Here is a 133,417-nt window from a genome sequence, read left to right on the forward strand (position 1 = left end):
CAGCTCTAGGTAGAGTCTTGGAGGGTCCAAACTTCTTCCATTTAGGAACGATAGAGCCCACTGTGTTCTTGGGGACCTTCAAATGCTGCATACATTCTTTGGTACCCTTCTCCAGACCTGTGCCACCACAATCCTGTCTCAGAGCTCTACGGACAATTCCTTTGACCTCATGACTTGGTTTTTGCTCTGACATGTACTGTCAACTGTGGAAGCTTATACAGACCTGTGTGCCTTTCCAAATCATGTCCAATCATTTGAATTTACCACAGGTAGACTGCAATCAAGTTGTAGAAACATCAAGGATTATCAATGGAAACAGGATGCACCTAAGCTCAATTTCAAGTCTCATAGCAAAGGGTCTGAATTCTTATGTATTTTTTTTACATTTGCTAAAATTTCCCAAAACAGGTTTTTGCTTTGTCATTGTGGTATTGTGTGTAGATTTTAGGTTTTGTATTTATTTAACCCATTTTAGAATAAGGCTATAATGTAACAATGTGGATAAAGTCAAGGGTTTGAAAACTTTCCAAAGGCACTGTATAGTGTATGTGGCAGTTGATCCAGTTCCTTTTGTCTGCTACATTGCTAGTCTACAACTGTAACTTACCCCAGTCGATACGCTTTCTGTTCTGTACATCAAACCATTGCTGAAGCATCAACACGTAGTTCAGAGGAGACCAATCCATTGAATTCAATTGAGACAAACATTATTGCTCAGATAAATAAACTTAGTCAACTGATATAAGTCAGTATGATGGAAGTACTAAGTATTGGGTTTCCCAGAAAATATAGTTCTCTCCATCACATGATTTATTACGGGGAAGGAGGGGGACCTTAACCATCTGTCTCAGGTTTTGCATGCAAGGAAGTTCAATATACCCTTGGATCTTTAGAGTGCCTTATTGTTTGACTCCTTTGCACCACCCATTATATGGATACCCATGCAGCACACTGACTCCACATCATGTCACAACCACAAACAGTTCAAAGGAGGAAAGAAAAATATGTAAAAAATACAAAAAAAGGAACAAACAGTATAGTTCTGGACAACAACCCAATAAAGAGGAGATAGCACCGTTGTCACAAAGGGGATGAGGACAAGGGAGGGCTAGGTCTGTGACATCCTGACTTGTGTGGCCAGGTTGCTAACGGAGTAGGCCGAGAACCGTCAGACTTTCCTTCCAAAACTCCATCCATTCTCTCCTCAAATCCTCAGCGGCCATCGCTTATTGTACAGCTGACACACACATAGTCCTCTTTCTCAGCCAACTCGGCTGTCACACCCACACAGACCTGGTGGAACCACTGGTTACAGCTGCCGTCACACTGGACCCAGTCCACCTGAAATAAGTCAAAAACACCAAATAAAGAGAACTCAAGTGACATAAGAGAGACAAGGAACTGAACATTCAGTACATTTGACAATTTCTACTACTAACAAACTGCTAGGCATTCTGTCCCTCTCTCCTTTATTTGAACTCCAACACTAGCAGCCAGTCAATCAGGTTTTTCGCAATTAATAAAATATTGCTCATCATCATTTCATATTTTCTTGTCAGTGAGTGATTTATTTGACCTCATCTCCTTCTGGCTGCTGGCATCCCTCTGCTGGACACATGGCCATCTCCTCTTCAGAGTCGTCTGACTGGGAGAAGTCGGAACGAGGAGATGAGGAGGTCGAGGCTGCCCTGCGTTCCAGGTTCTTCTCCTTGTTCATTTTCTGTCTCTTGTTTTGGAGCTTCTTGGCCTTGTCCCTGCGCTCTGTCTCCAGAGCCTCCCTCTCCAGGCGTCGCTTGGCCTTCTTCTCTGCTCCATTAACTACATCCTTTTTCAGGCCATCCTGAAGAGATAAAAAACATAACATCTTAAAGTAAGTAAACTGTATTTCTTATTTTCATCAGTGATGATACGGTAACAGTAATAAACTAAATGCTTTTATAGGCCAATAATAATACATACAATTTAATGTATTTGTATGAAAGGCTGTGGAGAAATGGTAGTCATCAAAGTCGAATAGATAGAAGTTAGTCAAATCAGAGCTGTTGCTCCGCCCACCAGTGAAATGGAGAAAAACATGCTGGGCAATTCCAGCTCAGAGAAGTCAAGTGAGAGAAAGTTCCAGCCATCCTGTAGTTTTCCACAAGTTAGCTTCATTGTGTTAGCCAAGGCCAGTGTGCATCCTTGTTGATATGCAAGTACATATTTAATATCCTTCAGGTTTTGTCTAAAGACACAATTGGGGACAATATTGTAATTTTATGGATACGCTAATTATGCTTATTATGTTTCTACTGCGAGCCATCGAGAGCTAGCAACTGTAACAAAGCTTGCGAGCTCCATCTCGCCGATCATATTATTACTGACATTTATCCTAGAATTCTTATTGTGTAATGTTCCCTCAGTGCCTTTTTTACATACCCTGTATAGATGTCCAGAAGATGGCACCGACAGACATGGAAGCTCTGCTTCTAGCTCCTAAGCAACTTTTCAGTATTTCGTTTTTTTTGTCATTTCTTACATTTATTAGCCCAGAACGTTTGTGTTGTTACACACAGCCGGAAATAACTTTTGGATATCAGAGCGGCGGTAACATTACGATCAGAAATACAACTTTCTCGAATTTGAATCCTTTGATCATATCCCGCAAGGCAATTTCATTTATTCCTGATGCTGCTCCAAGATGCCACCGGCGGAGGAGAGGTACTCTGAGTGGACTTCTTTTCCGACTCAGGAGGCGTAAACGCCATCCACCACTTCCGAGTATATTACTCGATAATGTTCCGTCGCTGGACAAAAAAGTAGACGAGCTCTGGGGAAGGATCTCCTTTCAGAAAGATATCAGGGACAGAATCATGGCTCTCTCTGGATATACTGTCCCCGTCCATTCAGCCACCTGGGTTCTCAGTACACAGTGCAGATATGAATAACGAACTCTCCGGGAAGAAGGCAGAGGGCAATTTGAACTTATTCCAGAGACTGCTCCAAGACGCCGCCGGCATAGAAGAGGTATTCAGAGTGGACTTCGTGTCCATCCACCACTTCAGAGTATTTTACTAATGTTCGGTCCTTGAACAATAAAGTAGACGAGCTTAAGGCGAGGATCCCCTTCCAGAGAGACATCAGGAACTGTAACATACTGTTTCACAAAATCATGGCTCTCTCCAGGTATACTATCCCCATCCATACAGCCAGCTGGGTTCTCAGTACATTGCACAGACAGGAATAAATAACTCTGGGAAGAAGAAAGGCGGGGGTGTATGTTTCATGATTAACTACACATGGTGTGATTGTGATAACATACAGGAACTCAAGTCCTTTTGTTCACCCAACCTAGAATATCTTAATCAAATGTCGACAGTATTAACTAACAAGATAATTCTTTGGTTATAGTAAGAGCTGTGAAAATTCCTCTCAAGCCAATACCAGGACAGCCGACAAGGAACTACACTGGACTTTCTGCAAACTGGAAATCACATATCCTGAGGCTGCACTTATTGTAGGTGGGGATTTAAAACAAAACGGAATTTGAGAACACACTACCGAAATTCCATCAACACATTGCCTGTAGTACTCGTGCTACAAAATCTCGACCATTGTTACTCCCCCTTCCGGGATGGCTTCAAGGCCCTCCCCCACTCTCCCTTTGGCAAATCAGATGGACTCTATTTTGCACCTACCTTCCTATATGCAGAAAGTCAAAATAGGAAGTACGTGTGCTAAGGTCTATTCAACGCTGGTCTGACCAATCGGAATCCATGGTTCAAGATTGTTTAGATCACGGAGACTGGGATATGTTCCCGGGTTGCCTCTGAGAATAACATTGACATATACACGGACACGGTGACTGAGTTCTTCAGGAAGTGTATAGGGGATGTTGTTCCCACTGACTATTAACACCTACCCAAACCAAAAACCGCAGATAGATTGTAGCATTCGAGGAAAACAGAAAGCAACCACCACTTAACCACGGCAAGGTAACCGGGAATATGCACGAATATAAACAGTGTAATTATTCCCTCCGTAAGGCAATCAAACAGGCAAAACGTGGAGTCGCAATTCAACAGCTCAGACCCGAGACGTATGTGGCAGGGTCTACATACAACCACAGATTACAAAGAGAAAACCAGCCACGTCGCAGAGACGGAAGTCTTGCTCCTGGATTAGCTAAACACCGTCGCCCGCTTTAAGGATAACACAGTGGCACTGACGTGGCCTGACCCCAAGGACTGTGGGCTCTCATTCTCTGTGGCCGATGTGAGTAAGACATTTAAGAGTGTTAACCCTCGCAAGGCTGCCGGCCCAGACGGCATCCCTAGCCGCGTCCTCTGAGCATGCGCAGACCAGCTGTCTGGAGTGTTTACGGACATATTCAATCTCTCCTTATCCCAGTCTGCTGTCCTCACTTGCTTCAAGATGTCCACTATGGTTCCTGTACCCAAGAAATGGTAACTGAAGTAAATTACTATCGCACCGTAGCACTCACTTCCGTCATCATGAAGTGCTTTGAGAGGCTAGTTAAGGATCATGTCACCTCCATCTTACCTGATAGTCTAGACCCACTTCAGTTTGCATACCGCCCCAATAGATCCACAGATGACGCAATCGCCATTGCACTGCACACTGTCCTATCCCATCTGGACAAGAGGAATACTTATGTAAGAACATTGTGCATTGACCATAGCTCAGCCTTCAACACCATAGTACCCTCCAAGCTCATCATTAAGCTTGGGGCCCTGGGTCTGAACCTTAGTGGGGTCATGTTGCATGGCTCCGTCTTGCCTTGTATAGCATTAAGCCATTATAACCACGTTATTATTACATGCATATTGTTCATAGTATCGTGAACTAGAGATGGTATTATGTATACACTCTACATCTGGCATTCAATATTGCATCTTTATTTCCCTCTTTACTTGCAGACCACGTACACACTTCTTGCAAGGTGCCATACCACCAAGTGCCTTGGCCCATCCATGCTACATACACGGTGCTGTTCCGTGTCCGTACTGTGAATCTTCAGCGTCATTAAACCACCTAGACCGCACTCCTCAGTCTTGTCATCTGTGCCCTTATCAGCACACGAGAGCGAACATAAAGTAGAATATACAGTCCACCAAGTACTCAGTTACAGTACTTGATAGCTAGCATGCTGACACACACACCTCTTTTTGTGGAGAGCTTCTTCCCTGAGAGTTGCACTGCTTGCGTTTGTCACAGTCCGAGGGGTCGTCCTCTTGCTGTGACGTGCGTCCGTGGGTGTGATGCGCTCCCAGCCCGTTCAGTAACACATGGTAGAGCTGTGTGATCTCTGGCAGAGACACCTGCAGCAGGAGCCCTTCCACCATCAGCTCCTCCAGCTCCACACTCAGACCTGCAGCAGCACAGCACACATCAGGTTATTGTAAAAGACAAATGTTCTCAATCAACTACCGTGCGTGCTGGTTAAATAATCAGTAGTCATCAGTAGAGCGCTAATCAATATAATGATGTTGTCAAGAAGTCCAGCTGGTGATAAGAATGACAAATGATTCTACAACATTGCTTTATAACACAAAACTGACCCTGCAGAGGAATGCATCGTTGCTCGGTGTAGAAGACCATCTGATCATGACTTGTCCTGTTCCACTCTGGAGTCAAACATGGTGGCTGTTTATATATATAAAAAATATATATATATCAAATTCATTACTAATCTGGTCATTAACATAACTCTTAATTCTGAATTATATCACTTTAAAATGGATAGATAACTACATTTCAGAGAAGGGGTGTGACTGACCTTTCCAACCGGAGATGGTGAAGTTCTAAAGCTCTCCTCCAGGTCTGGAAGGCCACAGGAGGCAGAGACCTGTCGCGCTCGCTGTTGCCAGCTGACTGTTCTCTCAACCAAATAGTGAAGCGCATCGCCTTCCGGTAGACGCACCTGGATACGCTGCAGCGACGCCAGCAAGGGCAGGACCTTGTCCAGGGAGGGCTTCTCCGAGCGTCGGCAGTCTGGACACAGCCAGGCCTGGGTTGAACGGGAGTCTGAGGGAGCCCTCACACACACGCTGTGGAAGGCGTCCCGGCAGAGCTCACACTGTAACATGGCTCCCATGGGGGGATTCTGACACACGCACACCTTCAGGTCCATGCAGTCTGCCGTGGGGAGGAGCTTGGACTCGTTAGCTGCCCGGAGGGAGGAGAGGGCCCACATCTCCCGTAACCGCACTTCCCCGAGAGTTGCCAGCTGGTAAATAGACGTAAAATCATTTCAATTTATACAATTTGAATGCAAGTTCATGTCCAACGTGCATTGAGGTACAATACATATCCAGTACTAGAAAGAAGTAGAGAAAGCCAAGGTCCGCACTTTGAACTGAGTTGGAAATTAAAGATGTATTCAGTTTGAGACATGGCCATTGTAGGTGTACTTACAGCTGAGGTAGTGTCCTTGGTCTCTAGAAGGGCTTTTTCCACATCACTGAGACAGTCTAGCTTCACCATCTTCTTCTTACTGCAGTCTTTAGCTTTTTTCGACTTCCTTTTCGGGGACCCTGCTCCAACCTCAAATCTTGGACACAGAACCTGTGGACAAGAACAAAATTGTGAATTCTGGTGAATGCATTTCTGGGGAAATAAACTGCTTTATATTGTACATCACTCATAGAACATTCATAGGTGGTGCATTACAGCCGATTACCTCAAGCAGAGTGAAGTGAGAGTTTTTCATGAGGAAGGTTTTAGCTGCAGACTCTTTCCAGGCCTGCAGCTCTGTTACCAGAAACTCCAGATGCTTTAGAGGGTCCAGCTGGACTGGGATGGCTTGTCCTCGTAGAACCATATCAGAAAGCTTGTCAAACAATGGAATGGACTCTCCATCCTATAAAAGTACACAGAATACACATTTTCTATACATAAATGGTTCCACCTTTACATGTCAACCTGGGAGCATTGTTTCTATAAAAATCATGTATAACATTGTGAAAACGTGGTGTTTTATTCTTCCGTACCTGAAATGCCTCTGCTTCCTGAAGCCATTCCCTGGCCCTACTGATGGAGTCCTTCAGCATCAGACAATTGGGGAGGTAAGCAGGTATACCCACCACCTTCTCAGCTGCTTCAGAGAGGACTTCTATCGATGGGGGGGGCCTGGTGGAGAAGAAAACAGTTAGGTCAAAAGACTGGTCAGTCACCAGCACAATGGGGCCCAGTTATCCGGCTGACAGGAAGCATACATATCATATTTATCCATCTGTATGGACTATGGAGAAATGTCCTCAGGTGTGTGTCAATCATAAAAATATGAATGTACTATCATGAAAAAAAAACCTTTGACAATTCCTAAGATATTTCACTTCCCTTGTTGTTCAATATTTGTTGCTATTCACTCCATCTTTCATAAAAGGTCAATTCAAGATCTTTCTGATGTAAGCAGACATCACTGTTGTGAGGGTTGTGAACCATGCAACGTTTTTCCTCTGACGGCTGATGGATTGTTTAGTGTTAGTAGCTTTACATAAGCATCTATACTGACCCCTTGCAACCACGACACACTTTTACACTTTCAAACCATTGGTGGCATATACAGTTACCGTGGTCTGGGCTGTGCACAATTCTATAATAAAGAAAATGTTCAACATACTGATAAAGTCATAAAGAAACAAACTATCCATCTGTCCTTGAGGAGATAAAAAAGAAAGAGAGTCTTCTCACTATACTAAGCACTAAAATTACAGCACATTTGAATGAGAACTCTAGCTCTAGAAAGATGCAGACAATTAAAACTGGACTGAAAAAGACTGCTAAAACCGTGGATATGTGGCGCGCACAGAAGATGCACATTCCTTGGGAGAGCCATGCCATTAAAAAAAAGCTGTTTGAAAAAAACACCGGTGACAGTGATTATTAAAATGCACTGGGTACCAAATGGGATGAAAGCAGAACTAGATATGCATGCTCACTTTTTGTAGATCTTGTTGAATATTCTAGCAGCAGCATTTTGCACTAGCTGGAATTAAAATGAAGCAAAATCAGGGACACTGACATACTGTATTTCTGCTAATGTACAAATCAGTAATCCCGTATGTTTGTACATTCGTTAAAGAGAAACCTCACTAGCTTTAATATAAGTGCCATAACCACATGGCTCATTTTGGCTAAGAGTAGAGAAAGTTCAAATTCAAGACCCAGAGTTGAATCTCTGAGGACACAATTATTGTAAATTCAGGTCTAAATGATCCAGAATAACAAAGCCCAGAAGATGACCTTAAACCTATTGTTAAAATCCACTCATCTAAAATTTTGGCCCGTCTTCTTTGACATCGGATTCCTAAAAATAAAAAAAAACCTGAAATACCTGGTTTACAGATTAAGACTACAGATGTAAACGAGAAATCCTCGGTGTGTGCGGCCTTCACCTGGCCTTGAGGAGGATGCTGGTCTTTTCCTCCCAATGTTCAGACACAGTGAGTAGCTCCTGCAGATGAGCCATGCCCTTCTCCACGGAGGGGTGAGGGGTCAGGCCCACGCCCTGGTCTATCAGCCTCCGCATGGTCTCCAGGGTGAGGGTGGAGGGCTGGGCGCTGGTCTGCTGCACACCCTCCAGCCAACGGGCTTGCTCCAGCCTCTCCCGTAGTATTGGAAGTTCAGGCAGCTCCACATCAAAGTCAAAGCTAACGTCTAGAAGACTCTGGATTACTGCTGTGCTGGTGGCCTCATCCATCAGAACTTTCTCACTGTGCTGCTGGAAGTCTTCGATGCGATTCAAGAGATCCTAAGAAAATAAACGTCATTCATATCATTAGGAATACGATTCTACAATGATTGAGGATTCAGATGGGTTTTATTTGGGTTTATGCTTTAACCTTGAGGAGTACTTTCTGATTAGGGATGTTAAAGGTTAACATTTGATCGGTCATGCACATCGGTCAAAAGGTTAATTTGAATAATGTAATGAAATTAAAATTGGAGCATATGTTTTTGTTAGTCGTCATGCATTTTATTTATCACACTCGCACAGCATACAGACCCTAGTTTGAGTGGAATATCACCTGTCGAACAGCGCGAGAGCTGCAGCTGCTCCTCAAACAGCTAGTTTCTGCTGGAGTGAAAAGCCCAGTCATTGCGCAACAATTCTAAACGCAATCACGTGTTAAAAAACAAAGTTTTGATGGCCACGATTAAAAATAGGGGCCCCAGCTTTTCATTGATACTATTTTTCTTCCTCAACTCGTAATTGAAGCGCACTTCCCATTCAAGTGCATAGGATTAGGCAACGGTAGGCAGGCTATTAAGCGCATCACCCACCACTTTGCAATCGGAGCTGGAGGCTCTATGCAATTTGGTAAAATATACTTCATTTATTGAAACCTGAATATTTTACTTCCTATTATGAGGCATGTCTTACCTTGCTTCAAAGTAGCCTAGCCAAAATCCTACCATAGAAACATGGAATTTATTTTCCATGTCAACTTTCTTTCGTTGTCCAGAAGCCAAAGGCACCATCCCACTCATATTAGCAACCCATCAAAGTTGTTGCTATTGGATTCCGTCTCTTTCCATGTTTCTAACAGAGATGTCGATCTCTGTCATATGGAACACTCACATCAGGGTGTGCTGTTAAGAACTGTGTTTTACTGTGACTTACATTCTGGTGAAAGTTTGAAAATTGTGTTTTATCAGCTGCTTCACTACAATAGTTGCATGTTAAATAATATAGCATTTTGGCTGTGAGCCAAATGTCTGTTCCTTGTATGCATGCATAACATTTTCTGTGTCATGTCATTTTACTGTTGGGATTTATTTTTGCAGTTGGTTAATGAGGGTCGGTTAAAATTGGCAGGAAAATTGACGGAATTTGCATTCCATCTCTGACCAATCGAGTTAAACATAGTTCCACAGTCATCTTAGTTAGGTCTAATCAATTCCAATGACATTTTCTAATGGCTGCAATATCATGGCATTTAGATATTGAACTTCCTCATTGCATGGCATGTAGTATCTATTGGACCTTTAATTTGGGGGCTTGAGGAAGGCTGCAAGGGATGTTGTAAAGCTGCCTGACAAATGACCTCAGCTCCTGCACGGTCAGCTGGCTCTGGGTCTTCCCCCCACCACACCGATACCTGAGAGAGAATTATCACAACAATTGAATCAAACTACATCATGCAAACCCTTGAATCAATCTGGTAATTAAATTTAAATAAACAGTTGGTTGGTTGAGGAATTGAATATTCAAGATATAGTTGATCATGTGTGGGCAGGGGAGGGAAATGATCCAGTGCTGATACTCCTGTTACATCTGACTGTGTTATTGGTACCTAGTCTGCCTTTTGCCGTTGAGTAGCTGCTGGGCCACTGAGAAGCACTTCTCTGCATCCTGTGTGACTAAACGGAGCTGACGCAAGAGGTCATTGTCAGGGAACATCTTGGACTCTGATTCGTTAATGAGGGAGCGGAAGACTGACAAGCCTGAGGAGAGAAGGTCAACATTTCAACCAATAGGTTATGTGAGGCCTGATTCACAACTATACGGAACAAAAATATAAACATCACATGTAAAGTGTTGGTCCAATGTTTCATGAGCTGAAATATAAGATCCCAGAAATGTTCCATCCACACAAAAGCTCCTCTCAAATGTTGTGCACAAATTTGTTTACATCCCTGTTAGTGAGCATTTCTCCTCTGCCAAGATAATCCATCCACCTGACAGGTGTGGCATGTCAATAAGATGATTAAACAGCATGATCATTAATAGATGCACCTTGTGCAATAAAAAGTCACTCTAAAATGTGCAGTTTTGTCACACAACACAACAGATGACCCTCGTTGAGGGATCGTGCTATTAGCACGCTGGCTGCAAGAATGTCCACCAGAGATGTTGCCAGAGAATTTAATGTTAATTTCTCTACTATAAGGTGGCTCTAACTTAATTTGAGAGAATTTGGCATTGGGTTTGCAAAACCTAATAATTTCTGCACAAACTCATCTGCGTGCTCGTCGTCCTCACCAGGGTCTTGACCTGACTGCAGTTCGGCATTGTAAACGACGCCAGTGGGCAAATACTAACTTTCGATGGCCACTGGTACACTGGAGAAGTGTGCTCGTCACGGATGAATCCCGGTTTCAACTGTACCGGGCAGATAGCAGAGGTGTGGGACAAACAGGGTTGCTGATGTCAACGTTGTGAACAGAGTGCCCCCTGGTGGCGGTGGGGTTAGGGTATGGGCAGACATAAGCTACGGACAACGAATACATTTGCATTTTATCGTTGGCAATTTGGATGCACACAGATAACGTGATGAGATCCTGAGGCACATTGCCGTGCCATTCGTCCACCGCCATCACCTCTGTATCACATCAAGCTGTCATTGGGAGTCCCATAGGGCGGCGCACAATTGGCCCAGCGTTGTCCGGGTTTGGGCGGGGGAGGCAGTCATTGTAAATAAGAATTTGTTCAATTTAAATAAAGGTTAAATAAAAAATAAAAATGGTTCAGCATGATAATGCATGGTTCCATGTTGCAAGGATCTGTACACAATTCCTGGAAGCTGAAAATATCCCAGTTCTTCCATGGCCTGCATACTCACCAGACATGTCACCCATTGAGGATGTTTGACAGCGCGTTCCAGTTTCCACCCATATCCAGCAGCTTCGCACAGCCATTGAAGAGTGGGACAACATTCCACAGGCCACAATCAACAGCCTGATCAACTCTTTTCAAAGGAGGTGAGTCGCACTGCATGTGGCAAATGGTGGTCACACCAGATACTGACTGGTTCTCTGCTACACGCCCCTACCTTGTTTTGTAAATTATCTGCGACCAACCGATGCATATCCGTATTCCCAAATCATGTGAAATGCATAGATTAGGGCATAACAAATTCATGTCAACTGATCGATTTCCTTATATGAACTGTAACTCAGCAAAATCTTAGAAATTGTTGCACGTTACGTTTATTTTTTTGTTCAGAGTGAATACAGTTCAACTCTTAGGGGCGGTTTTCCAAACCCAGATTAAGGTGCATTTCTGGATTTCAAAGTACTTTTAACGGAGAGAAGAATATAGACAAGCGGAATTTGTCTCTCACTTTTTTTCTTGTCCAACTTAGCCTCCAGAGTCTCCGTCACGCGGGATGCCCACTCGTCGTAGGTCTCAGCTCGCTGCTTTACCACGTTCATCATGGGGTACAGATCATCCAGTGTAAATCTATAACTGAAAGTGGAAAAGGGGAATAATGTCAGTAGGGGTCAAAGCCAGAGCAGATGAGCCATCTGAGGACACCGGGGATTACAGAAATGTAATTAAAAAGGAGCTGATGTGCCTCCTTATTCTACATGTCAGAGGCATGTTTGTTCTACACAACTTACACTACATGAACAAACGTATGTGGACACCTGTTCGTCGAACATCTCATTTGCATTAATATGGAGTTGGTCCCCCCTTTGCTGCTATAAACAGCCTCCACTGTTCTGGGAAGGCTTTCTATTAGATGTTGGAACATTGCTGCGGGGACTTGCTTTCATTCAGCCACAAGAGCATTAGTGAGGTAAGGCGATCAGGCTCGTAGTCAGCATATGATGCCGTTGAGGTCAGGACTCTGTGCAGGCCAGTCAAGTTTTTCCACACCGATCTGGACAAACCATTTCTGTACGGACCTCGCTTTGTGCACGGGGGCATTGGCATGCTAAAACAGGAAAGGGCCTTTCCCAAACTGTTGCCACAAAGTTGGAAGCACAACATCTTCTAGAATGTCATTGTATGGTGTAGTGTTAAGATTTCCCTTCACTGGAACTAAGTGGCCTAGCCTGAACCATGAAAAACAGCCCCAGACCATTATCCCTCCACCAAACATTACAGTTGGCACTATGCATTCGGGACAGGTAGTGTTGTCCTGGCATCCGCCAAACCCAGATTCGTCCGTCGGACTGCCAGGTGTTGAAGTGTGATTCACACTGGACACACTGGACTGCCCATTAATCACGGTACTCCACTCTGCTTGTTTGTTTTATCTGTCGGCCCAGTTGCCTAGTCAACGCCATTTTACCTGCTGTTTGTTGTGCTAGCTGATTAGCCTCGCCCACTGTTTTTAGCTAGCTTTCTCAATTCAACACCTGTGACTACTGTATGCCTCGCTGTATGTCTCTCCCAAATGTCAATATGCCTTGTATACTGTTGTTCAGGTTAGTTATCATTGTTTTAGTTCACAATGGAGCCCCTAGATCCACTCTGCATACCCCTGTTACCTCCCTTGTCCCACCCCCCACACATGCGGTGACCTCACCCATTACAACCAGCATTTCCAGAGATACAACCTCTCTCATCATCACCCAGTGCCTGGGCTTACCTCCGCTGTACCCGCACCCCACCATACCCCTGTCTGCGCATTATGCCCTGAATATATTCTACCATGCCCAGAAACCTGCTCCTCTTATCCTCTGCCCCCAACGCTCTAGGCGACCAGTTTTGATAGCCTTTAGCCGTACCCTCATACTACTCCTTCTCTGTTCCGCGGGTGATGTGGAGGTAAACCCAGGCCCCGCATGTCCCCAGGTACCCTCATTTGTTGACTTCTGTGATCGAAAAAGTCTTGGTTTTATGCATGTCAACATCAGAAGCCTCCTCCCTAAGTTTGTTTTACTCACTGCTTTAGCACACTCTGCTAACCCTGATGTCCTTGCCGTGTCTGAATCCTGGCTCAGGAAGGCCACCAAAAATTCAGAGATTTCCATACCCAACTATAACATCTTCCGTCAAGATAGAACTGCTAAAGGGGGAGGAGTTGCAGTCTACTGCAGAGATAGCCTGCAAAGTAATGTCATACTTTCCAGGTCCATACCCAAACAGTTTGAACTACTAATTTTGAAAATTACTCTCTCCAGAAACAAGTCTCTCACTGTTGCCGCCTGCTACCGACCCCCCTCAGCTCCCAGCTGTGCCCTGGACACCATTTGTGAATTGATCGCCCCCCCATCTAGCTTCAGAGTTCGTTCCTAAACTGGGATATGCTTAACACCCCGGCAGTCCTACAATCTAAGCTAGATGCCCTCAATCTCACTCAAATCATCAAGGAACCCACCAGGTACAACCCTAACTCTGTAAACAAGGGCACCCTCATAGACGTCATCCTGACCAACTGGCCCTCCAAATATACCTCTGCTGTCTTCAACCAGGATCTCAGCGATCACTGCCTCATCGCCTGTATCCGCCACGGAGCCGCAGTCAAACGACCACCCCTCATCACTGTCAAACGCTCCCTAAAACACTTCTGTGAGCAGGCCTTTCTAATCGACATGGCCCGGGTATCCTGGAAGGACATTGACCTCATCCCGTCAGTTGAGGATGCATGGTCATTCTTTAAAAGTAACTTCCTCACCATTTTAGATAAGCATGCTCCGTTCAAAAAATGCAGAACCAAGAACAGATACAGCCCTTGGTTCACTCCAGACCTGACTGCCCTCGACCAGCACAAAAACATCCTGTGGCGGACTGCAATAGCATCGAATAGCCCCGTGATATGCAACTGTTCAGGGAAGTCAGGAACCAATACACGCAGTCAGTCAGGAAAGCTAAGGCCAGCTTCTTCAGGCAGAAGTTTGCATCCTGTAGCTCCAACTCCAAAAAGTTCTGGGACACTGAAGTCCATGGAGAACAAGAGCACCTCCTCCCAGCTGCCCACTGCTCTGAGGCTAGGAAACACTGTCTCCACCGATAAATCCATGATTATCGAAAACTTCAATAAACACTTCTCAACGGCTGGCCATGCCTTCCGCCTGGCTACTCCAACCTCGGCCAACAGCTCCGCCCCCCCGTAGCTCCTCACCCAAGCCTCTCCAGGTTCTCCTTTACCCAAATCCAGTTAGCAGATGTTCTGAAAGAGCTGCAAAACCTGGACCCGTACAAATCAGCTGGGCTTGACAATCTGGACCCGCTATTTCTGAAACTATCTGCCGCCATTGTCGCAACCCCTATTACCAGCCTGTTCAACCTCTCTTTCATATCGTCTGAGATCCCCAAGGATTGGAAAGCTGCCGCTGTCATCCCCCTCTTCAAAGGGGAGACACCCTGGACCCAAACTGTTACAGACCTATATCCATCCTGCCCTGCCTATCTAAGGTATTCGAAAGCCAAGTCAACAAACAGGTCACTGACCATCTCGAATCCCACCGTACCTTCTCCGCTGTGCAATCTGGTTTCCGAGCCGGTCACGGGTGCACCTCAGCCACACTCAAGGTACTAAACGATATCATAACCGCCATCGATAAAAGACAGTACTGTGCAGCCGTCTTCATCGACCTCGCCAAGGCTTTCGACTCTGTCAATCACCATATTCTTATCGGCAGACTCTACAGCCTCGGTTTTTCGGATGACTGCCTTGCCTGGTTCACCAATTACTTTGCAGACAGAGTTCAGTGTGTCAAATCGGAGGGCATGCTGTCCGGTCCTCTGGCAGTCTCTATGGGGGTGCCACAGGGTTCAATTCTCGGGCCGACTCTTTTCTCTGTGTATATCAATGATGTTGCTCTTGCTGCGGGCGATTCCCTGATCCACCTCTACGCAGACGACACCATTCTATATACTTTCGGCCCGTCATTGGACACTGTGCTATCTAACCTCCAAACGAGCTTCAATGCCATACAGCACTCCTTCCGTGGCCTCCAACTGCTCTTAAATGCGAGTAAAACCAAATGCATGCTTTTCAACCGATCGCTGCCTGCACCCGCATGCCCGACTAGCATCACCACCCTGGATGGTTCCGACCTTGAATATGTGGACATCTATAAGTACCTAGGTGTCTGGCTAGACTGCAAACTCTCCTTGTATGCTCTAGTCGGCTGGCCCTCACTACATATTCGTCGCCAGACCCACTGGCTCCAGGTCATCTACAAGTCCATGCTAGGTAAAGCTCCGCCTTATCTCAGTTCACTGGTCACGATGGCAACACCCATCCGTAGCACGCGCTCCAGCAGGTGTATCTCACTGATCATCCCTAAAGCCAACACATCATTTGGCCGCCTTTCGTTCCAGTACTCTGCTGCCTGTGACTGGAACGAATTGCAAAAATCGCTGAAGTTGGAGACTTTTATCTCCCTCACCATCTTCAAACATCAGCTATCCGAGCAGCTAACCGATCGCTGCAGCTGTACATAGTCTATAGGAAAATAGCCCACCCATTTTCACCTACCTCATTCCCATACTGTTTTTTATACTGTTTTTATTTATTTATTTTTCTGCTCTTTTGCACACCAATATCTCTACCTGTACATGACCTGATCATTTATCACACCAGTGTTAATCTGCAAAACTGTATTATTCGCCTACCTCCTCATGCCTTTTGCACACATTGTATATAGACTGCCCATTTTTTTTCTACTGTGTTATTGACTTGTTAATTGTTTATTCCATGTGTAACTCTGTGTTGTCTGTTCACACTGCTATGCTTTTATCTTGGCCAGGTCGCGGTTGCAAATGAGAACTTGTTCTCAACTAGCCTACCTGGTTAAATAAAGGTGAAAAAAAAAAAAAAAAAAAAAAAAAAATCACTTCAGAGAACGTGTTTCCACTCCTCCAGAGTCCAATGGCGGCGGCGCTTTACACCACTCCAGCCAACGCTTGGAATTGAGCATGGTGATCTTAGGCTTGTGTGCGACAGCTCTGCCATGGAAACCCATTTCATGGAGCTCTCGATGAGCAGTTATTGTGCTGACTTTGCTTCCAGAGGCAGTTTGGAACTCTGTAGTGAGTGTTGCAACAGAGGACAGATGATTTCTACATTCTTCAGCACTCTGCAGACGAACTGACTTGTTGGAAAGGTGGCATCCTATGAGGCCATTCTACTGCCAATGTGTGTCTATGGAGATTGCATGGCTGTGTGCTCGATTTTATATACCTGTTAGCAACGGGTGTGGCTGAAATAGCTGAATCCACTAATTTGAACACATATTTTTTTTATATAGACTATTTCTATTTGAACGTTCGACAACATTGTGCCCTGTTGAATGCACCCCGGGACTCACTTCAGTGTGGACAAGGGAAAATAATCTGTGGAGATTAAAGCCAAACTGGTGTGCTGTTGATAGACTAGATGCGTCGGAAGACAGGACATGAGAAATGACTCACTTCAGTGTGTAGTTGGTGAGGGGGCAGGAGCAGAGGTCCTGGATGTGGTGGAGACAGACCAGCTGGCCGGGGCTGCAGGGGCAGGTGATGGCAGACAGGAAACAGGTGGTCCTACATTTGGCACACTGCCGCTCATCATCCTGCAGGAGATCGTACTCCGCCTGCTCACAACGCAACACCCCCTTGGGGAGAAAGACACAGACCCAATCATGTTAGAAACGAAGACCCGAGAGACAGTGGAACCAGACAGCTGTTCTCCTTAATTGGAGTGAACAATATATCATTAGTGTTTGATAAGCCTCTAAAAATGAATACATCAAAATAATCTGTTTAGGTCTCGTTGCTCTGCATATCAAAATAATAAATTGTGATCTATTATGACCTGAAAAATACAGAAATATAAAGCAATGATAAAATATTATTGCTTATTACTCGCTTATTTTTTAGAAGAAAAAAAATACTTTGATTAATTGATTTGAAAAGTGAAAAATAAATGTCTGTTGTAGGTGCACTTTACCATCTTGCGGACTTTATCTCGTAGGTCCTGTTCCTCTCTGACCATATCCTTCATATCCTTCTGGACAGCCGACGCCAGGACCACGTCCAGACTGTTGGCCTTGGAGGCCATCTGGCAGATCATCTCGTCGTGGGAGAAAACACAGTACCGATGCAGCAGTCTGTAGTGGTCGACGCATTGGCGGCCTAATGCCATCTGAGATTAACCAAAGAGAGACTATATTAGTAAACAGTCCACTTCACATAAACTAACCCTTGCAATATAATATCAATGAGGAAGCCAATGAGTATCTTACCCAGTCCACAGTACAGAAGTTGACAGCCTCAGCGAAGTTAAAACCTTGGTTAAAACCACTGTGATAGGCTCTGGGGAAAGTGATGACAAACTCACCAGCACACTGATTGGTTCTGTAAATCTGGGGACACAGAAAATATCACTTTCAAGATGATGTCTCTGTTACTGAAATGATATAGTATTCTATGGAAATACATGGGTGTAAGTCTAGTTACATTGAGGGAGACACTTACCGGAACCCCGTAGGACATGAGGGTGTTAGGGTTCATGATGGTGACCAGCTGGTGGAGGAGATCTGGCTGAATCTGAAACAGCTCTGGAGCTAGTTTCTTCATCACAGCCTCCAGCTGTTCCGCAGCAAAGCCAGGTGCTCCATACCATGTCTTTGGCTCCCCCCTTTCAAAAACAAAAAACTTGATTCTTGAACATCATGCAAATAAGGTATCCAAGGTGATATTAATAGCTTGAAAATATTGTCCTGACTCCATACAGAAAATGTGGAAAACTAAAAATCCCTGATCATAAGCAAAATGGCACTGTGTTATGATTGTACCATGTTACTAATTACTTAGTTTCAACATCCCTAAATAAAGAGTGGTTGGTAAACATCAGTACCAGTGCAGGTAGTTGATTGAGTAGCTCCAGTGGTCCTCGATGTGCCAGCAGAAGGAGGAGAAGCACATGCCTACATAGAGCCAAGGTAGAGTCATCCCACAGATGTCTGCTGTGACATGAGTCAACACTGACGGGTCCATCATCGCCATATTGTTCAGGTTCCAGCCACACTTCAGGTACTTCTGTAAGAGATGAGAAAGAGTTTAGCCATTTTTTAAATCTATTTTTATTCTGATTCAAAATGGTACATTGGCAAGACATTAAAATTGAAAGACACGTTTTTTCCATTATATCGTGAGTCTGTGTGATATACTGAATTGGTTTGGTTACCCATAAATTTGAATACAGCTGCCTACCTCATCCTTTTCTGAAACCTTAAATCTTCCATTCTTGATGGGGAATCCGCTCCCAAACTCCTTGGAGGCTATATCTGCTCCGTACTCCACTGTGACGTCCTCTTCGATGGTGCTCACCAAGCGCCAGAACTCTTTTTCCACCAACTCTGTGGGAACCATCTGAAACAAACAAACAAGCAAACAGTTGTGAATCCATAACAACAGGTTAAAATTGTAAGACCTTCCTTAATGGATTAGACACATTCGACTTACATGAACGGGCATGTTGAAGTAATCAGATTTGAAGGAGTCTGCCATTTCTCCAAAAGCCCGCAAAGAGTAGTCCCTGTATGCCTGCTCAAAGCCAAATGCCTCCTGAGGTTTGCTGCACTCCTGTTCAAAAGAAGAAGAAGAAGAAAAAGGGTAGAAATCACACCTTGATAACAGTTTTCTTTTCACAGACAAACGCATTCGGAATTCCGCATAGAGCTTTTAAATGGCTTTTTGAGGAGGAGTGGAAGTGAAACACTGGAATGCAAAAAGAACTTGCATTTGTAAACAACAGCTGTTACGTTGTGGCTGCATGGACAGCAAGGTTAGCAGCAGGAGGTGACGCTAGGATGATGTCTAGCACACGGTTAAGTTGTTTATCATGGCGGTCTATCCTACATAGGATAGACAGCCATCAAATATATATATTTTTTTAAATGACACAAAAGTTAGCTTGACCTGCTAAAAACAACATTAGCTACCCAAATAGTAGCTAAGCTAGCTAGCTAGCTAATGAACATATTTCCAGTCCCAAAGAGAGAACTATGATAATTCAAAAACACAATTGCAACGAAACATATCAAATTTTATATCACTTGAGAATAACAAAGAAAGCCGTTGTCTAAATTTCCATGTTTCCTAACCTCAGATACAGAGATCAGTGAAAGCTACTAAACCCAGTCTGCAGATGAAAGTCCCATCTATCTCCAATGAGTCTATCTCCAATGGGTTACATATGCTACTGGTTTACCGTTAGAATTGGTTGTAGGACTACAAATATACTATTTAAAGTAACAATGCATAGACCTAGAACATGTACGGCCAACCTTGCGCCTAGAGATCTAGCTACTGGGTGTGCAGGGTTCTGTTCCAGCCCTGCCCTGACATTCTGCTTATTATTTGTATTCAACACTTTTCAAATTACTATTCTGTTGTTTTGGGAGTAAGATGAATGTCTAAACCCACTAACCATTTACATAGGCATTCTTTGTACGATATGAAATAAAGTGTTGATTCTTTGAATGAAGTATAGTGTATTTTTGGGTCATTAAACATTCCGTTTGTCGGTTTTATTTCATTGTCACTTACTCTCTCACTTTGTCTGATGATATTGCACCGATTTGCAGCGGATGTCCTTGATCACTGGCGTGTGTGTAACAATCCCTGTATGGCTGACATAGGACACAACCCCTGTACATAACAGCACTTCATACCCACAAAGCAACATCCATTATCCTACCAAAACCATGATCTTGGTTGGGCTAGAACAGTGGTTCCCAACCTTTTTTGGTTACTGTACCACCAAGTATATTTTGCTCTGCCCGGAGTACCCTCGAAGCACTCCCTCATGTAAATTTTACCAGTAAGCCTACGGTCTCAGGAGTCTTCTCATGTACCCCCTGTGGATAGGCCAAGCACCCCCCCAGGAGTCCTATTAACCCTGGTTGGGAAACACTGGGATAGAATAACAGTACTTTAGGTCTCAGAGCAGGTGACATCACCACACTATGCCTACTAGGGCTTTGTCTCACTTTGTTTTTCCTTGATTACTCACATCCTATCCCCTCACCTGTATTTTAAACAATTGTATTGGAGGTGAAGGTACCTTCTACTCCAATGGGTTTTGAGCAGGAGGCGATGAGAGGAATCGAGGAAGGATGAACTGAGAAAGAGCCTAGCACTCACTGACCACCTCCTCCTTCGCATCAACCTCAGCAGCCAGCAGAGCAGACTTTGTGAACTGAGTCAACCCACAGAATACATTTTGGGGGTATTTCATTCTGCTACATTGGCCCAGATCACCCAGTTGGAGGCTGCGTTATACTGTCGGTGGTGTAGGAGGTGAAAAGGGCGTGACTGTAGCAGAGGTGAGTGAGCTCGAGTGGCAACTGTGATGTGATCCCCTTGAGACTCGAAGAGGTGTCTCCTCCTGTCTATCATAAATGTATCTATATTTTAATACCGTAAGCATCTCAGCTGCGGGAGGATCTCCTCCTGCAATTTTGGGCCAATTTGCTCCATTCTGCTACACTCACTGTCCTCCTCCTCCTGTGGTTGGCATACTAGCTTCAAGTATAATTTAATTAGGGTTTACGCCCCGGCACCGGGCAGCCATATGAGGATGAAACTCATACATTACATGGCTACTTTGCAGCTCATATAAAAAAGTGGCCCTTCAGGGTAATTCTCTCTTGCCTCCACTATCCATGCTCTACCCTTTTGGTTACAGCAGATGTGAGATTATGTATTGCATGCACGCCCAATGCAGACATATGATGGGATTAGTATTGGCCTCGTGGGTATGTCTAATGTACTTGTACATGTGACTTGTCATTTCTATACTGAAACAGGATCAGCAAACCCTCACACATTATTTACATTTTGTCGAGAAACTTTCTCCATTTTAAACGATACTATTAGAAAAGCACTCACATCTGTGAATTTGTATGTGGGAATAATTTGCTGGCAATATCAGTGTGTGGGTTTCTCTTTTTCATTAGACAATTAATGAGTAACCATGCTGAGGGTTACCAGATTTGATTTATACTGCTACTGTATATGCCGTCATGAAATGGATTAGTGCGAGCCCTACCCTTGTAATGAAGGTAGGCCATAAGGATAACATACACAGGAGAGCGACATTATTCACAAATATCACTATCATGTGGGTGTGCAGAAAGTTATATTTCAAGGTTCATTTGGTTGAATTAAAATACATCTTGCTTGAAATAAAGTTGCAATTTGTGTGCTTCATGGGGTGGCAGTTAGCCTAGTGGTTAGAGCGTTGGACTAGTAACCGAAAGGTTGCTAGATCGAATCCCCGAGCTGACTGTCTGTCGTCCTGGCCCTGAACAAGACAGGCCGTCATCGAAAATAAGAATTTGTTCTTAACTGACTTGCCTAGTTAAATAAAGGCAACGTAAAAAACAAAAACCGTAATAAATCATCCTGGTGTAATTAATATGCAGTTCAACATTATCACCACAAGATGTCAGCGCTAGCATTTGTAATATAGTTTAGCTTTACTACACGTAAACAAGGTCGCGTGAAGTGAATACATGCCTATCACAAACTAGCGGTTCAATAAAATTACAGTACGTTTCTTAATTGAAACTAAGTGGGCAAAATATAGTTGCGTTTTGGAGAAGAAGCAAACGAAGAGCTGGGAGAGACAGTGCATTATTGAGGGGGGAAAGAGGCCGATAGTGGGGTAATTGCTGCTGCTAGCCAACTTCTGATGGAAACAATGTGGCTGTCAATCATTGGACTCGTATGCTAGCTAGTTTAGTTGGCTGTTGTGAGAGAAATGCATATCTAGCTGGTTAACAAGGTAAGCTGACCTTTCTATACCTTTACATCACACTAGTTCTGTGGTTATTTGCTGCGCTAGCCAAATGTAGCCAACACCACCAGAGCAAATGGATCATAAACAGGAAATACATGTCTGATGATTTTGTTTAGTGGATCTGGTAGCAACAAGTCAATGTGTTTGTTCCGTTTTTTGGTAGGATCAAGAACAACGATCTTGTCATTTTGTACAATTATGGCATGCTGAGGCGCCGTTTATTTATTGGGGAACCCCTTGGTTGCGTGTGCATATAGAATGTGTTATTGACAGTTGAAAAGGTCTATAGCTAACACATATAGGTACCACTAACAACTTTGGTACTCTGTATAAGTAACAGCGCTGAACACATTCATATTATACACTCACAGGAGCCAGTACAGAAGCCAGTACAGACTGAACTGTGAATGTGATTATTTATTCTCTTCTATACATTTTGTATGGGGTAGATCAGCTTTATTATTGCAGATAGATTGTGGCTTCCATAAATGTAATTGTCTGCATAATTTCCAATCCCCCATACATTTTTTTGTAAATATAGACAATATATACAGTGCATTCCGAAAGTTTGCCCCCCCCCCCCAATCTACACACGATATCCCATCATGACAAACACCTGTTTTTGCGTTGAAATGTGCACATTTATTTTTAAAATTAAATATTACATTTACGTAAGTATTCAGACCCTTTACTCAGTACTTTGTTCAAGCACCTTTGGCAGCAATTACAGCCTTGAGTCTTCTTGGGTATGATGCTACAAGCTTGACACACCTGTATTTGGGGAGTTCCTCCCATTCTTCTCGGCAGATCCTCTCAAGCTCTGTCAGGTTGGATGGGAGTGTCGCGTCACAGCTATTTTCAGGTCTCTCCAGAGATGTTTGATCGGGGTCAAGTCCGGGCTCTGGCTGGGACATTCAGAGACTTGTCGTGAAGCCACTCCTGGGTTGTCTTGACTGTGTGCTTAGGGTCATTGTACTGTTGTAAGGTGAACCTTCGCCCCAGTCTGAAGTCCTGAGCGCTCTGGAGCAGGTTTTCATTGAGGATCTCTCTGTACTTTGCTCTGTTAATCTTTCCCTTGATCCGGACTAGTCTCCCAGTCCCTGCCACTGAAAAACATCCCCACAGCATGATGCTGCCACCACCATGCTTCACCGTAGAGATGGTGCCAGGTTTCCTCCAGACGTGACGCTTAGCATTCAGGCCAAAGAGTTCCATCTTGGTTAAATCAGTCCAGAGAATATTGTTTCTCATGGTCAGAGTCCTTTGGGTGTATTTTGGCAAACTCCAAGCGGTCTGTCAAATGCCTTTTACTTAGGCATGACTTCCGTCTGGCCACTCTACCATAAAGGCCTGAATGATGGATTGCTGCAGAGATGGGAGAACCTTCCAGAAGGACAACCATCTTAACAGAGGAACTCTGGAGCGCTGTCAGAGTGACCATTGGGTTCTTGGTCACCTCCCTGACAAAGGCCCTTCTCCCCCAATTGCTCAGTTTGGCTGGGCGGCCAGCTCTAGGAAGAGGCTTGGTGGTTCCAAACTTCTTCCATTTAAGAATGATGGAGGCCACCGTGTTCTTGGGGACCTTCAATGCTGCATAATTTTTTGGGTACCCTTTCCCAGATCTGTGCCTCGATCTAATCCGGTCCCAGACCTCTACAAACAATTCCTTTGACATCATGGCTTGGTTTTTGCTCTGACGTGCACTGTCAACTGTGGGTCCTTATATAGACAGATGTGTGCCTTTCCAAATCATGTCCAATCAATTGAATTTACCACAGATGGACTCGAATCAAGTTGTAGAGACATCAAGGATGCAAGGATGAAAACAGGATGCACCTGAGCTCAATTGTGTCTCATAGCAAAGGGTCTGAACACTTACGGAAATAAGGTATTTCTGTTTTTTTATAAATTTGCTACAATTTCTTAAAACCTTTTTTCACTTTGTCATTATGGGGTATTTTGTGTAGATTGATGACGATAAATATATATATTTCTTTACAGACATATTTTTTACATTAGTTATTTTTAGTCCCATCCTTCAGCTCCACTCATCCCCTCCCATCCATCTCTGAACATCATCCAGTTTGGATTTCTACTTGCCATATATTTTTCAATTGTGCCGTTTCACAAAAGTTCTGAACCTTTCTATTCTCATTTTCACCAGATTGTATTATTTTTTGTTGTTGCTAGGAATATTATACTGAACCAAAATATAAAACGCAAACAAGCAACAATTTCATTGACTTTACTGAGTAACAGTTCATATGAGGAAATCAGTCATTTTAAATAAATTCATTAGTCCCTAATCTATGGATTTCACGACTGGGAATACAGATATGCATCTGTTGGTCACAGATGGGCCTCACAATGGCCCTCGGGATCTCTTCATGGAATTTTAGAGCATTCAAATTGCCATCGATAAAATGCAATTGTGTCCGTTGTCCGTAGCTTATGCCTGCCCATATCATAACCCAACCATGGGGCACTCTGTTCACAACGCTGACATCAGCAAACCACTCGCCCACACAACGTCATACACGTGCTCTGCTGTTGTGAGGCCGGTTGGATGTACTGGATGCCAAATTCTCTAAAACAACGGAGGAGGCTTATGGTAGAGAAATTAACTTTAAATTCTCTGGCAAAAGCTCTGGTGGACATTCCTGCAATCAGCATGCCAATTGCACACTCCCTCAAAACATAAGACATGTGTGGCATTGTGTTGTGTGACAAAACTGCACATGTTAGAGTGGCCTTTTATTGTCCACAGCACAAGGTGCACCTTTGTTGAGATCATGCCGTTTAATCAGCTTCTAGATATACCACACCCGTCAGGTAGGTGGATGGATTATCTTGACAAAGGATCAAATGCTCACTAACAGGGATGGAAACTAATTTGTGCTAAGAAAACACTTTACATATTGCGTTTATATTTTTGTTCGGTATATATTATTGATCGGTTGACTGACTTTTCAAATCACCCATCAGTGCTAATTTGCAGAGTTAGCTCCAGGTAAATGTTGCAATTCTTAAGCCATTCCTGAACCTGCGACCAAAATCCCGCTTCATACGGACAGTACCAAAACAAATGATTAAATGATTGTCTCTTCGCAGCAAAATCTGCAGCGCTGGGATGGTTGTATCCCCTATATACTGTATATAACATTCTATTGGTTGCAAGAATTTTGTATAATAATTTATATTGAAAAACAAAGTTGATGCAATTGGCACTATTTTTTGGTTCTTAAATTAAACTGGTTTTCTTTTTTATTTATCACAATTTTCTTTAACCAATTTTGTTCTTTAATGCAAGGCCAACAGACAAGTTCCTTACTTTCTCCCCCTTCCACTTGCCTCTTCCATTTGAATGTGGTTATTGGTGTGATGAGGTGACTAGACATCACTACTCACTTGAGCCAGGCACTTGGGGCACCTCCAGTCTCCTTTGGGGATGTCGTGCAGAGGGGGTATGAGACAGAAGGTGTGGTAACTGGCGTCACAGCCATCACACAACAGAAGACGATCCTCGTCACTCCCGCTGCCACACACCAGACACATATACAGGTCCACCTACAAAACAGAGGGAAGAAAGTTGTTTAATATAAAACTAATGAATAACCAAAGGGAACTACAATTCAACTTTTGTTCACATAATCACATTTCTTCAACTTCCTATACACTACCGGTCAAAAGTTTTAGAACACCTACTCATCCAAGGTTTTTCTTAATTTTTGTATTATTTTCTACATTGTAGAATAATAGAAGACAAACTATGAAATAACACATATGGAATAATGTAGTGACCCCCCAAAAAATTGTTAAACAAATCCAAATATTTTATATATTTGAGATTCTTCAAAAGAATCACCCTTTGCAATAGCTTTGCACACTCTTGGCATTCTCTCAACCAGCTTCACCTGGAATGCTTTTCCAACAGTATTGAAGGAGTTCCCACATATGCTAAGGACTTGTTGGCTGCTTTTCCTTCACTCTGCAGTCCTACTTATCCCAAATCATCTCAATTTGGTTGAGGTCAGGTGATTGTGGAGGACAGGTCATCTGATGCAGCACTCCATCACTCTCCTTCTTGGTCAAATAGCCCTTACACAGCCTGGAGGTGTATTGGGTCATTGTCCTGTTGTAAAACAAATTATAGTCCCACTAAGGACAAACCATATGGGATGGTATGTCGCTGCAGAATGCTGTGGTAGCCATGCTGGTTAAGTGTGCCTTGAATTCTAAATGAATCAGTGTCACCAGCAAAGTACTCCTACACCATAACACCTCCTCCTCCATGCTTTACGGTGGAAAATACACATGCAGAGATCATCCATTCACCCATACTGCCTCTCACAAAGACACAGTGGTTGGAACCAAAAATCTCCAACTTGGACTCCAGACCAAAGGACAAAATTCCACCGGTCTAATGTCCAATGCTTGTGTTTCTTGGACCAAGCAAGTCTCTTCTTATTGGTGTCCTTTAGTAGTGGTTTCTTTGCAGCAATTCGACCATGAAGGCCTGATTCACACAGTCTCCTCTGAACAGTTGATGTTGATATGTCTGTCATTTGAACTCTGAAGCATTTATTTGGCCTGCAATTTCTGAGGCTGGTAACTCTAATTTGTCCTCTGTAGCAGAGGTAACTCTGGGTCTTCCATTCCTGTGGCGGTCCTCATGAGGGTCAGTTTTATCATAGCGCATGATGGTTTTTGCGACTGCACTTGAAGAAATGTTCAAAGTTATTGAAATGTTCCGTATTGACTGACCTTCATGTCTTAAAGTAATGATGTACTGTCATTTCTCTTTGCTTATTTGAGCTGTTCTTGCCATAATATGGACTTGGTCTTTTACCAAATAGGGCCATCTTCTGTATACCCCCCTACCTTGTCACAATACAACTGATTGGCTCAAACGCATTAAGGAAAGAAATTCCACAAATTAACTTTTAATAAGGCACACCTGTTAATTGAAATGCATTCCAGGTGACTACCTCATGAAGCTGGTTGAGAGAATGTAAAGAGTGTGCAAAGCTGTCATCAAGGCAAAGGCTGGCTACTTTGAAGAATCTAACTTGTAAAATATATTTTGATTTGATGAACACTTTTTTTGGTAACTACATGATTCCATGTCTTATTTCATAGTTTTGATGTCTTCACTACTATTCTACAATGTAGAAAATAGTAAAAATAAAGTAAAACCCTTGAATGAGTAGGTATTCTAAAACTTTTGACCGGTAGTGTATGTTACACAAAAATGTTTTCAATGTGTTCTGGTGTAAATACATTATACTGTTGATCATCAATTTAATTGTATTCTCTCTCAAAGGAATGGATTAAATAAAGCCACACTTACTACACTCACTGCAGGAGGTGGGGCATCAAGACTGGGTTTTTTCTTATATCGAGACTTGTTTTTGTCTGCCTCGCTCACCGGCTCGATGGGTTCTTGTTTCACTAGAATGGGAATGTCTTTTTATGTAAAGAAAAATGACATATGATGAGCATAATGAGGAACATCAGAGGATTTAACTAATGAATTACCCACGGTGTATCTTACACCCTAGCCTGAACATGATTCATTAACTTCCAATATTCACTCTTAATGCATGGCCCAATACATGGATTGAGTAGTATACAAGTGTGTAGATATTGGCACTGATCACACATATTGTGTCAACTCTTCTGTGGTTAAAGTAAAGCCTCGTCAGTACTGACCTGGCTCGGGCTTGGCAACAAAAGAGCCCATCCTCCTCCTCAGATTTGGTCTGTTGTTTTCACAGGGTTCAGTTCCTGGTTCTGTCTTCACACAACCCGACTGTGGGTGGAGAAATAGAGTTCTACTTAACTACAGTAAATACCACTAATGATCTTAAAGTTTATATGCAATAGAGAGAAATGTGCCAATGCATGCATGAATAATTGAGAACACCCATAAGGCTTTAGGCAAATTACATTCAAATTGGCTTTCTTATGCAACTCCTCCATTTTGTGACTTAAGGATTTGAAGAGGATAGAGTAAAGTAGATGGTTACAGGGTAGTTGTACAATCTGAATGACTGGTTTTAAGAGGAGTTCTTCAGACAAGTGTGTGTGGCTCTGTGCGACAAGGGCATCCACCTCAGCTCTCATTCGCTTTGCTCTGTGGGCGCTGTTGCAGCAGGACTCGGTTGGCTCAACAAAGTGCTGCCTCTCGGTCAGGTCAGGGGGTTTACACTCCTTGTCACTCGTGGCAACTGGCAGGGTTGGCTCCTGGACAAACTGCAGGCATATACAATGTAATGTTATACAATACATTGTTTATTCTACATTTTGTAATGGATTAACTTACAACCAACAACAAATCAAAAGACATGGCACACATCTATGGCAGCAAGGACACCCAGACTATGGCAGCGATGCACAGACAAAGCACTATGAGACCATTTTAAACAAAGAATGGTTGTATTGCAGTCTAACATGTCTGTGTAACCAAAAATGTGCCATCTGTTAATTATTAGATAATAACCATGAGGCAGACATACCGTGTCAAGTTCAGGAGCAGACACTAAGCGCATCAGCTTGGACGCAAGCTCTGGTGCCTAAAGCAAGAGAGCTTCCAAAGTTAACAACAACGTCCCAATCTATGTTCACTCTGTATGCTTTCTCTACAGTGTTCAATAAATGTATTCAAAATTGAAAACGATCCTCACTGGACATTAGACAAACATACTTCCCGCATAACAGCAGTAAAACTGTTGTTGAACAGTGCTCAACTTGCCTACAGATGAGCCAACCAAGTGCTTAATAAAACATTAGCTGATTCATAAAGCTCTGAGTGCAATGCGAATAGACACAGACAGATTAACCATGAGTGTTAGGCAGGAGTTGGAACCGATTCAACCATTGGAAAATAATTGGTGTTGGGGCATCTGTCCAACTTACCAGGAGGTTGGCTCCGCTCTGGAAGAGGTTGTAGGGGTAGAGAAGTCTCTCATAGTGTGACCGTAAGTGAGAGCCAACAGCCTTGCCAGGAGCAAAGCCCATCTTAAGCGCAATCGCCGTCCAACGTCTATCGCGACACACAATATCAAATCCGCCCTCATCTGCAACATTCTGAAATAAAATGTGTAAAAGTTAGGTAGAGTCAGTGGATTCTGTGCAATGCTATTTAAGATGGAATAAATGTATAGTATGCTATTTAAGATGGAATAAATGTATAGTAGTTTGAAACAACACTAAACACTAGTGATGGATAAACAAAGCTTCTTGAAACATTGAGGCTTTCCAGCCAATTGTGTCAAATAGTTTCATTACTCAAGGCTTTCATCAACACAGTGTACACTAGTGGTACCTGCTGGTCAAAAGAATTTAGAGCAGCCAAATGATTACACATATAACGTCCCACATGCCATAGCGTGTGCGCAGGGTAGCCTTTATTTCTTCTACCGAAACCGTTGCCAAGCCAATTAGGCAGTTGTTTGATGAAACAAAGCTTCAGACGTTGACCATGTGATCATTGATCACATGATTCTGATAAAATGATAATCGGCACACTGCTTTGAAGAAAACTGCTTAGCGATTTTGACCCATGCCTCGGAGCTCTGGTATCAAATCTATCACTACTAAACACCCAACCTTGTTGAGTTGATACAGGTCCAATATCTTCCTTTCCACATGAGGAATCTTCAGAGAACACCCCTGCAACTCCCAGAACTTTGCAATCTGGTCCAAGAAGTTAAGCTTAACTCTGGTCTGTGCCTAGGAAAGGGAAACGAGGGTGATATATTAGTCACTGTAGGAATTCTAATTTAGAGAATCATGGCAGTGATAAGTGTCCTGGCTCAGCTATGTGATGCAATAAAGAAAACGGTGCACTGAAAATAAAATGTTTCTGCTGACCGGCTCCTGCGCAAGCAACCTTTGCCTTTCCTTTCACCAAAGTTTCTGAAGGGGGTGATTAATAAATGATTGGCAGTAGGCACAATAGAAAACCTTTAGTGCTATGTCAACGAGACAACTGCATTGACAGGGACCCTGACCAATCAGTTTAATTCCCCTTTATAGGCCAAGGTGTCAGTGGTGCACATCTTCAAGGGTATTGTTTATCAGACTAAAATCTAGGCTACACATTATGCAAAGTGACTTCCTTACCAATTTTCCCTCTAACCAGTGCGAGTGTGTGGGCCCGCAGAAGAAATATCAGCCCGCACAGAGAAGCACGAGATTGATAGTGTTAACTAAGGGGGAAAAGTTCAATGTTTCCCTTTACTCTGGGAATTGTGATCGAATCAACGCAATATTAGCCACCTTCAATGCAACCATACCGCAATAAAACAAACTGAGCAAGACTTAGTATGTAAAACTAACTATGCAAGAGATTTTGTTGTAGGCAGAACGCATCAGATTAGGATTCTATTGCATTGACATGCAAGACTCTACACAGCCAGTACTCTACACAGACCGGTGCAGCATAACCAATCAGAGCTGCAGTAGGCCTATATGCAAATAGACCATTGCCATATATGGATCTGTGCAATTCACTTTGATATGGACTGTGTTTAAAGCATGAGGGGTCGTGAGTATTTTTAATTGAACGAGTAAATTACAAATTCCTATTTATAATGATGGCCTAGGAACAGTGGGTTAACTGCCTTGTTCAGGGGCAGAACGACAGATTTTGACCTTGTCAGCTCGGGGATTCGTTTTTGCAACCTTCCGGTTACTAGTCCAACACTAACCACCTTCCTTACATTGCACTCCACGAGGAGCCTGCATGGCAGGCTGACTACCTGTTACACGAGGGCAGCAAGAAGCCAAGGTAAGTTGTTAGCTAGCATTAAACTTATATTGTAAAAAGAAAAAAACAATCTTAACATGATCACTGGTTAATTACACATGGTTGATGATATTACTAGTTTATCTAGCGTGTCCTGCTTTGCATATAATCGATGCGGTGCCTGTTAATTTCTTATCGAATCACAGCCTACATCGACAAAAGTGTTATGATTTAACAAACGCATTTGCGAAAAAAAATGTTGTTGCCTCAATGGACCTAACCATAAACATAAATTCCTTTCTTTAAAATCAATACACAAGTATATATTTTTAAACCTGAATATTTAGCTAATATTGCCTGCTAATGTGAATTTCTTATAACTAGGGAAATTGTGTCACTTCTCTTACGTTCCGTGCAAACAGTCAGGGAATATGCAGCAGTTTGAGCCGCCTGGCTCATTGCGAACTGTGTGAAGTCCATTTATTCCTAACAAAGGCCGTAATTAAATTGCAAGAATTGTACATATTTATGACATAACATTGAAGGGTGTGCAATGTAACAGCAATATTTAGACTTAGGGATGCCACCCGTTAGATAAAATACGTAATGGTTCCGTATTTCACTGAAAGAATTAACGTTTTGTTTTCGAAATTATAGTTTCCCGATTCGACCATATTAATGACCAAAGGCTCGTATTATTTCTGTGTGTTATTATGTTATAATTAAGTCTTTGATATTTGATAGAGCAGTCTGACTGAGCGATGGTAGGCAGCAGCAGGCTCGTACCATTCGAACAGTATTTAGTGCATTTGCCAGCATTGCGCTGTTATGACTTCAAGCCTATCAACTCCCGAGATTAAGCTGGTGTAACCTATGTGAAATGGCTAGCTCGTTAGCGGGGTGCGCGCTAATAGCGTTTCAAACGTCACTCGCTATGAGACTTGGAGTGGTTGTTCCACTTGCTCTGCATGGGTAACGCTGCTTTGAAACGCTGCTAACTTAAACGTTAGCTTTTTTACATGGCACATAGTAAAAGTGCAATATCTTCTCCAACACTTTGTTTTTGCATTATTTAAACCAAATTGAAGATGTTTCATTATTTATTTGAGGCTAAATGTATATTATGGATGTATTATATTAAGTTAAAATAAGTGTACATTCAGTATTGTTGTAATTGTCATTATTACAAATAAAACATTTGGTTTATTACAAATGTAAAAATTATAAATAGTCTGATTAATCGGCATCGGCTTTTTTTTGGGGTCCTCCAATAATCGGTATCAACGTTGAAAAATCATAATCGGTAGACCTCTACTAGCAACATTTCGGTTACTGGCCCAACGCTCTAACCACTAGGCTACCTGCCGCTCCAGATAGATGCGCTTGTTTTGAGATCAAAGTCAGAGCTGCATGTAGCCACCTGTGCACATTTGCTCATATCATTTGCTAGTTAGTCCTAGTTAGTTAGTGAGCCCAGTTATAGATCATTTGTAGTCAGCAATGGGGGAGTGATTGCTTCCTTCAAGAGCACAAACCTGTGCATTTCTAGACAACATTGAAAAGCGAGGCAGGTGAAGAGCTTTTTTAAATTTATTTTTTACTTTAAAGGCGCAGTGTTGTATTTTGAGACAGGCTTTTAAAAAAACCTTTATTTAACTAGGCAAATCAGTTAAGAACAGATTCTTATTTTCATTGACGGCCTAGGAACAGTGGGTTAACTGCCTGTTCAGGAGCAGAACAACTGGTTTGTACCTTGTCAGCTCTGGGATTTGAACTTGCAACCTTTCGGTTACTTGTCCAACACTAACCACTAGGCTACCCTGCTTCCCCTGCTTGAATAAGCTATAGGCAGAGGGTAGCATAATCTGTCTTATTCTCTGTAATAATGGTATGGGAATCACACCACAAAATCATTTCCAGTCACCTTGTCTGAAGGACAAGTGGATAAACAGGTTAATGTCAAGCCCTGCATGTTTTTTTTCAAAGGTCTCATGGAATGTAGGCCTACATTGAACACCACACGTTGGCTGCTACTGTAGGCTGAATGATAGATCAGCTATTTCCATGGTAAAATGTTATGGGATGCATTTTGGTAGGCCTACATTATGATCAAATAGCCACAGTAGCCTACTTGACCACTGTCTGAAACTAACTTAAAGCAGGTACAGCCTCAGTGTTCATAGTAAACGCAAGCAGGAAGTTGCACATAATTTTCACCATGCTCTGGATAAGAGCGTCTGCTAAATGACTTAAATGTAAATGTAAAATGTTCAAGTTTGTGCTCAGCAGACCTGAAATTTGCTCAGTGCTGAAAACATTGAGGGAAAATTGCTCCCTACCTCCAGTTCATTTAGCCTCTGTATCCGAGGAGTGAAGTGCAGTCTGTCAACATCACATGCAAATGGAGGCTGCCAGTCCTATGAGGACACAATAAAATATTATTATTAGAATGACTTAAATATTAATAATAATATCATAATAAGTAGGTATATCGCACAGCTGAAAAGATTATTCAAAGAACCACATAACACCCAGCAGTAGGGAGACATCGTACAATAAACCAGTCCTTGCCATGTATGGGACACCGATCAGTAACAGATGTTTAGCCTACAACTCTAAGTCTGTATATTTGTCTACCGTGGTCATGGAGTTACAGTTGAAGTCGGAAGTTTACATACACCGTAGCCAACTATATTTAAACTCAGTTTTTCACAATTGCTGATATTTAATCCTAGTAAAAATTCCCGGTCTTAGGATCACCACTTTATTTTAAGAATGTGAAATGTCAGGATAATAGTAGAGTGATTTATTTAAGCTTTTATTTATTTCATCACATTCCCAGTGAGTCAGAAGTTTACATACACTCAATTGGTATTTGATAGCATTGCCCTTAAATTGTTTAACTTGGGTCAAACGTTTCAGGTAGCCTTCAACAAGCTTCCACAATAAGTTGGGTGAATTTTGGCCCATTCCTCCTGACAGAGCTGGTGTAACTGAGTCAGGTTTGTAGGCCTCCTTGCTGGCACACACTTTTTCAGTTCTGCCCACAAATGTTCTATAGGATTGAGGTCAGGGCTTTGTGATGACCACTCCAATACCTAGACTTGTTGTTCTTAAGCCATTTTGCCACATCTTTGGGTGTATGCTTAGGGTCATAGTCCATTTGCAAGACCCATTTGCAACCAATCTTTAACTGATGTCTTGAGATGTTGCTTCAATATATCCACATAGTTTTACTTCGTCATAATGCCATCTATTTTGCGAAGTGCACCAGTCCCTCCTGCAGCAAAGCACCCACGCAACATGATGCTGCCACCCCCGTGCTTCACGGTTGGGATGGTGTTCTTCGGCTTGCAAGCCTCCACCTTTTTCCTCCAAACATAACCATGGTCATTATGCCCAAAAAGTTATATTTTTGTTTCATCAGACCAGAGGACTTTTCTCCAAAAAGTACGATCTTTGTCCCCATGTGCAGTTGCAAACTGTAGTCTGGCTTTTTTATGGCGGTTTTGGAGCAGTGGCTTCTTCCTTGCTGAGCGGCTTTTCAGGTTATGTCGATAAAGGACTTGTTTTACTGTGGATATAGATACTTTTGTACCGATTTCCTCCAGGATCTTCACAGGGTCCTTTGCTGTTGTTCTGGCACTTTTCGGACCAATGTACGTTCATCTCTAGGAGACAGAACGCCTCTCCTTCCTGATCGGTATGACGGCTGTGTGGTCCCATGGTGTTTATACTTACATACTATTGTTTGTACAGATGAACGTGGTACATTCAGGCGTTTGAAAATTGCTCCCACGGATGAACCAGACTTGTGGAGGTCTACAATTGTTTTCTGAGGTATTGGCTGATTTCTTTTGATTTTCCCATGATGTCAAGCAAAGAGGCACTGAGTTTGAAGGTAGGCCTTGAAATACATCCACAGGTACACCTCCAATTGACTCAAATGATGTCAATTAGCCTATCAGAAGCTTCTAAAGCCATGACATAATTAGTGTATGTAAACTTCCGACCCACTGGAATTGTGATAAATTATATAATCTGTCTGTAAACAATTGTTGGAAAAATTACTTGTCATGCACAAAGTAGATGTCCTAACAGACTTGCCAAAACTATAGTTTGTTAACAAGAAATGTGTGGAGTGGTTGAAAAACTAGTTATAATGATTCCAACCTAAGTTTATGTTAAACGTCCAACTTCAACTGTACATCATTACTTTTTTCTCAATACAATTTTCTAGTAATTTTATGGTTACAACATGAGCATTGTAGAGCATACAGCACGATTATTTCCTTATCTTAAACCCACTAGACTAACTAACATCACCTAAAGACCAACAAAATGGCTAGATGGAATTCAACAGCCAAGAAATGGTCAGGGCTACTGAGTTAGCATTCCATTCCACCAGGATATTTACATCCATCAATGAAATTACTTATCACTAATCTTAGACTACATCCAATATTGATGGATAGTTATAACCAATACTTGTCTCTTCTTTTTTTTAAACTGTACTGTTGGACCTCGGCGCATAAGAATTTCAGTGTACCCTAGGATTACATCTGCAATCCTGTGCATGTGACTAATAAACTCCTATCTAATAATATATGTTATTTGACTGATGCCTATTATTCATTTATGGATTCTATCTTTTTGGGTTCAGGGGGCCTTTTTTTTCTCAAAACGGTCACAGTTATAAATAAGTTTAGGCTACACCAAACTGGAGACTAATAAATACAGGTGATCCTTAGTTGTGGGAAGTTAGAGGTTTGTCTGAATTACATTAAAAACATCATTCATAGTAACTAATCAACCAACATTACCCATCTCTGTAAAGATACAGCTCTTTGGCATTACCAGTGACTAGGGTTGCAAAATTCTAGGCACTTTCAATAAATTCCCTGGTTTTCACAAACTCCTGTTGGAAAAATTCTTAATCAGTAACCAGGATTTCTGAAAAACCTGGAAATATATTGAAAGTTCACAGAAATGTTGAAACCCTACCAGTGACTATGGTCCGACAATGTCAAAAGGTTGCCTATTTTGTAATCTACCAAGCTAATCAATTAAAGACAAAAGTTTCCTGAAGATACCGACCCTAATGTTACGCTTGTTTACATCGAGCTGCACTGGGGTTAAATGAAGACACCGTGGAGGCAGCGTGAGGTTCTGGGTCAGAAAATGTACCTCAATGCAGGGATGGGATATGCCACTGTACTCCAAATTATACCTTTATCCACACCGATACATCGACTGGAAGATTGAAATACTTATAGTTCTCTCAGAAAACTGCTCTTTTCATCCTCATCGCATGCTAGCTAGCTAGCCATTCTGGAATGGCAATGTCAGCCAATCAACTCCATATGCCATTCCATAATGGCTGCTGTTATCTAGCATGAAAACAAAAAGGGCAGTTTTCTGGGGGGAGAAAACAGTATTTTAATCTTCTCAATGGGGCAGTGTGTTTATAGGTACAATTTGGAGTACAGTGGCATATCCCATCCCTGCATTGAGCTAAGTTTTCCGACCCATATTTCATGCTGGCTCCACAGTGTATTAATGTAGCCATGATTGCGTTCAGATCCCAATGTAGCTCAGTGTAAACAAGCATAACGGTAGGGTCGGTAGGTATCTTCTGCCAAAGACAAATGGTGTATGCGTGTGTATTGTTTTCTCGCCTGATGACAAAACTACGCTGATCAGTCTTGGTAGCAAGCGGCCCAGCTGTCTCCACGTAAATTAAATTGACATGGCTAGCTTTTTTGTTTATTGAATGCTGTTTGTTTTAAGTAACGTTAACTAGCTACCGTTAGCTGTTACTACTAACCTTGGCTGATTTGTCGTTTTACACTGAACTGACAGACTTCACGGTCGGTCATCGCACTAGCTAGTTTAACATCAGTCGTTAACGAAAGGATAATCTCACGATTTTTTAGTCAGCTAACGTTAGCTAGCTAGTTCAATTAGCTAGCACGACGATTTCAGTGATTGAAGAAGCAGTCAACATTGTCTTAGCAGGTTACGTTAGCAAGCTATTTTCATTAACGTTGCCTGCTGCAGTTACACAATGCCACTAACGTCAATTCAGTTGGTCAGGTAGCTAACGTTAGCTATTAAAACTAGCTGGATTATGTAGTTAGCTAGCTATATAAACATTAATGATACAAAAGAATCAGCAGAACCTTCATCCGCCATGTTGAAAAGGTCCCTTTAACCCCCCGTGTTTGTGGTTGTCAGTTTTGTTAAAACGGTTTTAAAGAATCTGTTAAACCATTCAGCAGCTCGATCACACTTACCGGAGGCGGGCGGACCTTACAAATACCCGTTTTTTCCGCAATTGGACGAATCTTATTTATATAAGCAAAAGGATCGGCAAATTCCTCCCAGCTTGGTTCGAAGACTGGGCACTCCTGAGGCGGCTTGAACTCGTCCGGCCGAGGCTGGGTCATGGTCTTGATCCAATCTTAGAGCTCAGACAACACAGGTAGCCTAGTCACAACGGTGTGTCACCTATCTTATGGTCTGTCCGGAGGTATAGCCTTCTAATTTCCAATGACAGGGTCTCTCGAAGTCAATCGGGATCAACAATACGAGGCAGCTCAGCCAAAACACACACACACACAGTGAAACGAATGTTCTAAGGCAGTGACTACGTCCGCCTAAAAAAGTAGATACCATATAATATTTCTAAAACCTCTTATGTTTGCAAACTCATTCTCTGACCTTAGACATCAATCGTACTGCATGTTAAACATCGTAAATCAAGATAAATTATAGGCTTTTATTACATGGATTGTGATTATTGTCGATTTCACCAATATATTTCTAAAATTATTCCTAAATATTTCAATTGTTAATCACATACATGAATATGTAAATATACAAATACCCGTTTGTTTTGACACACCATTGTCGTGTTGAATTTAGTGTAATTTACACAGAATTATGTTGGAAAAGATGGAGTATAAACTACGCATAAATTACTATTTTCTTTAGTCAGACAGACTCTAATAAATTAAAAAAAAACTAAATTGTAATGAAACATATATAGGCTATGTAGAGGGACTATTATTAAGCCACAAGAATGAATGCACCCGACTGATGTGCTCCGTGAAGTACTGTAGCACACAGTGCATTTGAAGCCTAAGCTACATCCAAACCAGCATCTTCATTATAGTGTCAAATATTGTTCGTCTTATTGACAAGTTGAATATACGTAATTGTGCACCATTTTGATTGGTAAAATTTGATTTCAGAGAATTCATTCTTGAAAATGCTTTTCATTGTATCCTCACTGGCTACTGTTTATTATTGCGGAGGGATATTTTCAGGTGACACCTTCACCGCTGCCGGATCTTGTTCTTTAAATAGCCTCGATGGGAGTATTTTGATTGGATGTATCTGCTTTGCAGGGGGCGAGCATTGATGAGTTTTAATATGTAACACAGTTTGAGGCTAGTCGCATATTACATCGACGCGCTCCACAATAATGATCCAGAGACCATAGCCCAGTAGCAACAGTAATCAGCTCACTGAATGCAACCAGCAATGGGTTACAACTGGTTATTACATAATTATAAAATATTTATACATCTATAGACTCATAATATACTGTTAGTAACCTAAATATAAATCCTCAATACATTATTACTGAAACAGAACATGACAACAGAACGTGGGTAAGGTTCTCCAATCTACTCCTGGTTGAGTTTGGCCCTAGCTGTAACATGCTAGGACCAAACAAAAAATATATTTTGCAATGTTGTACTCAAGACGGATTTTATTCAGAAGCTGAAAACTATTGCAATTGCAAAACATGGCACTTTGAAACATACCGATTAACAAGGTGTTAATAAACCACAAAAAAAGTGCATCTGGCTGTTTATACAACATCAGATGTTTTTGTTCAGGGCAGGCAGATACAACAATATATTGTTACAAGAAAGAATACAAAGACAGAATATGACATTTTTAAAAGACAGATTGGACATCATGGTTATTTTGTTCTTAATATTCCTCACCCGCTTCATCATCATCAGATTCTGTGCTTGTTCTGCCCAGCTCTTCATAATCCTTCTCCAGGCAAGCCATGTCTTCTCTGGCCTCAGAGAACTCTCCCTCCTCCATGCCCTCACCTACATACCAGTGCACAAAGGCACGTTTGGCATACATGAGGTCAAACTTGTGGTCCAAACGGGCCCAGGCTTCAGCAATGGCAGTGGTGTTGCTCAGCATGCACACAGCCCTCTGGACTTTAGCTAGATCACCTCCAGGTACGGTAGTCGGGGGCTGATAGTTGATCCCAACCTGGTGAGATAGAAATAAAATAAACAAATGACCCTGCAAAAGAAATATGGTGTTTATCTCAAATCGCAATATAAACCATATACAGGAGGCAATCATGTTACTTACCTTGAAACCGGTGGGGCACCAATCCACAAACTGGATGGAACGTCTGGTCTTGATATTTTGAATGGCAGCGTTCACATCTTTGGGCACCACATCGCCACGGTACAGCATACAGCAGGCTATGTACATGCCATGGCGAGGGTCACACTTGACCATCTGATTGGCTGGCTCGAAGCAGGCAGTGGTGATCTCAGAGATGGTCAGCTGCTCATGGTAGGCCTTCTCAGTGGAGATAATGGGTGCGTAGGTGACCAGAGGGAAATGAATGCGGGGGAATGGGACTAAATTGGTCTGGAACTCTGTGAGGTCAACATTCAAGGCACCATCAAAGCGTAGGGAGGCAGTGATGGAGGAAACGATCTGACCGATCAATCTGTTGAGGTTGGTGTAGGATTGGCGCTCAACATCAAGGTTGCGGCGACAGATGTCGTAGATGGCCTCATTGTCCACCATGAAGGCACAGTCAGAGTGATCCAGGGTGGTGTGGGTGGTCAGAATGGAATTATATGGCTCTACCACAGCTGTGGACACTTGGGGAGCTGGGTAGATGGCAAACTCCAGCTTGGACTTCTTACCGTAGTCAACAGACAGGCGCTCCATCAGCAGAGAGGTGAAACCAGAGCCAGTGCCTCCTCCGAAGCTGTGGAAGATGAGGAATCCTTGTAGCCCTGTGCACTGGTCAGTCTAGGGAGAAAAACAATTGACCAACACCAGTGATGCACATATATATTGGCCTTAGCCTATATTATTACTACATTATGACTCAAATCCTTCCTTTGACTGTATGACCAAGATCTGGTCTTAATGTGATACTTACCATTTTACGGACACGCTCCAGAACCCCGTCAATGATCTCCTTACCCACGGTGTAGTGTCCACGGGCGTAGTTATTGGCTGCATCCTCCTTTCCAGAGATGAGCTGCTCAGGATGGTAGAGCTGCCTGTACATTCCTGTCCTGACCTCATCTGCAGGGAAAACAATCACTCATCAACAAATATAGGACATCAACTGGAAATGTCACCTAAATTACCACAGTAGTATCAATTAATTGTTGATTTGCTCTTGGTTGTGTCATGTTTGTCATTTATTATCATGTCTTGTCCCTGTGCTCCCCATTCTATTCGTTTCCCTCTGCTGGTCTTATTAGGTTCTTTCCCTCTTTCTATCCCTCTCTCTCCCCCTCCCTCTCTCACTCTCTCGCTCTCTCTTCTCTCTATCGTTCCGTTCCTGCTCCCAGCTGTTCCTATTCCCCTAATCATCATTTAGTCTTCCCACACCTGTTCCCGATCCTTTCCCCTGATTAGAGTCCCTATTTCTTCCTTTGTGTTCCGTTCCTGTCCCGTCGGTTCCTTGTTTAGAATTCACCGTGCTGTGATTGTGTATCGCCCTGTCCTGTCGTGTTTTTGCCTTCATCAGATGCTGCGTGTGAGCAGGTGTCTCTGTCAGCTACGGCCTGCGCCTACCCGAAGCGACCTGCAGTCTGTGGCCGCTTCTCCTGTTATTCCCCTCTACAGACTAGAGGATTTCTGTTATTCCCTGTTTGGACATTTCCTGTTAAGGATTCAGGATTTGTCGTTTTCTGTTTGGACTTGAATAAACTCTGTTTCTGTTAAGTCGCTTTTGGGTCCTCTTTCACCTGCATGACAGGTTGTCAGTCCTGTGCATTGATATTATGTAGCCTATAAAGCTGTACTTACATCCACCCACAGTGTAATGTAGATTCACAATTTGAAAAATCAGATTTTTTTGTATTTATTAATGTGCAGTAGTAACACTTATAGAACTGCTACAGTAGTGTTAGTGTTTTGATTAATGCACACTACTTAACAGACATACTGCAGTTCATTAGAAGTAATCTTGCATTTTATTAATTATTACTTGGCAAGGGCTACTTGTGTGTACTTTGGAGCAGCATATGCTGTGTGTGGGCTTTCTTTATTCATTCATTGTTTTGTTGTTGGCCCAGTTGTTATTGTTGTGAAAGTTTGGGATGTGTATCACTAATAAACCCCTCATTTATTCAACATTTAATTATTTTACCATCTCTTCTTCTTTGTATCAATATTCTACACCACCACTTACCAATTACATCTGGCTAGGTCCACAAATACAGCCCTTTGTACAAGCTTTCCTGAGCCACGCTCATTGAAGAAAGTGTAAAAGGGGTCATCACCGCCACCACCAATGGTCTTGTCTCTTGGATACCATGCTCCATCCAGCACAGGTCCCCGCATGCATTCCCAATTAGCACTCCTGCCTGGCCCATGAGGATGGATATGCATTTACACTACACATGTGCAATCACACACACAAACATGAATGATGGGTGGAGAGAAACAAAATGTTACAAATGAAATTGCTTAACGACCACTGTTGGCTCCAGGTCCACAAATATGGCCCTGGGAACATGGCGGCCAGAACTTCCTGTGTTAAAAAAGGTGTTGAAGGGGTCAGTCCGTGAATTAGGCCCCTGGTCCTCTTCATTGAACACCCCGTCTGGCCCCACACCGTGTTCCAAGCAGAAGAGTTCCCAGCATGCATTGCCAGTCTGAACTCCCGCCTGGCCCACGTGGATGGAGATACACTCTCTCTGTTGGCAAAAAACGACAGAATGACTACGTCCTGTTCCTCAAACCATCTGGCTAAAGTGGAAAATACATCAACAGCAAAGCCCATCTGATACACAGATACTGTAAATCGGACTATATTAACACACAATGAATTCAACTATGCTGACATCTAGGATTTACTAATAACAACATTTGTGTATGTTATCTTTTCTGCTTTGGCTGGTTGTTTACAACTCAGTAAGCACAGTCAACTGAAAGGCCGAATTACAATTTGATAGAAAAGCAAAACCGGATATAGAAAAAAATCAAGAAATACATTACCATGTGGTTCAACTATTTAAAGATAATGCCAAAAGTAGAGAGCAATATGGTAGCTCCAAATTTAAAGTAACTATGTCAACTCTAAATAATGATCCCCAAAGATCCTGAACTTAAATCTGGTCAAATAAAAATGATGTATTCCTTTGATAGACAGTTTCCCAGACACAGATTGACCCTAGTCCTGGACTTGAAATCAGGGTGTTTTTTTTTGTCCAGAACTTTTTTGTCCAGAACTAGGCCTAATCTGACTCTGGGAAACTGTACCTAAGTGTTTAAATAATATATTTTAGGCAGACTGCCAGACACATGTTTCAGCAGGTCCAGATTCGTAGTCTTGGCACTGGATTTCAGGGGGAGGGAATTCTAGGTTCTCACAAGGTGGTAATAAACTGACATTTGAAAAGGAAATGGCATCTGGACAAATGTAAAACTAAAATGCCGTGTAATATGCATGATACAATAAGTCACAAAGACAAATATTACTCCTAAATCAGGAATACAAAGTAACTTATTGTATGATGACGTGAAAGGGGCTTGGCATGCTTGTTATGTTTTTTTTTAATGGCTGATTCTTTAAAAAGCACAAGGTATCATGCATAGGCCCATAGGCTATGTACTAGACTACATGTTTCGTTGATGTACACAACTGATATTGGAAGTTACTGTACCACAGTACATTACATTCCTAGACTCCTGCCTAAATACAGGTATAGTAAGCTAATATTTTAACAGATGTATTTATAATTTGAAAGTTGAAAACCTCATGAAAGTTTGTCAAGCAAGTGACTCAATCTGCTGCGTCTGCCCCCTACCAGAGACGGAAGACAACTCGCTGTTTTTTGTTGTTGTGGATCAATGAACTAAGTAGACCAGACTCAGCTGCTATTGCATTGGTGTCTTTAGGACACCCAGTAAAGTAGACCGGAACTGACTCTTTTTTTAAATGGTAAAAGGCCTGAGTGAACTATCTTCATTTGTCCACCATCTTTGCCCAAACGATACCACTTTCCGCTTCCTCACACAGGCTCAACAGATTCATTTGATTCCACTCTTTCAGACACAGACAGTATACATTCCCACGCATACAGTATTACCACAGTTTCTAAATCCAGAGGCGCAACAGCGCAAGACTTATCTACCGTTTCAGTGTTTAATTGCTATATTGTAATTACTTCGCCACCATGGCCTATTTATTTCCTTAACTTGCCTCATTTGCACTCAATGTATATATACTTTTTGTTTTCTTTTGTTCTACTGTATTATTGACTGTAAGTTTAGTTTATTCCATGTGTAACTCTGTGTTGTTGTATGTGTCGAATTGCTACGCTTTATCTTGGCCAGGTTGCAGTTGCAAATGAGAACTTGTTCTCAACTAACCTACCTGGTTAAATAAAGGTGAAATAAAAAAAACAAAGCAGACCAGGCCAGAGGTTGAGAAGTCAATGAGAGAGAGGTGAAAAAATATTCCCTATTTCTTTATTTTCAAAAAATCTAAAGGCACAAGCTAGATTCGAGACAATGTCTTAAGTAGTTGAACATGTTATTGGTCCAACATCGTAAAAGTTACACGTTTTAATTTTCCTAAAAATCAACTACATATCGAAGGAGTGCGGTCCGCACATGCGCAGATCGGTGCGAGACGACCGTTTGACATGACATATTTCTGCGCATGAGTTTAGCTTGCCGAAGTCGCCATGACATCGCCTTCAAGTGTGATTGGGAATTTCTATTGGAGAAGCAGTTTCTGCCTATCTTCATACTATAGGCTACTCACTGTCTTTTGTATTACATTGTTGTAAGAACGTAGTAACAAAGTATCAACTTTCATACTAATGGATACATTCAATGGATAGGGGTAGGGCCCTACGCACGGCCGGGGCTATATGCATAAGGCAATAACAACTTTTTTCAAATGAAACATCTGAAATAGTCGAGTGGTCCACATTTTCAGACTGCATGAACAATACATTTGCCTTTGAGGGTGGCAAATATTAATAATAACACTGAAAATTGGGGGAAATGCACTAACCCCATTTAGAATTTCAATGCAAAAAGATAAAAATTAAATAGTTATGTATAGTGCGGGCATACCATTTCCTCCTGTCAAGATTCGGATGATTGAAGGCGCGTAAAAAAGGGTTTGAAAATGAATACAGTAAAAGGCGCAAAAAGTTTTGCTACAGCTCCGTCGACAATGGTCACCGCCAACACAGGAATGTAGACTGGGTCTGCGCTGCACTAAAATACCTGAGCACTCCAGTCGAATTGTCATTGGATCCCAGTGGTGACCGTGTAGGTATGATGACGTTTCAAAAAGGGATTTACATGCAACCTAAAATATGTGATTTGGTTCATACTCCATCTACATGTAGATATTGTTGTGATTTTGAGAGGTAGCCAGGTTGGAACTGAACCAGGCTCTGGCCTTGGGTCAGTCTGCTCTTATCAAGGATCACAAGATGACCCCCTTATTTGATAAACACACTACCGTATTGATGTTTGAACAACATAAACAAATATTTACACATGCAGTATATGTGATTTGGTTCATACTCCATCTACATGTAGATATTGTTGTGAATTTGGGGGGTAGCCCGGGTTGGAACTGAACCAGGCTCTCACATTGGGGCAGTCTGTCATAAAGCTCTTATCAAGGATCACAAGACCACCCTCTCTTATGGGAAACACATCCCTGCCCCTCCAAACATCCATCCACACCCCTGATAGCCCCACAGTAGTGTCATCCCACTTCTGACTAATCAGTTCAGGGATTAGCCCAACCCGGACTCAAACCCAGGTCCCTGCGGGTGCGAGTGTCAGTCCGAAACCCTTGACAAAATCACTAGGCTTGTACTAAAGGTCGCCACAGTACACATCAGCATAACATTCTGAATTGCCTTCACAACTGAATACAAATATAAAAGTGCTAAATTATCACAATGTTTATTCACTTTTCAAGTAACAACAAAAGACGTCAGTTTTTTTTTGTCCAAACAAATCCACTGTGGCCAAATGCATGCACCATACACACATCAAAAAAAACGTTTTGCTCTTTTGCTTTATTAGCAGTGTTCTTCAGTCTGTCGCTGGGGACAAAGTGATTTTGAAAAGATGACAGAACAGCAAAAGAGCAAGGAATCATGTGCGATTATGAAACGCTTTCCCTAAAATGTAATTCATTTCAAAATGTCTTTGATACATTGAAAATAATGACTGTGTCAGGCAAATACCAATTATTCAAAAAGTGATTTGTTTCTAAAAGCACTTTAGATAATAACAAATTCTACAAAGGGTTTTCTAATTGATAACCTGGCAAAAGCTAAATAATCATCATACTTGATGGTATGACAACAATCATCACAGTCCAAATGAGGCATCATGGTTGTTAGGTTCAATGTGGGCCACAGGGGCATAAGGCATATAGCAGCAGCAAACTGGAGTCTCTTGTGTTTCTTCTGCTCCATGGTTCATAACAGAAGTAGAGAAATATATTGCACTTTAAAAGATGAGTCAAAAATGTACCTCACAGGTAACCACTACAACGGGAACCACTAAAAGAGTGTCATGCGATCGAGTGGGTTGGGATTGATGTCTTCTTGGATGCCACAACTGTTGATGAGGAGACTGAAATAACTCATCTCTGTTATACACCCCCTGTCCCTTATCCATTGAATGCCAAGGGTTTTCCCATAGAAGTAACCAAACTCAGATGAGAAAGTCTGATAAATAATCAATCAAGAGACTTCGGAGAGGGCATATAGCACACTGGCTGCAAGTGAGTGATCCCTGTGTCACTCCATAGTAGTGGCACAAAAATATCAAATTCAGGACTAGCTGCCTGCCCTCTTCCGCTTCATCCGACTTTTCTGAGGTAAATCTCACTTCTCTCGCAGGACACACACTCCTGCATCGCAGCGCTGTGTGGCCATGGAGGTGACCACCTCCCAGTTGTCAATCACTGGGTCGTAACACTCGATACTGCTCAGAAGGGAGTTTCCATCATACCTGGAGAGAGGACAAAAGAGCACAGGGGAGAATGAACAACATCATATGGCTGTGTTCAGTCACATCCTCGTAATCGAAGACTGGACCATAAGGGGAGGTTGCTTTTATGATTCAGATATTACAATGTTATCTAAGCAAGAATAATATAAATCAATTAAAAGAGTTGTCATACATAATTTATATGAATAATCCCAACCAAAATGCATCTATATCTCTGTCAATACTGAAGTTGGGTACAGAGTTGTGGTCAGATGGTAACACTCCTGGCTCTATGCACATGTACAACTCTCAGCCGGAGACCGGGGTTCAATCCCTGTGTCCTCCCTTGACTCTGTATCTCCTCTTCACCTGTCTCCCCCATTTGTTTCTCATCTGTCTGTCATTAAAAGCAATAAACATATGAAAGGACAGTGAATTTCCACTCCTTTAAAATATTGGATATTTTAAATATATTAAAGTCGGAGAGGGGTTGGGATGTTTAGGCTTACCCAGCTATGGCGTAGAGTCGTCCTCGGAGGACAGTAGCTCCCACGTAGCAGCGGGGAGTGGTCATACTGGCTACCGTGGTCCAATAGTCTGTCCTAATGTTGTAAAACTCCACAGAGTCAAGATGCGCCGTTCCATCGAAGCCTCCCACCACATAGATGTGGTCGTTGAGCAAGGCTACACTGGCCCCTGCAACAAAGATTATAGGCCCTTCAGACATACTAACCATAGCCATATGTAGAGAGCCATACTGTATATAGTCTATATACAGCCCTGATACTATTATATTGTCATAGTCTGGAGTACTGACCTGAGCGTTTGGTAGCCATGGGGGTAACATTAGTCCAGTGTCCTGTATGAGGGTCATACCGTTCCACTGAATTGAGGATGTTCAATCCATCGTACCCACCTGCAACAAATTACATACATCCTTACTAAGGTCAGGGGAAAACAGGTGGTATTTTACATATTTATACATCAACACCATTACAAACTTAAATAAAACATATTTAATACCCACCTAGACAGTATATGAGTCCACTAGCCACCACCAGGCCAGCCCCTTCCCTGGCTGTCTGCATGTCCCCCAGCATACTCCACTGGTCAATATTGGGGTCATATCGTTCCATGCTGGTGTGACGGCGACTACCATCAAAGCCTCCAGCAACATAGATCATATCTGTGGGCAGAAAAGTGAGAAAAGAAACGTTCCAACAACATTTTGGCAGTCTGCTTTAGATAACACTTACAGGGTTTTGTAACACCTGAGGACAGTCATTCTCTTCAGTGCTATTTGCTTTTGTAAACCCCATGACAATGAGGACTGTCAATCAGAGAAGATCCTTTACCTCCGAGTGTTGTCGCTCCGGCAAGGCCCCGCCGTACATTCATAGTGGCGACGTTGTACCAGATACCATCCTCGTCGGCCGTGTAGTCCAAGCACTCCACCGAGCTAAGCCGCGATCGACCATCGTAGCCGCCAATCACATACACGCGGTCATTGAGGGACACGGTAGCCACGTAACGCCTTTTCCGAGCAATGTTCTTTAAAAATATGCTTGGGATAAGTTAACCATGATCAGAGAATAGAGCCAAAATGTCTCATTTAAAAAAAATGCTACTTACAGGTAAAAAGCTCCACTCCTGAGTTTTAGGATCATACTTCTCAACAATATCTATAGGGGATTGTTGACTGCCGAATCCTCCAATAACGAGCAGGACCTCCTTGGCACCTTGAAGGAACAACAGTGAATCACTTCTTCACATCAATAACAAGGTGGCAACTCCCACTAAGCTTGTTTTGTATCCCTATTATTAGGACAAGAAAAGCACCTCAAAAAAGGGAGGGCAGTGCTGTACCTAATCTGGCTTGGGTGCGTGGCCCCTGCATCTCACTCCTCAGCTCAGGTCTAAGGTGAAATTTCTTGGCCTCATCCACAAGGTCTCGACAGGGAAGACTGCATCGAATGAGGGGCTGGAACACGTCAGAACATATACAGTACTTTATCCAGACATTAATAACACATAAAACACCACAAAGGTTTATTCCCCTGCTCAACACTTGCGGCCTGTTTTCCAGGCTCACACTATTAATCATTCTCAATGGAGAATCTTTATTGAAAGTGGATTTTAGGCCAGGACTAGGTTTAATTTATGTACGGGAAACTGGCTGTTGATGTATTACTGCCTCACCTCTGAGTCGATAACGTCTGTGATATAGCGTGGAGTGAGCAAAGGCATCCGCACATGCTCCAGCATCTCCGATAAATACGTCTCCCTCTCTTTCCTATTGTGTTTAACCCAATTCAACACTGCCTCGAATACAGGCTCCTCTGAGTCCACCTGCAAATAGAGAAAATATGTATTGACAACCACACCCTGACAATAAAACCAAACATGCTTGTTGTAAAAATGGTAATCCTCGAGTATAACCACCCAAGGTCAAACATGCATTCAATCACACTGATTTCTTCACAGTAAATTCTACAGTTTTAAATCAACACGGTATTACATTTAGTAGTGTTCCAGTGTCTATAAGGGTCCACACTTTTCAGTTATAATTAACACACTGCCCAGTGTAACGCCTTATTTGCATAATTCCCAGTGTTCCTTGCCTTTCTAGTGAATTGTGTTTCAAGACCGTATTTGTTAGTGACAGACACACATGGTTGTTGCATTCATTCATTTTCAGTTCTGTGGTCTTCACCCAGTGAGATTCTAAGCAAAAATGCTTTCATAATACATTTGTTTGACAATACAATAGGTATTTCATAAGGCCTTATACTGAGGGCCTGATTTTACCCTAAAACAGTGGTCTGAAATTCACAGTTTTCAGGCCATATCATGCCTTCAAGTCCACTTGTCCTGGCTTGCAAAGTGATATGTAATTTCAATTGGAATCCAGCCAGAGTGGGGATATCCAACATTTGGAATTCTTATTCACCCGCAACCTGCATTCAGAATGACTGCCAGGGTTGGGAAGACTAAGATATGAGACTTCCTAAAGCATATATACTTTAAAAACCATTTCAGTAACGTGTGTAATGAGTCCAAGTAACAGATTGGATTAGTTTAGAAACATTTATATTTAAGTGACATAAGATTAATTAAATAATGAATCAACGTACATGCAAGACATAGATATTGAAACAAACAATTCTAAAAATCTACCTGAAATAGAGCATTCTGGGAAATATGATAATGATGGGCGTGGTTTTGGTTCAACTCTTATTAATAGTGAAGGGAAACTGTGGCTTTCTGAAATTGTTAATTACTCTGCGCTTCGACTATCTGTTCACAATGCTCATTAGTGACATCAACCGGTCAGCAATAAATAGTAGCATATGATTATCAGATATACATTTTTTCTCCATCGTTTTCATTAAAACTCAGTGGTGCAGCGGTAAGTTGTTAGCTTTAGTAGCCTATAATCAGTTGGAATACCAGATTTGCACCTTTATATCAAACTTCCCTTTTTTGCCTTCAAGTTGACTTTTTTTCAAAAACTGAATCTATGGCATTATTTAGGATGCTTAAAACATAAGCTTTTACTATACTAAATAAAACAAAAATTAAATAAAACAAAAATTTGAACAACAATGCAGAAAGTGTGGTTTCACATAAAACCATTTTCAAAACAGTAGGTCTCCAACGGGATTCGACCTCATAACCTCACACCCTCACATCCCCAAATGTTCCATACTCCACTTGCTAAGCTACTGGTCAGGTGAAAGTTTTGTACAAAAAACTATAAAGTAAGTATGGTGTCCAGTAGAGGTCGGTGTTTGAAAGCCACTGAGAATCTAAGAAAGCACCGAAACCACAGCCAAATCAGTGGAATCTCGCAACACATATTTTGAAAAAGCACATGATCAAATGAAGCTTCGGACGTCAATGATGATTTGATTTGACTTCTGATAAAGTGATGTAAGCATCGACACACACATTCCTCTGAGCTCCTGTATCAAATGTAACATCACTAGTTATTAACACCAACACTGGAGTTATTTTATACCAATAACTGTTAATTTAACACAGAGTTAATTTAACTCCTGAATCAACACTATACATTTTAGACCGAAAAATCAACACTAGGTAACACTGGCCAATTTTCTGTGTCCAAATAACTGAGATCAACATCACTTCAAGAGAAAAGTCAAAGTCAGGTTTTCATTTATGATGTAGATACAGTCAACTAGGGCACAGTTACAAAAATAACAGGAAATTGTGCCTTTGATTTAACTAAGTGTACAGTGCATTCAGAAAATGTTCAGACCCACATTTTGTTACGTTACAGCCTTATTCTAAAATCGATTAAATCAAAAAATGCCGTCTTCAATCTACACACAATACCCCATGACAGTAAAAACAGGTTTTAGACATTTTTGCAAATGTATTACAAATAAAAAACAAATACCCTATTTACATAAGTATTCAGACCCTTTGCTATGAGACTCTAAATTGAGATCAGGTGCATCCTGTTTCCATTGCTCATCCTTGATGTTTCTACAACTTGATTGCAGTCTACCTGTGGTAAATTCAATTGATTGGACATTCTTTGTAAAGGCACACACAGCTGTCTACAGTATATAAGGTCCCACAATTGACCGTGCATGTCAGAGCAAAAACCAAGTCATGAGGTCGAAGGAATTGTCCGTAGAGCTCCGAGACAGTATTGTGTCGAGGCAGAGATCTGGAGAAGGGTAACAAAACATTTCTTCAGCATTGAAGGTCCCCAAGAACACAGTGGCCTCCATCATTCTTAAATGGAAGAAGTTTGGAACCATCAAGACTCTTCCTAGAGCTGGCACCCCAGCCAAACTAAGCAATTGATGGAGAAGGGCCTTGTTCAGGGATGTGACCAAGAACCCAATGATTACTGTCACAGAGCTCCAGAGTTCCTCTGTGGAGATGGGATAACCTTCTAGAAGAACAACCATCTATGCAGCACTCCACCAATCAGGCCTTAGTGGTAGAGTGGCCAGACAGAAGCCACTCCTCAGTAAAAGGCACATGACAGCCCGATTGGAGTTTGCCAAAAGGCATCAAAAGAACTCTCAGACCATGAGAGACAAGATTCTCTGGTCTGACAAAACCATGATTGAACTCTGGCCTGAATGCCAAGCATCGCGTCTTGAGGAAACCAGGCACCATCCCTACGGAGAAGCATGGTGGTGGCAGCATCATGCTGTGGGGATTTTTTTCGGCGGCGGCCAGGACTGGGAGATTAGGCAGGATTGAGGGAAAGATGAACTGAGCAAAGTACAGAGAGATCCTTTATGAAAACCTGCTCCAGAGCACTCAGGACCTCAGACTGGGGCAAAGGTTCAACTTCCAACAGGATAACAACCCTAAGTACACAGCCAAGACAACCCAGGAGTGACTTCGGGACAAGTCTCTGAATGTCCTTGAGTGGCCCAGCCAGAGCCCAGACATGCACCCGATTGAACATCTCCGGGGAGACCTGAAAATAGCTGTGCAGCAAGGCTCCCCATCCAACCTGACAGAGCTTGAGAGGATCTGCAGAGAATAATGGGAGAAACTCCCAAAATACAGCTGTGCCAAGCTTCTAGCGCCATACCCAAGAAGTCTTGAGGCTGTAATCGCCTCCAAACGTGCTTCAACAAAGTACTGAGGAAAGTGTCTGAATACTTGTGTTAATGTAATATTTCTGTTTTTTTTATACATTTGCAAACATTTATAAAAAACTGTTTTTTTCTTTGTTATTCTGGGGTATTGTGTGTAGATTGATGTGGGGTGAAATTATTTAATCCATTTTAGAATAAGGCTGTAACGTAACAAAATGTGGAAACGGTCAAGGGGCTGAATTACTTTCCAAATGCACCATATATTACAGACATTTGATCACGAAAATCATGACAAACAAAAATACTTTGAATTCATAGGTAAACTATAAATAAAGTCCCATGGTTATAATTATGTTTTTATAAAGAAAGATATGCGCTGTGCAGTTAAAGACAGGAATTTTCAGAGCACAAAAGCATACTTAAATCAAATTGTCTTCCCCATAATTTCAGAGCCAGGTAAATCTGCACAGGGGGCCCCATTAATGGAGATTATTGCAGGTCTACACTGGCACTGTTCCTTTCAAATTTGAGACTTGGGAAAAGTGACCCCACGCTTTCAAAGACGACCCTGAATGGAGATCAGAAATGCACCCGAGGCAGCATGACTGTGTGCTATCTGAATTCACAAACAAATTCAGTACACTATGCAACTTTGGTAGCACTTTACATCAAGTTTCTCTTATAGCTCAGTATCATCATAATTACACCACCATGTTGTTACTTAGTTCTTCAGTAATTGTAGTTTAATTGCATAGAAATTGAATTGTAATTACAAAAGAGGAACAGTGACTTTTCCTATTACAAAAACCATTCAACTCCATTAATATGCATTTACGAAGTGTTAAGGTTTTCTTCAGTCGAAAGAGAAGAGGACCAAAATGCAGCGTGGTTATCTCGATACATCTTTAATAAAGAATAACGAACAATACAAAATACTAGAAACGTAACGTGAAAAAACCTAAACAGCCCTATCTGGTGCAAACAAACAGAGACAAGAACAATCACCCACGAAACACTCAAAGAATATGGCTGCCTAAATATGGTTCCCAATCAGAGACAACGATAAACACCTGCCTCTGATTGAGAACCACTCTAGGCAACCATAGTCTTACCTAGACAACTCTAATATACCACAATCTCATAACCTACAAAAACCCCAAGACAAAACACACTACATAAATAACCCATGTCACACCCGGCCCTGACCAAAATAATAACGAAAACACAAAATACTAAGACCAGTGCGTGACAAACCCCCTTCCCCCAAGGTGCGGACTCCCGGCCGCACACCTAAACCCATAGGGGAGGGTCCGGGTGGGCGTCTGTCCTCGGTGGCGGCTCTGGCGAGGGACGTGGACCCCACTCCAACAAAGTCTTAGTCCACTTACATTGCGTCCCTAGATTGGCGACCCTTGCCGCTAACCTTGGCCTAGTAACCCTAACCAAGGGCCCCACTGGACTAAGGGGCAGCCCCGGACTGACGGACAGCTCAGGACTGAGGTAGCTCGGGGTTGAGGGGTAGCTCGGGACTGAGGGGTAGCTCGGGACTGAGAGGAAGCTCGGGACTGAGAGGAAGCTCGGGCAGGTTGATGGCTCTGGCAGATCCTGGCTGGCTGGTGGTTCTGGCAGATCTTGGCTGGCTGGTGGTTCCGGCAGATCCTGGCTGACTGGTGGTTCCGGCAGATCCTGGCTGACTGGCGGATCCTGGCTGAATGGCGGATCCTGGCTGACTGGCGGATCCTGGCTGAATGGCGGATCCTGGCTGAATGGCGGATCCTGGCTGAATGGCTGATCCTGGCTGAATGGCTGATCCTGGCTGAATGGCGGCTCTGGCTGCTCCATGCTGACTGGCGGCTCTGGCTGCTCTATGCTGACTGGCTGCTCCATGCTGACTGGCGGCTCTGGCTGCTCCATGCAGACTGGCGGCTCTGGCTGCTCCATGCAGACTGGCGGCTCCATGCAGACTGGCGGCTCTGGCTGCACCATGCAGACTGGCGGCTCTGGCGGCTCCATGCAGACTGGCGGCTCCTTGCAGACTGGCGGCTCCTTGCAGACTGGCAGCTCTTTGCAGACTGGCAGCTCTGGCAGCTACTTGCAGACTGGCAGCTCCTTGCAGACTGGCAGCTCCTTGCAGACTGGCAGCTCTGGCGGCTCCTTGCAGACTGGCAGCTCTGGCTGCTCCTTGCAGACTGGCGGCTCCTTGCAGACTGGCGGCGCTGGACAGGCAGGAGACTCCGGCAGCGCTGGAGAGGAGGAAGGCTCTGGCAGCGCTGGACAGGCGAAGCGCACTGTAGGCCTGGTGCGTGGTGCTGGCACTGGTGGTACTGGGCCGAGGACACGCACAGGAAGCCTGGTGCGGGGAGCTGCCACCGGAGGGCTGGTGCGTGGAGGTGGTACTGGATACACCGGACCGTGCAGGCGCACTTGAGCTCATGAGCACCGAGCCTGCCCAACCTTACCAGGTTGAATGCTCCCGGTCGCCCTGCCAGTGCGGCGAGGTGGAATAGCCCGCACTGGGCTATGCAGGCGAACCGGGAACACCGTGCGCAAGGCTGGTGCCATGTAAGCCGGCCCAAGGAGAAGTACTGGAGACCAGATGCGTAGAGCCGGCTTCATGAAACTTGGCTCGATGCTTACTCTAGCCCGGCCGATACTAGGAGCTGGTATGTACCGCACCGGGCTATGCACCCGCACTGGGGACACCGTGCGCTCCACAGCATAACACGGTGCCTGCCCGTTCTCTCTAGCCCCCCGGTAAGCACAGGAAGTTGGCGCAGGTCTCCTACCTGGCTTCGCCATACTCCCTGTGTGCCTCCCAAGAAACTTTTGGGGCTGACTCTCGGGCTTCCATCCACGCCGCCGTGTTCGTCTCTCCAACTCCATTCTCCTATAACCCTCTTCACACTGCTCCAGTGAATCCCAGGCAGGCTCCGGCACTCTCCCTGGGTCGACCGCCCACCTGTCTATTTCCTCCCAAGTCGTATAATCCAGACTTCGTTGCTCCTGCTGCCGCTGCCTGTCACCACGCCGCTTGGTCCTTCTGTTACGGTTTTCTTCCGTCGAAGGAGAGGAGGACCAAAATGCAGCGTGGTTATCTCGATACATCTTTAATAAAGATAATAACGAACAATACAAAATACTAGAAATGTAACGTGAAAAAACCTAAACAGTCCTATCTGATGTAAACAAACACAGAGACAGGAACAATCACCCACGAAACACTCAAATAATATGGCTGCCTAAATATGGTTCCCAATCAGAGACAACGATAAACACCTGCCTCTGATTGAGAACCACTCTAGGCAACCATAGACTTACCTAGACAACTCTACTATACCACAATCCCATAACCTACAAAAACCCCAAGACAAAACACACCACATAAATAACCCATGTCACACCCTGGCCTGACCAAAATAATAACGAAAACACAAAATACTAAGACCATGGCGTGACACAAAGGCTACCTAATGGCTACCTAATTTACAAAGGCTACAATGTAACAACAACAATATTACAATCCAATTAGAGCTTTAAAACACAGGTATAATACCTCATCAAATCCACCTTTGTTTACCTGGATTTCATCGCATTTAACTAGTTTATCAACCTCGTTCTGGCAGAGCAGCATAAACTCCTCATGTTGAACAACCTCAGGGAAGTGCTTCTGAGAGAAGAGCTCAGCGGCCTGCATCAGGTCAAGGCAATTGTGGGTCTCAGCAAAGTCCCGAATGCCCAGGCAGTTTGTGGGATCAAGCTGACTATCCAGAAAGTCACAACATGCTCTTTTCACTCCTGAGGAATACAAAGAAGTGCAGGACGTTAATTTGTGAAATAATGTTGAAGTATTTAAACTATATGTAACTTTTTGGGCAACCTGACAAAATTCACATAGAAATGTGTGTTATATTATCTGTCACTCTCATTAAAAGCAAGTCTAAGAAGCGGTAGATATGTTCTATGTGTGTCATTTCTTTGCTTCCCGTTGTTTTTGTGTCTTTCACTTTTGGTTTTGTACACCAGCTTCAAACAACTAAAAATACAATATTTTGGTTATAGAAAATATATTTTGCAGCGGTTTAGATGGTGCAATGATTCTCTACACTATACCTGCTTGTTTTTTTTCACAAACGGAAATTTGCAACCTGGAAATGGCAGAGCGATTTCTGCCTAGTGCATCTTTATTTTGCTAAAAACGAACAATGTTTCAACTATATTATCAAATTAGCAACACATTAGCCAATCATATTGCACAAACCTGATAAGGGGTGCTGATGGGTGTGCATTTCCTTTTACAAAGGAGCAGATTTAGATTTAACTGTTATACAGCTGTTTTGAAAGCCAAGAAGAAAAAATAAAAATAGAGTACAATACAATGATATAATTTACTTTATTGGGACTGAACGCTTAGTTTAGGCTGCCAAGCTTGCTAGGACAGAACAAATACAACAAAGGCCAAAGCCTTTGAGCCCAACAATGGCAGGAGTCTCTCACAACCTACCCCACCCAAATTTAGAGGCCTTTGAAGCCCCCTCCCACTGTTCAGTCCATCCACTGGCATTTTATACCAGAAATCTGCCTCTAGAAAAAAGCTTCTCCCAAGTGGGTGTGACACCTACAGTGGGGCAAAAAAGTATTTAGTCAGACACCAATTGTGCAAGTTCTCCCACTTAAAAAGATGAGAGAGGCCTGTAATTTTCATCATAGGTACACTTCAACTATGACAGAAAAACGGGAAAAAATCCAGTAAATCACATTGTATTGTAGGATTTTTTATGAATTTATTTGCAAATTATGGTGGAATATAAGTATTTGGTCAATAACAAAAGTTTATCTCAATACTTTGTTATATGCCCTTTGTTGGCAATGACAGAGGTCAAACATTCTCTGTAAGTCTTCACAAGGTTTTCACACACTGTTGCTGGTATTTTGGCCCATTCCTCCATGTAGATCTCCTCTAGAGCAGTGATGTTTTGGGGCTGTTGCTGGGCAACACAGACTTTCAACTCCCTCCAAAGATTTTCTATGGGGTTGAGAGCTGGAGACTGGCCAGGCCACTGCAGGACCTTGAAATGCTTCTTACGAAGCCACTCCTTCGTTGCCCGGGAGGTGTGTTTGGGATCATTGTCATGCTGAAAGACCCAGCCACGTTTCATCTTCAATGCCCTTGCTGATGGAAGAGGTTTTCACTCAAAATCTCACGATACATGGCCCCATTCATTCTTTCCTTTACACGGATCAGTCGTCCTGGTCCCTTTGCAGAAAAACAGCCCCAAAGCATGATGTTTCCACCCCCATGCTTCACAGTAGGTATGGTGTTCTTTGGATGCAACTCAGCATTCTTTGTCCTCCAAACACGACGAGTTGAGTTTTTACCAAAAAGTTATATTTTGGTTTCATCTGACCATATGACATTCTCCCAATCTTCTTCTGGATCATCCAAATGCTCTCTAGCAAACTTCAGGCGGGTCCGGACACGTCTGGCACCGCAGGATTTGAGTCCCTGGCGGCGTAGTGTGTTACTGATGGTAGGCTTTGTTACTTTGGTCCCAGCTCTCTGCAGGTCATTCACTAGGTCCCACCGTGTGGTTCTGGGATTTTTGCTCACCGTTCTTGTGATCATTTTGACCCCACGGGGTGAGATCTTGCGTGGAGACCCAGATCGAGTGAGATTATCAGTGGTCTTGTATGTCTTCCATTTCCTAATAATTGCTCCCACAGTTGATTTCTTCAAACCATGCTGCTTACCTATTGCAGATTCAGTCTTCCCAGCCTGGTGCAGGTCTACAATTTTGTTTCTGGTGTCCTTTGACAGCTCTTTGGTCTTGGCCATAGTGGAGTTTGGAGTGTGACTGTTTGAGGTCGTGGACAGGTGTCTTTTATACTGATAACAAGTTCAAACAGGTGCCATTAATACAGGTAACGAGTGGATGACAGAGGCGCCTCTTAAAGAAGATGTTACAGGTCTGTGAGAGCCAGAAATCTTGCTTGTTTGTAGGTGACCAAATACTTATTTTCCACCATAATTTGCAAATAAATTCATTAAAAATCCTACAATGTGATTTTCTGGATTTTTTTTCTCATTTTGTCTGTCATAGTTGAAGTGTACCTATGATGAAATTTACAGGCCTCTCTCAACTTTTTAAGTAGGAGAACTTGCACAATTGGTGGCTGACTAAATACTTTTTTGCCCCACTGTACTACCTGTCTCCCCCTGTCTAGTACAGGTACCCTCGCTTACACTCCCCCCTCTCTCCCGAGCTATCGCTCGCCTTCAGCACACACGCACTGTTGTGGCGAGTGACTCTGAACTTACAGTGGCTAGCCCCAAGTCATTATCCTCTACGGGATCAGTGTCCCTTCACCGGGATGATTGAGCTAACATGTGCTAATGTGATTAGCATGATGTTGTAAGTAACAAGAACATTTCCTAGGACATAGACTTGTCTTATATGGGCAGAAAACTTAAATTCTTGTTAATCTCACTGCACTGTCCAATTTATAGTAGCTATTACAGTGACAAAAATACCATGCTATTGTTTGAGGAGAGTGTACAACAACAAAAATCTTATCACGGCAACTGGTTTGATACATTCACCTCTGAAGGTAAATAATGTACTTACATTCAGTAATCTTGCTCTGATTTGTCATCCTGAGGGTACCAGAGATAAAATGTAGCATAGTTTTGTTTGCTAAAATCACATTTTATATTCAAATGTAGGAACTGGGTTCTAAAGTTTCTGAGACTGCACTTATGAAGGTGGTAAATGACCTTTTAATGGCGTCAGACCGAGGCTCTGCATCTGTCCTGGTGCTCCTAGACCTTAGTGCTGCTTTTGATACCATCGATCACCATATTCTTTTGAAGAGATTGGAAACCCAAATTGGTCTACACGGACAAGTTCTGGCCTGGTTTAGATCTTATCTGTCAGAAAGATATCAGTTTGTCTCTGTGAATGGTTTGTCCTCTGACAAATCAACTGTAAATTGAGGACCACTATTCACTATATATTTTACCTCTTGGGGATGTCATTCGAAAAACATAATGTTAACTTTCACTGCTATGTGAATGACACACAGCTGTACATTTCAATGAAACATAGTGAAGCCCCAAAATTGCCCTCGCTAAAATCCTGTGTTTCAGACATAAGGAAGTGGATGGCTGCAAACTTTCTACTTTTAAACTCGGACAAAACAGAGATGCTTGTTCTAGGTCCCAAGAAACAAAGAGATCTGTTAAATCTGACAATTAATCTTGATGGTTGTACAGTCATCTCAAATAAAACTGTGAAGGACCTCGGCTTTACTCTGGACCCTGATCTCTCTTTTGACTAACATATCAAGACTGTGTCAAGGACAGCTTTTTTCCATCTACGTAACATTGCAAAAATCAGAAACTTTCTGTACAAAAATGATGCAGCAAAATGAATCCATGCTTTTGTTACTTCTAGGTTAGACTACTGCAATGCTCTACTTTCCGGCTACCCGGATAAAACACTAAATAAACTTCAGTTAGTGCTTAATACGGCTGCTAGAATCCTGACTGGAACCAAAAAAATTGATCATATTACTCCAGTGCTAGCCTCCTACACTGGCTTCCTGTTAAGGCAAGGGCTGCTTTCAAGGTTTTACTGCTCACCTACTACAAAGCATTACATGGGCTTGCTCCTACCTATCTTTCCGATTTGGTCCTGCCGTACATACCTACACGTACGCTACAGTCACAAGACGCAGGCCTCCTAATTGTCCCTAGAATTTCTAAGCAAACAGCTGGAGGCAGGGCTTTCTCCTTTAGAGCTCCATTTTTATGGAACGGTCTGCCTACCCATGTGAGAGATGCAGACTCGGTCTCAACCTTGAAGTCTTTACTGAAGACTCATCTCTTCAGTACGTCATATGATTGAGTGTAGTCTGGCCAAGGAGTGTGAAGGTGAACGGAAAGGCTCTGGAGTAACGAACCGCCCTTGCTGTCTCTGCCTGGCCGGTTCCCCTCTCTCCACTGGGATTCTCTGCCTCTGACACTATTACAGGGGCTGAGTCACTGGTTTACTGGTCCTCTTCCATGCCACCCCTAGGAGGGGTGCGTCACTTGAGTGGGTTGAGTCACTGACGTGATCTTCCTATCTGGGTTGGCGCCTCCCCTTGGGTTGTGCCGTGGTGGAGATCTTTGTGGGCTATACTCAGCCTTGTCTCAGGATGGTAAGTTGGTGGTTGAAGATATCCCTCTAGTGGTGTGGGCGCTGTGCTTTGGCAAAGTGGGTGGGGTTATATCCTGCCTGTTTTGCCCTGTCCGGGGGTATCATTCGATGGGGCCACAGTGTCTCCTGACCCCTCCTGTCTCAGCCTCCATTATTTATGCTGCAGTAGTTCATGTGTCGGGGGGCAAGGGTCAGTCTGTTATTTCTAGAGTACTTCTCCTGTCTTATCCGGTGTCCTGTGTGAATTTAAGTATGCTCTCTCTCTCAGAGGACCTGAAACCTAGGACCATGCATGAGGACTATCTGGCATGATGACTCCTTGCTGTCCCCAATCCACCTGGCCGTGCTGCTGCTCCAGTTTCAACTGTTCTGCCTGCGGCTATGGAACCCTGACCTGTTCACCGGACGTGCTACTTGTCCCAGACCTGCTGTTTTCAACTCTCTAGAGACAGCAGGAGCGGTAGAGATACTCTTAATGATCAACTATGAAAAGCCAACTGACATTTACTCCTGAGGTGCTGACTTGTTGCACCCTCGACAACTACTCTGATTATTATTATTTGACCATGCTGGTCATTTATGAACATTTTGACTTCTTGGCCATGTTCTGTTATAATCTCCACCCGGCACAGCCAGAAGAGGACTGGCCACCCCTCATAGCCTGGTTCCTCTCTCGGTTTCTTCCTAGGTTTGGGCCTTTCTAGGGAGTTTTTCCTAGCCACCGTGCTTCTACACCTGCATTGCTTGCTGTTTGGGGTTTTAGGCTGGGTTTCTGTACAGCACTTTGAGATATCAGCTGATGTAAGAAGGGCTATATAAATACATTTGATTTGATTTAAAGTTTGAACCCCTGCTGTTTCTGAATTTGGGTACATGATTTTAGGCAAAAATTGGAAAAAAGCATCCATTCCTTAATCTTGTTCTGCACACCTCCAAAACTAAGGTCATGTGGTTTGGTAAGAAGAATGCCCTTCTCCCCACCGGTATGAATACTACCTCCTGAGGGTTTAGAGCTTGAGGTAGTCACCTCATACAAGTACTTGCGAGTATGGCTAGATGGTACACTGTCCTTCTCTCAGCACATATCAAAGCTACAGGCTAAAGTTAAATCTAGACTTGGTTTCCTCAATCGTAATCGCTCCGCTTTCACCCCAGCTGCCAAACTAACCCTTATTCAGATGACCATCCTACCCATGTTCGATTACGGAGATGTAATTTATAGATCGGCAGGTAAGGGTGCTCTCGGGTGCCTAGATGTTCTTAACCATTCTATGTAAAAATGTAAAAATGTAAATGTAAACCATTCTGCCATCAGATTTGCCACCACTGCTCCTTATAGGACACATCACTGCACTCTATACTCCTCTATAAACTGGTCAACTCTGTATACCCGTCGCAAGACCCACTGGTTGATGCTCATTTATAAAACCCTCTCAGGTCTCACTCCCCCCTATCTGAGCTATCTACTGCAGCGCTCATTCTCCACATACAACACCCATTCCACCAGTCACATTCTGTTAAAGGTGTGCTCCCTGTCCGGCCTCTAGGTCACCAGGCTGCTCATTATGGTGCACACCTGTCACCATCATTACGCGCACCTACGCATCATCAGACTCACCTGGACTCCATCACTTCCCTGATTACCTTCCCTATATATGTCACTCCCTTTGGTTCCTTCCCCAGGCATTATTGTTTCTGTTTCATGACTGTGCGTTGTTCGTGTGTCTTGTTTTGTATTTTGTTGCGTTTATTTATTAAAACACTCACTCCCTGAACTTGCATCCCGACTCATCGTCAAAAAAGGTTGCCAAAGCACACACATCCCTGGATCGCTCGTCTTTTTTTTCATTTTAATGGCAGCTAGCGACTGAAATGAGCCACAACAAACACTCAATTATGGACACTCTTACTGAGAGTTGTGGCTGATTCACGTCATGTATTGTTGTCTCTACCTTCTTGTCCTTTGTGCTGTTGTCTGTGCCCAATAATGTTTGCACAATGTTTTGTGCTGCTACCATGTTGTTGTCATGTTGTGTTGCTGCCATGGTATGTTGTTGTCTTAGGTCTCTCTTTATCTAGTAATAATAATAATATATGCCATTTAGCAGACGCTTTTATCCAAAGCGACTTACAGTCATGTGTGCATACATTCTACGTATGGGTGGTCCCGGGGATTGAACCCACTTCCCTGGCGTTACAAGCGCCATGCTCTACCAACTGAGCTACAGTGTTGTGGTGACTCTCTTATTGTGATGTGTGTTTTGTCCTATTATAGATAGATAGATATATATTTTTAAATCCCAGCTCCTGTCCCCGCAGGAGGCCTTTTGGTTGGCCGTCATTGTAAACAAGAATTTGTTCTGACTTTCCTAGTTAATGTTTTTTTTAAGTAAAACAAAATGGTACTTTATTCAGCAGAGTACATACTGTGGATGTAAAGTATAGTGCATATAGCACACCCTGTCCAAGGGTTGTCATATTATTTTATGACTTCTCAATTTACCTTTGAGCTGCAGCAGACAGGCAGCAGGAAGCAGTTCCTGGACATTCTCCACTGTGACCAGGACTGTCTCTGTGTAAACAAAGTCCAGCAGGATCTCCATGGTGGACGCAGTCAACCCCTGAATGTCTACGAAGGATTGCCCTTTCTCTGACAGCTGCAAAAGAACAACAGCAAAGACAGACACATCATCTTAAATGACTAGTTACTAGTAGTACTAGTTAGTAGTCTATCTCGCCAAACCCTGGATGCTCCGCACACTCCATCTGGCTGTGAGAAGAGACTAGACTAAAGGGGAATATATCACACAAAAAATATAAATTGTTTATTATTTGTCATACATGTGTAGGAAGCAGTGAATTATAGTCAGCTTTGTTAGTAAAAGAGCAATGCTCACCTGATTATTCATAGAGAGCTAAAAATGTTAAAGGAAAGAAACTAGGTCAACTGAGCTGCAGAGAAATAATTAGCATTGGACTATTTCTGCTATGCACTTTCATGGCTTTTTCGTGGTTGTGAATATGATCCATGCAATTTAGTTCAAGTTTTTATTAAATGAATAACCAGATGGCAGTCCGATAAAGCACCGAAAGACAAAAAATGAATAGCAGTTTGTTTCAGCCTGCACAAATCTTAGCTGGGTTCTAAGCACAAGGGATATGTAGAAACTATTTTGGTAATGTCAACCTCAGAATCAGTAAATCAATTATTCCCTGTCTCTTTCTGCATATAAAGAGAACCACCAGCAAAAGTATTTAGAAAGTTATTATTGCTGATGACACTGGTGATCAGTCTGGTTAGGATTAGATTTCCGGGCAACCTTTTTTTGTCCTGGTTTTGTGAGGAGTCACCTCTACATTATCACCAGTCTTGTGCTTACAGTTACCTCGCTGGTGAACATGGCGCAGAAGTAGTCACTGCAGGCTGCCAGGACAATGCGGTGCACAGGAAAGTCAGTATTCTCCACTCTCAATGTGATGTCACAGAGTGTGTTGCTCTTACGAAGTGCGTTCATGGCATTGAGGATGGATTTGGCATGGGAGTTGGTCATGATGTCTTTGGGAGCCATGGTACTGTACTTGACAAGAGGGCCTCAAGTTTCAAGAATCTCAACGTGCTGCAATATCTGGCAAAAACAGAAAAGCGCGATTGAACATAGTTTGCAGGCAAAGATGACAAATGATGATACATTACATGAGACCTCGACTACTGAGGTTCACAGCTGTTTAATGTGCAGGCAAAATACATGTTTTTATTTCACCTTTATTTAACCAGGTAGGCTAGTTGAGAACAAGTTCTCATTTGCAACTGCAACCTGGCCAAGATAAAGCAAAGCAGTTCGACACATACAACAACACAGAGTTACACATGGACAAACATACAAGAGAGCAAACATACAATCAATAATACAACAGAAAAAGTCTATATACAGCATGTGCAAATGAGGTAGGATAAGGGAGGTAAAGGCAATAAATAGGCCATGGTGGCAAAGTAATTACAATATAGCAATTAATAAACACTGGAATGGGAGAATGTGCAGAAGATGAATGTGCAAGTAGAGATACTGGGGTGCAAAGGAGCAAGATAAATAAATAAATACAGTATGGGGATGAGGTAGTTGGATGGTCTATTTACAGATGGGCTACGTACAAGTGCGGTGATTTGTGAGCTGCTCTGACAGCTGGTGCTTAAAGCTTGTGAGGGAGATATTAAAATTGTGTGCCAACAATGTGTAACGTAACTTATATGAAAAGTAATTACTTATATTTTGCACAATTTTCTTCAAACCTGAAAATGCTGTGAAGGCACGCCCATTTTCTGAAGAATTGCATTATGGGCCCTCAAAGCACTGCAATTGTGTCCACTGCTTATTTAGGATTTTATTTGTATTTATTTTTCAGAGAAATTGTTTTTATTTTTGTATTATTATTATTTTATTTTACATAGGGGAACACAAGTACATATAAAGAATATGCAAAGGACAATTGGGCTAGGGGGCACAATATCACATTACACAAGGACCTCAAGGGACATACATACATTTATAATTCTAAAAGCTTTTTTGTTAGTAGAGTATTTAATTGTCTTTAAAATATGTTTCAATTTATTTTTGTAAGGTAAGAAAATGTGTTTTATTTGTACATTTACATTTATAAATAATAATTTTGGCCAAAATAATAATTACGTAAATTAAAATGACATAAAATTGTTTCAACTTATTTCTATCATAGGTAAAGAATCAGTGTAAATCTTCATAAATGTGTTCAATTATAAATCTACTGTGTCTTGCCACAGATTTCTTACATGAATACAATGCCAAAAAATATTCAACACTGTTTCTGGGTGGTCACTACAATATATATATATATATATATATTTTTTTTTTTAACTAATTCATATAGTGAAGGAAAAAAAAGAAAAGAAACTTCCTTCATTTTGTTAATAAGTATGTATGTGTAGCAACATACAACCTTTTTTCCAACTGATATTATCAATAAAACCATTCCAATAAAGCATGACATAAAGTATATATGACATAAAGTATATATGTATAGATACAACAACCTGTTGGAAAAAAAGGCTTGTATAGCTCTATTGTTGTTGAATGGACCAAAAGAAAAACAATATTTCCTACCAATGAGTCAACAGGGTTAATCATAGGTATGTTTTTATTTAACCTTCATTTCACTAGGCAAGTAAGTTAATAACACATTCTTATTTACAATGACGGCCTACCAAAAGGCAAAAGCCCTACTGCGGGGGTTAAGGTCATGTTCTGAGGATCAGGTCTTGACATTTTCCTGAATAATAAAGCAACACCTGAGGGAATGGCATCTTAAATAATTGAAAAATCTTTAGGTGTGACAGGGATCTTGTAAAGTATACTTTTATGAACTGGGTGGTTTGAGCCCTGAATTCTAATTGGCTGAAAGTCATGGCGTATCAGTATGACAAAACATTTAGTTGTACTGCTCTAATTATGTTGGTAATCAGTTTACAATAGTAATAAGGCTCCTTGGGGGTTTGTGGTATATGGCCATGGTCAATATACCACAGCTACGGGCAGTGTCCAGGCACTCCGCGTTGCGTTGTGTATAGGAACAGCCCTAGCCGGCATATATTGGCCATATACCACACCTCATCGGACCTTAATGCTTAAGAATACTTGTATTTTGGCGAATGTAGTATGACCTCCGGGAACTTTTGGCAGACTAACTATATCCATACTATGACCAATAAGCATACGACATACTTAAGTACGAGTATTCGAACACAGCTGGATTCCGATAGCTAGCTAACGTTCCATTTATTTGGCTAAACTGGTGTAGCACATGAGGATGTGTGGAACTTACTCCTGAGTCTGAAGTGTCCCCACATGCGCCAACAAATTGCTATATTTTCGCGTAGCGCCGACTGGCTCGCTTTAGGGGGGGGTCACGTGTGCCAGCAAGGCAGAGGTTCCGAGTTAGTGCCAGGTATGGGCCGAATTGGAAGGAAGTTGTACTCGTTAAATAAGCTACGTTACATTGGCGTCCAATTTGAGTTGAATTAGATTTACTCAAAGCAAGGATTTTAAATAAGATGTCACCTTATGACGTTTTCCAACTCCAAATAGCTAACTAACTAGCAGGTGGTTATGCCAAGGCCAACTAGCCGCAGATAACCGTTGCTAACTACGAGTTAATGGTTTGAATGAATATGACAGACAAACTACCAAATAAGGAACACGAATGGCACACACAGTATCAAGCAATACAACTACCCACCACCTAGCTAGATAGCATTAGCAAGCTAACTAGCTAACTCCAATGCAATGATGGCAGACGTCCAAGTCACAGTTGAGGATGCCAAATGTGATCCATGGTAGCGTGTGCTTTCCTGCAATAGTGTGGGCTATTGCGAATGAGTTTTCCAAAGTAATTACTAACTAAATATGAATTTCAAGGATGTCGCAACAAATCTTGCTGGAAAGCCTTCCGCAGTCAGTGTAGCCTTTGACAATACCACGATGACTATACGTCACGACTCACATACGCACAAGCAGACCTCTAATGTGAATGTGCATGTTTTTCATTCCTACTATATATGCAGTACCAGTCAAAAGTTTGGACACACCTACTCATTCAAGAGTTTTTCTTTATTTTTACTATTTTCCACATTGAAGAATAATAGTGAAGACATCAAAACTATGAAATAACAGCTTTTATCTCAAGGCCATCAGACTGTTAAACAGCCATCACTAACATTGAGTGGCTGCTGCCAACATACTGACTCAAATCTCTAGCCACTTAAACAATAACAAATTGGATGTAATAAATGTATCACTAGTCACTTTGAACAATGGCACATTATAAAATGTTTACATACCCTACATTACTCATCTCATATGTATAATCTGTACTCTATACCATCTACTGCATCTTGCCTATGCCATTCGGCCATCGCTCATCCATATATTTATATGTACATATTCTTATTAATTCCTTAACACTTGTGTGTACAAGGTAGTTGTTGTGAAATTGTTAGACTTGTTAGATATTACTGCATGGTCGGAACAAGAAGCACAAGCAATTCGCTACACTTGCATTAACATCTGCTAACCATGTGTATGTGACCAATAAAATTGGATTTGATAACACATATGGAATCATGTAGTAACCAAAAAAGTGTTAGTAGCCACCCTTTGCCTTGATGACAGCTTTGCACACTCTTGGCATTCTCTCAACCAGCTTCATGAAATGCATTTAAATTAACAGTTGTGCCTTGTTAAAAGTTATTTTGTGGAATTTCTTTCCTTCTTAATGCATTCTAGCCAATCAGTTGTGTTGTGACAAGGTAGGGCTGGTATACAAAAGATAGCCCTATTTGGTAAAAGACCAAGTCCAAATTATTGCAATAACAGCTCAAGTAAGCAAAGAGAAATGACAGTCCATCATTACTTTAAGATATGAAGGTTCAATGAAGGTCCAATCCAGAAAATGTCAAGAAATTTGAAAAGTTTCTTTAAGTGCAGTCACAAAAACCATAAAGCTCTATGTTGAAACTGGCTCTCATGAGGACCGCCACAGGAATGGAAGACCCAGAGTTATCTATGCTGCAGAGGATACGTTATTTCGAGTTACAAGCAAGAGTTACCAGCAAAATAAATGCTTCACAGTTCAAATAACAGACACGTCTCAACAACTGTTTAGAGGAGACTGCGTGAATCAGGCCTTCATGGTCAAATTGCTGCAAAGAAACCACTATGAAAGGACACCAATAAGAGGAATAGACTTGCTTGGGTCAAGACACACTTACAATGGACATTAGACCAGTGGAAAGTTGGTCTGCTAAGTCCAAATTTTAGATTTTTGATTCCAACCGCCATGTCTTTATGAAATGCAGAGTAGATAAAAGCGTCTGCTAAATGGCATATATTATTATTATTATATTAGGTGAACAGATGGTTCCCACTGTGACGCACGGAGTAGGTGGTGTGATGGTGCTTTTCTGGTGACACTGTCTGTGATTTTATTTAGAATTCTAGGCACACTTAACCAGCATGGCTACCACAGCATTCTGCAGTGATACGCCATCCCATCTGGTTTGCACTTAGTGGGACTATAATTTGTTTTTCAACAGGACAATGACCCAACACACCTCCAGGCTGTGTAAGGGCTATTTGACCAAGAAAGAGAGTGATGGAGTGCTGCATCAGATGACCTGGCCACCACAATCACCTGACCTCAACTCAGTTGAGATGGTTTGGGATGAGTTGGACTGCAGAGTGAAGGAAAAGCAGGCAACAAGTGCTCAGCATATGTGGGAACTCCTTCAAGACTGTTTGAAAGGCATTCCAGGTGAAGCTGGTTGAGATAATGGCAAGAGTGTGCAAAGATGTCATCAAGGCAAAGGGTGGCTACTTTGAAGAATCTCAAATATAAAATATATTTTGATTTGTTTACAACTTTTTTGGTTACTACATGATTCCACATGAGTTATTTCATCATTATGATGTCTTCACTATTATTCTACAACAGTAAAATAGTAAAATTAAAGAAAAACTCTTGAATGAGTAGGAATGTCATTTTGACTGGTACTGTATGTGAATGTGATATTTCAGTGTTTTATATTTTATGAACTTGCAAACATTTCTAAAAACCTGTTTTGCTTTGTCATTATGGGGTATTGTGTGTAGCTTGATTACGGGGGACATAACAAAATGTGTAAAAAGTGAAGGGGTCTGAACATTTTCCGAATGCACTGTATTTTACAAGATTTTATTAGGATTTAGTCAGAATAAGGACCAAATACTGTTATTTTCCTTTATCACCTAAAGCTCAATAAGTTCATCTCAAAACAGTGAATGACATTTACACATGTAATGATTTCTTAAGACAGAGATTTAACTTTGACTTTAATCATTGTGTTATTTGTAACTCTATTGAAATGGCAGAACATATTTTTTTCACGTCAACTCACTAAAACCTTTTGGAATGCATTTCAATACTGAATTACATTATAATGATCTTATTATACCCACTTTAACTTATAATAATGTCAGATTTGGTTTGCTAATGTTTGGACATACATGATTAATGTATGTACAATAATTTGATTATTATGCTAAATATAGTAGTTTCTTAAAAACTACCTCTTTGTTTGTAATCTTTTTGAATGAGGTTAGGCTACATTGATCAAGATATCTTTGAAATTAGTTCAATCTAAACAAGCACTACGTCTTTAAAATAACTTTTGTACTCTGATCCCTGATTAGACCACTTTGAGTCTTAGTTTTGTTTATTTAAGTAAACTAATATTTTCTATTATGAATTATGCATTTTCTAGTTGCTGGGTCTGTTTATTAGAACACGTGTTTATTTCTTGTACGCAAAATGTTCCTATTTGTTTGTGAAAATTCCTGAAAAAATAAAACAAGTAAGATCAACCCATAGGTTTTTGGGGCCTCACCCCCGTTATTTGGACTGGACTGGTTGGCCTCGTTCCTGACACTTCCGTAAAATACGTTACTCGATTGGCCAATATCAAGAAATGAAGGCGGGGATTAGAACCACCCAAGGACAGTCTTGATAAGGAGGAGCGTAACGGCGTGTTTCCGGTAAAACCAGGCCGAGAGAGAAAATAGTAACAGTAATCTATGTAGCAACTGAAAATAAAAAACAGTATAGAAAGAGTTGTCCACTTTGTTGGACAACGTCTGTCCAATTTGCCTAACCTTTACAAATAGATATCGATTGGTCGTCGGGAAAAGAGTCGGCTGTAGCAAGGCAATGGAAGCCGAGTTTCGGAAAATCGATGAACCTGGGAGTTGGAACGCCATTTACCAGGTAACGTTAGGTTCGTCTTGGCAAATCAAGGTGGCTTTGAAGTTTCATGTTCTGTGCCTAGTCGGCTAGATGGTAACATTATCGGTTTACAACGACTTTATTACATGTGTGTTGTGGTTATAAAGTATTATTTCAGATGTATTATGTACCAATTTTGATACCATAGCCAGCTAACTAGATTACCTTGTTCCGATTTTTTTTAATGACCAATCTCCTCGGTGCTGTCCTAGCAAGCCCCACTGTTTCGAATGATACAGTTGTAAAATCGAGTAGGCCATGTAGCGCAGGTTGTCACATTTGTAACGTTTACCTGCACGTGTTTGAAACCTTGTAGAAGATTAGTGTTGTTACATTGGCAGTTATTGACGGAGTCATCGATAGTTAAATGTAGACAGATTCCCCTACTTACTCCATGCCACAGTTCAGACATCATGAATGTTACTACAAAAAGGGGCACACCACAATTTCAATCACATTTATCTAACTAACACATCTATTAACTATTAAAATACTCTGCATTACAGACATTGCCAAAGCGTGACTGTGTGGCCAAGATGTGTCATATTTGCGAATAATGTGGTGGATGACAATGATCTATTATAGTGTCAGCATAATTTGTGTAACTGCAGACAAACATTTGGTTCAGGGAAATATCATTTAGATGTCATACTAAGAGTAGATACCACAAGTATCCTGTTATTGTGTTGTAAAGAACAACCTTAGTTTTAGAAAATGGTATTTGAACATCAAGAAACACAGAATCATCCAGACACACCATACATCTGCACAGTAGTACATGCTCATTAAGACCCAGCTAGAGTTTAAACTAGTTGTAATAAACAGAGCACTTTTTGGGGAGAATACCAGTGAGAGTGCATTCATAGGAACAACCATTTGCCTCCCAAAACAAAGATATCTCCCAAGTTAAGAAATCAAGTTTGAATGTATTGTTGTTTTTGCTCTCAGGAAATCCGTCAGCAATCAAGTGAGCTGCCCTGCAAACTTGCCAAATTACCTGAAAACAAAACTCGGAATCGCTACAGAGATGTCAGCCCATGTAAGTTTTGTACTCTTGACTCCATATAGAGGAATGAGGATTGAGCTGCTGAGATTCTTCGTTCTAGATACAAATAAAAGAAAATTGTATTAGTCACACGCGCTGAATAAAACAGGACCTTACAGTGTGATGCTTACGTACGAGCCCCTAACCAACAATGCAGTAAAAAAAATAAGAATAAGAAATAAAAGTAATTAAAGGGCAGCAGTAAAATATATAGAGAGGTCCTGGATGGCAGGAAGCATGTCCCCAGTGATGTACTGGGCTGTACGCACTACCCTCTGTAGTGCCTTGCAGTCGGAGGATGAGCAGTTGCCATACCAGGCAGTGATGCAACCAGTCGGGATGCTCTTGATGGTGCAGCTGTAGAACCTTTTGAGGATCTGAGGACCCACGCCAAATATTTTCAGTCTCCCGCGGGGGAATGGGTTTTGTCGTGCCCTCTTCACGACTGTCTTGTTGTGCTGGGACCATGTTAGTTTGTTGGTGATGTGGACACCAAGGAACTTGAATCTCTACAGAAGCATAACATAGGATAAAAACATGCCAATAACATAATAATAACAGACTGACACATTTGATAAAAGTACAGTTTATAATAAAGTTGATGCATTATGCAGGACAGCTTTTGATACCTGCACAATTTTCTCTTCAAAATCAACACTGTTTTTGTATTTAGGTGCTATATACTGTGACTGAACCGTGTTAAGCTGTAGTCTTTGAAACATCTCATGTATGGCAACAGATGGATCTTTCAATGTCAGATTCCTCAGAAGCAGTTCAACAGAACAAGCTTTTAAAGTATATATTTTTAATCTTCCTTCATGGTAACTCGACACAGCAAAGCTGTTGTGGTTTCCTCTTTTCACAAAGATGCAAAAAACAAACCTAAACCCTATGGGACAGACCAGTCACATGTCAACCAGGGTGTCCATATGTTCTTGTTTCCTGGTTTGAAGTAAAGTGAAACAACCATACACTAGACTTGAAGTATTTTAAATCTTGGTTGTTTACTTTAGTCCCATTCCAACTCTATCTTTTGATTTAGATTAGAAGAAAGAGATAGTATTTCCTGTTTAGTTGAATGGATTAGAAATAAACACTGCTGTGTTTCAGTCACAGATAGACCTGTTGGATGTACTGTACAAATGTCTCTTGAGAACTGAATCTCTAAACAGAAGTCCCGTATGATATTACAAATTGCAAAGTCAAAAGGGTTTTCTTTTCATCAAAGTTCTTTCATTCTCTGCAGTTGACCACAGCAGAATCCGCCTGCAACTGGGTGCGAACGACTACATTAACGCCAGCCTAATTTCTGTAGACGAGGCACAGAGAAGCTACATTCTTACTCAGGTTTGTACTCTGGGCTAGAAGGTTGTGGGAATAAATTGTTGTCTTTATGTCAAGAGATCACAGCAATTTTACCTGGTTCAGAATGTCCAACTTCTAATTTATAAAGACAACAACAGCACAGTGACAACAAACATCCAAATATGACAATAAACAACATCTAGCAAACCCTTCAAAAGCAAGCCGGGCATCCTGTGTGACCTGGCGTGGGGGAGGGGTACAGTTCATAAACATGTATACAATTGATATAGGGTGCATTTGTAAATTCACTCTGGATATCTATACACTCTCGTCTGAGTGTGCCAGAGCGAAGAATAACTGATGAATTTACGAACACTCAATACCCATTGAATATGGCCGGAGTCAGTAAACATTGGCAAAAAAAGCTTACTTCAATTGTTGCCAGCAGCACAGTTACAGTCACCAACTCTATGGATAACATGAAAACAGCCTAACCAGCTCTGCTAGGCAATTAAAATGGTTATAGTGAGGTGTGCTCTCATTTATGTCTGAAAGTAGCTAACAAGCTAGCTAACTTTAGGATCAACCCTACTCCTCTGCCAGAGCGTCCAGTGTGCGCTCTAAACGCTCCGAGATCGAAACGCTCTGAATTTACCAACGGACAATCTGACAAAGCTCTGAATTTGCTTTCTGGCACTCAGAGACAATTTATGAACGCACCCACAGTAGACTATGCTCTCTGGTTTATATATTTTCTTATAATGTCCCAATGACCATCTAGTCCATTGTAATAGTCCTGGAGGTCTGATTCCGCTCATTCCATAGTCATGAAGTTCTTTAACCAAATGTCCATGCTGAAGCACTGAGGTTTACATACTTACATACATACCAGTTTATCAGTATTGTCCGTTTTGCTGATAAAGAATAAATGTTTTATCATATTATCATCACATGGGTTATTTTCTAACATGTACACTCACTGACGTTTAATTTTAGGATTGTGTAAAAGTGTCACTCTGTCTTGAGTGTCATGGTATCCATATCAAAAGTGGGTAACACTTCATTTGAATCTTCACCGACATGCTCCTTCTACTGGTAGCCGGTCACATTTATTACTGATTGACTTAAAAAGAACGGATGAGAGGTGCTTGCAGCATAACTTGGGGCTATTTCTAACAATACCTCCTCCCCCTCTTCTTATTCTAAAGGGACCCCTTCCAAATACATGTGGCCACTTCTGGGAGATGGTTTGGGAGCAGGGGACCATGGGAGTGGTGATGCTGAACCGTGTCATTGAGAAAGGATCTGTGAGTATATCAATGATTATTATTAGTATTTCATTCATATGATCTGCCTTGAATATTGAACTTCATTAACCACTATGGGCCTCCAGTTAGAGAGCGCTACTCTGTTTAAGTAAGACAGAGGGGCAATGAAAAGTGGTTCACATAAGGGCCTTACCTCTTCCTATCTCAAAATATCAATATTATACAGTACCAGTCAAAAGTTTGGACACACCCACTCATTCCAGGCTTTTCTTTATTTTTACTATTTTCTACATTTTAGAATACTAGTAAAGACATCAAAACTATGAAATAACATCTAAGGAATCATGTTGGAACCAACAAAAATATATATATTTTGTATTTGAGGTTCTTCAAAGGAGCCACCCTTTGCCTTGATGAAAGCTTTGCACACTCTTGGCATTCTGTCAACCAGCTTCATGAGGTAGTCACCTGGAATGCATTTCAATAATTTTGAAAGTTACTTCAAGTGCAGTCGCAAAAACCATCAAGATGAAACTAGCTCTCATGAGGACCACCAGAGTTACCTCTGCTGCAGAGGATAAGTTCATTAGAGTTAACAGCCTCAGGAATTGCAGCCCTCAGACCAATCAACATCAACTGTTCAGAGGAGACTGCGTGAATCAGGCCTTCATGGTCCAATTGCTGCGAAGAAACCACTACTAAAGGACCCCAATAAGATGGACATTTAGACCGGTGGAAATCTGTCCTTTGGTCTGATGAGTCCAAATTGGATATTTTTGGTTCCAACCGCCGTGTCTGTGAAACACAGAGTAGGTGAACGGATTATCTCTGCATGTTTGGAGGTGTGATGGTGTCGGGGTGCTTTGCTGGTGACACGGTCAATGATTTATTTAGAATTCAAGGCACACTTAACCAGCATGGCTACCACAGCATTCTCCAGCGATACGCCATCCCATCTGGTTTGCGGTTAGCAGGACTTTAATTTGTTGATCAACAGGACAATGACCCAATACACCTCCAGGCTGTGTAAGGGCTATTTGACAAAGGAGAGAGATGGGGTGCTGCATCAGATGACCTGGCCTCCACAATCACCCCACCTCAACGTAATTGAGATGGTTTGGGATGAGTTGGACCCGCAGAGTGAAGGAAAAGCAGGCAACAAGTGCTCAGCATATGTGGGAACTCTTTCAAGACTGACGGAAATCTATTCTAGGTGAAGCTGGTTGAGAGAATGCCAAGAGTGTGTAAAGCTGTCACCAAGGCAAAAGGTGGCTACTTTGAAGAATCTCAAATATATTTAGATGTAACACTTTTTTTAGTTACTACATGATTCCATATGTGTTAATTCATAGTTTTGACATCTTTACTATTATTCTACAATGTAGAAAATAGGAAAAAATAAAGAAAACCCCTTGAATGAGTAGGTGTCTAAACTTTTGACTGGTACTGTACATATTCAATGTAAATATCCCTATCAGATGTATGCACTTCTGTTTTCAGGTGAAGTGTGCACAGTACTGGCCACCTAGAGCGGAGAGGGAGGCGATCTTTGAAGACACAAATTTCAAGCTTACACTTGTTTCAGAAGACATTAAGTCTTACTACACTGTCCGTCAGCTGGAGCTGGAAAATCTGTCGGTAAGATTCCTCTTCCTCCTTGTGCCCTCTTCTGTTCTTCTCAGATTTATCCACCCATAGAACCAGTGGATCCCAACACAACATTATTATAATTTTTAATGAAATACTTTTACATAAAAACAAACATTGAACAAATGGTTACACTTCGTGTTACAGTGCTATTTTCACACATTTGTATTTGAAATCAAACAATGACTATGAGGTTAAAGTGCACACTCTCAGCTTTAATTTGAGGGTATTTTCATCCATATCTGGTTAACCGTTTAGAAATTACAGCACTTTTTGTGCATGCCTCCCCCCATTTTAGGCGAGCAAAAGTATTAGAACAAATTCACTTACAGTACCAGTCAAAAGTTTGGACACACATGCAGTACTCATTCCAGGGTTTTTCTTTATTTTTACTATATTCTACATTGTAGAATAATAGTGAAGACATCAAAACTATGAAATAACACATATGGAATCATGTAGTAACCAAAAACGTGTTAAACAAATCAAATTAAAAAATGGGTTCTTCAAAGTAGCCACCATTTGCCTTGACGACAGCTTTGCACACTCTTGGCATTCTCTCAACCGGCTGCTTAACCTCTCTAGGGAACGTGGGACGGTAGCGTCCCACCTGACCAACATCCAGTGAAATTGCAGAGCGTCAAATTCAAAAACAGAAATAATGATTATAAAAATTCAGAAAACATACAAGTGTTATACATAGGTTTAAAGATGAACTTCTTGTGAATCCAACCACGGTGTCAGATTTCAAAAAGGCATTACGGCGAAAGCATACCATGCGATTATTTGAGAACATCGATCAGCAGACAAATCATTAGAAACAGTAACCAACCAAGTAGAAAAGTTACACAAGTCAGAAATATAGATCAAATGAATCACTTACCTTTGATCTTCATATGGGTGCACTCAGAAGACATTCATTTACTCAATAAATGTTTGTTTTGTTCGATAAAGTCTCTTTATTTCCAAAAAACATTTTTTTTCGCACGTTTTCTTCAGTAATCCACAGGCTCAAACACAGTCACAAAAGGCAGACAAAAAAATCCAAATTGTATCCGTAAAGTTCATAGAAACATGTCAAACGATGTATATATTCAATCCTCAGGTTGTTTTTAGCCTAAATAATTGATCATATTTCAACCGGACAATAACAGCCTCAATATAAAAAGTAAACAAGAAAGGCGCACTCTCGGGATTGAGCATGAAAAAGCTCTGTGACACTTCAGGTTCCAGTCATTCAGACTGGTCTTACTCCCTCATTTTTCAGAATACAAGCCTGAAAACATTTCTAAAGACTGTTGACATCTAGGATCTGCAATTTGAGTCCTAAGTCAATGGATACTGTAATGGCATTGAATAGAAAACTACAAAAATATAAAAACCCTACTTCCTGGGTGGATTTTTCTCAGGTTTTCGCCAGCCAAATCAGTTCTGTTATACTCACTCACAGACATTATTGTAACAGTTTTGGAAACGTTAGAGTGTTTTCTATCCAAATCTACCAATTATATGCAGATCCTAGCTTCTGGGCCTGAGTAGCAGGCAGTTTACTTTGGGCACGCTTTTCATCTGGAGGTGAAAATAGTACCTCCTACCCTAGAGAAGTTAAGGTAGTCACCTGGAATACATTTAAATTAACAGTTGTGCCTTGTTCAAAGTTCATTTGTGCAATTTCTTTCCTTCTTAATGTTTTTGAGCCATTAAGTTGTGTTTTGACAAGTTAGGGGTGGTATACTGAAGAAAGCCCTATTTGGTAAAAGACCAAGTCCATATGGCAAGAACAGCTCAAATAAGCAAACAGAAACGACAGTCCATCATTACTTTAAGACATGAAGGTTAGTCAATCTGGAAAACTTCAAGAAATTTGAACGTTTCTTCAAGTGCAGTCGCAAAAACCAAGCGCTATGATGAACCTGCCTCTCATGAGGACCGCCACAGGAAAGGAAGACTCAGAGTTAACTCTGCTGCAGAGAATACATTGATTAGAAGTAACTGCACCTCAGATTGCAGCCCAAATAAATGATTCAGAGTTCAAGTAACACACATCTCAACATCAACCTTTCAGAGGAGACTGTGTGAATCAGGCCTTCATGGTCGAATTGCTGCAAAGCAACCACTACTGAAGGACACCAATAATAAGAAGAGACTTGCTTGGACCACGAATCACAATCAATGGACATTAGACCGGTGTCCTTTGGTCTGATGAGTCCAAATTGCAACCTTCGTGTCTTTGTGAGACACAGAGTAGGTGAACGGATGATCCCTGCATGTGTAGTTCCCACAGTGAAGCATGGAGGAGGAGGTTTGATGGTGTGGGGGTGCTTTACTGGTGATACTGTCTGTGATATATTTAGAATTCAAGGCACACTTAACCAGCATGGCTACCACAGCATTCTGCAGCGAAATGCCATCCCATCTGGTTTGCGCTTAGTGGGACTATCATTTTTTCCAACAGGACAATGACCCAAAACACACCTCCAGGCTGTGTAAGGGCTATTTGACAAAGAAGGAGAGTGATGAAGGGCTGCATCAGTCACCATCAATCACCTGACCTCAACCCAATTGAGGTGATTTGGGAAAAGCAGCCTACAAGTGCTCAGCATATATGGGAACTCCTTCAAGACTGTTGGAAAAGCCTTCCTCGTGAAGCTGGTTGAGAGAATGTCAAGAGTGTGCACAGCTGTCATCAAGGCAAAGGGTTGGTACTTTGTAAAATCTAAAATATATTTTGATTTGTTGAACACTATTTTTGGTTACTCCATGATTCCATGTGTTATTTCATAGTGTTGATGTCTTCGCTATTATTCTTCAATGTAGAGAATTGTAAAAAAATAAAGAAAACCCTTGAATGAATAGGTGTGTCCCAACTTTTGACTGGTACTGTATGTGTGTTGAAGTAGTAAAAGGTTAAGTATTTGTTGCCATATTCATAGCACGCAATGACATCAAGCTTGTGACAAATTTGTTGGATGCATTTGCTGTTTGTTTTGGTTGTGTTTTAGATGATTTTGTTCCCAGCATAAATTAATGGTAAATAACGTACTGTGTCATTTGAGTCACTTTTATTGTAAAAAGGAATAGAATATGTTTCTAAACACTATCATGATAACGGATAATCCTGAATAAATGAGAAAGTTACAGATGCAGAAATATCCTACCTCCAAAAACTTACCCTGTTATTGTAATGGTGAGAGGTTAGCATGTCTTGGGGGTGTCGTGTTTGTGTATATACACTCAGTGGACATTATTAGGTACACCTATCCCCTTAGCTACACCCATCCCCCAAGGCACCCAATGTGTGCCAGGAAAACATTCCCCACACCATTACACCACCGCCACCAGCCTGTACCGTTGACACAGGTACGATGGGGTCATGGACTCATGCTGCTGATGCCCCCCCTAATTGTCCAGTATTGGTGATCGCATTCTCACTGGAGACACTTCTTGTTGTTAGCTGATAGGAGTTGAACCCTGTGTGTTAGTCTGCTGCAATAGCCCATCTGTGACAAGAATCGATGTGTTGTACGTTCCGAGATGCTGTTCTACACACTATTGTTGTACTGCATCGTTATTTGCCTGTTTTGTGGCCCGCCTGTTAGCTTGCACGATTCTTGCCATTTCTCTTTCGATATCTCATCAACAAGCTGTTTTCGCCCACAGGACTGCCGCTGACTGGCTGTAAACCCTACATACTCGTGCGTGAAAAGCCCTGGAAGCCGGACATTTCTGCGATACTCGGACCTGACGATCATACTATGCTCAAAGTCACTTAGGTCACTCGTTTTGCTCATTCTGACGTTCAAATGAACAATAACTTAATGCCTCGACGCTGATGCCTCCTGCTTTATATAGGCTCACGGCCACGTGGACCATTTTTGTGAATGGGGGTGGTATACCTAATAAAGTGTTTAGAAGCCGCTTCGGTGGGTTTATGACATCCGTATACAAGCAACAGGTTTATGACTTCCTTCTACAAGCAACTCCAGACTATCACGTTCCAAAGTCATTTATAACATTACATTATTTTTTATTTTTTTACTTGTTCATACTTGTTATGATAGGGCAATACAGCAATCGATGTCTCTGTTCTATTTTATGCTTATTCTGTTTTATTTGTCCTTCTTACAGACTCTGGAAACTAGAGAGATCCTACATTTTCACTACACCACCTGGCCTGACTTTGGGGTGCCCGAATCTCCAGCCTCCTTCCTCAACTTCCTGTTTAAGGTGCGGGAGTCTGGGTGCCTCAACTCTGACCAGGGGCCTGTGGTGGTGCACTGCAGCGCAGGCATCGGCCGCTCTGGAACCTTCTGTCTCGTCGACACCTGCCTCTTACTGGTCAGTACTGGACTGGGAATTCCATAAAAAATGTCAAACTTTATTCCTCCTACAAGGGGAAATTGTGCAAATGTGGTATTGAGAATGAGTTGTGCATTCTCTGACTTTATGAAGAGTCATAACTTCATGCCAGGTTATTATTTATTGTTTTGTAACTAACTTTCTGTGACATTTCTGATTGCAGATGTCCATGCGCAAAGACCCATCAACTGTGCGTATTCGTGACGTGCTGCTGGAGATGCGACGCTATCGGATGGGCCTGATTCAGACCGCTGACCAACTCAGATTTTCCTACCTCGCTGTTATTGAAGGTGCCAAGTGCATCATGGGAGACACATCGTTGCAGGTCAATTAAATTTCTCTTTTAGTTGCTGCCACGAACCAAAGTGTTATAGTAGATCATGCAAGCACATCCAAATATGGTCTCCTCGTTGGCCATAGAATGCTGTTATACTTGTCCTCTAATGAAAAATTGAAGAAGGCTAATTAGGTCGTGTTTATTTGAATAGTTTGGATTTGGGCAGCCCTAACTAGATGTAGAGGTCTCCCCTCATAATGTACTGTAAAAGGTCATAGCTATGCTCTTCTCTGTAAAGCCTTTGAATGTTTAAATAATACCCACATCAATCCTTAAATGTTTACGTTAAGGAGTCGTGGAAAGAGCTCTCCAACGAAGAGGACGTTCCTCCAGAGTTCACCCCTCCCCCGCCCCACTCCCGACCCCAAGGTCCAATCAACGGCACAGTTGAACCTTCCTTCTTTCCTGAAGAGATTGTTGTTGCGCAGAATAATTTCCACACTCGCAGGTAAATAAGATCAGTTCAATTAGTCATTTCTAGCAATCTAGACTTCATATATGCAATATTTAATATCCCCTATCTCTCTGTTGTTGCCCCCCCCCCCCCCTGAATATCTCTTTCCTATGGTAGTGCCCCACCAGAAACTGAACTGCGATGGAGGGGTGATGGTGCTACCTCCCAGTCTCCCACTGTCCCCGCTGATCAACCTGGCTGCCAGGTGGGAAGCAAAGAACCAGATCCCAAAGCTCTGATGGAACCACACCGGCTGCATGAGACTGAAACACAACAGGGGCTGAACCAGGACCAGGCAACAGCAGCAGGAGACGACAGCCTTGAGGCTCAGGGTGCCTGGACCCCCCTGCTGGCCAACATGTGCCTCTGCACTGCCCTGGCCCTGGGTGCTTACATCTGTTACCGGGCATGTTTCCACTGATCTCCTCTACCCTCCTCCCTCTCTTGCTCCTTCCTTTCTCTTGTCTGTTTTTTTGCAGGGTGAACTGGGCAAGTGGATTGTTTGGATTTCAGCAAATTGATTGATTCAGACTCGCTCACTTGTTTTCTGAACAGAGCGTGAGTGTGGGAGGAAGGACTGCCCCTTTTCCCTTGTCACCCACCGTAGCTCCCATATGAACTGTCAGTTTGGACTCTCAGGACCTCAATTTTCAGGTGTCGCATCCCAAATACAGGTGTTGATTTAAAATCAAATGAGTGAGCAACAATTTTTCATCATAGTCGTTAGTAAAGGAAGATGTGTGTGTTTGTTCCTGTGTTCTATGAGCTGAATGGTTTACTAGTTGACCCTACCTACACACATGCACCCTCTATTCAGTTACCAAATGGCACACTCATAAGTGTTCTTCCATTTCAGCCTTTGCAAATAATGTCCATTGGCTATTCACCTTTCTCTACCAAATAGTTATTTCAATCCAGCTCTTCAAATAAAAAATTGGTCAAGAGGAGTTACTCAGTGCTTGATTTGTGGCAACCCTGCAGTGCCAACATAATGATTTGCTGCGGAGACATTAGTAAAAAGAAAACAGACACATTTTTCTCCTTGAGATGATTGGGCAGTATTATTCCCAGGAGTAAACTGAGACTAGGGGGTGGCCACTGTCTGAGAGAGAGACTGCCCTCCCTGCCTTCCACTGGTTGAGTGGTGCACACAGTGGGTAATTTACAGGCCATAGGAGAGCTCCCTACCACTGCCCTGTTTTAGGGCCTTTTGGCGAGAGCTGAGTGAGTGAGAGGGCAAGCGAGCGAGTGTTTAGTGAGAGTTAACAGCTTTCTACTGATGCTTGATTTCTATCTGCTGTCTTAGTGGAAAACATCACAAGTTAATAATACAAGTCAGATTTGAAATTTATTCAAGATTGATTCCTGGCCCTTTTCTCTCCCACCGCGTATTCGTTCCTAACTTGACATTTAAGCAGGAGTGTCTTGTTGATAATGTGCTTTGAATGGAAATGCCGCACACACGTATTGTTCTGTAGCTGTTCTGGCTGGCCTAGTTTGAGATGCTGTATTCACATTTAGCCTGTTTCAAAAAGTGGTTCCAGCTAACGCTGATGTACAAATTCCAAAATGAGTCTCCAATGATTTCGCAACAATTTGTTATTGTTGTCAAACCTATTAAATATATAATTCAGGGATAGTAACTTCTTGCTGTCACCACATTGGATGAATAATGCAGAAGCTTTTCATGCTAAAGAAACAAAGTGAATGTGTAAGGAGGAGGGGAATGCATCAGGTGAGCGTTGCATAGTAATTAAAGAGCAGGTATCTGAACACAGGAGGCTGCATTAACGCACAAAAATGCCAGCTCAGCCTACTATATGGAGACACAGACAGCAGCTAACCCTACGCTCCCTTCGCTAGCAATACAAATACTTTATATTGACCTTTATTTTCCCCATCCTCTGACAGCTAAACCCATCCTGCCTGTATGGACAGGGAGCCTGGGGTCTCAAACCAACCAACAAACACCAGCACATGGAATAAAACACTGTAGTGGTGATCAGTTATATTATGTTATGGCATGGGACTTTGCTGTTAAGTTTGTTCTTATTACTTTTTTCCCACATAAACATCCTGCAGTTTTGAATAAACAGGTTTTTAATGAGATTAGTTCAACTGCTAGTTTAATTTACTTTAGTGACTCAAAAAGAACTACTTACTTCCTGAGTCCAACAGCTGTACTTTTTCTCTAGAATGTATGAAAGCCTACCCAAGGACACACCTTCTTGATACTTTTTTCAGATCAGGTTTCATTGTGCTGGCTTTTTCTTTTTTACATCCATCATTGTATTCCTTTTTTAATAAAAAAAATGTACTGCTGATTTGTTCTAGGTTTTGGAACTGAGTCAATTGTAAGATTTTATTTTATCAGACTGAATTCTGAACAAAGACTGTGGTAATAAAATCAGTCCCTGTACTTTCCTTGTAATCTAATTTTTGTTGTATGAGATTGAATTATGATCATATTGACATCACCAATATGAAAAGGGCATTAGAAGAGAATGTCTCACCTAAGAATGGTCATTGAAGCTAGGCTTAGCCTTGCCCGCCATACTAAGGGAGCATATTGATCAGACATCTCTTTGAGCTACTGCTTCTCCCCACAAGACCACAACGTACCAATAATATTGATAGGTGAGATAGGCCTTTCTGTTCCTCAGACATTAAGCAGCTAAATCAGTAGACTTTAAAGAAGTGTCCAGCATACAGCGGTATCACAGATAAAACAATGAGACCGATATTTCAGCGGATGTATAAATGTGAAGCATCGGCTTGACGTTTCCACTCACTACCAAATAATGGCCGGCAGTGGGAGATGATGGAACGAGATGGATGTTGGCCGAAATTCTGCTAATTATCTAATCGATTAAACATTTGATCTCAATACAGTTTTCTGTTCCCAAAACTAGAATTTGTTAAGAACAGAGTGGACTACGTTTTGTCGACTTTACCTTTTAAATCTACAAAACGATTCGAGTTATTGCACACGCGCACTTCACAGAATAGGAGTTCCCTAACGGAAATATATGCAAATATTGCTAGAACACGACAATAGGATCTCGCTAGCTCGTTCTTGGCTCTCCCCACCTCGTTGCTTGTTCTGCCCAATTTGACTGATTTGTTCTCGTTTGAAACAACAGACAGTGGTCTATCTTGGTTTAATAATACAACTCTTTGGCAGTATAACACTTGTGGACTAATTCTGATTTAAAATCTGACCATTGACAGATAACGCCGACCTGGCAAAAAATACCGACATTTAATAATGTCTTATTATATCTGTGTTATTTACTGTGACACACTTTGTAGGCTGTGCAAGACCAGGGTTTTGAAGTTACCACAAGGGGGCTCTTTAGTACACGCAAACAGCCCAAGTTTCAACATAAACAGACAAATCAAGTTTCCTTGTGTCATCATACAAACGTATGACTCACATACCTGGGCACATTGTGTACAGTGTAGCCCACACGTTTCCTGTTTTCCATAACTATTCATCAGTAATAATCTTACTGTATGTATAAATACATGTCAAAATAAATACAAATAGTTTCCTGATCTTTTTTTATATCTCTCAGATATAGGACAGACACTTCAGAACATACTTCGTTTTTAAAAAAAAACTTTCTGTTGTTATTCCTTGAGTTTCTATTGGCTAATAGCAGCCATGCCAAATTCAACGTTTCATCAAATCACGTTTAAAAAGAAATGATATACCTTAAGGCAGGGTTCCCCAACTGGCCCGAGGTTGGCCCAAGGTTGGTTTCATTTGGCACCCCACGTTTTATTTTATGTTTTATTCTTCTGATTTTGGACATAAAAGACTATAATAACACCAGGAAATCATCTCCAAGTGATTGTAATTTAAGAAATCTGTTCCTGTGTTTCCCCACACATAATAGAGAGACAAGTGATGGTATACAAATGTAAGCAAGGCTGGAAATTATTATGTTTTAATCAAACATTATGTTTGGGCTTCTTGCGGTCAATTTGCAGTCTACAAATTATCAACAAAATATCGTCCCACGGCTGCATCTAGTTGACAGGGCTTAGACAGAACGTAGATTCTAGAAGGTTAACCATCATTTCAGTCCTTGGTTAGTACCATTATATTACGGAGGCAAAGGAGACAGGAGCAAAACTGCCTCTTCAGTGTTGACATTGTGATTGTACAGATGCATTTTATAGTTATTTTTGCCCCTATTGTCCAGCTTGTACAACTTCCACATGGGAAAACAAACATTCAAGCTCATAAAGGCTTTGGATAGTTGTCTTCCTCTTGATGTGTGTTGCCATGTTTTGCGGCCTTCTTAAGTCCACATGATATGCAAGCCATGGCTTAGTGTTCTTCATGGTTATACACTACTCACACAACTGTTGTGGTTTATCATTAGGGACAATGAGACCAAAGGTAAAATATCTGTAAATACTTCAGGCATGTTTTAGTGTATCAGACCAAATGTGGGCAGGGCTGACTGTAGCCTTTTGGGGGCCCTAAGCAATATTTGGTTGGGTGGTTGCCCACGTTGCAGCAAAACATTTTAGTGGCCCCTCTCTTGACGGTGGAGAGAACATTTTTTGTTAATTTCCTGCAATTGTACTTATTTTTGCCATGGGGCATAGAGAAAATGTCAGTGGTGTAAAGTACTTAAGTAAAAATACATTGAAGTACTACTTATTTTGGGTATCTACACTTTACTATTTATATTTCTGACTACTTTTACTCTACTACATTCCTAAAGGAAAGATGTACTTTTCACTGCCATACATTTTCCCTGACTCCCAAAAGTACTTGTTACATTTCGAATGCTTATGCAAGACAGCAAAGCGTTGTCATCCCTACTGCATCTGATCTTGCAGACTCACTAAACACAAGTACTGCGTTTGTAAATTATGTCAAAGCGTGGGCGATTGCCCCCCCCCAAAAAAAAGTTTGTGGTGTCTGGTTTGCTTATTTTAAGGAATTTGATGTGTAGCATTTACTTGTACTTTTACTCAAGTATGACAATTTAGTACTTTTTTTCACCACTGTACGTAAGTACATTTAAAACCAGATACTGTTAGACGTTTACTTAAGTAGTATTTTAATGGGTTACTTTTACTTCAGACATTTTGGTATCTTTACTTTTACTCAAGTATAACAATTGAGTATTTTTTCCACCACTGGCAAATGTTGCAGTTTTAAAGCAAGTTTTTTTGAAATTGTACACATGTGGCTATGGGGCTGAGAGAAAATGTGTACATTTATAACAAATTTCATGCACTTAACTAATTTTGCCATGGGGCAGAAAGAAACAAGTTTTCTGCTATTCTACCAATTGTGATATGGGGTGGAGAGACATTTTTGTAATTTTAGAGCTGATTTCGGGCAATCCAATACATTTTGTAAATACTTATGCCATGTTAATATGATATCTGAGTGAGAATGACTAACAAAATCAATGGGGGTCCCCTGGACACGTGCCCTGTGTGCCCGGTCAGTATTCTGACATTATTAATATAAGTTTAGATAGCTGGCTAGACTAACTACCGCTCTACAAATTGTTAGTTAACATGGCTAATTCAGTAACCAGCAGTGACTGACATAACAAGAGAAAAATTGATGATGCACAACCAAATTTTGAAATTGCATCTGGTTTATTCTACTATTCTTACTCTAAATTTCATTTTTTTAAGTCACCAGGGCACTAAGCGACTGCTTATGTCACTTATGCCTGGAACTGGCCCTGAATGTGGGTAACAACACTGTTGTTGCCCAGGACTAGTAGTTTAACTAACAGCGCTAGGAAAAACTAGGGGGTAAGTGAGTGTGTGTGTGTTACATGCATCAGAGGAATGCAACTAAAGAGTGAGTAATAGCACTCCCAAACCTCGAGGCTCTGCTGACGTCAAGAGACAGGATGGAACAGGCAGCACCAGTCGGCATTGGGACAAGTACTACCAAGGCATTTCCAGTGATAGGAAGTGGTCTTAAAGGCATAGCTGCTCTATTCAGTACAAACTGTACTATGCAAAAAGTTTACATTAGCAGGATTGTTTAGATGTTTATGGTGCTCCTGATGATGCTGCTGATAATGATGATGATGATCATGCTGAAATATGATGATGATACAAGAAGCACTGTTTATATGATAGGATCAAAACAATACACTATGATTGACTACCTGATAATAAATGAATTAAAGAAGATTATTGAAGAATAAACTTTTGTATTTATTTTGTATTGCATATTGTATATATTCATGGTCTGCTGTGAACAATGTTGCTGAATGTTGATTCATATTTATTTGCCTTTTACTAGGTGACTTAATTGATCAATGTAGTCATAATAAAAACTTTCAGTGACAAAATGGACAAGAGATTACATTTGACAATGAATTGACATTCATAGACCTAGTTATTGGTTCTTTGCTTAGCCTCCTCTGCTGAACCTGTGACTTCAGTACAGTACTAATCAGAAAGGGAGTCAATCCTGCCCTACAGGGTCTTCTAATGTATGTCCTGAGTTTAGTCATTAACCTGGAACTTCCCAATGGCCAGCCAACCCTGAGAGGCCCTTAGGGTATAAAAGCGAATTCTTTCTCTTATACTCTGAATTACTTCATGGGGGCCATATGGGGTTCTGGAAATTCCAGAAAACGAAACCATCTGAGAAATGCTTAATGACTTGTGGGAGCTGGAGTCATTAGAACCTAATAGACGGATGCAGACACATTTGTCTTGTCATGTACTTACACAGTACTTGGTGGTCATGCATGCAAGTCATGCAGCGTGTGATGTCTCATAATACCTCCACCAGAAGTGTCTCACTGAATGAAAGATCAATTCACTTCCATTATCTATTTTTCTGAGAACATTATTTCCTTGGATTTTTTCATTACTGAACGTCAAAGTGTGACAAATCCTCTGTAGGTTTTCAGAGAATTTTGACTCACCCAAAACCAGCCTCCTAGTCATGGCCGTCGAAAGAAGTGGACCAAAGTGTTGAGCGTACATTTTCCTTTTATTTTTAAATGTCGCCAACAAAACAACAAACGAAAAACAACTGTGATGCTCATTGCGGGCCCCGGACTGGGGACCCTCGCTGCGGGCCCCGGACTGGAGACCGTCGCTGATGGAGGCTCTGGACAGGAGACCGTCGCTGCTGGAGGCTCTGGACTGGAGACAGTCGCTGCTGGAGGCTCCGGACTGGAGACTGTCACTGCTGGAGGCTTCTTGCCATGGATCATCACTGGAGGCTTCGTGCCATGGATCATCACTGGAGGCTTCTTGCCATGGATCATTACTGGAGGCCTCGTGCCATGGATCATCACTGGAGGCTTCTTGCCATGGATCATCACTGGAGGCTTCTTGCCATGGATCATCACTGGAGGCTTCTTGCCATGGATCATCACTGTGCTGGAGAGACACACAGGGGGCCTGGCTCCGGGAGCAGGCACAGGACTCACCAGGCTGGGAAGACATACAGGAAGCTTGGTTCTAGGAGCGGGCACAAGATACACTAGGCCACGGAGGCGCACTGGAGGTCTCGAGGGTAGAGCCTGCACAACCCGTCCTGGCTGAATGGTGACTTTGGCCTGGCACGTGCGGGGCGCAGGCCCAAGATGCAGTGGGCTGTGCAGACGCACCGGAGACACAGTGCGCAGGATATCCTGGGCCGTAGAGAGGTACTGGCGGCCATATGCACTGAGCCGGCACCCTCTTACCTGGCTGGATGCCCACTCCAGCCCAGCCGATACGGGGAGCTGGAAGGTAGCGCACCGGGCTGTGAACGCGCACTGGAGACACCGTGCGCTCCACCGCATAACACGGTGCCTGACCAGTAAGGCGCTCACCACGGTAAGCACGGGGAGTTGGCTCAGGTCTCCAACCTGACTCAGCCAAACTCCCCGTGTTCCCACCCCAAAAATGTTTGGGGGCTGCCTCCCGGGCTTCCTTACTAGCCATGTTCCCTCATAACGCTGGGCCCCTTTACCAGCTGCCTTCGCCTTCCTCTCTGCTTCTACCTGCTCCCACGGCAGACGATCCTTTCCGGCCAGGATCTCCTCCCACGTCCAGGATCCCTTGCCGTCCAGGATGTCATCCCATGTCCAGTCTTCCTTTTTACCACGCTGCTTGGTCCCTTTCTTGTGGGTAGTTCTGTCACTGCCGTTGAAAGAAGTGGACCAAAGCGCAGCGTGGTGCGCGTATATTTTCCTTTTATTTTAAAATGTCGCCAACAAAACAACAAACGAAAAACAACCGTGAAGCTTACAGGGCTAAGTGCCACTAACAAAGTTAACTACCCACACTGAAAGGAGGGAAAAAGGGCCACCTAAGTATGATTCCCAATCAGAGACAACGATAGACAGCTGTCCCTGATTGAGAACCATACCCAGCCAAAACATAGAAATAAAGAAACCTAGAAAACAAAACATAGAATGCCCACCTCACATCACACCCTGACCTAACCAAATAGAGAAATAAAACGGCTCTCTAAGGTCAGGGCGTGACACTCCTAAACTGAGTGTGCATTCTTCACTTTAATGGAAAAACACTGTTACTGTCTTATTGCTATCCCGACCACGCAACATAGTTTCTGAAGTTGATCTCTTTGGTGACGGTTGCTATGACACTAACCCATGAGCATTAGTACTGGTTCCTGTTCCTGTCCCCGTTTGCTGATGGTGTCGACACCCTGTCACTGTCAGGCCTGCTACGGCTGAGATGTCACATGCGGTCTTGCTTGGTGTTAAGAGGTTCGGTTAAGGCATGTAGGTCACAGCAGCTTGCTCTTTGTTTAAACAGACATATTTCTGAGTGTATAGCTGGTGTTTTACCCCTCCAATATACTCTGAATCTCCCACTTCCTTCCTCTGGCCCAGGGCTCATCGAACACGGCAACGACTGATGAAGTTAAAAAGAGGGTAATAATGAAAACAAACTTAATTGAGCTGACCTCCCTGGGCCTCCGCCACCACAACAGTTGACACTGCTGTGTTGCTTTTCATATTGGTGACTGTTATCATTATATGCAAAGTTGTACATACTTTGGTAGTGGCAGAAGAAATTGTGAAATATATTGTTTTTTTGTAGATATTTACAATGCATTACATACTGTATATACTGATACAAATGTACTGTTATTTGTTATCATTTTCTACATTTATCAATATCAGCTACACCCAATTATGGAAATAAGGGGAAAGGTTCAAATGAATGTGAGGTTTGTCACATTTTGCTTGATGTGGGTGGTGTGTTCATCTATTCAAACAATGTGTGCCAACACACCCAATTTCCTGTTGAGTAGCCTGTGTGGGCCGGCTCACCTGTACATGGATGAGCGTGAGACATTGTGTAGCTAGACGATATGACTAGGATCTTATTGCGCAACTATCCACTAATCTGGTGCAGTAGGCACCAGAAAAAAAGAGTTAGAAACCTGTTGATCACTGCCAGTTGCAAAAAACATACCTCCCTTTCTTCAATACTAGATTTTTTTGTCATGATTGCAAAGTAAATGGTCTTGTAAAAAATTACAAGACAATAAAACTTGTAATTCTTAGATATTTATTTTCTGTTATGAGGAGAATACATTTTTATTATGTAATACAGTGAGGGAAAAAAGTATTTGATCCCCTGCTGATTTTGTACATTTGCCCACTGACAAAGAAATGATCCGTCTATCATTTTAATGGTAAGTTTATTTGAACAGTGAGAGACAGAATAACAACAACAAAAAATCCAGAAAAACGCATGCCAAAAATGTTATAAATTGATTGTGCCACCAGAGACTGTCGCAGCAGGAGTGCTACGGGGCGCCTCCCGGGTTAGGGAGGGTTTGGCCGGTAGGGATATCCTTGTCTCATCGCACACTAGCGACTCATGTGGCGGGCCGGGTGCAGTGCACGCTAACCAGGTCGCCAGGTGCACGGTGTTTCCTCCAACACATTGGTGCGGCTTGCTTCCGGGTTGAATGTGCGCTGTGTTCAGAAGCAGTGCGGCTTGGTTGGGTTGTGTTTCGGAGGACGCATGGTTTTCGACCTTCGTCTCTCCCGAGCCCGTACGGGAGTTGTAGCAATGAGACAAGACTAACAATATGAACAATTGGATACCACGAAATTGGGGAGAAAAGGAGGTACAATTTTTTTAATACATTTAAAAAAATTAATTATAGACTGATACTTTCTTTGTCAGTGGGCAAACGAACAAAATCAGCAGGGGATCAAATACTTTTTCCCCTCACTGTATTTAATTAACCTCTACAGGATTGGTGGGTCCCCTCGGGAGTCAATATTTGCAGTGTTGACCCTTCTTTTTCAAGACCTCTGCAATCCGCCCTACTTCCAGCGCCGACAGAGATGGCCGCCTCGCTTCGTGTTCCTAGGAAACTATGCAGTTTTTTGTTTTTTTACGTGTTATTTCTTACATTAGTACCCCAGGTCATCTTAGGTTTCATTACATACAGTCGAGAAGAACTACTGAATATAAGATCATCGTCAACTCACCATCAGTACGACCAAGAATATGATTTTCGCGACGCGGATCCTGTGTTCTGCCTTTTAAACAGGACAACAGAATGGATCCCATGCAGCGACCCAAAAAAACGACTCTGAAAAAGAGGGAAACGAGGCAGTCTTCTGGTCAGACTCCGGAGACGGGCACATCGTGCACCACTCCCTAGCATTCTTCTCGCCAATGTCCAGTCTCTTGACAACAAGGTTGATGAAATCCGAGCAAGGGTAGCATTCCAGAGGGACATCAGAGACTGTAACGTTCTTTGCTTCACGGAAACATGGCTCACTGGAGAGACGCTATCGGAGGCGGTGCAGCCAGCGGGTTTCTCCACGCATCGCGCCGACAGAAACAAACATCTTTCTGGTAAGAAGAGGGGCGGGGGTGTATGCCTTATGGCTAACGAGACATGGTGTGATGAAAGAAACATACAGGAACTCAAATCCTTCTGTTCACCTGATTTAGAATTCCTCACAATCAAATGTCGACCACATTATCTACCAAGAGAATTCTCTTCGATTATAATCACAGCCATATATATCCCCCCCCCAAGCAGACACATCGATGGCTCTGAACGAACTTTATTTGACTCTTTGCAAACTGGAATCCTTTTATTTAGCTGCATTCATTGTAGCTGGGGATTTTAACAAGGCTAATCTGAAAACAAGACTCCCTAAATTTTATCAGCATATCGATTGCGCAACCAGGGGTGGAAAAACCTTGGATCATTGTTACTCTAACTTCCGCGACGCATATAAGGCCCTGCCCCGCCCTCCTTTCGGAAAAGCTGACCACGACTCCATTTTGTTGATCCCTGCCTACAGACAGAAACTAAAACAAGAGGCTCCCACGCTGAGGTCTGTCCAACGCTGGTCCGACCAAGCTGACTCCTCACTCCAAGACTGCTTCCATCACGTGGACTGGGATATGTTTCGTATTGCGTCAGATAACAATATTGACGAATACGCTGATTCGGTGTGCGAGTTCATTAGAACGTGCGTTGAATATGTCGTTCCCATAGCAATGATTAAAACATTCCCTAACCAGAAACCGTGGATTGATGGCAGCATTCGCGTGAAACTGAAAGCGCGAACCACTGCTTTTAATCAGGGCAAGGTGACTGGTAACATGACCGAATACAAACAGTGCAGCTATTCCCTCCGCAAGGCTATCAAACAAGCTAAGTGTCAGTACAGAGACAAAGTAGAATCTCAATTCAATGGCTCAGACACAAGAGGCATGTGGCAGGGTCTACAGTCAATCACGGACTACAAGAAGGAAACCAGCCCAGTCACGGACCAGGATGTCTTGCTCCCAGGCAGACTAAATAACTTTTTTGCCCGCTTTGAGGACAATACAGTGCCACTGACACGGCCTGCAACGAAAACATGCGGACTCTCCTTCACTGCAGCCGAGGTGAGTAAGACAATTAAACGTGTTAACCCTCGCAAGGCTGCAGGCCCAGACAGCATCCCCAGCTGCGCCCTCAGAGCATGCGCAGACCAGCTGGCCGGTGTGTTTACGGACATATTCAATCAATCCCTATACCAGTCTGTTGTTCCCACATGCTTCAAGAGGGCCACCATTGTTCCTGTTCCCAAGAAAGCTAAGGTAACTGAGCTAAATGACTACCGCCCGTAGCACTCACTTCCGTCATCATGAAGTGCTTTGAGAGACTAGTCAAGGACCATATCACCTCCACCCTACCTGACACCCTAGACCCACTCCAATTTGCTTACCGCCCAAATAGGTCCACAGACGATGCAATCTCAACCACACTGCACACTGCCCTAACCCATCTGGACAAGAGGAATACCTATGTGAGAATGCTGTTCATCGATTACAGCTCGGCATTCAACACATTTACATTTAAGTCATTTAGCAGACGCTCTTATCCAGAGCGACTTACACCATAGTACCCTCCAAGCTCGTCATCAAGCTCGAGACCCTGGGTCTCGACCCCGCCCTGTGCAACTGGGTACTGGACTTCCTGACGGGCCGCCCCCAGGTGGTGAGGGTAGGCAACAACATCCCCACCCCGCTGATCCTCAACACTGGGGCCCCACAAGGGTGCGTTCTGAGCCCTCTCCTGTACTCCCTGTTCACCCACGACTGCGTGGCCACGCACGCCTCCAACTCAATCATCAAGTTTGCGGACGACACAACAGTGGTAGGCTTGATTACCAACAATGACGATACGGCCTACAGGGAGGAGGTGAGGGCCCTCGGAACGTGGTGTCAGGAAAATAACCTCACACTCAATGTCAACAAAACTAAGGAGATGATTGTGGACTTCAGGAAACAGCAGAGGGAACACCCCCCTATCCACATCGATGGAACAGTAGTGGAGAGGGTAGCAAGTTTTAAGTTCCTCGGCATACACATCACAGACAAACTGAATTGGTCCACTCACAGAGACAGCATCCTGAAGAAGGCGCAGCAGCGCCTCTTCAACCTCAGGAGGCTGAAGAAATTTGGCTTGTCACCAAAAGCACTCACAAACTTCTACAGATCCACAATCGAGAGCATCCTGGCGGGCTGTATCACCGCCTGGTACGGCAACTGCTCCGCCCACAACCGTAAGGCTCTCCAGAGGGTAGTGAGGTCTGCACAATGCATCACCAGGGGCAAACTACCTGCCCTCCAGGAAACCTACACCACCCGATGTTACAGGAAGGCCATAAAGATCATCAAGGACAACAACCACCCGAGCCACTGCCTGTTCACCCCGCTATCATCCAGAAGGCGAGGTCAGTACAGGTGCATCAAAGCTGGGACCAAGAGACTGAAAAACAGCTTCTATCTCAAGGCCATCAGACTGTTAAACAGCCACCACTAACAGTGAGTGGCTGCTGCCAACACACTGACACTGACACTGACTCAACTCCAGCCACTTTAATAATGGGAATTGATGGGAAATGATGTAAAATATATCACTAGCCACTTTAAACAATGCTATCTTATATAATGTTACATACCCTACATTATTCATCTCATATGCATACGTATATACTGTACTCTATATCATCTACTTCATCCTTATGTAATACATGTATCACTAGCCACTTTAACTATGCCACTTTGTTTACATACTCATCTCATATGTATATACTGTACTCGATACCATCTACTGTATCTTGCCTATGCTGCTCTGTACCATCAATCATTCATAGATCTTTATGTACATATTCTTTATCCCCTCACACTGTGTATAAGACAGTAGTTTTGGAATTGTTAGTTAGATTACTTGTTGGTTATTACTGCATTGTCGGAACTAGAAGCACAAGCATTTCGCTACACTCGCATTAACATCTGCTAACCATGTGTATGTGACAAATAAAATTGGATTTGATTTGATTTGAAATAACTTCTGGGCCACATCCTGACTGATGGCAGCCCGTTCTTGCATAATTAATGCTTGGAGTTGGTCAGAATTTGTGGGGTTTTGTTTGTCCACCCGCCTCTTCAGGATTTTGGTCAATCAATGGGATTAAGTTCTGGGGAGTTTCCTGGCGATGGACCCAAAATAACGATGCTTTATTCCCCGAGCCACTTAGTTATCACTTTTTCCTTATGGCAAGGTGCTCCATCATGCTGGAAATTGCATTGTTCGTCATCAAACTGTTCCTGGATGGTTGGGAGAAGTTGCTCTCGGAGGATGTGTTGGTACCATTCTTTATTCATGGCTGTGTTCTTAGGCAAAATTGTGAGTGAGCCCACTCCCTTGGCTGAGAAGCAACCTCACACATGAATGGTCTCAGGATGCTTTACTGTTGGCATGACACATGACTGATGGTAGCGCTCACCTTGTCTTTTCCGGACAAGCTTTTTTTCCAGATGCCCCAAACAATCGGCAAGGGGATTCATCAGAGAAAATAACTTTACCCCAGTCCTCAGCAGTCCAATCCCTGTACATTTTGCAGAATATCAGTATTTCCCTGATGTTTTTTTCTGGAGAGAAGTAGCTTTTTTGCTGCCCTTCTTGACACAAGGCCATCCTCCAGAAGTCTTCGCCTCACTGTGCATGCAGATGCACGCACACCTGCCTGCTGCCATTCCTGAGAAAGCTCTGTACTGGTGGTGCCCCGATCCCGCAGCTGAATGAACTTTAGGAGACGGTCCTAGCACTTGCTGGACTTTCTTGGGCACCCTGAAGCCTTCTTCACAACAATTGAACCGCTCTTCTTGAAGTTTTTGATGATCCGATAAATGGTTGATTTAGGTGCAATCCTACTGGCAGCAATATCCTTGCCTATGAAGCTCTTTTTGTGCTAAGCAATGATGACGGCACCTGTTTCCTTGCAGGTAACCATGGTTGACAGAGGAAGAACAATGATTCCAAGCACCACCCTCCTTTTGAAGCTTCCAATCTGTTATTCGAGCTCAATCAGCATGACAGAGTGATCTCCACTTGTTCTTGTCAACACTCGCACCTGTGTTAACGAGAGAATCACTGACATGATGTCAGCTGGTCCTTTTGTGGCAGGGCTGAAATGCAGTGGAAATGTTTTTGGGGGGATTCAGTTCATTTGCATGGCAAAAAGGACTTTGCAATGAATTGCAATTCATCTGATCACTCTTCATAACATTCTGGAGTATATGCAAATTGCCATTATACAAACTGAGGCAGTAGACTTGGTGAAAATTAATATTTGTGTAATTCTCAAATATTTTGGCCACCGACTGTATATATGTATAGGTATGTCATTTTAGGTGAAAATTTAAAAAAAAAGGTCAGATCCTTAAGAGGTTTAAAGAACTTGAAGGTCATGTCAAAAGGAAACCGGACCTTCGCTTTAGTACTTGTAATCTAGGAAGTTTTCAGGGAGTACATTGAGGAACAGAGCAATGACTTGATAGATGCTTCAACTTTCTAGTTCAGATGTTCAACACTCTAAGCTTTTCTGTGTGTGATAAAATGTGACTAGAAACTCAATTCACAGATCAAATATCATTTTGTGTGTATTTAAGGCACACTTTCATCACTTATGACAATACAAGAACTGTTTTAACGCGTTCTCTATCTGATCAGAAAGGTAAAGATGCCGTATCTCGCATGTGGGCTCATTGTCAGAGAAATTGTGAGTAGTCTGACACCACACGAACGGTTGATTTACATCCCTTCAGGTGGTGGTAGCCTTTTCTGCCCCTGCCTGCCTGCATATTGCCAATATCAGGTTCACTTGTAACACCAATCTCATTTTTAAGTTGTTTCTATTTGTTTACATACGCATCTATGAATTGTAATATGGTATGATATAACATCATTGTTTGAGAAAGTGATCAACTTAATTTAATTGTACTGTGTAATTGTATTCTGGGTGGTATAGAGGCCTGGCTTGCCATGTATCTCTGACCTCTACACACAAATTACAGTATGACACTGTAACCAAAGGTAAACTAAATTGACACCTACACATACAGTATATGGTTGTTTTGTCATCTGCCAATGTTTTCCCTTATGCAAGAGCAGGATGGCGTTCTGTTTCACAAGACCCATAATACTTGCTTTGCAGTGACCACAGGTCCCTGCTACTGCACGTCAGTGCTGCCTCTTTGCAGCCGTTCACAGTAAAATAGGAGAAGTAAAGAAGCTGTTGAAATATGGGTTCACTCCAAGCCAGATCATCCTCCTGCCTCTTACGGTATCTCAGCATTTCTGAATTCCCGTAGCAAGCCCATGTTCCGGATATCCGGGGAGCACATCTCTCACATTACTGCCATTTTATCTAGGTTAAAGGGATAGTTCACCCAAATTACATAATGACACATTGGTTTCCTTACCCTGTTAGCAGCCTATGGACAAGGTATGACAGCATCCATGCTTTGGTTTAGTTTCCCTGGCACTGTTTCCACATGCTAACATTTTAGCATTTGTGGCATGAAATCAAATTCAAGTCATGGGACTGATATTAGCATTTTCACGCATCATGTCCAAATCATCTAAAAGTATCTCAAATTGATTGTGAAACTCAACAAATTCACTTATGGAGGTTTTAAACATGACGTGAGTAAGAAATGCTAATATTGGTCCCATGACTTTAATGTGATTTGTGTCACAAATGCTAAAACATTAGCATGTGGAAATAGTGCCAGGGAAACTAAACCAAAGCACGAACTGCTGTCATACCTTGTCCAAAACCTGCTTACAGGGTAAGGGAACCAATATGTCATTTTGTAATTTAGGTGAACTATCCATTTATTGGCATGTGTAAAATCGAAATCAGCTATTTGGTCTGTAGTAGTGAACTGTTCGTTAACATAAAATATAATCAGATACAGTGAGTATCTGCCTGACAATATATTATATAAATATATCATGACAGGTCAACCAATAGAGACCAAGTCTTTGAAAGCTGCATCCTCTGAAGATGGAGAGGGTCAGTTCATGGCTTGAGTGAAGGGAGCTGGTCAGAGGATGGTAGACGAAGGTGATGGAGTCTGCTGATGATCTTGTAGAGGGCAAGTCTGGGAACCAGCCTGAATCTTATAGCCAATGTGTATAAATAATATTTATAAAAAGAGTTACACCTAATGTATAGTTTATAAATGTGTTATTACTTCAGTATAATGCAACTGTTTTGACAGAGCAATGTAATTTAGTTTCCCAAAAAGTGTATACCATACACACAATTTGGAAATGAATATGATTCAAGAAAAGTCAACTTGGTACATTTCCTGGTCAGTGTTCAATATCGTCCCTACACTTATTTGTTGCATATTGATATCATGTTGAAATGCTATGGTGTCCAAAAAAGTCACAGATATGTTGAAATATCACTGTTTCATGTGTCTTCAGGGAAGAGTGTTTTGAGGGAAGTCTCACATTGAACATAAATAGAAAGAAAGTACAACAAGAAAGGCTATAATTTATCTAGCTAGATCTCACTCTAAATAAACAAAACTAGTGATTCATAGATGTGAGGGATAGCTTACCATTTTACAATGTCCTGTTTAAAGTCTCAAACACAAGGTGGGGCTGCTCTGTTTGTATTGCTCTGCCAGAGGAGTTTTTAGGAGGGCTATTGGTCTGCAGTAGGTATGATGCAATGTGGAGTTTACGGACAACCACTGCTCATTGACGGTAATATATGTGGGAAATTCCCTCTCCTCAGTCTGAAACAGGCACTAGCAAGGATCCGGGAGGATCCAGGAGCTGCAGGGGCCAGGACTACAAGGTCACCCCAAGAAACAAGTTCGACCACTCTGTGTGTGTGTGTGTGTGTGTGTGTGTGTGTGTGTGTGTGTGTGTGTGTGTGTGTGTGTGTGTGTGTGTGTGTGTGTGTGTGTGTGTGTGTGTGTGTGTGTGTGTGTGTGTGTGTGTGTGTGTGTGTGTGTGTGTGTGTGTGTGTGTGTGTGTGTGTGTGTGTGTGTGTGTGTGAGAACAATAACCAAAGCCAATCCATTTAAACTGAGGGTAAAACTCAATGATGTTAATGCTATGCTGCAGCTTAGAAAACAAACCCAAACAAGACAATACAGTGTGCACTACTTTTAGGAATCAATCAAATTATGTGAATGTACAGTATAATTTGGGTGAACTATCCCTTTATGTATTACAACCTATTGCTAGATTTGTCTTGTAAGTTCAAATTGCATAGAGGATTTTTTTTTCATTGGGTGTGACATTTTAATTCACTGATGGAACAGGAAGATGTTGTTGAGCAATATACTCTGTTTCCATTATGGGAAGTTGTGTTGTGAAATCCAGTACGTTCAAAACATTGTATTTTCTATTTTGTGTGATACAAGGAAGAATGACAGTGTGAAAATGTTCTTGGAGCTATTGGGTGCAGTAACAAAGCCTCATTGAGAAATACATAAAGCACACATACACAATTTGCTCTCTCTCCTGAAACTGGCATCCTTCCCAAACCTCCGCCCTGCATTGTCATGGGTATACAGTAGGCCATGCCCATGTCAAAGATGTTCTTATGAGTGAGGTGACAGGGTGGGGGGTTATATAGAACCTGAAAGGGTTATTCGGCTGTCCCCATAGAACCTTTCGAAGAACCCTTTTTGGTTCCAGGTAGAACCCTTTTAGGTTCTATGTACCCTAAAACCCAGAGGGTTTTAGATACACCCCCAAAGGGTTCTACCTGAAACCAAAAAGGGATCTCCTCTGGGGACAGTTGAAGAACCCTTTTGGAACCGTTTTTCTTCTTCTAAGAGTGTATTATTACTGCAACTCGAGGGCCAAGTTTGATAGTATTTTAAGTAATTTCCACATTCATGTGTAGAAATGACAACTTGGTATTATCGGCCAGTTCCACTGAGACTAGTTTTTAGTTGAAACTAAAACTGAACTTGCTTATCTAGTCCTACTGATCATTATTATTATTATTATTTCCACATCCAAAATCACTCTTCTTTTTGGGTCGTCTCATATTTGAGGCTGGCAGGTTATACACGTTTTCAAAAAGCTGTTTGCAGGACTGTGGTGGTGTGTTTGGGCAGGAGGTTAGCTGCTGATTAATCTTGGTTTGTGAGGCCTTGAACCCCTCTGTGGGTCAGTGGACCCAACAGACTATTGACAGAGGTGTGTACTTAAGATAATGGTGCCATTGGATAAAAAGACTCAGTTGGTATGTCTTCTTTCACCAATACACTGCTGAATTGTTTAACTGAATCATGCTGTAGTAATACTGGTATTTACATTTAGGTTCTCAATATCATGACTTATCATTTTGAATAACTATCATTAGATGCAAATTAGTCATCATATTCCAAATCACTTGCCCACGGGTCTAAAATAAGAGATATAAGCTTCCTTATGTTTGAGTTTATGTACACCTATATTTTTATTCCTTGAGTTATCTACACCTTGAATTCTTACACATGTATGTGAGAGAAAAGATACATAAATTGTTATATTTAATTCTGTGTATGTATGTGTGTGAAACGAGAGAGTGGAATACACCAGTCAAATGATCTACTACCTTTTTGAAATGTCACAAATAAACAACATACAAAATGAATAATATCAAAGTATAAATCTGTTTAATTCAATAAAATATCAAGTACCATTAAAACATGTGTACATTTTCATCATATTAAGAGATGACTTAATTCATTGACAATACTGTTACAAAGAGTTGCATCATACCTCTGCAGTGGGCTACAACACTTCCCTTGATAACCACTGCTCCAGATAAAGAAAGGTATTTTTAAATAACAGAATATTTATCAATATTCTATATAAAATACAAAGCCCTTACAGAAATACTGCTTACACAAAATGAATAAACACAGAATGAAGGTGACAAGTCAAGAATCATGAATGGTTGCACATTCCATGCACCTTCTGTGCTTAATCACGACGTGTCTTGTAAACTGTTGGGGGCTTTTTCCACATATAGATTCTGTACACAAACGTAACATATTGGAATCACTTTTTCAGAATTATGGCACAGCGATACATGGGTTTTTAAGTCAGTGCCTGATAAAGTACCGGTTTCCAGCGGTGTGTGGGCACTCCGGTGTGGCTTACACTAACCAGTGGCAGAAAGCAAGTTACGCAGGGTGGCAAGTTCTCTTGACAGCTGCTCCACGCGTTTTTGTAAACGATCATTCTCTGCGGCCAGTTCCAGCACTTTGTGTTGCGTCTCCGTATTGCGCATTTTGGCTTTATCCCTGCTCTTTCTAACAGCAAGGTTGTTCCTCTCCCGCCTCTGCTTATATTCCTCACTGTTCTTTTCCAGTCGCTTCTTCCCCTTGACACCAGACGACATTTTCCCGCCCCGCGAAGGCGACGAGCATTTACCTGACAGTGCAGGTGTACGGGGTGGACTGGAGGAAGACGAGGATGCAGTGGAAATGTTACCAAGGCTGCCACTTGGAGTCGACTGGTAATGAAGATACCTCATGTCGTAGCCAGTTGAACCGTTGTCCATTCTTGGGTCCTCTTGAGACTCGTCTCTTTCACCGGATTTAAAGTGGTTCCCAAGAAACTCCGGGCTGAACACGGTGTCCACACGGGTCTCCTGCAGTTCAGGATAGCCCAGGACGTATGGCTCTCTATGGTCGTGCACACTTGTTTCCCGCTCGTTGAGAGATATGTAGTTTCTGTAGTTTTGTTGTAATGATGAACGTCTCTTTATCCTGCTTTCCTCGGCAAGGAAATCTGCGAATATGTCTACCCCTCTCTGATGAGTTTCGTTTTGTGTTGCCAGTTGTTGACAGTGCGCAGCAGGAGGATCCAAGTAGACACTGAAATCTATCGCTTTCTCGTTCTCGGCTATGCCAAGCTCCGTCATCGAGCCGTCAACGGGCTGCTTAGAAGTGCTGTTATCGCTAATGGGCCTGATAATGTAGTTTGTACTCTGGAAAGCAAAGCAATCCCTGTCGTAGAAACCGGCCACTTCCATGGATCTTAACACCCGCTGGATTGCGGGAACATCGAAACCAGGGGCAGACGCCCGGGAAATTAGCTACGCGAGCAGGCCTAATTCTGTCTGAAAACACTAACGTATATTGTCACACGACTGAATGTCACTGTGACAATATTGAGTTATTGAAGAAAACAAGAAACTTGAAAAATTAGCTATTACTCAGCAGAAAGTTGTTGTCAATGTCACCAGAATGACGAGTAAAGTTGATGTCTATTGCAGCAGTGAGAGTCTAGAAAAGTTTTATATAGACTGTGAAAGAATGGGCGGAGCTGGTGTGATATGTTCCCCTCCTCTAAACTTACCTTTTCCGTCTTGATTTCATGCTCTGAATTGTAATTAGGATCCTCCCCTTTCCCCCCAATTTTCGCCTAAAATGACATATCCAAATCTAACTGCCTGTAGCTCAGGACCTGAAGCAAGGATATGCATATTCTTGATACCATTTGAAAGGAAACACTTTGTAGTTTGTGAAGATGTGAAATTAATCTAGGAGAATATAACACATTAGATCTGGTAAAAGATAATACAAAGAAAAAAACATGCTTTTTTTGGTGTTTTCTTTGTACCATCATCTTTGAAATGCAAGAGAAAGGCCATAAAATGTATTATTCCAGCCCAGGCGCAACTTAGATTTTGGCCACTAGATGACAACAGTGTATGTGCTAAGTTTTAGACTGATCCAATGAGCCAATGCACATTTGTTTAAGATGTTGTATCAAGACTACCCAAATATGCCTAATTAGTTTATTAATACATTTGAAGTTCATAATTGTGCACTCTCCTCAAACAATAGCATGGTATTCTTTCACTGTAATAGCTACTGTAAATTAGATGAACAAGAATGTAAACTTGGGGGGGGGGGGGGGGGGGGGGGGGTCCTGTAGAGGTTTTGAGAAGGACCTTAGAAAGGGAGAATTGCACAACTAACCATACTACTAGTATTATAGGCAACACTGGTTGAATCAATGAATCAACGTGGAGTACATGTTGAATTGATGTCTGTGCCCAGTGGGAGCCTACAGAGCTGGGTTCAAATCCAAGTGTATTTGAGTCTATTTAACAAATACATGTGTATTTGAGTGTTTGTATTAAATACTTATCTGCTGTGTATTTTAGTATTTGTTAAATTATGTGACCAAATCAACTAGTTATATTTGTATTTTCAAATAATGTTCTATAAATAGCCTACTATTAGAAACTATTTTCAAATACTTGTTTCCATATACATTATCTTAAATTACCGCTAGGACCAAACAGACCCGGGTGTAAATGCATGGAGTATTTAAATATGTGTACTTTAAAATACACTTGTCGGTAGTAATAGCCTAACTACAATATAAAGACACTCACCGATTAAGGTTTTCCACTGTAGATTTGAAACCATTTGTAGAGTTACTTGAAATATCAAATCACACATTTTAGGGCAGAGTGTAAATCCATTACCTACCATATTGTAACCCACAGAGTCAACACTTTCCATTGAGAAGACTGGGAAAAGGAACAATTGGTGACTTGTGGTTCAATGATTTTGGAAAATTAGATTTAGTCTACACTGCCATCTAGCGGTATTGTAAGATACAATTCACTCGACTGTAAACTTCAGGAGATCTCTGACTCGGCCTTCTATTAGGCTATTAAACGTTTATGTTGATTGTGACTTGCATTACTTTTTTGGGGGCTATCACCCCAATAGTTTCCAGCAAAATTCTCTATTGTGATAATTGTTTGATTTATGATCTCAAATAGGCCTAACACAGGTCAGTGAGAATTAAGTTAAATTACGAAATTGTAAAAACTGTAGTATACAACCATAAAGTGTTTTGGCCTAAACATAATTTCAACATCGTTGACATTCCATGACTGCCTTTAAATTAAAGGCCCATCTCTCTTCTAATTTAGCATTAGGTTTGCCTACCACGTATAACTTGGAAACGCTGTCTGACGTGTAAAGGGGCAATCTGCAGTTGTTACATCTACTTTTGGACTTGTAAATTAATATTTACACATTATTTCTTGAAGAATATAACTTATAAATGCCCGATGAGTTTAGGTCAACTCTCGTACCCCATCATAACCCAAACTGTAAGCTTGTTTTACTCCAATGTTTAAAAACAAAGTAACTGTAAACAAATCCTATTCAGCCTTAAAACATGGTTAAAACTATACTTTTGGTATCATGGATGGTCAGTCCAAGCATCCATAGCTCGATCTATGAATTTGAGAACGATTACATTTCTCCTTCCCCCTCCCTCAGCTTTTTACCGAAACAAGGGCGGGTATTTTATTTGTTATTGTTGCAACCGCTGATGGCCGCTTTAACAGCCAAACTCGCATGCTCTGATTGGCTACTCAAGGGTGGGGTCAGGCAATGCGTTCGTTCTCCTCACTACCTGATTGGTTATTCGCCTGATTACGGAACTAAGTACGAGTCCGTAATTGGCTGCTTTAGATAGCAGGCTCAATGTGATAGGGTTAGAAAGGCAACGCAGTTTTAAGGCAAAAAAATCCCGCATTATTTTCACCCCGGGATAGCCTGATTCTTACCATAGTGGACCGAGATAGATATCAGATTCATGAGCACGGAAGCGTACACCTTTGCCAGGCGCAAGCGGCTTGTAAAACGAGCGCACTCGATCATTCATAAAGGCGTGTATATCTTGTTATGTAGTTCCTTCCTATATCTGTTGGTTTCCTGGCTGTGGAAAGGGGTTGAACCAGAAGTGGAACATGGCGAGAATGGTAAACGAAAACGGGTGTGGACAAGAGTTACAGAGCACAGAGCTAAATGGAGCCGGTCGAGGTACAGCGCGGTGGGGTCCCCAACACGCAGGGGCTCTGGAACTTGCGAATTTGTATTCGCCAGGTGAGGCAACAGCTCTCTCTTTTGTCAACGCCACTCAGGAATGTCGTAGCCTGCTAACGTTACATTTATACAATATTTACGCATATCGACCAGCCAATTAAGCTTCATGATTTTACTAATTAGGATCACGGGAAAGAAGTTAAGCATTTTAATATCAGTATTTTCAGTTCAGGTACAATTCCGGAATACAGAAATGACATTACAACTGTAACTATATTATAAAAGCTGCTAAATGGCATATATTATAAAAGCCATACACAACGCTCCACACGCACACTGGGAGGGGCTTGTTTGACCTTTCAAAACAATTTGCCCTAATTGCTAAGTGCGTGGTGTCAGGAACGGACCAAAGCTCCGTCATAATAAATTAATGGTGCACACTTCAGTTTAACTACACAAAGTATTTTTAAAAAGTTTAATGAAAGCTAGCCTAATGTATGAGGACGGATCACTGTACCAATTGTGCATTTCCTTCTTTGAGTCAGTTGAACTCTAAACACAACCTATTTGTATGTTACCTTTTGTACTTGATGCTTTTGAAAGTTTTTTTTTCTTTTCTGCTTGACTCTCATTGAACGACACTGAATGCATAGGTGCTGCTGTGTCCAGAATGCTCCTCTGTCAGCCCTAATAGCACTACAACTGGTCAGGCTCCTCATTAGCTCTGGTCCTCTGGTCCATGGTGTTTATGTGCAGCTCATCCTCTCCGCTGTTGAGGCTGAGCTGCACATAAACGCCCTGGAACAGAGCTCTTTACTGGCACAGCATTGCTCTGGTGTGAGGAGACTAACTTACTTTGCAGGGTATTGCCTGGGGTGTTGCTATAAGGCTGCTTGGCCTTGAACTGTCTTTGAGCTGTAAGAATGAGCTCAGTGTTTCTGTCCCAGCTGCTTCGCAATGAAATTAGTAGCTACAACAGCAAAGCATGTAGCGTAAGAAAGCCTTCTAAGGTTATCGGTTAGGTGACTGCACATCCATTTACTCGCAGGTACAGGGTACAACAAGTTATGTCATGAAAGAAAGATGCTCGCTAACTGTTGAAGACCATTGGGTCGAAACATTGCACAAAAAGCTGCAGGAGCATTCCAAGTGTATATAGCTTTTCCTTCATTCAGAGGTTATATCATTGGGCATAATATTGTCTAACTACTTTGAAGATCCACCCGTATGCCTTCTCTATGGGTTTCCAGTTCTTTAATCATGGTATGTTAATTTGTCTGTTTGTCTCCACAGGAAAAAGATGTCAGGAATGGATAAGTGTTGTCCTCTGCTTCTCTCTCATGGCCTTCAACTTTTCTCACCTCCTTGTTAACTTCCACCTGGGTCATATGTGGTACATCCTTTTGGGCATTGGTAAGCACAGCTGAAGCACCGGTCATTAGAATAGGCTTTACATCCCATGTTATGTTTCTCATTGATTTACACGATTGTTTGCTTACATGTCCCCTCCATCTCTTCCTGCTCTCTCTCTCTCTCGCTCAGTGGCAGGAATACTGACTGCAGACTTTGCCTCTGGTCTAGTCCACTGGGGGGCTGACACCTGGGGATCTGTGGAGCTACCCATCGTTGGAAAAGTAGGAGATGCATTTGTTAACGGGACTGGATTTGACAAGATATTGTCCCCAAAATGTGTGTTGTCGAATTGTTGTCTTGACTTTCTGATGGACTGTTTCTCCTGTTATTTTGAATCCACTTTCTGATATCTTGCCCCAGGCCTTTATCCGACCATTCAGGGAGCATCACATTGACCCTACAGCCATCACCCGCCATGACTTCATTGAGACAAATGGTGACAACTGCATGCTGACCCTGGTCCCATTAGCACACATGGCTTTCAATTTCGTCACCCTCTCGCCTGGTGAGCTACTGTCAAACATGGCACAATTATCATTCAACTGAGCCAATGCTCTGGCATCTGAAAACTTCCTTTTCTAGAGCCCTAAACTAGTCTTCTTTCGCTTTCCCACTCTCTCTGTTTCTCTCTCTCAATCCACATATAGCGGAGCACTATCACAACTACCCCTGGCACTGCTATGTGATGGCACTGGCCATTTTCGTTACCCTAACCAACCAGATTCACAAGTGGTCGCACACATACTTCGGGCTGCCAGGCTGGGTGGTCTTTCTACAGAACTGCCACATCATCCTGCCCCGCAAGCACCATCGTATCCATCACGTTTCCCCCCCACGAGACATACTTCTGCATCACCACAGGTCAGTGCTTGTGGGTATGGGCTTTGTGTGTATCAGAATATGTCTGTCAGGATACGAGTAAGGGGAAAATATCATTAAACTAAATTGGCAGCTGACTATTTTTTTTTCCCCCTTTGGCTGCATTTATACAGCTCAATTCTGATGTATTTACCGCCCCCCCCCCCCACACCACCAATTGGGCCTTTTGACAAATCACTTTTGACATCAGATCTTTTTCAGAGCTGATCTGATTGGTAAAAATGCCAATTAGTGGAACAAATATCAGAATTGGGCTGCCTGTCTATGCAACTGGGAAATGAAATGGCATACCCAGAATCCAATATTTAACAATAATGCCTTGCAATCTGGAGGACAGCCTACACATTGCCCCAGTCATCCAAATGTGTTATCTCCCTTGGCGATATCATGGATAGTAATGGTTTGAGGGCATTCAAAGATCTGAGAAGAAGCATTTATATTACCAGGTAACTCTTTTTTTTTGAGTTGATTTATTCTTGCTCACAGATAAAATGTAAGAAATCATCATACAATTGGGGGAATGTAAGTGGAGACTCAGGATGGAGGGGGCAGATTAACATGTTGAAATATTGTTTCCGGCGGGGTGCATGGTTGGGGAATGGCTGGGGGGGGGGGTTGTTTCTTTTCCTTGGATACAAAATATTACAAAACTATTGATACTGTTCTTTATCTTTGTATCCATTCCTGTTGTTTTTTGAGTGGCAGCCAACAGTTACAAGAAAATGATAACTGAATATATCTGAATTAATGAGTTTTGATGTTGTATCTGTAACCCTCTCTGAAAAAAATAAAATAGTTGGTCAAAAAGAAATTGTGCTGCCTGTCTAAACGCAGCCATAATGGTCTTATCTCCCTAGGCTGGCTGAACTATCCCCTGGAGAAGCTGGGGTTCTGGTCTAGGCTTGAGGATCTGATCCAGAGTGTGACTGGGGAGAAGCCCAGGTCTGACGATCTGAAATGGGCCCACAAAACCAAGTAACCATGCAGACTGGCTGCATCGCTACCTCAGGAGTATTCAGTCTCTTTCGCGCCTAACTCCAGCTGTAATCAATAGGAGACACCAACATAAGGATCTGGTTTCAGAGATGCCATATAGCTTTAAACCTTGCACATTTTGTCTGGTTCTAACCGTGGAGCATTTTGTCAAGGGCCCAGGGGTGTTTTCTTAACCCACTGGAAATCTGAGTGGGAAGTGCTTTTTGAAATAACATTTTGAAAGCACTAATACATTGCAATACTTTCTCAACTCCTCATCTAGCTCTTTATTTCTGATCGTGTATGTCTAACTTGACTCAACCTTTCTTGAGGTGTAACACTAAAGCCATTGTCCCCGAAGGGACAGTCAAATATTTTTTTCATCCACTTTACAGACTGAAACTGCTAAAAAAATATATAATTTTTAAAAAATAACTCTATATCCCAACCAGAAATACTTGAAGGAAACAGTTTGCTTTTTTTCAGCACTTCGTGTTTGTTATTCGTCACTGTTTTAAAAAATAAATAAAAAATCTGGTCATCTCTCACTAGGTAGCATGGACACAGTATTTGTGTCAAGTACTGCCTATTACCTTAACCAGCATCAACTATGAATAGGAAATTAACAATTTGCCTACCTAAGATATTTTTGCTTAACCTTATAGTGCAGTGCTGGCTTACATTTAGTCTACATCCAATTGACGTAACTGCTATGTTCGTCCAGACTTCTCAAACTGCCTTACCAATCACAGATGCATTGATCTCCTGCCTTTCATTTCACTTCTCTATTGCAGAACCTATCATGTAATACTTTTATTCTTTTCAACCAGTGGTTTTCTGTCTTAAATTTGCAAGTATCCATACAGTCTTTCTCAAGTTATTTGCCAATCTTTTTTTACACACCACACACCCTTTTTAAATCCCAGAAGCATGGAAGTGGTGAAACACATCAGCGATATTGCCAATATATCTGCCATCTAACAATGCCGAGCAGGCTGCAGTGATGGCCTAATACTTTGAGTGCAGTAGAGGAGTAATCAAAAGTGATGAATCATCATATTTAGCAAAATACCTGAAATAAAAGTGCTTTGTGTATGCTCTAGTAATCATGTTTGTAAATTAACTGTGCAGCAGATACCTATGCAGTCTGACTGGTGGTGAACCTTGTGTCTTAACTATCTTAACCTAAAACAAATGGTCTGGTTGGCTAGAAATGCTATTTATGTTCTTAAATTCCCTTAACATAGAAATTATTTCATTATAAAAGGCACACTATTACCTCTGCGTGTGATATTTATTGTCATTGTCACGGACCAAACCGTTGATGTACAAAATGAACGACTAAGGTAATTATGTGGGAGTTATTTCATAATGAATTCAACTCTGGGGCTTTTATTTCCAGCACCAAAAACCAGTGACCGTGTGGTGGTGTGTGTTATTCTCCCATATATAAATGATTTCCCAATTTTATATTTGAAAATAGTTCAGCTTGGGAAGAATAAAGGTCTCAAACACTGGAACACTGGTCTCAAATTCCCTATTCAAAGGTGTGTGTGTGTCACACTGACTTACATACTGTATACATGCATGCAGGTTGGCTTATGCAGGCAATATGTAGGATCACCAGCCTTCCTCACTGTTTTCATGTAACTAATTAATTGCTTGATAGTGGAATGAAATCAACCTGTTGTATGTGAGCACTTGAGTTTTGGAAGTTTTGCTATTGTTTTTTTTTGGGGGGGGGGGGCTTTATTTGAACAACTCAAATTGTCAATTAATTTTAAGTGCTAGGCTTACTGTAATGTGGCATTTGCATTCATAGTTATGACATTTTTTAGAGTGTCAAATTAAACTAGCTCCTGTTTTATTCAGAAGTCAAAATTACTTTACTGAAAGTTAACAAAGGTCCTTATTCTCCTGACTCAGTTCATATATTTCTCAATTGTAGGTAAGCAGAACAATCCCTGCAGAGTTTGTTTTATAAGTAGGATATTGTAAAAGCTGGGAAAGTGATGACATTTTGTTTCACTACCACTGGTTCTATTGGGAGTGAATAATTTCAGTCAAACCCAACCAGGTTGATGTATGAAAATCTTGTTATCTTTCAAATTATATATTTTTTATTTTACCTTTATTTTACTAGGCAAGTCAGTTAAAAACATTCTTATTTTCAATGACAGCCTAGGAACATTGGGTTAACTACCTATTCAGGGGCAGAACAACAGATTTGTACCTTGTCAGCTCGGGGATTTGAACTTAAAACCTTTCGGTTACTAGTCCAAAGCTCTAACCACTAGGCTACCCTGCCGCCCCTAATTAGTATATTGTTGGCCAGAAACATTCACAGATCAATCATGAAATAACATTCTCCTCAAATGTGTTGTTTTGGTGCATTTAATGGATATGGTCTTATGGGTCCTATTAAAAATAAATGGCTGTCATTATCCCCGTGGAACCAGAAGTAGTGACGCAAACTATGCATCAATAACATTGCTTATTACTGTTCTGCTTTGTCTAGGCTAGGTAATATTAAAGCAGGTGTGAGTTTACATATTAACTACAATGTCATTTATACTTTTTATTTTTTTTACTAAGGATACTAGTAAATATTTTATAGAAGTAGGGAGAGGATAATAGTAAATAAGCAGCTCAATCAATGACTACAGCTTCACTAGTTTAAATAATTCAGTTGAGGGGAAGAAGTTTGAATGGATAAACTGAAATGGCTTTTCATATTGTTGAAATTGTAACCTCTTATCAGTTGTCTTTCAGATCATGTTGCTATTGACCAATGCCAAACTTAACTTGATTGATGGATAATTAAAAACTGTGTCAGTTTATAATGTAGTATATGCAAGATTATCTGTCATCCTTTTGCCATTGCAGATTTGGCATTAAGCCATGTTTAGTACAAACTATTGCCTAGATGTAAATGTGTGATTAAGTTATTTTAATGACCTAATTGCTTTAATACAATACTTTTTCAATTAATGGATTTAGTTAAAGCGCTTAAGTGTAACATTTGGTTTGTCTAAATGATACAAGAATAGAGATGTTGCCTAATGCACTTATTTTTCAAAAGAAAGTCATGTTATATAAATGGTTACTGTTGATTGTTCGGGTGTGTTTCTGACATGAGATTTGTAGTGCTCCTTGGACCTCAAAGGATGGCCTTCGCTTACCGGTACAATATTGTTGGCCTACTTATGACTTGCAACCGCACTATACTATTCAATTGATTCTGCTCTTTAAAAAACCTTAAGGATCTACCTACCCCCTTTTTTCTCTCCAATTTTCACCTAAAATGACATTCCCAATCCATCTGCCTGTAGCTCAGGACCTGAAGCAAGGATATGCATATTCTAGATACTATTTGAAAGGAAACACTTTGAAGTTTGTGGAAATGTGAAATGAATGTAGGAGAATAACACATTAGATCTGGTAAAAGATCATACAAAGGAAAAAAATATATTTTTGTACCATCTTTGAAATGCAAAAGAAGGGCCATAATGTATTATTCCAGCCCAGGGACAATTTAGATTTGTCACTAGATGGCAGCAGTGTATATTTAAAGTTTTAGACTGATCCAATGAACCAGTGCACACACAAATGTGCCTAATTGGTTTATTAATACATTTTCAAGTTAATAATTGGGCACTCTCCTCGAACAATAGCATGGTATTCTTTCACTGTAATAGCTACTGTAAATTGGACAGTGCAGTTAGATTAACAAGAATGTAAGCTTTTTGCCAATATCAGATATGTCTATGTCCTGGGAAATGTTTTTGTTACTTACAAACTCATGCCAATCGCATAAGTCTACATTATCGTAACCATCCCGCGGGGGACCCACCGATCCTGTAGAGGTTTTAAATGATCCAAAATTCATGTAATCTTTTCTGATATGAATCCTGTGGATGTTAATAAAGTATGGTTGTGATGGAATTTTAGATATCAAACCATGCCTTGATGCCTTTTTGTTGTCTTCCATGTGGAAGACTTACTGTGTGTGTGTGTTCTATTTATAAAGAAACTAAACACCAATATATTACTTGGTTGTGTTCATTATTCCCATTATATCTAACAAAGACCTTCCATGAGCACAATTGCTATAGCACAGATTATTCATTATAATGACCAGATACTTAATTGGCCGCCACAGTGAACATTTTTGAAGGCATTTATTTAAGGCAGTAAAATCAGGTGGGAACATTCTAGCCGATGAGAGGGCAGATACGAGTATGATAACAGGCACAATTCCAGTAGTTTATTTTTTCTTAAATTGCCGGGATGTCACGTGTCATTCTTATATTGGTACGTTTAACAACCGAAGCATTACAAAACTCCTATTAGATCAAATACGCCATTATATTTCTTAACCAAATCCTATTCTCATTAACCATGTTTCCAGCCTCAGTTTTTATGCAAGTAAAGCCATATGGTAGAACAAAAAAAGCAGGACATCTGTGATGGAAACAGAAAGTTTTGGTACAATTTTATCAAACATTTGTTTGACATTGTGGGATATTTGTATAATCGCATAAAACCAATTATGCGAAAAATGGCGGAAACGGCTTTATACGCAAATATTGATATAATAACCATATCAAAGTAAACTTGAGGTCGTGATGGCTTGGTTTGTAGTCCTCACACTACGACTCGGGAAACTATGCATTTTATTAGGCTACAGATTAAGTTGTGAAAGTGCACGGTAAGAGCTTGATGCTCCTTTCCAATAAAATGTTGAGGGTCTTATTCTGGTGACATGATCGATGCTCCACTGCCGTTTGACAAATAAAAATATTCTAGCTCTTATGCATAATAATATCATGTGTTGTTGACTAAACTACCAGCAGAGCCTACCTGAGAGCAATTTATTTTTATTTCACCTTTATTTAACCAGGTAGGCCAGTTGAAAAAAGTTCTCATTTACAACTGCGACCTGGTCAAGATGGAGTAAAGCAGTGCGACACAAACAACACAGAGTTACACATTAAATTAACAAACGTACAGTCAATAACACAATAGAAAAATCTATATACAGTGAAACGTTGGCTAGAGCACTTGTGCCAAGACCAAAGTAGGCACGTTTGCTTTGTAACATAAAATGGTTTTTTGACAAAACATTGAACATTCGATTTTTATTCCGTACATGAAAACTGTGTGCAATACGTCATCACGCACTGCTTTTGTCCCCCCCCCAAATTTTTTTGGTGGAAAAACATACCACTGTTGGGAAAATGCACATTTTCTTTATGCATATTATAGAATATTAGCATGAAAACCTGTTGCCAATTGGATGGAAACCTAGCTATTGACCTCCATAGAGTGCCACAGTATGAGTTATAATACCTATAAAACCTAGCAGTCCTAACAGGAAGTGGTTCCAATCATTTTTCACAGAGAAGATTTAAGAAACACTTAAAATAAGGGCTGTATTGTGTGTAGGCTTACAATTGCGTGATGTTTTGATAACCGTGTGAATCTCTCTATGACAAAGTCACATCAATATATTCACCTGTATTTACCCCCCAAAACATTTTTTAAACGCTAATTAGCTGCTAATGTGGTTATCATAAAGAACTACAAATGCCATGATGATCTGGACGAGACGGTAAGGTAAGGCTCTGTTAGCTAAATGTAGTAATTAATACGTTTTGGGGAAAATTGTAAATTGACACGATACCTGTTAACAAAGGCGTCAGCTAGATATGACGGGCAGGGATTTGTAGTCTTGCATGATGTCTACTTTGATGCTAAATATCGTTTTCAAAACTGCAAGTAACTAGAGATTAATATATTGATAAAAGTCACCTTGTCCAAAATATATTTACCTGGTTATCAAAACGTCACACCAGGATAAGCCTACATGAAACACAGCCCTTATTTGAAGTATTTCTAAAATTCCATGTGGGAAAAAACTATGGAAAAAAAACGATTGGAACCATTTCCTTGTTTGACCTCTAGATGTTATAGATGTTATAGTATTATGATACCTCCACAGAAACTCCTTGCGAGTTTCTGTGGAGGAACGCTACCTGCTACCTATACAGTTATCGCTCTCACTTCCTCTGCTATTATGTTTTTATTTTTATTTTTAATATGCCATTATGTCAAATGAACTACCATTGTCTGTAAACATATATTTTAAACGCCTCTTTCGTTGCGTTATTATTGGTAAATCTCGAGCAAGCGCGTTCCCATCAACCATGGTTACGTGTGCGCTCCCGCTACTAAGCGACAAGATGGCGGTCGCCGCCGGATCAGGTAAATTATTCAGATAAATAAACGACTACCACATTACCTATTCCGTGTAACAGTCAATAAACGTTTGTTTATGAAGTGTACAAGCGTTCCATGTTGCAATATATCTTACATAAATGCTCGAGTACGGCTTCTTTTTTCAAAACATTGCTATACATAGCTAATAGTTAGCGAAATTAGCAAGCTAGCACCTGGTATCTGCCAGCTGACAATGTTTTTTTTGTCTTGTAATTTCCATTGCCATAGTGAACTGACGCTAACAGGACATGTCACATTCCTTTGGAACATATCCATGTATAGGTACCCATACTTTTAACGCTAAATCTAACTCATTAACATGGCAAAATAACTCGCCAACCTGTGTCGACTGATCAATTGCCGCGTCATTCACCAGGCGTTGTTTTTAGCCTGTAACTAGCTAACGTTTGCGAACCACTCTAGCTCGCGTCACAAACTAGCTAGCTGCTCACATTAGCTTCCACATCCAGAACGTCATTAGTAAGAAAGCTACAAGCTAGCTCATTATTCGCTAGTCGCAGGAGTAGGTCGAACTGGCAGAGTTGTCTCGAGGTAGCTGGCTAACTATATATGAACGGTTTCAACACACGTTAGCCTGAACGACACGATTTGTCAGTGATTTCGTGGGGTAACTTCAGCTAACTTGTCAGTCACATTGACTTGTAGTAGTTAGCTAGCTATATTAAGTTTATGTTGGAAATATGGCTAAATTACATTGTATGTAGTAAATAGGCTTTTTAGTTAACTATGATGACATCAACCCGCTAGCAAACGTTAGCTCACTCATCAGGATTTAGGCCAGACACGTTTTGGCCCATGAACTGAAATGGCTAGCAAACGTTAGTAAGAATTGTCTAACCACACATTTCTTCGGATTGCTTTACAGGCCAGTGACGTTACAAATTGAATTAGCTAGCTCTATATATACGCCTAGTTGATAATCAAGAACCCAAAATAGTCAGGGGTTTTATTGTACTAACTTTGGTTGGGTAGTGATAGTGGGGTAATTGATGCAGAGTGGTCTCTATAAACGTTACACGTATCTGATTAGCGTAATTATACACTCTTTTATTACAAAAAAAAATATAATCATAAATGCTGTAATTTATCAAATGGAAATTAAATGCCACACTACCAGATGGCTATGACTAGGAATTTAGCAGAACATTTCTAGAACCTCCGTGTCAATGGGTCTACCCACTAAATCTGCCCTGACTTATTGCTCACCTCTGCACCCAATAATATAACAATGTCTAAACTTAATGGATACAGTTCAGCAAGAAGCCACGAGTAACCCATTAATCAATCCCATTGATGTACTGTTTCCCCTGTGGTATACTCTAGTGATGGGAAACAGGCTTTCTGAAGTCTTTGTGGCTTTCACCAAATTGTGTTGAAAATGTTAATTCCTCTGAGCTTTTAACACAATGCGCATTAGTGACAGCTGCTGGTCAGTAATGAAAATCAGCGTTTGATGTTTTGTATATATGTTTTCCACTATTCATCAAATCTTCATGTGCAGCAGTTAGTTGTGAGTCTTCATAGCCTACACTGAGTTACCATTGCAGGTTCGCACCTTTATCATGCTTCCAATTTTTAGCTGTGAATCCCCCCTTCTTTGCTGTCAAATGTAATTTTGGTCATTATTTAGGATGCTTAACTTGTTGACGCTACCCATTCCGGTAGCGGGATAATTCTCATCAGCAACTGCTGAATAGCATAGCGCCACAGTCAAATAATATTACAAAAAAATATTCATATTCATGAAATCACAAGTGCAATATAGGAAAACACAGCTTAGCCTTTTGTTAATCCACCTGTCGTCTCAGATATTTAAATTATGCTTTACAGCGAAAGCAATCCAAGCATTTGAGTAAGTTTATCGATAGCATAGCATAACGTTCACTAAGATATTAAGTAGCTAGGTCACAAATCAGAAAAGCAATCAAAAATATCCACTTACGCAATGTGATCCTTCACGCTCATTTTTCAAAATAAAAGCCTGAAACTATGTCTAAAGACTGTTGACACCTTAGGGAAGCCATAGAAAAAGGAATCTGATTGATATCCCTTTAAATGGAGGATAGGCATACTCACAGACAATATTTTTTTGAGTTTTGTAAACTTTAGAGTGTTTTCTATCATTTGACAATTATATGCATATTCTAGTTCCTGGGGCTGAGAAATAGGCAGTTTTAAATGGGTACCTTTTTTAGTCAAAAACTAAAATACTGCCCCCTACACGCAAAAGGTTAAGACTGAAATTATTTCCCCATGGAACTTTTTGCAGAGTGGCACCAGAATTCAATGAAAACAAGTCTTTTTGTAGTTAATAAAGCCAATGTGTCTCATCATACTCATTCTTAAACGTGTCCGTTTCTTCATACTTGATACTTGTAATCAGATTTACTCGTGATTGGAAAACACGGAAGTGCGCTTTAAATGCCGTTTAGAGCCCATACCTTTAAGTGTGCATTACTGTGCTATCACTCCGAGCACATCGTTATCTTCCTTCATTCACACACCGGCCAAACCTGGACGACACCGGCCAATTGTGTGCCCCCATATGGAACTCCCAATTATGGCCGGTTGTGATACAGCCTGGATTCGTGTCTGTAGTGACGGCTCTAGCACTGAGATGCAGTGCTTTAGAACGCTGTGCCACTCGGGAGCCCAAGGCAGTGCCAGCGGCATTCAAACGTTGTAGTCAGTTGGAACGTGAGGTGACGAAGAATGTTTTAGGCCTTCCAAAGTTACTCCTAGAATTGAACAATTATAATGCTTATCTGTATATAAAATATTCAGATATAAAATTAAAGAATTAGCCTCCTTCTGTACGCCTTTATATAAGAAATGCATGTCGGTGTCATAGCATACCACCGGCATATCGCTCTGTGGCTAGGCCTAAGCATCTCTAAGTTTTTTATATATATTTTATTTTAAAGTCCTACAGTAAACGCCTAAGCCTATACATTTGATGCCCTGATGCATTTAGTGCTCAAATCTCTGACAGCTGAACCGCGAGGTGGACCATTTAAGGAAAGTGAAAAATAAATTGGCTACAAAATGTTGAAACAAAGTGTTTTTGTAATTTCTTAAAGAACACTTTCTTGTCTGCATCGAAGTATCAGTCCTTGTACCTAGCATCACGCATGGTGGCTCAGAGAGAATGCCACCGACTCGCCTTTTCACAACCTCTAGTAGAGTACCTTTGCAAGTTTTAACCCCACGGTCGGTGTCCCCAGTTATGTTGAGCGGGCGTTTCAATGCCATGACAGAGGGTATCACGTCTTCTGCAGACGCAGTTGATGAGATTATTTCTCGAGTCAGTTGTTTGAATCGAGCTAGGAGTGTGTTTATGTTTCAAACATGTTCTCAAATGCCATTGCTATTGCAGCACATTCTTGAGCATGAAATTTAGCTTTCCTCAGTACGAAATCCTCGTCGACCAACTGTGCAGTCAGACTCCGCATGCTCATGGGACTGACATCGCTGGTCCAAATGTCAATCGGGAAGCTAATAGCAGTGGACGCCCATAGCAAGTAGCTCATGGATGTGCGTTTCAACAATAATGTGTAACTCCGGGTAGGGTAACATCTGAAAATGGTGTCTACTTGGTAGTGTGTTTGAGGGGCTCGACCAGTCGGCGAAAGCCAACATCATCCACAACTGGTAACGGTTGATTGTTAAGGGCAATGAATTTAATTTTCTTGGTGTTTTAATGGATTTCGCCTGAGTTGTCTCTCTGAAATGTTCTTATTCTTTCAAATGACTACTCGACTTGAACTTGTTTAGCTGTTGGAAGTGTACGCCTAGTTTTTTTTCTGCTTTTGTTCTAAGTAGTCACTGAACGTCTGGGGATGATGCACTTTCAAATGAGTAATTAGGTTTTTGTTCTAAGTAGTCACTGAACGTCTGGGGATGATGCACTTTCAAATGAGTAATTAGGTTTGTGGTATTGAAAGATTTCACTTTCTCCCCTCTGTTATCTTCCATTGGACCCTCAAAATAGATCCACACAGCAGACATTGTGAGCTAGGTTAGGAATTCTGTGTTGAAAGTGTAGCTCTGTATTTTTCATGGCCTCGGTACGTAATCTACCTACGTTATATAGGTATGCACGCCAGCTTTGACATCGGCGTTGAACTTGACATCGGGCCGATGTTGCCATTTTTAGCTAATATCGTCTGATTCTGATATGCTTACCGATTTTTTTTTTTTTTTATTTATATTGTACGTCCCTAGTTATTAACCAGTTCCCATGCTTTTAAATTAACTGTTCTTTTCCTGGACAGTATATATCACTTTTGTTCGCGGTTCAGATTTAGTCTTCAAAAGATGTAATTATTTTCTGGTTTTCAGTTCTGTTCCCTGAACCAGTTCCAACCCCTGCTTAAGACGGAAGCTTATACTTTACTCAATACAACTAATTGTTTAAACAGAAATGTGCGGGAAGTGTGGTCACATAAAAAGATCCACAGAATAATATGCCTCCACCGGGTTTCAACCCCATTCCCTGTCATCTGAGTGTTCTGGACCCGGACTTCACCTGCTGAACTACTGTTCAGGTGATGCTACATGAAAAAATCCTAACATTGTAAGTAGTTGTAAGTCGCTCTGGATAAGAGCGTCTGCTAAATGACTTAAATGTAAATGTAGTGGTCGGTGTTTGAAAGCAGCTTTAAAGGCGTGGGATGTCACAGTTTGCAACACAAGGTTTGAAAAACCATGTAATCAAACAAGGTGAAGGATTTAATTTTATTTTTTTATTTAACCAGGTAGGCGAGTTGAAAACAAGTTCTCATTTACAATTGCGACCTGGCCAAGATAAAGCAAAGCAGTTCGACAGATACAACCACAGAGTTACACATGGAGTAAAACAAACATACAGTCTATAATACAGTATCAACAAGTCTATATACAATGTGAGCAAATGAGGTGAGAAGGGAGGTAAAGGCAAAAAAGGCGATGGTGGCAAAGTAAATACAATATAGCAAGTAAAACACTGGAATGGTAGTTTTGCAATGGAAGAATGTGCAAAGTAGAAATAAAAATAATGGGGTGCAAAGGAGCAAAATTAATTTATTAAATACAGTTGGGAAAGAGGTAGTAGTTTGGGCTAAATTATAGGTGGGCTATGTACAGGTGCACCAACTGCTCTGACAGTTGGTGCTTAAAGCTAGTGAGGGAGATAAGTGTTTCCAGTTTCTGAGATTTTTGTAGTTCGTTCCAGTCATTGGCAGCAGAGAACTGGAAGGAGAGGCGGCCAAAGAAAGAATTTGTTTTGGGGGTGACTAGAGAGATATACCTGCTGGAGCGTGTGCTACAGGTGGGAGATGCTATGGTGACCAGCGAGCTGAGATAAGGGGGGACTTTACCTAGCAGGGTCTTGTAGATGACATGGAGCCAGTGGGTTTGGCGACGAGTATGAAGTGAGGGCCAGCCAACGAGAGCGTACAGGTCGCAATGGTGGGTAGTATATGGGGCTTTGGTGACAAAACGGATTGCACTGTGATAGACTGCATCAAATTTGTTGAGTAGGGTATTGGAGGCTATTTTGTAAATGACATCGCCAAAGTCGAGGATTGGTAGCATGGTCAGTTTTACAAGGGTATGTTTGGCAGCATGAGTGAAGGATGCTTTGTTGTGAAATAGGAAGCCAATTCTAGATTTAACTTTGGATTGGAGATGTTTGATATGGGTCTGGAAGGAGAGTCTAGAGTCTAACCAGACACCGAAGTATTTGTAATTGTCCACGTATTCTAAGTCAGAGCCATCCAGAGTAGTGATGTTGGACAGGCGGGTAGGTGCAGGTAGCGATCGGTTGAAGAGCATGCATTTAGTTTTACTTGTATTTAAGAGCAATTGGAGGCCACGGAAGGAGAGTTGTATGGCATTGAAGCTTGCCTGGAGGGTTGTTAACAGTGTCCAAAGAAGGGCCGGAGGTATACAGAATGGTGTCGTCTGCGTAGAGGTGGATCAGAGACTCACCAGCAGCAAGAGCGACCTCATTGATGTATACAGAGAAGAGAGTCGGTCCAAGAATTGAACCCTGTGGCACCCCCATAGAGACTGCCAGAGGTCCGGACAGCAGACCCTCCGATTTGACACACTGAACTCTATCAGAGAAATAGTTTGTGAACCAGGCGAGGCAATCATTTGAGAAACCAAGGCTGTCGAGTCTGCCGATGAGGATGTGGTGATTGACAGTCGAAAGCCATGGCCAGATCAATGAGTACGGCTGCACAGTAATGTTTCTTATCGATGGCGGTTAAAGATATCGTTTAGGACCTTGAGCGTGGCTGAGGTGCACCCATGACCAGCTCTGAAACCAGATTGCATAGCAGAGAAGGTATGGTGAGATTCGAAATGGTCGGTAATCTGTTTGTTGATTTTGAAGACCTTAGAAAAGCATGGTAGGATAGATATAGGTCTGTAGCAGTTTGGGTCAAGAGTGTCCCCCCCCTTTGACGAGGGGGATGACCGCAGCTGCTTTCCAATCTTTGGGAATCTCAGACAACACGAAAGTGGTTGAACAGGCTAGTAATAGGGGTGGCAACAATTTCGGCAGATAATTTTAGAAAGAAAGGGTCCAGATTGTCTTGCCTGGCTGATTTGTAGAGGTCCAGATTTTGCAGCTCTTTCAGAACATCAGTTGAATGGATTTGGGAGAAGGGGAAGGCTTGGGCGAGTTGCTGTTGGGGGTGCGGTGCTGTTGACCGGAGTAGGAGTAGCCAGGTGGAAAGCATGGCCAGCCGTAGAAAAATGCTTATTCAAATTCTCAATTATGGTGGATTTATCAGTGGTGACAGTGTTTCCTATCTTCAGTGCAGTGGGCAGCTGGGAGGAGGTGTTCTTACTCTCCATGGACTTTACAGTGTCCCAGAACTTTTTTGAGTTAGTGTTGCAGGAAGCAAATTTCTGCTTGAAAAAGCTAGCCTTTGCTTTTCTAACTGCCTGTGTATAATGGTTTCTAGCTTCCCTGTACAGCTGCATATCACGGGGGCTGTTCGATGCTAATGCAGAACGCCATAGGTTGTTTTTGTGTTGGTTAAGGGCAGTCAGGTCTGGGGAGAACCAAGGGCTATATCTGTTCCTGGTTCTACATTTCTTGAATGGAGCATGTTTATTTAAGATGGTTAGGAAGGCATTTAAAAAAAATATCCAGGCATCCTCTACTGACGGGATGAGATCAATATCCTTCCAGGATACCCCGGCCAGTTCGATTAGAAAGGCCTGCTCGCTGAAGTGTTTCAGGGAGCGTTTTACAGTGATGAGTGGAGGTCGTTTGACGAGCGATAGGCTAACTTTGACTGCAAAATAGGTTGAGTGGGTCAGACCACCTCAAGCTGTACCAAAACAGTTCACCTGTGCCTAGTTGCCACTGACATTGGTCACGTCATCTGTCAATCACACCTGTACCTGGTCCATTGACCAATAGTCTGGTAGTAGCCAAAATGAGGCTGCCAAGGATGTCATTGATCACGTCATAATGTTACTTTGGAGTAAGCATCGGTACGTTGTCGGATCAGTCATGCTTTGAAAACTGCATTGGAGTGCCGGTACCAATCATTCCATCACTACTATATTCATAACTTGTCTAATGCTAAATTCTCACCAACTAACTTCTGTAGGCCTATCTAGAGGTTTATGGACAGCTGTTGAGTGTATTTCAGATGTTTATGAACAACCACTGTTCTCTGGAGCTGCTTAAAGGGACTTGACTAGTAGGAAGCAGAATCTGGATAGCAACCTCATTTTGGCTACTACCAGATTATTGGTCAATGGACCAGGTACAGGTGTGATTGACAGATGACGTGACCAATGTCAGTGGCAACTAGGCACAAGTGGTTTTGGTACAGCTTGAGGTGGTCTGACCCACTCGACCTGTTTTGCAGTCAAAATTAGCCTACAGCTCGTCTTGTATGGCTTGAAATCAACAAAAAACAGACAACCTGACAAGTGCTGCAATAACCGTTCAAAGGGCACTTTAGAAGAATTGAAAAGCTTGCCTTGGTGGGTAACTGACAAATGCATTGAGTATACAAAACATTAAGAACACCATAGACTGACCAGGTGGAAGCTATAATCTTTTATTGATGAAGGGGAGGAGACCGGTTAAAGAAGGATTAAAAATATTAAGCCTTGAGATAATTGAGACAAGGATTGTGGTATGTGTGCCATTGACGGTGAATGGCAAGTCAAAATGTTTCAGAGCTTTTGAACGGGTATGGTAGTAGGTGCCAGGCTCACCGATTTGTGTCAAGAATTGCAACGCTGCTGGGTTTCCCGTTTGTACAAGAATGGTCCACCACCCAAAAGACATCCAGCCAACTTGACACAACTGTGGGAAGCATTGGCGTCAACATGGGCCAACATACCTGTTTAATGCTTTCGACAGTTTGTAGAGTCCATGACCCAAAGAATTGAGGCGGTTCTGAGAAAAAAGGGGCGGGGTGCAAATATTAGGCAGGTGTACCTAATGTTTGGTATTCTCAGTGTTTTCTTTAACCATAACGGGATGTCTACTGTTTTGGTTTTGTCTTGTATTTCAATCATTTCTGTTTTCTGTGCTTGTCTCTCACACTAACAGGCGTTAAGGTTCCTCGTAACTTCCGGCTGCTTGAAGAGCTGGAAGAAGGTCAGAAAGGTGTGGGGGATGGGACAGTGAGCTGGGGATTGGAAGATGATGAGGACATGACCTTAACAAGATGGAGAGGGATGATCATTGGCCCTCCTAGGGTGAGTAGGCTACTCTGATCCACAGGCATCCACCAAGTTTGGTTCCCTGGCCTTGTTCAGAAACGACCCCTAGTGCTGACCACACTAGGCACTTGTGGCAACCTGAGAGGTTATGACCGATGTAAGCAATATGGAAAAAATTCCACCTAGAATATCAAAGAGCAAGGTGGAGTTATAACCATAATGCTAAATCTATCCAAACCTCTGTTCTTCACAAGCTTCTAGGGAGTATGGACTAGAGTTTGTTCCTGGATGAGGCCACTGTTTCCTATGTAGATGTTCTGTATAACCTGCTATCAGGAACCTTTGTCTGGCCTGCCATTCTCACTGATGTCTTTTGTATATCATTTTTCAGACAATCTATGAAAATAGGATGTACAGTCTGAAGGTTGAATGTGGTCCCAGATATCCAGAGGCACCACCGTTTGTCAGATTTGTGACTAAGATCAACTTGAATGGTGTGCACAACTCCAATGGCGTGGTAAGTAAACCTGTTTGGGTGGCCTCTTTTGCTGTTTCATAAAATGCTGTAAATCCTGCAAAATATTTCAATTTAGGAAGGAGGATATTGGAAAATATCTCTTTTGTGTTGTAGATATTTTTTGATGTATGTTTGAAGATTTGGTTATGTTAATTGGAGTGAATGACTGATTTAAATTGCCCCTGGCTGCTATAATAAGATGGCGTTTAGTGCAGGGCTAACATGCAGTTGGGTGACTGGTACACATGGGTTTTGTTGTGGATATGTGGTAGTAGAGTAGTGGCCTGAGGGCACACACTTAATGTGTTGTGAAATGTAATGTTTTTAATTATATCTGCCTCACTTTTCCTAGGGCCCAGCATAATTAACTGCTGCCTTGGCAGCTGCTTATGGGGATCCATAATAAATATAAATGTCTACTAAGTTTAGGTCACTTTACAGACAGGAAATGTCACATGCAATAAGAGTCCATTGCCATTTCAGACAGCAGTACTTTGCTTGAACATACTAAATATAGTAATACATGATCATATATAATGTAGCTTCTGCAGGATAGGCTATTCCAGAGGTTGCATTAAAGTATACAGAGCCTTTGGGAAAGTATTCAGACCCCTTGACTTTTTCCACATTTTAAGTTACAGCCTTACTCTATAATGTATTACATTGTTTTTTTTCCCCCCATTATCAACCTAGAAACAGTAACCCATAATGACAAAGCAAAAACGAGTTTTTAGAAATGTTTGCTAATTTATAAACTCAGCAAAAAAAAGCCTCCTCTCACTTATAATAATAATATAATATATATAATAATTAATAATATATATGCCATTTAGCAGACGCTTTTATCCAAAGCGACTTACAGTCATGTGTGCATACATTCTACGTATGGGTGGTCCCGGGGATCGAACCCACTACCCTGGCGTTACAAGCGCCATGCTCTACCAACTGAGCTACAGAAGGACCACACTTTCAACTATGTTTATTTTCAGCAGACTTAACATGTGTAAGTATTTATACGAACATAAGATTCAACAACTGAGACGTAAACTGAACAAGTTCCACAGACGCGTGACTAACAGAAATGGAAAATGTGTCCCTGAACAAAGGGTGGTCAAACTCAAAAGTAAGTCCGTATCTGGTGTGGCCACCAGCTGCATTAAGTACCTCAATGCATTAGAGGTCTAGCGATTATGATTTTTCAATGCCGATACCGATTATTGTAGGACCAAAAAAAGCAGATACTGATTAATCTGCCAATTTAAAAAAATATATATATATTTATATATATTTTTAATGACAACTACAACAAAACTGAAGGAACACGTTTATTTTAATTTAATATAATACATAAATAAAATATATTTAGTCTCAAATAAATAATGAAACATGTTCAATTTGGTTTAAATAATGCAAAAACAGTGTTTGAGAAGAAAGTAAAAGTGCAATATGTGCCATTTAAAAAAGCTAACGTTTAAGTTCCTTGCTCAGAACATGAGAACATATGAAAGCTGGTGGTTCCTTTTAGCATGAGTCTTCAATATTCTCCAGTTAAGAAGTTTTAGATTTGTAGTTTATGACGCGTCAACTATTTCTCTCTCTACCATTTGTATTTCATATACCTTTGACTATTGTTTATTCTTATAGGTGCATTTGTATTGCCAGTCTAATCTCGGGAGTTGATTGACTTGAAGTCATAAACAGTTCTGTGCTTCAATTGCGAAGAGCGACTGGCAAACGCAGGAAAGTGATGTTTGAATGAATGCTTACGAGCCTGCTGCTGCCCACCACCGCTCAGTCAGACGACTCTATCAAATCATAGACTTAATTATAATATAATAAACACACAGAAATACGAGCCTTAGGTCATTAATATGGTCAAATCAAGAAACGATCATTTTGAAAACAAGACGTTTATTCTTTCAGTGAAATACGGAACCGTTCTGTATTTTATTGAACGGATGGCATCCATAAGTCTAAATATTGCTGTTACATTGCACAACCTTCAATGTTATGTCATAATTATGTACAATTCTGGCAAATTAATTTAGTCTTTGTTAGGAAGAAATGGTCTTGAGCCAGGCGGCCCAAACTGCTGCATATACCCTGACTCTGCTTGCATAGAACGCAAGAGAAGTGGTACAGTTTCCCTAGTTAATACTGCCTGCTAGCATGAATTTCTTAACTAAATATGCAGGTTTAAAAAAATATATACTTGTGTATTGATTTTAAGAAAGGCATTGATGTTTATGGTTAGGTGCATTGGTGCAACGTCAGTGCTTTTTTCGAATGCGTTTGTTAAATCACCCGTTTGTCGAAGTAGGCTGTGATTCAATGATAAATTAACAGGCACCGCATTGATTATTTGGAACGCAGAACAAGCTTGTTAAACTAGTAATATCATCAACCATGTGTAGTTAACTAGTGATTAGGTTAAGATTGTTTTTTTTCTTTTTATAAGATAAGTTTAATGCTAGCTAGAAACATACCTTTGCTCCTTGCTGCACTCGCATAACAGGTGGTCAGCCTGCCACACACATAATCGGCATCAAAATGCCTACCAATTATGAAAACTTGAAATCGGCCCTAATTAATCGACCATGCCGATTAATCGGTCGGCCTCTACAGTGCATCTCCTCCTCATGGACTGCACCAGAATTGCCAGTTCTTTCTGTGAGATGTTACCCTGCTCCTCCACCAAGGCACCTGCAAGTTCCCGGACATTTCTGGGGGGAATTGCCCTAGCCATCACCCTCCGGTCCAACAGGTCCCAGACATGCTCAATGGGATTGAGATCCGGGCTCTTCGCTGGCCATGGCAGAACACTGACATTCCTGTCTTGCAGGAAATCACGCACAGAACGAGCAGTATGGGTCGTGGCTTTGTCATGCTTGAATCATGTCAGGATGAGCCTGCAGGAAGGGTACCATATGAGGGAGGAGGATGTCTTCCCTGTAACGCACAACGTTGAGATTGCCTGCAATGACCACAAGCTCAGTCTGATGATGCTGTGACACACTGCCCCAGACCAAGACGGACCCTCCACCTCCAAATCGATCCAGAGTACAGGTCTCAGTGAAACGCTAATTCCTTCGACGATAAATGCAAATCTCACCATCGCACCTGGTGAGACAAAACCGTGTCAGTGAAGAGCACTTTTTGCAAGTCCTGTCTGGTCCAGCGACAGTGGGTTTGTGCCCATAGGCAACGTTGTTGCTGGTGATGTCTGGTGAGGACCTGCCTTACAACAGGCCCTCAGTCCAGCTGCTCTTAGCCTATTGCGGACAGTCTGAACACTGATGGAGGGATTGTGCATTCCTGGTGTAACTCGGGCAGTTGTTGCCATCCTGTACCTGTTCCGCAGGTGTGATGTTGTAATACGTGGTCTGCCACTGCGAGGACGAGCAGCTGTCCGTCCTGTCTCCCTGTAGCGCTCTCTTAGGCATCTCACAGTACGGACAATGCAATTTATTGCCCTGGCCACATCTGCAGTCCTCATGCTTCCTTGCAGCATGCCTAAGGCACGTTCCCACAGATGAGCAGGGACCCTGGGCATCTTTCTTTTGGTGTAGAACGGCCTGCAGTGTCCTAAGTTTTCATAACTGTGACCTTAGTTGCCTACCGTCTGTAAGCTGTTAGTGTCTTAATGACCGTTCTATAGGTGCATGTTCATTAATTGTTTATGATTCATTGAACAAGCATGGGAAACAGTGTTTAAACCCTTTACAATGAAGATCTGTGAAGTTATTTGGATTTTTACGAATTATCTTTGAAAGCCACGGTCCTTCCTGATAAAGGGCAGTTTCTTTTTTGGCTGAGTTTATATATAAACAAAAACTATGACATTTACTTAAGTTTTCCGACTCTTTACTCAGTACTTTGTTGAAGCTCCTTTGAAGGCATTGTCTTATTGTGTATGATGCTACAAGCTTGGCACATCTATTTGGTGAGCTTCTCCCATTCTTCTCTGCAGATGCTCTCAAGCTCTGTCAGGTTGGATGGGGAGTGTCGCTGCACAGCTATTCGATCAAGTTCAGGCTCTGACTGGGCCAAGTACGAGCTCTGGCTTCCGGACATTTAGACTTGTCCCGAAGCCACTCATACATTGTCTTGGCTGTGTGCTTAGGGTCGATGTCCTGTTGGAAGGTGAACTTTAACCCGCTCCAGAACAGACTGGGGCTTTCTTCAAAGATCTCTCTGTACTTTGCTCTGGTCATATTTCCCTCAATCCTGACTTGTCTCCCAGTCCCTGCCGCTGAAAAACATCCCCACAGCATGATACTGCCACCACTATGTTTCACCCTAGGGAAGGTTTTCATCCAGGCGTGATGCTTGGCATTCAGGTCAAAGAGTTGAATCTTGGTTTCATCAGAACAGAGAATCATGGTCTGAACTCCAAGTGGACTGTACGACCCTGCCTCACACAGGAAGCGGCGCAGGTCCTAATCCAGGCACTTGTCATCTCCCGTCTGGATTACTGCAACTCGCTGTTGGCTGGGCTCCCTGCCTGTGCCATTAAACCCCTTCAACTCATCCAGAACGCCGCAGCCCGTCTGGTGTTCAACCTTCCCAAGTTCTCTCACGTCACCCCGCTCCTCCGTTCTCTCCACTGGCTTCCAGTTGAAGCTCGCATCCGCTACAAGACCATGGTGCTTGCCTACGGAGCTGTGAGGGGAACGGCACCTCAGTACCTCCAGGCTCTGATCAGGCCCTACACCCAAACAAGGGCACTGCGTTCATCCACCTCTGGCCTGCTCGCCTCCCTACCACTGAGGAAGTACAGCTCCCGCTCAGCCCAGTCAAAACTGTTCGCTGCCCTGGCCCCCCCAATGGTGGAACAAACTCCCTCACGACGCCAGGACAGCGGAGTCAATCACCACCTTCCGGAGACACCTGAAACCCCACCTCTTTAAGGAATACCTAGGATAGGTTAAGTAATCCCTCTCACCCCACCCCCCCTAAGTTTTAGATGCACTATTGTTAAGTGACTGTCCCACTGGATGTCATAAGGTGAATGCACCAATTTGTAAGTCGCTCTGGATAAGAGCGTCTGCTAAATGACTTAAATGTAATGTAAATGTAAATGTACTGAAGAGTGGCTTCCATCTGGCCACTCTACCATAAAGGCCTGATTGATGGAGTGCTGCAAAGATGTCTGTTCTTCTAGAAGGGTCTCCCATCTCCACAGAGGAGCTCTGTCAGTGACCATCGGGTTCTTGGTCACCTTCCTGATCCAAGGCCCTTGTCCCCTGATTGCTCAGTCTTGGTGCTTCCAAACTTCCATTTAAGAATGATGGAGGCCACTGTTCTTGGGGACCTTCAATGCTGCAGACATTTTTTTTTTTTACCCTTCCCCAGATCTGTACCTCGACACAATCCTGTCTCGGAGCTCTACGGACAATTATTTCGATCTCATGGCTTGGTTTTTGCTCTGACATGCATTGTCAAGTGGGATGTTATATAGACCGATGTGTGCCTTTCCAAATAATGTCCAATCAATTGAATTTACCACAGGTGGACTCCCATCAAGTTGTAAGAACATCTCAAGGATGATCAATGGAAAAAATGCACTTAAGCTCAACCTCGAGTCTCATAGCAAAGGTTCTGTATACTTATGTAAATAAGGTAGTTCTGTTTTTTATTTAGTATACATTGGCAAAAATGTCATGCTGGTTTCTCTTTAAAGTTATGGTGTATTGTGTGTAGATTCATGAGGGGAAATAAAAAATTTAATACATTTTAGAATAAGGCTTTAACGTAAAAATGTGGGAACAGTCAAGGGGTCTGAATACTTTCCGAAAGGCACTGTATCTGCATTTTACACCCATTAAAAACAACTTTTTCTGGCAGGTTATGTTAGTGTGATGGATGTGAGTGTGATTGAGGTGTGACAATGTTTCTCTCTCCTTGTTCCCTGTCCTGCAGGTTGACACACGAGCAGTGTCTGCGCTGGCCAAGTGGCAGAACTCATACAGCATCCGTGTGGTCCTGCAGGAGCTCAGACGACTCATGATGTGTAAGGAGAACATGAAGCTCCCCCAGCCACCAGAGGGCCAGATCTACACCAACTGAACCCATGTTACTACTCTCCTCCTTTTCCCCCTCTTTTGTTTTCAGTCATCCTTTCACCCCATCTACCACCTCCCTCCTTTTTTCATTCAGGTGCCTGCCAACACTCAAGCGTACATACACACACACACAGATATAGGGACCTACATGTATGCACGTGTACATAAACACATAGACATGGGAACATACATGTGTGCGAACGCATATGCTGACACACACAAACATGCAATCACTTCTGTATGCGCCATTCCTAGGCCCTGGCCCCTCCCCTCTTCCATCACTGGAGCTCTGGTTGGCCTAAAGAAGACGAGGCAGGCGGAGTCATCGGTCCACACCAGACCTGATCATTCGGAATACTGTACATCTTGATCTTTTTTTATTATTATTTGTTATAAATGCAGATTGTACAATAACATAAATAATCTTGAGTGTACATTTTGTGTGCTGCCTTTTTGTAATAGAGAAAGAACCCCAGTCTGTCAACAGTTTCCTTGTTTATAATTATAATCCACTAATTATGCGAGTATTTGTGGATGTTGTTCAGTGCAATATATAAATGAGATACATTTTCTTATCAGGTTCTAAACATAAAGATCAACCAGTCAATTACCTTACCTCCCCATTGATTTAGAGAGCTTGACCCAACAAATATGTGAAAATATTTTGTGTTTTTCTGGGCTTTGTGCATGTTTGTATATAGTATAGCAATCTATTTGCCATATCCACTGGAAATGCATGTGACTGCAGCAGCTTATGGCAAGATGCCTGAAGTAGTAAGGCCTTCATGCTGTCACTTTGGTCAACACTTGCGTGGCCATGACAGAAGCAACCACTGATATTTCGCCTCTCATATCCAGTAATGTTTTAGTTCGTAAGTATAATTGAGTGTATAAACTCAATACAATAAAATTTGCCATTTGATAGGGTTCACACAGCAGAGAACTTGAGTTAGCTACCTCTTTCGGTCGTTAGTTATAGGAGAGTAGAATTGACCGTTTTATTCCCCCATAAATCTTGCATCATGCCTTCACACTTAGGTATAGTGTCCAGAGTCCTATGGTTCTAACCCCCTGCAGCCATTTCCCATGTTTGTCTTAGCTTACTAGAGTCATTGGGAGTAAGGTCATTCATACCCTGTTAGTATGGGTTATGAAACTACAGTGATTGTACTTTTACACTATCTTTGTCTGTACATGATCTTATGTATAGTGTTTACGTCTGTTCCCTTTGAGTGAGCTTACCTAACATGCAGTAAATCTCAGTGTGACCAGTTTTCTGACTATTTCTCGTACAATATTACAATTATGCTCCTCTTGAAGTGGGGTCGGAGGAAATGGTATACATCAAAAGGGTGCAGTCCTATTAGCTTAAGTTCAGCATTTACAATTCTGTGGACATAATTTCCCTTGTGCAAATTGTAAAATGGCTTACATTGCATTCAGAAAGTATTCGGACCCCTTGACTTTTTCCACATTTTGTTACTTTACAGCCTTATTCTAAAATTGATTAAATTGTTTTTATCCCCTCTCAATCTACACACAATACCCCATAATGACAAACTAAAAACAAGTTTTCAGAAATGTTAGCAAATGTATTAAAAATAAAACAAATTTATTTACATAAGTATTCAGACACTTAACTCAGTACTTTGTTGAAGCACCTTACTGCGATTACTCGAAGCGATTACTGCTTCGAGTCTTCTTGGGTATGATACTACAAGCTTGGCACACTTGTATTTGGGGAGTGTCTCCCATTCTTCTCTGCAGATGCTCTCAAGCTCTGTCAGGTTGGATGAGGAGCGACGCTGCACAGCTATGTTTAGGTCTCTAAAAATGTGAGATCGGGTTCAAGTCCGGTCTCTGGGTGGGCCATTCAAAGAATTGTCCCGAAGCTACTCCTGCATTGTCTTGACTGTGTGCTCGTCCGGTTGGGAGGTGAACCTTCGCCCAAGTCTGAAAACCTGCTCAAGAGCACTCAGGATTTCAAGGATCTCTCTGTACTTTGCTTCATTCATCTTTCCCTCAATCCTGACTAGTCTCCCAAGTCCTCGCCGCTGAAGAACATCCTCACAGCATGATGCTTGTTGCCACCTCCATGATTCATTTTAGGGATGGTGCCAGGTTTACTGCAGACATGACGCTTGGCATTCAGGCCAAAGAGTTGAATATCGGTTCTCATGGCCTGAGAGTACTTTAGGTGCCTTTGGCAAACTCCAAGTGGGCTGTTGTGCCTTTTACTGAGGAGTGGCTTCTGTCTGGCCACTCTAAATAAAGGCCTGATTTGTGCTGCAGAGATGATTGTCTTTCTGGAAGGTTCTCCCATCTCCAGAGGAGCTCTATCAGTGACCATCGGGATCTTGGTCACTTCCCTGACCAAGGCCCTTCTCCCCCGATTGCTCAGTTTGGCTGGTGCGGCCAGCTCTAGGAAAAGCCTTGGTGGTTCCAAACTTTTTAAAATTTATTTTATTTCACCTTTATTTAACCAGGTAGGCCAGTTGAGAACAAGTTCTCTTTTACAACTGTGACCTGGCCAAGATAAAGCAAAGCAGTGCGCCAAAAACAGAGTTACACATGGGATAAAAAACGTACAATCAATAACAATAGAAAAATCTGTATACAGTGTGTGCAAATGAAGTAGGCCAATAGTGGTGAAGTAATAACAATTTTGCAAAGTACACTGTCAACTGTGTGCCTTTCCAAAACAGGTGTGTGCCTTTCCAAATCATGCCCAATCAATTTAATTTACCACAGGTAGACTCCCAAGTTGAAGAAACATCTCAAGGATGATCAATGAAAACAGGATGCACCTGAGCTCAATTTCAAATCTCATAGCAAAGGGTCTGAATACTTATGTAAATAAGGTATTTCTGTTCTTATTTTTCATTAATTTGCAAACATTTTTAAAAACCTGTTCGTTTTGTCATTAAAGGGGTATTTTGAAGCTGAAAGCAGGGCAAGTACAGTCAGCGAGAAAGATGAGTGGACAACAGTTTAGTACAAAAATGGCTAAAATTGTTGTGGAAAATGACCTGATGGATATTTCTTGTATGATTTTTGGTTAAGGATGTTTATTTGGGAAACCCCTTTAAAGTCACGGGGATGGCAAGAAGGCATGGGGAAAAGTGGATGCAGTCAAAGTAATCAGGAGTTGTACGGTGTTGATATCGTGTGTATCTAAAGAGCAAAAGGAGCGTGCATTGTGGGTCAATATCTTTGGCCAAAAATTCCAGAAGTAGTGTATGCATGTCGCTTGACATACGGAGAATGGGAAGGGAAAAAAGCAAAGTGTATCTGTATTATTTATGTTCGATGAGCATTTTTCCACCCTATGTAAAGTTTGAATATATAAGATATGCAGTAAAACCCAATGCAATGCAAGAAGTGTAAAATGTTTGACCATGTGTCAAGCGTTTGCAGACGGAAGTAATATGTTATGTAAATGTTAAATGTTGCAACTGTGGTGAGGATCATATTTCCAAATTCCCTGAGAGCCCTGTTAGGGTGAAAGAGGTTGAGGGGTCAAACATCAGGGCTGTACAGCAAAATCTCCTCTGTGAAGGCGGTGAAGAGCGTTGAAAGGGGCAAGAGGCCACAGTTCTGAAGAACATATGGCGGTGGATGGACCACAACCAGTTGTAAATGTTATACGTCACTCAAGTGATCTGGATACACTTATTGTGACGCTGGTGGATTTTGTAGCATTTACAGCTACAGTTTTTAATTGTACTGCACAAGTGTCCAAGAAGATGGACATCATTATATCTGCAGCCGAGAGGTTTTTGGGCCTCCAAGAAAGACTTAACAGCAGAAGCACCGCAAGGACTACTGTCGTCAGGAAATGTCCCGCCCTCACAGGATCCTTCTGAGCCTGTGTGAGGACCTGATTAAAACACAGAAGCTGGCTGATTTAGTTTAACATTTCATTACTGATGGTTTGTTTGGAACTTATTTTTTACCTTGTATATTTTTCCCTTTTTGTATCCTCATTACCCACCTGTACATTAGGTGGTAGAATGCACATTTAATTGTTATGAACGCCATACCAAAAATTAAGTGCATGTCAGAGCAAAACCCAAGCCATGAGGTCGAAGGAATTGTCCGTTGAGCTCCGAGACAGGATTGTGTCGAGACTCAGATCTGGGGAAGGGTACCAAAACATTTCTGCAGCATTGAAGATCCCCAAGAACACAGTGGCCTCCATCATTCTTAAATGGAAGAAGTTTGGAACCGTCAAGACTTCCTAGAGCTGGCTGCCCAGGCCAAACTGAGCAATCGAGGGAGAAGGGCCTTGTTCAAGGAAATGACCAAGAACCCAATGATCACT

At 41.9% G+C, this 133,417-nt stretch overlaps 7 protein-coding genes across 12 annotated transcripts; 3 read left to right on the plus strand and 4 right to left on the minus strand.

Annotated features, from left to right (window-relative positions):
- Positions 1–740: 740 nt before the first annotated feature.
- Positions 741–37,858, minus strand: kdm5bb (lysine (K)-specific demethylase 5Bb). Its single transcript, XM_046365787.1, has 28 exons — positions 37,527–37,858; positions 33,570–33,647; positions 30,090–30,212; positions 29,397–29,567; positions 28,997–29,053; positions 28,593–28,733; positions 28,191–28,290; positions 27,829–27,944; positions 25,887–26,045; positions 19,136–19,255; positions 18,884–19,042; positions 18,528–18,709; positions 18,146–18,308; positions 17,914–18,033; positions 17,619–17,813; positions 17,102–17,283; positions 12,072–12,196; positions 10,302–10,452; positions 9,992–10,106; positions 8,400–8,755; positions 6,993–7,131; positions 6,683–6,862; positions 6,418–6,567; positions 5,780–6,229; positions 5,562–5,646; positions 5,163–5,371; positions 1,577–1,840; positions 741–1,341 (listed from the first exon to the last, which is right to left on the minus strand). The coding sequence occupies exons 1-28, from the start codon at positions 37,677–37,679 to the stop codon at positions 1,213–1,215; spliced, it is 4,572 nt and encodes a 1,523-aa protein (XP_046221743.1). The 5' UTR covers positions 37,680–37,858; the 3' UTR covers positions 741–1,212.
- Positions 37,859–38,975: 1,117 nt separating this feature from the next.
- On the minus strand, positions 38,976–44,774 carry tuba5 (tubulin alpha 5). 2 transcript variants are annotated; one of them, XM_046365788.1, is made up of 5 exons: positions 44,623–44,774; positions 41,723–42,230; positions 40,457–40,605; positions 39,643–40,323; positions 38,976–39,537 (listed from the first exon to the last, which is right to left on the minus strand). In XM_046365788.1, exons 3-5 carry the CDS (start codon positions 40,586–40,588, stop codon positions 39,238–39,240), a joined length of 1,113 nt encoding a protein of 370 aa, XP_046221744.1. In that variant the 5' UTR covers positions 40,589–40,605; positions 41,723–42,230; positions 44,623–44,774; the 3' UTR covers positions 38,976–39,237. The 2 variants fall into 2 exon arrangements, with proteins under 2 accessions (XP_046221744.1, XP_046221745.1); XM_046365789.1 differs by lacking the exons at positions 41,723–42,230; positions 44,623–44,774 and adding an exon at positions 41,293–41,713 and having other exon boundaries at positions 40,457–40,710.
- A 684-nt stretch (positions 44,775–45,458) lies between these two features.
- Positions 45,459–66,843, minus strand: LOC124045949 (kelch-like protein 12). Of its 3 annotated transcripts, XR_006840930.1 has the most exons (13): positions 66,575–66,843; positions 63,694–63,933; positions 62,811–62,964; positions 55,687–55,904; positions 48,715–48,864; positions 48,382–48,496; positions 48,148–48,254; positions 47,871–48,066; positions 47,543–47,701; positions 47,333–47,431; positions 47,025–47,211; positions 46,709–46,912; positions 46,402–46,536 (listed from the first exon to the last, which is right to left on the minus strand). XR_006840930.1 is itself a non-coding variant. In XM_046365790.1 (12 exons), exons 2-12 carry the CDS (start codon positions 63,874–63,876, stop codon positions 46,410–46,412), a joined length of 1,695 nt encoding a protein of 564 aa, XP_046221746.1. In that variant the 5' UTR covers positions 63,877–63,933; positions 66,575–66,843; the 3' UTR covers positions 45,459–46,409. The 3 variants fall into 3 exon arrangements, 2 of the variants coding, with proteins under 2 accessions (XP_046221746.1, XP_046221747.1); XM_046365790.1 differs by lacking the exon at positions 46,709–46,912 and having other exon boundaries at positions 45,459–46,536; XM_046365791.1 differs by having other exon boundaries at positions 46,393–46,912.
- Positions 66,844–69,894: 3,051 nt separating this feature from the next.
- Positions 69,895–82,987, plus strand: LOC124045950 (tyrosine-protein phosphatase non-receptor type 1-like). The gene is made up of 9 exons (XM_046365792.1): positions 69,895–70,135; positions 71,102–71,192; positions 72,445–72,545; positions 73,712–73,810; positions 75,272–75,409; positions 79,547–79,756; positions 79,941–80,102; positions 80,405–80,562; positions 80,686–82,987. The coding sequence occupies exons 1-9, from the start codon at positions 70,079–70,081 to the stop codon at positions 80,987–80,989; spliced, it is 1,320 nt and encodes a 439-aa protein (XP_046221748.1). The 5' UTR covers positions 69,895–70,078; the 3' UTR covers positions 80,990–82,987.
- Positions 82,988–100,040: 17,053 nt separating this feature from the next.
- LOC124045122 (CCAAT/enhancer-binding protein beta-like) lies at positions 100,041–101,686 on the minus strand. The gene has a single exon (XM_046364363.1). It carries the CDS (start codon positions 101,427–101,429, stop codon positions 100,554–100,556), a length of 876 nt encoding a protein of 291 aa, XP_046220319.1. The 5' UTR covers positions 101,430–101,686; the 3' UTR covers positions 100,041–100,553.
- A 2,307-nt stretch (positions 101,687–103,993) lies between these two features.
- peds1 (plasmanylethanolamine desaturase 1) lies at positions 103,994–109,040 on the plus strand. Its single transcript, XM_046365794.1, is given in 7 exon segments — positions 103,994–104,316; positions 105,550–105,669; positions 105,799–105,890; positions 106,030–106,174; positions 106,317–106,498; positions 106,500–106,530; positions 107,406–109,040. Coding segments are annotated over 7 exon segments (828 nt in total). The 5' UTR covers positions 103,994–104,180; the 3' UTR covers positions 107,528–109,040.
- Positions 109,041–112,984: 3,944 nt separating this feature from the next.
- LOC124045952 (ubiquitin-conjugating enzyme E2 variant 1) lies at positions 112,985–129,527 on the plus strand. 3 transcript variants are annotated; one of them, XM_046365796.1, is made up of 5 exons: positions 113,639–113,790; positions 122,399–122,547; positions 122,903–123,028; positions 128,951–129,041; positions 129,349–129,527. In XM_046365796.1, the coding sequence occupies exons 1-5, from the start codon at positions 113,733–113,735 to the stop codon at positions 129,393–129,395; spliced, it is 471 nt and encodes a 156-aa protein (XP_046221752.1). In that variant the 5' UTR covers positions 113,639–113,732; the 3' UTR covers positions 129,396–129,527. The 3 variants fall into 3 exon arrangements, with proteins under 3 accessions (XP_046221753.1, XP_046221752.1, XP_046221751.1); XM_046365797.1 differs by lacking the exon at positions 113,639–113,790 and adding an exon at positions 112,985–113,142 and having other exon boundaries at positions 128,951–129,527; XM_046365795.1 differs by having other exon boundaries at positions 113,640–113,790; positions 128,951–129,527.
- Positions 129,528–133,417: the final 3,890 nt, after the last annotated feature.

The sequence above is a fragment of the Oncorhynchus gorbuscha genome, linkage group LG10 (assembly GCF_021184085.1).
Source record: "Oncorhynchus gorbuscha isolate QuinsamMale2020 ecotype Even-year linkage group LG10, OgorEven_v1.0, whole genome shotgun sequence".
Lineage (NCBI taxonomy): Eukaryota > Metazoa > Chordata > Actinopteri > Salmoniformes > Salmonidae > Oncorhynchus > Oncorhynchus gorbuscha.

What these genes read in the sequence shown, in the direction of transcription:
- LOC124045950 (XM_046365792.1), top strand. Translation starts at nt 70,079, where the DNA reads ATGGAAGCCGAGTTTCGGAAAATCGATGAACCTGGGAGTTGGAACGCC. An exon ending in GTGTCATTGAGAAAGGATCT is followed by an intron (nt 73,811 to 75,271) that starts GTGAGTATATCA and finishes TTCTGTTTTCAG; the next exon opens with GTGAAGTGTGCACAGTACTG. An exon ending in TCGACACCTGCCTCTTACTG is followed by an intron (nt 79,757 to 79,940) that starts GTCAGTACTGGA and finishes TTCTGATTGCAG; the next exon opens with ATGTCCATGCGCAAAGACCC.
- LOC124045949 (XM_046365790.1), bottom strand. Translation starts at nt 63,876, where the DNA reads ATGGCTCCCAAAGACATCATGACCAACTCCCATGCCAAATCCATCCTC. An exon ending in TTAAATGCGATGAAATCCAG is followed by an intron (nt 48,865 to 55,686) that starts GTAAACAAAGGT and finishes CTCTATTTGCAG; the next exon opens with GTGGACTCAGAGGAGCCTGT. An exon ending in CGGAGCGACAACACTCGGAG is followed by an intron (nt 47,702 to 47,870) that starts GTAAAGGATCTT and finishes TTCTGCCCACAG; the next exon opens with ATATGATCTATGTTGCTGGA.
- kdm5bb (XM_046365787.1), bottom strand. Translation starts at nt 37,679, where the DNA reads ATGACCCAGCCTCGGCCGGACGAGTTCAAGCCGCCTCAGGAGTGCCCA. An exon ending in TGTTGCCAAGCCCGAGCCAG is followed by an intron (nt 27,945 to 28,190) that starts GTCAGTACTGAC and finishes TTACATAAAAAG; the next exon opens with ACATTCCCATTCTAGTGAAA. An exon ending in AACGGCAAAAGGCAGACTAG is followed by an intron (nt 10,107 to 10,301) that starts GTACCAATAACA and finishes ATTCTCTCTCAG; the next exon opens with GTATCGGTGTGGTGGGGGGA.
- LOC124045952 (XM_046365795.1), top strand. Translation starts at nt 113,733, where the DNA reads ATGGTTACGTGTGCGCTCCCGCTACTAAGCGACAAGATGGCGGTCGCC. An exon ending in TGATCATTGGCCCTCCTAGG is followed by an intron (nt 122,548 to 122,902) that starts GTGAGTAGGCTA and finishes ATCATTTTTCAG; the next exon opens with ACAATCTATGAAAATAGGAT. An exon ending in TGCACAACTCCAATGGCGTG is followed by an intron (nt 123,029 to 128,950) that starts GTAAGTAAACCT and finishes CCTGTCCTGCAG; the next exon opens with GTTGACACACGAGCAGTGTC.
- tuba5 (XM_046365788.1), bottom strand. Translation starts at nt 40,588, where the DNA reads ATGTACAGGCAGCTCTACCATCCTGAGCAGCTCATCTCTGGAAAGGAG. An exon ending in TGGAGCGTGTCCGTAAAATG is followed by an intron (nt 40,324 to 40,456) that starts GTAAGTATCACA and finishes TTTTCTCCCTAG; the next exon opens with ACTGACCAGTGCACAGGGCT. An exon ending in GGTGCCCCACCGGTTTCAAG is followed by an intron (nt 39,538 to 39,642) that starts GTAAGTAACATG and finishes CTATCTCACCAG; the next exon opens with GTTGGGATCAACTATCAGCC.
- LOC124045122 (XM_046364363.1), bottom strand. Translation starts at nt 101,429, where the DNA reads ATGGAAGTGGCCGGTTTCTACGACAGGGATTGCTTTGCTTTCCAGAGT.